Source organism: Caretta caretta, chromosome 1 (assembly GCF_965140235.1).
Source record: "Caretta caretta isolate rCarCar2 chromosome 1, rCarCar1.hap1, whole genome shotgun sequence".
Taxonomy (NCBI): Eukaryota; Metazoa; Chordata; order Testudines; family Cheloniidae; genus Caretta; species Caretta caretta.
Genome location: NC_134206.1, coordinates 192819422 through 192942210, shown reverse-complemented (window position 1 = coordinate 192942210; position 122789 = coordinate 192819422). Strand labels below are relative to the sequence as shown.

General features: G+C 41.5%; 3 protein-coding genes across 3 annotated transcripts; all 3 read left to right on the top strand.

Moving 5' to 3' along the window:
- The first annotated feature begins 1105 nt into the window (after window positions 1–1105).
- TMPRSS7 (transmembrane serine protease 7) lies at window positions 1106–60141 on the top strand. The gene is made up of 18 exons (XM_048870416.2): window positions 1106–1237; window positions 13861–14062; window positions 14892–15022; window positions 19765–19832; window positions 21803–21996; window positions 23083–23121; window positions 25607–25835; window positions 30023–30153; window positions 32314–32426; window positions 39041–39147; window positions 47047–47183; window positions 48274–48381; window positions 50049–50159; window positions 51901–52017; window positions 55307–55484; window positions 56426–56694; window positions 57464–57600; window positions 59900–60141. Exons 1-18 carry the CDS (start codon window positions 1106–1108, stop codon window positions 60068–60070), a joined length of 2574 nt encoding a protein of 857 aa, XP_048726373.2. The 3' UTR covers window positions 60071–60141.
- Window positions 37466–116289, top strand: C1H3orf52 (chromosome 1 C3orf52 homolog). The gene is made up of 7 exons (XM_048870452.2): window positions 37466–37482; window positions 100165–100505; window positions 107737–107863; window positions 108922–109052; window positions 109973–110043; window positions 113041–113240; window positions 114710–116289. Coding segments are annotated over exons 2-7 (657 nt in total). The 5' UTR covers window positions 37466–37482; window positions 100165–100379; the 3' UTR covers window positions 114712–116289.
- LOC125645208 (suppressor of tumorigenicity 14 protein homolog) lies at window positions 66868–95260 on the top strand. The gene is made up of 18 exons (XM_075124506.1): window positions 66868–67016; window positions 67208–67376; window positions 67990–68114; window positions 69260–69327; window positions 70530–70726; window positions 70832–70870; window positions 73064–73283; window positions 74624–74766; window positions 77296–77393; window positions 79651–79763; window positions 80749–80882; window positions 81575–81679; window positions 82047–82154; window positions 87412–87531; window positions 89447–89630; window positions 91254–91546; window positions 93479–93615; window positions 95102–95260. The coding sequence occupies exons 1-18, from the start codon at window positions 66933–66935 to the stop codon at window positions 95258–95260; spliced, it is 2496 nt and encodes an 831-aa protein (XP_074980607.1). The 5' UTR covers window positions 66868–66932.
- Window positions 116290–122789: the final 6500 nt, after the last annotated feature.

Below are 122789 nucleotides of genomic sequence, written 5' to 3'. Positions count from 1 at the left end.
GGTGGAAATTAGGAGCCTCACTGCCTTTGAGATGCTGGGCCTTAGCCTTGCTGTACCTCAGCTCTGCACCTGTACAATGTGGATAAGTGTACTTCCCAATGGGGAATTGTGAGCTTAAATATGTTAATGATGGTGAGGTGCACACGTACTGTGGTGATGGGGCCATGAAAGTATCTCAGAGAGAGGGCAATGCATCTGGACCAAGGAAAAATAAATGTGTTTGGTACTAGTTTAGAAGAGAGTTAGGGGGAAATCAAGAAAACTGATAGTCATGTATGGTGCCTCTGTGTCGTATGTCTACATGGCAAACCAGCCCCGTGCCAGTGAGTCTCAGAGCCCAGGCTACAGTGCTAAGGATAGCTGTACAGACATTTGGGTGTGGGCTCTAAAACCCACGCACTCCCTGGGCTTCAGATTCCAAGCCTACTTGTCTATGTGGCTCTTTATAGCACCACAGCATGAGACTCATGAGCCCAAGTCTCTTGACCCAGGCTCTGAGACTTGGTGCTGCAGGGATTGACTTCCCATATTGTCCTACCCTTGTTGCTCCCTGAAGGGGAGACACCCCTGCCCCTGACCTGCCAGTCCAGGGGTGTCCTTAGAAAGAGACTATGCTGAACCAGCCGGTGGCATGGTGGTGGTTGTGATACTAAATCTAGGGTTTTCAGTGCCTTGCCTGGGAGGGTCTCCTGTGCTGCGGCAGTTGGGTGCAGCTGAAGCTAATTAGGCATATCCCTGTACACCTTGAAATGCTAGAGGGGGTCAGTATGTACAGATTGTTTTGCAAGCAGTAGGCATTTGCTAGTTATTGAGCAGTGAAAGTAGAATGTGGCCAGAGACTTGCTTCTACTTTTAGTTGAACAAAAATTTCATTTAGAAGCATGAGGGAGAATTCATTTTGTGGAACGGGTGGTTAACCTGGGTCTTCTGTGAACTTTCTGTTATGGGCATATTTGGAACTGCACCTTTAAGTGGCTTAGTTTCCCAGGTAGGAAGTCTGGGGCTAAGGGGTGCTGCAGAAGCCCATATTCTGCTAGTCAGAGGTAGTTGTGAGTATGGAGGATTGCTGGGCCTGTAGTGATTACTGACCACCACAGTGTGGAACATGGCTGTGTCAAGCCGTGTATCTGTAGATCCCATGAAATATAGTACATCTATTCAGTGGCAAGGACTTGTTTCCCTTAACAGGCATTGTATTGTGTTGAAATTAATCAGCCAGATGCTCTGGGAGATGACAGTGAGTAACTTAATGCCTGCTCAGAGAGTGTGTCTGCATGCTATTGTAAGCAGTTAATTGCTTCATGTTTCTTATATTAAATAGGGGGTTTGGAATTGGAACCCATTTTTCACTTTGCCTGGCTTGCATGATTTGTGGCTAGTGGGTATGAAATGCATTGGGCTAGCAGTGCAATAGTCCTGAGTGTGTTGACACATGGATGTCTGTTTTCAGTGGGAAAGAGGGTGCAGAGAATACTTCAAAGTAGCCATAGGCATTACTTCTTTTGGCATTTCTTGGTGCAGTCCCTACCACTGAGGAGCTTGCTTGATGGTGATGGGTGACTCCAACTCGGAGCAGTGGTGGTATTGCTCATGGTAAAACTCTTAAGAGCTGAAATTTATGAAATAAAAGGATGCAGAGACTCTGCAGGTCTCTCAGGAGTCACTGGGAGTCTGAGGAGTTTTGCACTTGGTAAGTTAGGGCCTGAAATGCTAGATGTAAATGGTATCACAACTATCAGAAGTGCATTTGATCGGAGAGGATAGTTTTAGTGGTTTTAAGGAACAAGTTCACAGGACCTATGCTCTTCGGAATCATAGTGTCAGACCCCGATAAATTTAACTCTACTTTCCTCTATGAGGAACTCAAATGATGAAAGGCACTTTTCTCTGTGGGATTTTCAGAAAGACTTTGAAATGAAGGGTTTGTCTGTTTTGCCTCACCAAAAATTAAAAAATTCCTGTTGCACGTTTTGCAAAAGTGATACGTAGTCCTAAGTGTCTGTGACCAAAAATATGATGATCTCCTCCAACTCTGTGACCTGGGCTGGCTTGTAGCTGTTCCATCAGATGTAGCTGCGTTGCAGTGTGGAATGGAAAATATAGAGTATATGAAATGCTTTGGGCTAAGAGATTCCCCATGAATGTAAAATACACCGTGCTTTAGACTATGTGTTTGTGGAATCATAAATGTAACTCCTATCAACTTCCTGTGAATAAACAGCAGTCAAATGAATTAAGGAAATCATTGAAGTAGGTTTTTATGCTAACTGGATTCTGAGCCATTATTGTTACCAAATGATTCCCAATAAGCGGAATGATTACATCCTTTATTGTAACGTACAGTATTTTGACTATTTTCCTGGAGTGTGAGGACTGAAAACAAAATGATCAGCTCCGGTTGAACATGTTCATTACTAATGCTTTCCAAAGAGCGATCATCAAACGAGTCATACTGGAAATCAGCTCTTTAGAACTATAATGAATTTCATTTTTAGATGCATGATGTATTTTTTAAGCATGAATTCTTTAATGGGATAGCTCAGTGGTTTGAGCATTGGCCTGCTAAACCCAGGGTTGTGAGTTCAGTCCTTGAGGGGGCCATTTAGGGATTTGGGGCAAAAATTGGGGACTGGTCCTGCTTTGAGCAGGGCTAGATGACCTCCTGAGGTCCCTTCCAATCCTGATATTCTATGATTCTAATTATGGCCATCCCACAACTATGATGTAAAATCACTGTTGTGGACAGCATGTGTGTATCTCATTTAATGGTAGAATATGTTCTGTATTTGAAATGGCATTCTCTATGATGAGTCCCTTAAGAATTGTATTCTGCAGTTGCTCTCTATCGAGCTCCTGTTGCAGACAAATTGGATTGTTAGATGCAGATAAATGGGCCTAGGGTGTATTTAATTGAAGAAGTGATGGTCTTGGGGTCCTTCTGCCAAGTATAAAGGCAGCCTCCTTTTGTTTCAAAGTATGGAACAATGAGATTTCATTGCTCTGAGTATTGTTTGGTTTTAGTAAGACTGTGTACTGGCTCTATGAAATGAATTGCAAAGCCAATCAGATCTGCAAAACTGAATTTTTATTTCTAAATGTAGTTAATATTTTCTGGAAGTAACAGCTTTATTTTCAGTAGGTCTGCACTAAGAAAATGATGCAGTTCCCTGTTTGATATGACATCTGTTTAAATGGACACAGCTCAATCTGGGCTTCAGACATAAATAGTGTATCTTAATCTTAAAAACACAAATGTTCTAAAACATATTTTAAAAATTAATACAATTCCTTGGCGTGTTAGTTTGCATTGCTTCTGCGTTCTCAACTATAGCAATCTATAAACGTAAGTGAAACTGCTTAGGTTACTTTTACTGACAGGGCTAAATGAAATGCACAAGATAAACACTTTGTGTAGGTAATGGTAAATCAACTGGATTATCTGTCCACAGCTAACGGTTCATGATGTAGAGAATGCTCTATAATGATGTCTACGCTACAGTTCCTAGATTTATTGTTCAGTTTCTGAACAAAATTGGGCACAAGATCCATACGAAAAGTGGAAAACCACAAATTTTCCAATAACTAAAACCAGCTATTTTAAGTAGTTAAATAATCGCTTTAGGTTAGCTTTACCCTAAAACTATGAAGGGCTAGGTGGATATGTCTACACTACAGCAGCACAGCTAGGTAGCTGTAGAGTAGATGCTTCCTATGTCAGAAGGGCCTCCTTGAGCCAGTAGTTAGGCCGAATTCTTCCATCGACCTGGTTGCATATACAGTTTGAGCAGGGAAGAATATCCTGCAAAATACAGTGAGGACCATGTGTCTGTATGTAAGTGTGTGCCCCAGAGAGAATTGTCAGAAGCAGCATTCAGTACGCAGCATGATTGTTGGAAATGCTGACAAAATAAAGTTTCTTACAATGTGGCTTGTAAATATCTTTGTTAGTTCAACTTGCTTCCTGACTGATTATTGCCAGGATAAGAACTTGGTAAAGGGCGGGGGGGGGGGGGGGGGGGAAAGGAGGAGGAGGAGTGAGCTGTGTAAATTAACTATGACTAGAAAGAACCAGCCCTGCAAGGTACAGCTTTAGCATGCAGCCTAGGTAGTGCCTGGAAATGCAAACCACTGTTGTGTACTGTTCAATATTTTCTTAGCCAAAGTCATAATTTTGCAAGGTGCTGGGTACCCTCCTCTTCTAGATTCTGAGCCTGCCAAGACTTAGGTATATGCTTAGTTTTATGCACACGAGTAGCCCCGTAGACTTCAATGATAGTATTCAAGTGCTTTGTTTTACACATATATGGAAGTTGTTGCAGGATTGGGGCCCTACTGACTATCCTGGCATTCCACGGTAGGCGTGGGTTCATCAATAGCTCTTGTGTAAAATGAAGCATTTATTGGTATATATTGGTCTCATCTGGTCTAGCTAACAAAAATCAACATAATTACAGCTTTATTTAGCTTGACACACATGCCGAAAACCCCCAGGGGTGAGCAATGGGTTTACTAGTATTCTGTTAGAAGAGGGAGGGTCCAGCTGCATTTATGGAGGGGAAACTCTAGTAATGGAAACTTAAAATGGTCAGATATTATATAGGTAAGCCTCTTCTGCTATCCTAGAATATTTGAAGGGTTTCCAACCATTTCCAATCTCATTTGTGGCTTTGATCAAAACTCTCATTTCCAACAAACATTTTCAGTATAAACATGTAGTATGTCATCTAGTGAGGATGAAAATACTGAGATACAGACTGTTTGGGATGTATGTGTCTCTCTATGACAGAAGCATTATAGGCCCGTGCATAAAACCCCAGCTCCTAGAGGAAGATGAATTGCCTTTGCCTTTTTGGACATTTTCTAGCCCTCATAGTGTGGAAGCAAAGCTTGAAATGGTGATCTAGTGGTAACTGACACCTACCTGAATGTACAGAGAGCATGCTTCCCTGAGTGGACACCAACAACGCATCTACTCCAGCAGAAGACAGTGTGTGTGGTGGAGGTCCTTGGTGTTCCCAGTCCATAATAGTTCTCTTGGGGTGGGGGGATGAGATCATGTGAGTGAGAGATTAAGACTTTCCTTGTGGGGGATCTCTTCCATGCTACCTGATTTCCCCAATCTGGAAAGTGTCTGATTAAATCACTGTCTCCTGGTGGTCTCTTCTTGTTTGGCTAGCTAAAGGAAAAATAGAACACCATATACGACACCCAGGTTCTGAAGGAGGGTAAAATCCTGTTTAGATCAGAAGGATGTGTAAGGAAACAGAAAACTTGCCCTGCTGATGAGAAATGCACCATCTTCTGCCGAGAACAAAATGATCCCATTCCCAGTTGGTGTTTCTGTGACACTGCAATGGCTTTGCCAGCGGAGAAGCAAACAAATGGTTCTGTTGAGAAAAGCCGTTTGTAGAGTTGGGTAAAGAACCACTGTTGCTGGAAATGGAATATTTGAGGGATCTGAACTTGTCGGTGAGCAGAAACAGTGGATTCGCCTATAGAGACTGTGTGGAAGGGGGGAAAGGGACATTTTCCATCCGTGAACTATAGCTTCTACAGAAGGTAACAGACATGAACTTTAACTCCCATTACCTGGTTTCCAGATCAACTGTCAAGCAACTGAGGCCATATTGTGGGTCACTGCTTAAATGTTTCACAAAGTATAATACAAATAGCAACGTTGGCATGAACTTTGATAAAACTGTAACAAAGTTAATACAAATGGAAATATGATTCTTAAGGTCTAGAACTTCAAACACAATAGCACTGGGTAACAGCATGAGAACTACTATATTTCTACTATGGTAGCCTAGCCTTTAGGCACCAACTGGGTCTCAGCCCCAGCCTGCTTTGTCCTGTACAAACACATTTTAAGATGGTCCACGTGTTGCAGAGGTCATTATATAAGCAGACCAGAGAGAAATAGGAATAGACTGACAAGAGGTAAACGTACATAACATGTGAAAAGTACAGAACTGGCTACTTTCCCTCCCACTCTTTTTACACTTCCCCAGCCCTAGGTCCTATATGTCAGTGTTTTACATCCAGCCAAAAATAGCCTCTGATCACCCTGCTTACCTCACAAGAAGGTGCTGCTGGTGGTTGGGGGAAGGGTGGCTACCATATGTAATTTAGCCAAAACTCTATCAAGATTTTCTCCCTACCTACTTCTTTTCAGGTGGGGTTCATATCTTTATGGATTACAAAGCCAGAAGGGACTACTGTGATCATCGAGTCTGACCTCCTGCATAACACAGGCCATAAGATTTACCTGGATTAATTACTCTATGAATTAGAGTATACACAGAGTTGTTTGTTTGGATGGGTTGTTTGTTTGTTTAAGAAAAATCTTGATTTTAAGGATTCCCAGTAATGGAGTATCCACCACAGCCCTTGCAAAGTTGTTAAAAATGTGTGCCTTATTTCTAGTCTGAATTTGTCTAGCTTCAGTGTCCAGCCATTGGTTCTTGTTACATCTTTCTCTGCCAGACTGACTTTTCCTGTATTAGCTGATTTCTGTTCTCCATGTAGGTACATAGGCTTACATGGACTATCCACAAAGGAATTTAGGCTCCAACCTTCCATTGACTTGAAGCTCACTTGTGGATTTGGGCTTTAAAGGCTGATCAAGTCCCCAATAACCTTTTCTCTGATTAAGCTCCTTGAGTCTATCTGTTTAGCTTTATCGGTATAAAGCATATTTTCCAATCCTTTAGTCATTCTCAAAGGTCTTCTCTGACCTTCTCCAATTTATCAACCTCCTTCTTGAACTGTGGACACTGACTCTGGTGTAATATATATGTGGCTCACAGCATTCCTGAGGGAAGCTGATGGCAGGCTGTGTGGCCTCTCCCTCGCACCCCGACAGCAGAAAACGAAAGTGAAGAGTTCTTCCCTGCTGTGGAAGCTGAGGGAAATAACTGTAGAGCACTTGGATGGCAACATCAGGAGGCTGAAACCTGTGGGGGGGAGGAGAACGTTTGGGGCGTTCTGTATAAAATCTCAGCCTATTCCTGGATTTCAAGCTGGCAGAGCTGTTGCTTTGGTTTATCCTTATGTGATTTTCACCATTCATTCAGGGAAGACTTATGGCTGGTGTTGTCCTATGGCAGATGGTCAGACTGTGGTCCCTTCTGGCCTTGAAACCTATGGGTAAGTGCTCCCAGGATCTTGTCAAATTCTTTAAGCTGAAACAATGAAGCAAGGACCTTAAATTCTAAAGTGGAAACAAGCTCCCTTCTATATAGGATTTTATACTGTGCCCATCACCCTAATAGGAGTACACAAAGAAAACAAAAAGAAGGTGAAGGAAAAGGGGTTGAAGGAAAAGGCAATTCAGAGTTTACTGGGGACCTGTTGGTCGACAGAGTTGGAAAAGCTGATAACAGGAACCCCACCATGTGCAGCGCTGATGGCAGGGGGCTCCCACTGTCAAAACTGTGGTGCAAACTTAGTATAGCACGATCTGCAATATCACACATTTATTAGGGCCTTATTTGCAACCTCATTTCTGACAAGTGATGGATGTGTGAGCAGAATAGTGCCTCCCAACACCAGTCTGGGGTACTGATTTACCAGGAGGGAGTCCCCTACAATAAATCACTGATATCCACACTCTGTAGCTTATGGATGTTCTTGGCATGTCTCCTATTGAAGTTCCAACCAGGCCTGACCTTTCTAAACTTGTGCAATTGAATAGAAAGAGCTTGAGCTTGTGTGTCAGCACATCTTCACTAGATGAAAGAACAGAAAGGCTTTGATAGGCAGTGTGAATAGTATCTTATAGGGGACTTCTCAAAAGCACTCACATTCTTCTTGTGAAGTGAGTGGGAATTTTATCATTGACTTCACTGAGCTGGTGTCATGGCAATGCTGAGCTCCTTGGAAAATCCCACTCTTATGTTTTGGAAAACGCAGCAAATCCCGTAGCAAGGTGTGATGGAGCGTGACTCACCACTGCGGAGCCTCCTACTGGCTATCTGGGGAATTGGCACTGCGCCCTCTTCCAGTGGTGTCTCACCTGCTGTCCCCTCTGCTCCTGGACTCACATCACTCCCAGGACTGAGGCATCCTCTTCAGTGACACTGCCCTCTGGCTGTGCCACACTCTGTTTCCCCCCTTTCAGGGGAAACTGCAGTCTACTGTCTAGCCACTTCCTTCAGTGGCAAACTGCAGCCCACAGTCTAGCCACTTCCTTCAATGGCTCCAGTACCCTTTTTGCTCTTGTATTAGGGTCTCAGTCTGCAGATCCCAGTAGCCTGCCAGGAGCTGCCTTTAGCTCTCTGGGTCTCTGCCTGCCGCACTGCTTGGTCCAGGGTGCTTGCTGTCCTTCGCCTCCTCCCTTTTCAAGCTCCAGGGAGTGACTGAAACTACTCTGTTCTGCAGCCCTCCTTTTATGGGCCAGCCTGGCCCTGACTGGCTGCTCCTATAAGCCCTTCTGTGACTGGCTGCCTCCTGCGCAGCCTCCCTAGGGCTGCTTTTAACCCCTTTTCTGGCAGTGGGGGAAGATGCCCCATCACACACAGGTGTAATGTTGTGACTACACCAGGGTTCAGATGAGGTCTCAGACCCTGTACAGGACAGAATTTTGCTTTCTTTATGTCCAATCATTTTCGCTCAAGTTATTGCTCGCTTTGCTGCACCTAGTCAGTTGAAAATATGTAACTTCATATGAGTAACAGAGAAATCAAGAATAAAATCAACTGGTGGGCGCAATACGAGGTAAGTGATGCATAAATATTAACTGATTACGTTTGTCCTTAGAATGTCACAAAGAGACGAATGGGCGCTTCGTTAGGAGATGTGCTCGCTTACCCTTTCTGCATTAATTGAAAATGATGGTGGGATACAAATAACCAAACTGAGTTTTAAGTCTGTGCAAGCGGAGTTAATTGCTCTATTAGCATTCAGGGAAACTGCAGTGCAAGCCGGCTGCTTTATTCAGACTGTGCATTCTGTCAACTGTTGGCGTAGGGTCTGGATCTCTTTGACAAGGGATCGATAGCTTTTCATTGCAGATGCCAGTTGTCAAGATGGTGTTGTCTATCAGAATATATTTCGTTTAATCAACGGTCTTTGGGGAGAAGTCATGCATCTTCTTAAGTAAGAAAAGTGACAAGTTAACTAAGAGCTTAAGTGGAAGAGAAGGAGATTCTATTATTTTGAGGCTCCCATACAACTACTGGATTCAACAGTAAAATTGAAAATAAGCTGTATGGTTTTCATACAAGGTGTCGAATTAATTAGAATACTTCACAATATTTCCAAGAGGTAGGGGAGATTGGAAGTCAGAAACAAACCAATATTGGTACACTTCTTGACCTGGCCTCATTTAGTTTCACTTGCAACTTTAGTTGGCTGTCTTTGCCTCAAATATAAAACAAGTGGTTCTTTTGTCACGGTTCTTGACGTTTGTAAAATACACACAGGAACAGGTGTGTCCAAAATACTGAAAACATTGACAGTGTATCATTGATCTGTGGGACTCACTCTTTAATATATTGTTTATATTCTAGTAGCTCCTGGAGGTGTGGATCAGGAGTTAAACAGGGTAGGAGTTGTACAACCACGTTGTAAGAGATGGCTTCTTCCCTGGAGGACTTAAAATATCTAAATAGCCGGGCGTGAAAGTAACTTAAATGACTTACTGGTACACAGGATGGCTGGGGTCCTGGGCAAGGCGGAAGTGGCAGGGCTGGGGCCAAAATCCCTCAGCCAGCCTTTCAGCGCTGCCTGGCCTGCGTCGCCCGGGGCTCCGGCTCCAGGTGCGGTAGCAGCAGCGACGGCTGGGAGCCCCGGGCCCTTTAAATCGCTGCCAGAGTCCCAGGGCAGCTTCCCCTTTTGCACCTCACCCGCCCATCAGCAGCCCAGCCAGTATGGTTGACACTTTCTTACCATATTGGCTTACTTTCACCTCTGAAAACAGTCTTAACTGGGTTTTATCTTCATCTTTCCTGTTTGCAATAATAAGCCATAAGGTTTTTCTAGGTTATCTAGGCATAATTGAGGCCAAGATTTTACATTTTCAATTTACATGGGTGAAAGCAACTATGGGTATGTTAAGCCGAAAATGAACAGAAAGCAAACATAATATTTCTGCTTCAGGGCATAAGCCAATTCCTATCGGACAGATATGGGAAGAAACTTACTTTTAGGGACATTGTACACTTTCTTCTGAATCATCTAGTACTGGTTACTGCCTGAAACAGTGTACTGGACTAGACAGATTGTTCGTCTGATCCATTGTCCCTGCCTAGGGAACTCTTTTCTGCAAGACTGTTGTTAGAAGTCTGTCAAATTCTTAGTTCTTCCTTACCCATCCACTGCTGGGGTACTAGTCTTTTTAATAGAGCTTAATGAATAATTGCCCCTTTTTTGTGTGTGTTGGTTTTTGGGGAGGCTGAACTGAAGAATCAGGGGCAAAAAAATCAGTTTGCTTCAAACCAAAATTACTTTTCTTTTCTTTTCTTACTGTAACCATGTTTTATCAGCTTTTCATTTCAGGTTTGTGTCATCCCCCCTCTCGCCCCCCCACATTTTTTGCTTCCTTGAAAAAATTAGGGTTTTTTTTTTTAAGTGAGCAGCTGTTTTAAAAAGGACTGAAATGAATAGTTTTAAATTTTTTTCAAAAAAATTATTATTATTATCATTTTTTGGCTGAAGCCGTTCACCCAATTTAATATATAAAATATATATTAAAAAAATTATCCCTGAAGAGACTTTTAAAAATCCCAATTCTTAGGGTGCTTTATTTAACAATATAAGATACTTGAGGCTTACTTGGATCAACTTATTTGTATATCACAGTACAAAACAAAATGCGTGTTAAAAAAAACCAACCCAAAGTACTTATTTATTTGACTTGCTTTTAGAAACTATAGTCAAATTTTTGTCAATAAAAATCCTTACCTGTTACTAATAGCTCTTCATACTTTTGAAAGAATTTCTGTGATCTACATCTTAAGTGATGTAACTTACCCATGTGTTCATTTCTTGCTCTCTCCATTGCAGCTAGTTAAGTCTGCTTGTTTCTAATTCTTATTCAGTTAATGTCAATAGTCTGATTTTGGTGCATTAACATGCTGCAGGAGTCTGTTAAAACTCTATAAAAAAAAAAAAACACCAAAAAACAACAGACACCACCCTCCCCCACCTCCGGTCCCAAACATTTGGGGGCTAAAGTTACTTGATAGTGTCCTTTTAATGATCACAACAGAGCAACAAGGCAGATGAAATTACAGTTGGAAATTCATGAATGTAAATTGATGCCTTCCTTAGCAAGTTGTCCTGGATATGAGTACCACTTCTCCTTGGAACGGAGCTGGGAATAAGGCCTAGGAATAGCGTCTCTTTTAAACCTGGTGTGAACTTGACAAATAAGTCTCCAGAATGGATGAACAAAACAGTCACACGTCCGCCAAACCTGAAGATGACCTAAGTGTAAGTAGGTGATTTAAGTACCCTCCACTATTGTACCAGACCTGTGCACTGTGCATAGAGGGTTAAACCTATTCATAAATTGACAACCTCTAAATTTTTATTGTTAATTATGTTTTATCGCTTTGAGTTAAAAATTCAGTCTATTCGTGTGTCTTCTGATGCATTGCAATGAGCATTCACTGACAGAATTGAAATATCAAATGTCAGTGTGACAAAATGGAAGGGATAGACTGGTTTCATGACAAGGAGCAGATTTCTGCTAAGAAATCTATTTCCAGGAAAGAAATCCAGCATTAAACTAAGTATAGCTACCTTTCAAATGTATAACTAAGGCTATCACTGCATTGGAGATTACATGTGGCAGAAAGAATGAGGAGTCATTAAATAATTTAGTGTATTGTGATACTTAAATTGCTTTATTAGCTTAACTGCATTTTATAGTGCAAAAATTGATCAGAAGCAGGAGAAAGATGCATGGTTTGAATAAAATAGAAAACCTAATCCATGATGTTTTAAACTCTTAATGCTTCTATTACTATGAAATGTTTTGGGTTAAACTAAATACCTCTTCTCAGTAAATCATTTTGTAAATATACAGCTTAGCCATTAGCGCTGCTATCATCAACTCGGTGCTCCGGCATTATGCACAAAAGCTTGCCATGCACAAAAGGCTTGATACATTAAGTTCTTTTTTTTTTCTCCCAGATAAAATGATGGTAGCTAACAGACTGATCAAATCTGAAGTATGAATTTACATATGCACTCATTAACAATGCAAGTACTAGGCAGCCATCATGCATTCCTACAGTTTGAGGGAGTATGTGCATCTCCTTCTTACACTAAAATTCTTTTAAACCTGCCCGTCTTTGCAGTTAGGCCCGAAAGAAATGAATAGGAATAAGATGGCTCAGCTTCTATAGAAATCAATCTTGACCTGTACGTGCAATTAGTGACTTTTGGGTGTCCTATTTGGTATCTTAAAAGAGCCTGACTCTTTTATTAAAAAGAGGATGGGTCCTAAGTGTTTTCTGAAGATAGGGTCCTTCAGCTGTCGTGTTGGACACCCACATTTACTAGTTCCTTGAAAACTTTTGACTGCAGCTGTCAAATAGACAACAATATCCTTTTTCTATTTTTAAGCTTTCTCGATTACTGTATTCAATGGGATACCTTAAAGAAAGAGATGATGTCTGTTAAGTCTGTAGTGCTTTTCCATAAGGGTATAGAAAATTGCTAATTATTTAGAAACTGACATGACATAGACTGGTTGGATGCTAGATGTTTAATGGTTAAATACAGGCATTTCATACCTTCCTATTTTGCTTTGTCTGTGGTAAACAAAGTTAAAGATGGCCTAAGAGGCTAGGGGGCATGTGAGAACTGCCCGTCCTATCTGCCTGTTGTCGATTTTTCTGGATCTTGTATTGTATTATATCTGTTCCTTCTGTAATGATGTCAAGAGCCCTTCTCTTAAAAGGAGTACTATATTAGGGAAGTTAATATACAGCTGCTTTTGTAACTGAAAAGCCAATTAAGTCTGGCTTAGGCTGGTGGTTAAGCTACAGATGTGCATGCTGCTCTTAACCAGAGCTGCACAGAAAAACAAACCTCTGTTGTTGATAGAACCAGTGTGAACTTTTCTGGATTTGCAACAAGCAAAATACATAGTATTTCTTCCCAAAATGGTTTTTTCTGATGAAAGACAGTTTCTGGAGGGGAAAAATTTAGTTTGTACTCCAACCTCCTTCTCTGCCCCAATTTGCACTAATGCCTCCTAACTGAGCTTCCACTCTGCCTTCTCCCGCTGCTCTTTGTATTCTGTTGCTTGTCTGCTGAAATATACAAAAAGGTAAGGACATAACCAATACTCCGAGGGACTGGAAAGGATTTCCTGTTACCTATTTGCTTAGCTCCACCCCAAAATAGAATTGGTCAGCAAAGAATTCTCAAAGCAAAACTTGCTTTCTCACAGCTCTATCCACCGTTGCACTGTGATAGGCGACATTGTTCATGATGCTTTTTTATTACTACTACCCTAAGCTGCAGTAGCTGCTGTCTCTTTACTTTTCTGTTCCTGCCAAAATGATACTTCCCCCACCACCCCCATGTGGGGGCTGGTCATGCACAAATGCAGTGTGGGTTGCATACATACAGTTTAGATTGTAAATTGTTTGGAACCATCTTTTTGTTGTGTTTGTATGTGCTTAGCACAGCTGGGCCCCACACCATGTAGGAGGTGGGGGTGGGTGGGTGAGGGGAGGTTCCTAGATATAGTGCTGGCTTAATAATAAATTGGGTTTGTATAGTAACTTCGGGGGGAAATGTAAAAAGAAAAATTTCCTCTCTTCTGGGTGCAGGTTCGCTGAAGTGCTGTTTGAAATGTTCCCCGTGGCTCACTGTACATTGATTTTATTTGTTTGTTAGGTATCAAATATTTCAATCCAAATAGTAAATGCAGAAGAGAAGTTGGCAAAGAAGATACTTCCAAGGAAAAACCATGGCAAATCCAAATCTAAGAGGAAAGTAAAGAGAACAATATGGAATTTTCAAAATAAAATAATTCTTTTTACGCTGGTGCTGTTTGTGATAGGTGTTATAACTTGGACCTTACTGTGGCTCTTCATTGGTGAGTTACTGAAAGCTCATGCATATTTCACACATCAGTATGTTATTGAAGGCACTCAGTAAATTGCTTTTAGGGCCTCAGTTGATCCGAGGTCTCTTCCTGCATTGCACATGAATTGATTCACGATGGTCTTTTAAGATGCTTTCCTTTGTCCCTTATGGTATGTCTGCACTGAGTTGGGCTTGCCAGGCTTGATCAAAGGGGCATTTAATTGTGTGTAGATGTTCTGGCTCAGGCTGGAGCCCAGGTTGTAGGACCCTGCGAGGTGGAAGGGTCCCAGAGCTTGGGCTGCAGCCCATGTCTGAACTTCTACAGCACAATGAAATGCCTCTTTGTGCGAGCCCAAGTCAGCTGGCATGGGCCAGCTGCAGGTGTCTAATTGCAGTGTAGACGTACCCTTGGAACCTGCATCACAGTGACTTTTGCTTTAGCTCAATGTGGAACATGACTGTTGCTGGAATAACTCACTGCAGCTCCAAGCATCAGCCACTTCAAGTGATCACTTTATAGAGATGCAAAGCATTCTCTCCTCATGGTGGCTAACCATGCTAACTTGAATGCTCGTATAACACCGACAGACCCCGGTCATCGGCGGGCAGGATCGAACCGGGGACCTCTGAAGCTTAGTGCATGAGCTAAAAGCCAACTGCCTGTTAGCTAAGGCTGTAGAGCAGATTCATTTTATCTCTCTTTAAGTGGTCTTGATGCCACTAGATGGGACAGAACACTATATCCAGAAGGTGTGTGCGTTACATACTTCCCCTAGCTGAGTTGCTATTAAAAAAGAATTTTAAAAAAAGAAGTTAACCTTCCTCTAACTATTTTGCAGTTGAAGCAGAAAACAAAGATGCCTTGTATTTTGTTGGATTATTTCGTGTCGCCAACATAGACTTTCTCCCAGAATATAGGCAGAAGGAGTCAAGAGAATTCCTCTCAGTGGCACAGAACGTGCAGCAAGTGGTAAGAACATAGATCATGTTACAGTGTTAGCAAACAGTTCAGAGCCATGAATGATATTAGAAGAAGCTTCAGTTTTGGCAGTAACACTGGCTGTGTAAAGGGTTTGCCGCCTGGAGTAATCCTAGAAATGTAGGGCTGGAAGGGACCTTCAGAAGTCATCATGTCAAGCCTGCTGCTCCGAGGCAGGACCAAGTAAACCTAGATCATTCCGGACAGGTGTTTTGTCTAATCTGTTTTTTAAAAACCGCAAATGACCGGGATTCCACAACCTCCCTTGGAAGCCTATTCCAGTGTTTAACTCTTTTCTAATATCCAACCTAAATCTCCCAAACTGCGGATGGCGCCCATTACTACGTGTCCTACCTTCAGTGGACATGGAGAACAATTGATCACTGTCTTCTTTATAACAGCCCTTGAACATATTTTGAACACTGTTATCAAGTCTCCCCCTGCTCCCACCGAAATCGTCTTTTCTCAAACGAGAAACAAGTCCAGTTTTTTAACCTTTCCTCATAGGTCAGGTTTTCTAAACCTTTTACCCTCTGTTGTTGTTGTTGCTCTCCTTGACTCTCTGCAATTTGTCCACATCTTTCCACCCAGAATTGCACACAGTAGTCCATCAGAGGCCTTACCAATGCTGAGTAGAGCAGGATAATTACCCCCTGTTCCCCATGTCTTACATCCAATATTCCTGTTAATACACCTTACAATACAAAAATTTGCCTTTTTTTGCAATTGCATCACATTGTTGACTCATTGAAGTTGTGATCATCATTGCCCCCAGATACTCTTCAGCAGTACTGCTATCTAGCCAGTTATTTCTCCTTGTGTAGTTGTGCATTTGATTTTTTTCCCCTTGGTTTTTATTGAATTTAATCTTGTTGAATTCAGACCAATTCTCCAATTTGTGAAGATCAGTACTTCTGCGCTCCCAAGTGCTTGCAACCCTTCCTGGCTTGGTGTCATCTGCAAGTTTTATAAGCATACTCTCCACTCCGATATCCAAGTCACTTAATGAAATTATTGAATAGTACCAGACCCAGGACTGACCCCCTACTACAGATGTCGTCCTCCCAGTTTGATAGCAAACCATTGATAATAACTCTTTTAGTATGGTCTTTCAGCCAGTTGTGCACCCACCTTATTGTAGTTTCATCTAGACCGCATTTCCCTACTTACCTTATGAGATGTGAGACTGTGTCAAAAGCCTTACTAAAATCAAAACATATCTACTGCTTCCCCCATCCACTAGGCCAGTAAGCCTGCCAACGAAAGAAATTAGGTTAGCTTGGCATGATTTGTTCTTGACAAATCCATGATGTCTATTCATTAAAACCTTGTTATCCTTTAGGTGCTTACAAATTATTGTTTAATAATTTGTTCCAGTATCTTTCTGGGTACTGAAGTTAAACTCACTACTGTATACATTTCCAGGTCCTCTTTGTTCCCCTTTTAAAGAAAGGCACTATGTCTGCCTGTCTTCAGTTATCTGGGATCTCACCCGTCCTCTGAGAGTTCTCAAAGATAACTGCTATCAATTCCAAGATGGCATCAGCTAGTTCCTTAAGTACTCCAGGATGAATTTCTTCAGGCCCTGCTGACTGAATGTATCTAACTTTAACCTGTTCATTCTCTATTTTGGCTTGAACTCCTTCCTTCCTTGTTACTTCACACAGTTAATATTAGCATCGGGTCAACATTTACTTTTTTTTTCTTTTTTTTAAGACTGAAGCAAAATAGGCATTAAACATCTTTTGCCTTCTTGATAGCATCAGTTATTAGCGCTTCTTCCTCACTAAGTAGAGGAGCTACTCTTTCCTGCATCTTTCTCTTGCTCCTAATGTATTTAAAGAAACTCTTTTATTGCCTTTTATGTCCCTTGCTAGGTTTAACTCATTGCGTGCCTTAGTCTTTCTGATTTTATCCCTATCTGCTCGAGCTATTCTTCCGCATTTCTCCTTAGCAATTTATCCATGTTTCCACTTTTTGATGGAGCCATATTGGTCTGTTCTTATTCTTCCTATCTTTTCTTCGTATCCGTATAGCTTGCAGTTGTGCCTGTAATAGCATCTCTTTGAGATGCTACCTCGCCTGAACTCTTTTTTTCCTGTGGCAACTTATTTACCAATTCTGTGTCTGTCTGCGTTTTAGATGTTTGGTGTTCTTATTTTGCTTAATCTACTTAATTACAACTTACTCCGTAGTTTGCCCACCCCTGGCCTAGGGTGGAAGCCTCTAGGTTCAAGATGCCTGTCTGGTGGGGGATCCCACAGGCAGACAAAGAGCTGGCAGTGGTGTTGGTGACATGCCATTTTCCTCCCATAATGAGTGCTTCTGTGTAGAATATCTGCTGGCTAACTCCCTTAGTCTCCTATCTGCCTTTGTCTCACCAGCCATGTGGAAGGAAGAAAAAACCTGGTTGCTTTTGAGTCTTGTTTGCTACAAATTAAACTCAGGATGGGTCTATTTAAGTTTACAAACCTTTCACACAGTCCTGCATCCATCAATGGATGTACTTGATATGGGAGACACTGAAAAGAAACCAACATGGAATCCCATAAACCCCTTTTTTCGGGTCACTCTGCAGAAATGAACTGCCATTTAATATTAAGCTCAAGATATTGAATGTGAAGACTTTTTATTAACTTGATATCTGTTGACTGTTTCCTGGCCTGCAGCATCAGTAATGTCCTTAGAGCTCTTGAATGCATTTAATTTCCTCCTAATGCTTGCCTGTTTTGAAGAAGCGTATTCTTCCCAAAATGCTTTGCTCCAGTCACACACAGCAGGAGCAGCTCACAGAGCATTCCATAGTATAGTGGAACTGCTGAACTCAGGGAAAATGGTCAAACACAAGAGTTTGTGCCAAAGAGGAAAATGGAGACATGAAGGCAGTTGTTCTAGGAAAATAGTGAAGATTTAGAGAGGGAGAAGTCTGGTGTTCAGAGATGGCAGTGTTGTCAGCCACAAGCATTCAGCAATCATGAATCAGGCTGCAACAAATCAGGAGATTTTGAAGAGTAATGCTAGGTCTCTTTTATTTGCTTTCTGATGTTTCAGCCTTTTTGTTAACGTATTGCAGTTTTTCCTGCAGCCAGGAGGACCAGAAACTTTTAAAAATGAAACCGTTACATGTTCATATAAGAGCTGTGTATTGTCAACTAAATATAGTGAGAGACTAATGATAAAATGTTGCGAGTTTGCAATGCTGACAAGAGCAGTCATTGGAAGCCATTTACAGTGCATCACTAGTATTCTTGTTCCTGCAAAACCCATCATCTGTTACGTGCTCTGGAGCTCTATCTACTGGCAACTTATTTCCATATACATATGGATGTACTGCACTTCTGTAATAAATAGCAGCATGATGGGGAGGAGGGTAACTGTAGGATCTGACTCACAAAATACTTGCAAGTGGATAAGTTAAATTTACTTGTTCTGTTTCACACGTTTTTGGTGGGGTATTTGAATGTTGACATGCCTGGAAAAAAAAGTGACAAACCTGCTTGATTATTGGAGGTTCTAAATCCAGGTGTGAGCTCTGTTTGTGTCTCACTCTCATAAGTGGCCTTGTCACACCCAGTTCTGATCTTTACCATTCCACAGAATTTAATTTTGGGGAGGGTAGGAGAAATAGGGCTTTTTAAAAGGAAAAGAATGTGTTTTAGAGGCCATGTGGTGACTGCTTCTTTTTCACCTGAATCTTATCTGCTTGAGAAGGGAATTGTTCATGTAACCATAGAGAAAATTAAATGGAATAGTCTAATGTGACACACCGAGTAAGGAGGGGAAGTTCTTTTGCCCCTGTATTCTGTAACATGTTTTTGAAATGATGCACCTTTGTCCTTCCATTCTGGCTCAAAGGTCACTGCAGTATATGGCTTTCACATGAGAGGCAGTGAAATAGGGGAAACTCATCAAGTTACCTTCCTTCCCCTCAGTGAAAAGACCTAATTGTTAATAAATCACTTCAAGCCTAATCTGGAGAAGTATTGAACATTCACAACTCCCTTTGATTTACAGGTTTTTAATTAGTGTTTCCTGACATTATTATTTAGTTCCTTACATTTAACATTATAAATTGGGCACAAACAAAATATCAGTCCCTCCTTGATTTTGTAGCTCATGCCTTCCTCCAATAGAGATGGCCACAGTGTCTAGCCATTCATGTCCATGCTGAATTAAATGCTGTCTACAGGAGGGAAAGTGGTTCAAAACTACTTCAGGCATATGCCATCTAGTGGCGAAGTGTAGTATGCTTCTTCCAACAATATGGTAGGAAAACCAAGTTATAACTCTATTTTGGAACATTCTAAGAAGTGGCGTCTCAAGCTTTCCAGGCTACTGTACCCCTTTCAGGAGTCTGATTTGTCTTGCATACCCCCAAGTTTCATCTCACTTAATCTACTTGCTTACAAAATCAGACATAAAAATACACAGGTGTCACAGTGCACTGTTACTGAAAAATGGCTTACGTTCTCATTTTTACCATATAATTATAAAATAAATTGATTGGAATATAACTATTGCTCTATATACTATACACTGAAATGTAAATACAATATAAACAAGTCATTGCACGGAAGGTGCAGTTAAGTCATGGCTACACATAGTTAAATACATGTTTAGCATACTGAGCACGTGCCCATTCTCTTTAAGACCTGTCTGGAAGTTACAAGCTGTAGCTGACTTGTAGAAACACTAACTTTTTCATCCACATAACATTTTTCTTTCTCTTCCAGATGAACTTGGTTTACACAACCTCTGCCTTCTCCAAATTTTATAAACAGTCCATTGTTTCCGATGTCAGGTAAAACTCAACGCAGTGTGTGTGCATGTCTTTGTCAGGTGGGGTGATGATGCTTGAATGCCGTAATCCTGGGGAGTGTAGTTCACCATACAAACTAAATTTTGTGTGAAACTCACTCGGAGTTATTTTGGTTCTGCCTGGTCCATGTACACATTTGCACTGATAAAACTAAATCTGTTTAAACTGAGTTAAACCAGTGCCGCTTCATGTGTGGTAACACTTAAACCTGGCTAGGGGTTAGCTAATGCTGTACAATCAGTCTTAAGCTCATAAAGGTGTTTAAACAGGTTTAATTACACCAGTGCAAATTTCTGTGTAGACAAAGGTCGAGGGTTTGAAACTTGTGGGCGGGCTTGGGGGGAGGCAAAACAATCATGAACTGAAATCTTGGTTGCCACTTGAAACTAAAGAGATGAATTTACCCTACTGATTTAGTTAACCGATGCAAAAGGGTGCGTATACACTGTTTTATATCCATTTGAACTAGGCTTACTTTAGTTTAGTTTGTCTGTTAGAAATTGGTTTAAGCTAACTTGAAATAAGCGTCTGTTAATCTGAACTGGTGTCTACCTGGGGATTTGCACCAGTTGAACGAAATAAACTAATAGTTTGTCTATTGGTGTAGTTTAAAGCAGTACAACCCCTTAGCTCTGGTCTGCACTACAGAGTTAAGTCATCGCAAGGCAGCTTACATTGACCTAAATCTGTAAGCGTCTACACTAAAATGTTGCACCCACTATGTCAACTTAACTCCAGCTCTGCGAGAGATGTAGCGCTTGGGTTGACCTGGTTAGGTCAATGCAGTGTCAGTGTAGACACTGCGTTGCTTACATCGACTTGATGGCTTTCAGAAGCCTTCCCACACCCCACGCTGACAATTAAATTGGTAAAGTGCTCCTGCTGATACCAGGAGCATAGCGTGGACATGCGAAAGCCATTTAATTACTGTGGTGGTTGTACATCGATGTAACTTAGGTTGACATAATTTTGTAGTGTAGACATACCCTTAGTGTGGATGCAGTTACACTGCTATAAAGATGTTTTATATTGATGTAGCTATTCCTGTAGGGGAAAGAGAATGAACCTTGCCTGCACTGAAAAAAGTCTGCCAGTATAGCTGTAGGAGAAAACTCTCTTGGGCAGGTTCAGCTTATTCCAGCAAAAGAGTTGTTTTACCAACTTAGAATTATACCAGTTCCCTGAAAAAAACATTCTACACTGACAAAATGACACTTTTTGCCAGAATATCTCCATCTACACTAGGGCTTTTGCTGGAATAGCTTTAGCTGTTTGGGGTGTGACAAAAATAAATAAATAAATTTTTCTTTTTTATTTATTTTAACACACTCTTAACTGACACAGTTGTGTCAGAAAAACTTTTTAATATATAGACCAGATTTAACTATACCAGTAAGGTATCTTTCTACCAGTATAACTCTGCCCAGGCTTGGGCTTGTATCAGTTTAACTAAGTTGGTGGTAAAACCACACCCCAGCCACGTAGTTATACTGATATAACTTTAAAATGTAGACCAGGCTTCAGCCAGGGGAGCAGACAGAAGATAGATAGAGGCTCAGTTCTCTTATGAAACCTAAAGATAGGATTAAATAGTAGTAGAAACTGTTTTAGGATACCACAAAGTGGTTGTTCAAGGATAACATTATGGGAGAGATGATCTTTCCTTCATTCCTACTTCATTCCTTAGGGAACCAAGCCAACTCCAAATCAGGTGGAAAGATTTCCATTTGCCTCAGTAGAAGGTGGGGGCCCTCTGAAAGTTACTCTAATTGTTTATGATCATAAATCGTGTCTTCTGAAGAGAGAGTGAGACTGCCCAGTGTGCCAAAACAATGAACCCAGATATAAAGTGGGAACCGTACTCTTCTAAATCACTATCCAGAAGCCCATGAAAATGTCCAATTTGACGAACATTGCAATATGACAGAATTTATATGTACATTTAATTTCAGTAACAACAACAATGGAGGCCTTCTTATTCATTTTTGGATCGTATTTGTGGTACCAAAGGCTAAAGGCCAAGTGTTCTGCGAGGACTGTGTGGCTGCCATTTTAAAGGACTCTGTTCAGACAAGTATCATCAACCGGACCTCAGTGGGGAGCCTTCAAGGGCTTGCAGTCGACATGGACTCCATTGTGTTGAGTGGTCAGTATTTGTACATGTCTGCATCCTTAATGAATTACTTCATGTATTAGAAGTCTGTTATCCTAGAATAGCAACTGTTATAAAACTACCAGGTCTCCTATCCTCAGCTCCACTATTAATTTATGATAAAAGCAAAAAGCTACATCGAGGCCCCATTTCAGGTGGAAGATGAACTGAAGCACTGAATCCCAAGGCTCCCCAACTTTGGGAAGATTTGAATTCAGTTTAATTTGTTGGCACCATAAGAGTGAACTTCCTGATTTTGTAAGACACAAATCCCAGTCCTCTCACTAACATTAGTTCAATCTGTTTGCCTTTAATCTAAGGATTGTTGTTTTTTTAAGAACAAAGGCAAAGGACCATGCTTTTTTGGTGAGGACCTTTCTCATCTATGTTTGCCTAGAAAGGGGGCTGTGCCCTGATTGTGGAAGGCAGTGAGAGACTTCTTATGTGACTGATGACCAGGAAGTTCCTATCCTGTATTAAGGGCCGAATCTTGAAGGTGCTGAGCATGCTCAACTCCTACTGCCTTCAGTGGCAGTTGAGTGCTCAGCAGCTCACGCAGTTGGGGGCCTTTAGATTTTAGTGAGGACGAGGACACGGGTGATGCATCATTCAGTGCATTCACTGATGACATGGCCCTAAATCAGACTACAACATGTGCAAGTTGAGCAGTGTGGGCCCCTAAGATCTAACACAAAACTGTGTGTTCTGCCTCCATAGTGGCCAGATAGCACACTCTGGCAGGTGTGTAGCCTGAGAAACAAATAGGGTTTCTGATGATCAGCAATTGGACAGGTTCTAGGATGGATGGGATTTTCTCAGTGTTGAATCTCCCTTAAAAGTGTGAGAGCTGGAATTACTAAAATTATATGAATTTATTCCACAGAATTCTCACTGCTCTTTCTTTGCTGAGCCTATTCAGGTGTCAGACACTCTCCACAGAGTATTATGAAACTGATAGCTGAAATATGTAAAGTGTAGTCATTACTAAGTTTATATGGATTTGGCTAGATTTAAATATTAGATTTTTTGAATTCCATGTAAAATATGAGCAGGTTCACTTTAATTTCTTTTCCAGTGCAGCTGGGCTTCGATCAGATTATTCTTCAACAACTGGAACAGGTAATTTTGGTGGTGGTGGTTGTTTGTTTTGTTTCCATAGTCACTATGTTTTATTCCCTTGTAATGAGATGTGCATTTGCTCAGTTTTGTTCTACCAGGGTAAAATTCAGCCATGGCATGTATGTGTGGAGCTGCCATTGCAGTCAAAGTCCTGCTTGTGCCCAAGCACAGAATCTGTCTCTGAAAATATTGTTTGGTGGTATTTTGATAGACATCACAAACCACTATCGATATATGCTTTATAATTATGTCTGTGTGAAACTCCAAGGCTTAGGTTTTCGGGGTGTATTATTGTCCTCCACTTTGTTCCCTCTGAAATTACATAATGAGTTTAGTGTCTGAATGAATCCCATAACTTAAAGCAAAAGTTGCTCAAAACTGCTTAGTTTTTCCTGACCTTAGGGGTTGACACCATGCAGAGCCTCACTTGGTTTCACACTCTTGCCATAAATCGGAGTTGCTTGAAACTCAGATCTCATTTGCTAAAATGTTCATGTACTTGATGGTTTCTTGGATTCATTCTAGGCCATAGCAGCAGTTGGCACGGGGTCTACAGGGTTCTTTCTACATGCTTTTTTAAGTATGTTAAGGAGCCACTTATGGGACTGAAATAGTACAAGATGTGTGTTCCAACTCCATGGTAATGGCAATAACATGAAGATCAGATCTTGCATTAATTTAGTCCTGTATGTGGCTCCTCTAGATGGGAAAAGAGGGAGGGGAGAAGGAAAAAGAGGACCATTTGATACAAACAGATGTTTGAGATTCTCTCTCCTAAACATGAATGGAAAAGATGACATCACGTTCTAGTCCTCCTTTGTCCACATGATACACTCACTGTGTATGTGAGAGCAGTTGGTAATTGGTATCTAAAAGAAGCTTGATACTGGAATACCATGGGGCTGCAGGTAAACATTTAAATTAATTTTCCAGAGTGATCTAGGAAAACTTGCACTGGTGCTATCTTGTTTCATGCCTGACTTCAGTTAGTTATTGAAATGATTTACTTTCACAATTACTAAAATAACCCACAAAATTACTGTAGTCAAATGAAATTAATAAAAATTAGTTGTCAGCAAAGCTGATCTTGTACTGGGGGCAGTGGGTGGAATGAACATCTGTTATGAATCAAAAACTGATTTTTGCTGACTAATAACTGCACTAATTCTGAAAAAAAAAAAAGAACTATGTGAGAGAGAAATTGAGTTTATGTTGAAGGTATGTGACATTTATGCTGTTCAGTCATTGATGTGAATAAATATTTCAAGAATATTAAGGGACATTTGAAAGCCTCAGAAATACCTGCTTTTTCCTGCATTAACTCACCACTGATTAGCCTCTCAGCTCTAATAATTTACACTTCTGCAAAGAAGACTTGTTGGCAACCTTGCTAGGAGCTTGGTGCTACTCGTCATGTTAAGAGAAATATTTAATTTGGTTTACCAGTTGCAACATAGTAATACAGCTGCTTTTGGGTTCACCCACAGATGCATTTACAAATATTCCAGTAATCTTTTCATTGATGTTTCAAGGGGGTAACTATCTGAGCTGAGGAAAATGTACCCTTTTCATTTGTAAAGACTGAGGTAATTACCTTGTGTGGGCCCAATTCTTTTGTATTCCCCCTCTTTCCTTTTAAAGAATAGTGCTAAGAGTTTCAGGTATGAATAAATTGAAAATCCCAAAGCTTTTTGAATTGAAACTAAGGGCTTGACAGTTACATAAACTGGCTCATCTTAACTTAAATTAAAGTTTGCCAACTTCAATGGTACTTTCCAATGAGCTTTGTTCAAATTTCAATTTTTGTCATAAACTGAAACCAGACAAGTTATATGTGGTTTGGGGCTTTCTTGGGAATGTTGCACCAAACCCTAATAATTTGTACTATTTGCGCTGTAGACTTGCTGGCAGAATTGTTAGCCTGTTTCTTTTAACAAGTAAAAGAGCAATATCTAAGCAGATGGACACTTCAGTTGAGAAACCTTAATGACAGCAACACAACAGTGCACTTTGGATGTTCTGAAGCTTAGAAATCAATGGTGCACAGTGGAGACCAGAAATCTCACAGATTTCTGCCATGTGGCTGGACAAACTTTTCACAATGAACAATTAGAATTTACCTCTTTTTTCTGTTGACCCGTGAACCCTTGTGTATGTCAAATGTATTGTGCAAATAGCAGCTTTTCAAAATGACAGTACTTCTAGTGCAAATGCTTCTTCAAATATTTATTCATGCTGGCATGCACCCTGCTTTTATTCTCTCCCAATTTTCTTGTGGCTATAACTGTCTTTAATCATAGACTTGTGGATAAATAAGGCTGTAAAAGCCAGTGGGATATATTGGCATGTTCTGTTCACAAGAAACTTTATGAATACACTTGTTACATTTGTCCATCTTGTTTCACTCTCCTTCTCCCGCACCCAACCCCGACTTGACTAGGTGCAGTGAGTCAATATTAATGTTGAAAATGTGGTATTTCTACAGGAACAAATTGCATATATGATCTATACGCAGATCGTCTGCATCGGCACTTTCCACTGGACATCACTGCTACCTCAGGGAGAATTATTTGTTATTTCAAATTGATTGCATTAGTGGGCCATCTAATTCGTCTCTCTATAGCGTCTATTCGCATTGAAGCAGATAACTGCATCACTGACTCACTGACCATTTATGACTCCTTGATGCCAATCAAAAGTAAGATACTCTACCGGTATGTATATATTTTAAATGAGAATTCTTTGGTTCTGCAAACTTTTCATGAGTTTTTTTTGTGTTTTTACTTTTTAGTTTAAGTACTCACTAAATTTTGTGTTTTGTACAAATGATGATAATGAACTTCATTATCTTACGTGAAGAAATGAGTGGAAAAACTGGTCTTGCTAATGAAAAGGCATTTGGAAAATGGTAAATTGTTAACTTAGATGCAAAAGTGTGAAAATATGCAGCTTGTTATTGGGCAGAATTTCCATTTCCTTTCAGGAAGCATGGGTAGACTGGAAGAAATTTCAAAATTTCATCCTTTGAATAAATTAGGAGATGACAAGAAACTTTGCTTTCTTGTGTGAAAACTGATTACCTTGCACTGCTCTAAAAACTACTATCTTGGTTCTGCTGACACTACTCCAGTTCCACTGTGTGATCTTTTCTCAGCTGTCCTATGGCTTTCAAGTGCAAGTAATATTTGTATTTTAAGGATTGTACAGTTTATACCTTACTTAAAAGTTTGAGTACTGTGAATTTTTGTAGCTGGAGAGAGTTGGTGAGCAGGGTTTTTTTTGGAGGGTCAGACAGATATTTTTGTTCTGTGTTTGTGTGGTACTTAGCACAATGGGTTCTTGTGCCCTGATTGGGTCCACTGGATACTATTGGAATAATAATATAGAGTACAGGAGTAATATGGGCAGTGACCGCTTCTTCCACTCTGCTCTGCTCAAGTGATTCAACTCTGACCTGGAGAGAACACCATGTACAGATGGAAAGCTTAATTTTGTAGCCCTTTAAATCCCTTTTTCCTGCCCAGTAAGAGGGTGGAGGATTTTGTATTCTGAACACCCATCCTGTGGAAACTTTACTGAGATCACTGGCTCAGTTCATACAGGTTTCCAGACCACTATTAGTGGCAACATCCTTGTTACACTTTTCCGTAAGTGAACTGTGAAAGGCCAATACAATTTCCCCGAGCCAGCCAGACTGTGATTGGCTTCAGAATGTAAATGTTTTGGTTCTTAGAAAGGTGATAAGACCATTTTTTTTTTCTTACTGGTTTTGTCATCTGTACTCTTATGTGTCTCACTAACGAATGTAAGAGTTCAGGGAAATGGTGTCAAGCTGCCTGGAGTCAGGGGGGTGAAAGCGTCCTAAAAGTGTAAGTGTGCGTGTGTGTGGGGGGAGAGAGACCACCAGAGCCTGAACCTTGGCCCTACCCCTTTCCCCTGAGGCCCCACCCTCCCGCTCGCTTGTCTCCACCTCCACACCCCCAGCGCTCGCCCTTACAGCTGGTACCCTGTCTGGAGTGGTTCATGACCGAGAGTGCCTACCTCAGGGCACACTCTCAGAAAAGAGGGCAGACCCTCCAAACTCGATGAGTTCTATAATTAGATTTCACCAAGCCAGTAACAAATGTGAACGTCTGGATCACTATATCAGTCTTACTATGGAGTCACAGACAGACTGGAGAAGTCTAACGGGACTATCTTGCCACCCAGACAAACTGGACTTAGTGGAAAATGGCCACTTAAACAAAAAGTCACACCATATTCAGGTTGCTTCCAGTCCCAAGAGACCAATCACTTACCCCAGATCAGTTGATACTCTAGAAGATCTACACCAAGGACAATACCTGTAGCCGGTACTGTAATAAATTTATTTAAAGGTTTATTCACTAGAAAAAAGGACTGACTTATTTACAGGTTAAAGCAAGCGTATGCACACACACTAGTGAGTTACCATCTAAATCCTAAGAGTGACAGAGTTGTAGTGATCTGTCTATTCAAAGTGTCTTTCAGGGCACAGCCCCTGGGGATCTCTGAGTTCAGTTTAGAATCTCTGGCCCTCCAGCGTTCAAACAACCAAAAAGATGCAGTTTCCTCTTGTCCGAGATTTTTATTCTCTTCTCCCAGAATTTATGATGATGGGTTGAGTTCATGTGCACTTCTTCTCTTCGTGGATTGCGGAGGGGAGCAATCAACAGTCCTTTCGTCCACAATGGTTTGAATGGTGTCTATGCGCCTTCTTCTGTTGGGCAGGAGATAACCGCTCCTGTGGCAAACTAGTATTTCACACTTTGGTAATGCTTCTCTCCTGATTGGGGGGGTTTACAATTTCAGAGCAAACACTTAAATACTACCTTATAATCTTTATAGTATAAGTGAGATTGATACATGCAGCAACATACAAGCATTTCCTAGAGTCTAAACACTAAATACATTCTTTAGAGACTAATACCTATTTTGAGCAAAACTCACATACAGGTGACCTGGCCTGGTCTCCAGCTACGAGGTTGTCAGTTCTGAGCTAATGCCTGTAGCCTGGGCAAGAGTTGGCATTTGGCCTGCCAGCATCACAAATGGTACCTGTCCTCTCCCCCCTGTCCATGGGCCTGCTAGGGCGCCCACTCTAGGCTTCAGGTCAGTGGAGTTTAAAATTCAGCAAATTTTTATCTTTGTTTCATAAGGCGAGTCCAGGATATTGGCTTCTGTCATACCCAGTTCTTAAAATATTATTATCTTGGCAAACATTTCAATAGTGTCAATATGAATAAAAAAAAATCTTATTTCTGTGGCAGAAAATCTAACCTACCTGGATAGATAAGAACTTAATTTGAGCCATTCTGCTCTTTGTGTCTTTAAAAATCCAGAGGGAATCAAAAATGTCAATACTGCCTGAGGGAGGAAAAGGAAGAGACCTTAAGGGATTAAGTGACATGCCCCCAACCTCTCAGTCAGTCAGGGAGTGAGGAAGAAGGGGGAGGAACTGTTATGGAGAATGTCTGGTGATCGCATAAATGACTGAGACATTTGGTGGCAAAATGGTCAAGCAGCTGAACAGGAGAGATGGGGAGCTGAGTCAAATGATGACGAGAGAGGAAGGAGAGCTGGCATGTTTAACGGATAAGAAAAGGAAAAGGCATTTAGGAAACTTTCCCACCACCAGCTTTGTTTATGGTTGCAGCTGAGATGAGTAATGTGAAGTCTCTGAATGACTCATTCAGCTTTGAGTTCCACAGAGCAGCAGACTTTGGCAATTATATTTAGTATGGAAGCAAGATTTGAGGGCTGGAAATGTGAATAAGACTAGAATATGGAAGGGCATATGCATCACTAGAAGTTGTGGGGATCAAATGTGTGTTGCTCTTTGAAATGCCACCGGAACTGACAGGGCCAGATTTTTTTCTCTGAGGAGTGTCCTTTTATAACTAAAAAGAATAATATGGTGCAGTTGATCAGAAGTACTTGTGCATTGTCTGGTTTATTTTCAGTATTAAAATGGAAAACCCCCAAACACCTCCCTACCCCCGCTAAAAGCAATAGTAGCAAACCATGAGCTAGCTTCACTGTTTGCTGACCAGAAAATAGTATAAAAGCACATGTCTTTCTAGAGCAGGGGCGGGCAAACGTTTTGGCCTGAGGGCCACATCAGGTTTCCAAAATTGTATGGAGGGCTGGTTAGGGGAGGCTGTGTCTCTCCAAACAGCCAGGCGTGGCCCAACACCCCACACCCCCTGCTTCTCACCCCCCGATGGCTCCCCCTGGGGCTCCTACCCTATCCACCATTCCCTGTCCCCTGACCACCCCTGGACCCCCCTGCCGCCCCTCCAACCCCCCCATCTCATTCCTGACTTGCCCCCCGGGACCCCTGCCCCCTCCAAACCCCCTTCTCCCTGTCCCCTGACTGCCGCCCGATCCAACCCCTCCTCTCCTTCCTGACTGCCCCCCCAGGACCCCTGCCCCATCCAACCCCCCTGTTCCCCGCCCTCTGACCGCCCCAACCCCTATCCCCACCCCCGCCCCCTGAACACCGCCCCCAACTCCCCTGCCCTCTATCCAACCCCCCCGCCCTTTACCGCACTGCCTGGAGCACCGGTGGCTGGCGGTGCGGCACGGGGCGCTGAGGCTGCAGGGGAGGAGGGACAGCGGGGGAGGGGCCGGGGGCTAGCCTCCTAGGCCAGGAGCTCAGGGGCCGGGCAGGAGGGACCCGCAGGCTGGATGTGGCCCGCGGGCTGTCATTTGCCCACCTCTGTTCTAGAAGGACAGGTCAGTGATTATAAAGTAGAGTTTGGACGGAAGATGGCTTTACAAACTTGGTTGTCCATGGAAACTTTGCACATTTAATAACAAGACTGATGTGCTTTTAATACAATACTATTCATGTGTGTGCTGTCACTGTTTTCCCCTTTAGAATTTGTGAACCAACCATCTCATTAATGTCATTTGTTTCCACAAATAACCTGATGCTGGTAACGTTTAAGTCAACACAAATACAGCAACTGAAGGAAGTTCACGGGTACTTTGAGGTCATTACACAAGAAAGTAAGTTATTATCTAAATGAATTTGTATTTTTCATGGAGATGCCACTCAAACCCCATAGGCTGACTTAATGAATTTGGATAACTCCTGGTCAGCTTCCTTTAGTCCTTCTTTCTCTTCTACCTCCTATATCATCTCTCTCTCTCTCATGTGCTTCAGCACCAACTTCTCTCTCTTCTGAATTGTTTTTTTATCATGCTGACTCCCAGCATGATAAAATTTCCCTATTTTTTTTTCCCTTCCTGTGGTCATGCTTGTTTGGATTATCTATTGTTAAGTGAAAGCAGTCATGGAAGTACATTTAAAAACAACTTGACTGAACTTGTATTTCAAACTAATCACAAGTCCTGTACTCCAATATGCCAGTAGATGGAGTTGTTGTGTTAACTGAGTGACTGTCTATAAATAAGGCACACAAGTGTAAACTATTCCTCCCACTCACAGCTTCCTGTTAAGAAGTCATTATTTACTGCAGGCAGCTTTTCGGGATCACAGTGTAGTACTATGGGTGAGACAAGAAGTTGTTGCAGATTTTTGACCAACTGAAGGGCCATTGTCCATTTATAAACATAAACAAATACTGTGTTTGGACATGTTATTTTAATTAATCATGTTTATAAGAGGAATGCTTAAGAGGCAACCAGGAATGGGGCCCCATTGTGCTAGGTGCTGTACAAATACAGCGCACTAGACAGTCTCTGCCCCCAAAGAGCTCATAGTCTAAATGAGACAGACACAGGGTAGGGGAAATGGGTATAATGGACAAGTAGAGTGAATGATATGATGGTGGCAAACATGTTGGTGCCACAATTTTATTCTTGGCTTGTGGGGTATGAGTTGTGGGGAGTAAGGAGGGGAAAAGTTACATGGAAAGGAAACTGAAAGGAGAGGGGATGTTGCAGGGGCAGGTGTGGCGTGAAGCTGAAGAGGAGAGATGGTGAGGGAGGGGTTGGAGGAAACAGCCAATCAGCACAGAGCAGAGCAAGTCCAGTCTCTGAGATTATTAGCATTCCTGGGTCCCTGCTTTAGCTACTTATGCAGCTGCTCCTACAGGCTGGAGTCTGACTGGCAGTACTAAGACTGAAGGTGTTGAGTACTAAAGTATTCAGCATTCAAGCAATTTTGTTGTTTAACTCTTCAGATCTTGTTTACGTTTTAAATTTCTCTGTTTGGGCAATAAATATAGACAAGCAGGTTTTAGACCTTTGTAAATAATCCATTTCTTTTCAATTTCTCTTTGAGATTAAGAGGTGACTTCATCAGGCTAAAAGTACTTGCTTGGGGAACAGAAATTTGATGAAAAAGGGCTCTACGATCTAGCAGATGAAGGTATAACTTAGTTCAATGGCTGGAAGCTGAAGCTAGACAAACGTAGAGTGGAAATAAGTGCAAATTTTTAATATTGAGGATGTTTAACCATTGGAACAACTTACTGAAGGTTCTGGTGGATTCTCCTGCAATAGCAATTTTGGAAATCAAGATATGCTTTAGTTCAAACAGGAATTATTTTGAGAAGTCCCTAACGCCTGTGTTATATAGGCGATCAGACAATATAATGGCAATGGTCCTTCTGGGCTTTATAAAACAGAGATTCTCATGCACTACTACAATGCAGATGTGTTTTGGTTGCAAATATACTACTTGGTAATATTTTAGGTCCGTATAACTGAGTGTGGTTAAACTTTTAAAAAGTAAACTTTCAGACATAAACTCACTGTGTGGGTTTTTTTTTTTTTTTTTTTTACAAACACGAAATACAGCTCATCAGTCTGACAAGGTCTTGTAAAATGACTTCTGTGAGCCACCTCTACTTTTGAGCTGCAGTGTGTTGGCTTGAGGTTGTTAGTTGGCAGCTGTTGAGGACCGAACAGTTAATGTGATCTGGTGACTTTCTTGTTTTGGGAGAGACATGGAGTGGATTTTCTGAGGCAGCATTCTTGGAGCTTGCCAGTTCAGTGTCTGCATTTTCAGTGCCACTCTGCTGCTGCTATTTTTGTACAGCTCTGACCTCTGATCTTTTGTGGGTGGGCCAGAATAGAACATTTAAGTTGTCCTGTTGTGTAGCCAAAGGACAGCAACTAACTTAGACACTTATCCAACAGGCTCCAAAACTGGGATATTTAAAATAATGTGAAACCTCACCAAAATATTTCTGTTTTTAGAATGTGGAAAAAGTATATTGACAAAAGAGAAAACTGACTTTGAGGGGCGAATTGTGAGTCCATATTATCCAAGCTACTATCCTCCAAAATGCATTTGTACGTGGAATTTTCAGGTAATGTCTATTCTTCTTTAGGTATTTTGCACAATTTAGGCAACAGAATCCTAAGAGTAGGCCAAAGGGAGGCTTTTGGTAGGTAGTGACGTGCTTTCTGAGAAATGGGGTAGTCATCTTGTAGAATGGTTATTGCTGAATACATGCAATGCATTGGCACCTCTAGAAAGTAACCACTGAAAGGCCCAACAGAAAGTAGCATCTCGAAATAGACAAGCGGGTCTGCAATAACAGTGGCTGCGAATTTTACTTGAAAAGCCAGGAGATTAAATCAGATTTATTTGTTAACAAGAATTATTCATGAAATGCTTAGACATAAATAATTTAAAATGTGCAGGTGTGAAGTCACTTGTGTAACAGAAAGTGTGTTCTGTCTGCTGCCATTCACCTGGGATGTGGGGCCAGATTGTAAGTGATCAGCATTCACGCAGCTGGTATCGCATTTTCCACCAGAGCAGGGGTGAAAGTAAAATACAGCTCTTACCGGTAAGGGTCCCACTCTTCCCCTCCCCCCAGAAGGGGCGGGGCCTCAGGCGGAAGGGGCGGGGCCAGAGGTGGAAGTAAGTTACATTTCTCACCCCTACAGTCCAAATACAAGCAACCCACACTTTTATGTGCCTGGGAGGGAGATTAAACAATCCTTGATCTCTGACTTTTTAGATCTAAATCTATTCTTATTCCAGGTATGTTCGAAATGTATATGTCCAGTATGGATGGATCTCTCAGAAAAGATAGCTCTTTAGTGTAGGAATCGGACCAACAGCCCCCCGCCCAGGGGCAAGGTGCCATTAAGCAGCACACATTAAGCAGAAGTTCCTGAGGTGTTAGCTGCAAGGGTGCAGGGACACACTAATGGGTGGCTATTAGTAGGGGAAGACCGGGGTGAATGAAGGACAACTAGAATAACTGCCATGAAATATACAAGATACTTAGAGAAAGTTTTGTCAATTTCAGCCTCCGCACTCTGCAGGACACCAACACCCACAAAACAAAAAGAGATCTGAGCCCCTATGTCCTCAGGACATTTCAGGTGTTTAATGCAATATATAAAGAGGGTGGAATGAAAACTACTATTTCTTTCAAAGGAGGCACAATAATTTCCCTGAATATCCAGTTTTCCCCTCCAGTCCTTTGTGGTTTTGTCTATGGGGCTATTTGCTTTCCCTGTGAATCTTTATTTGTTTTACCAAAATTGCTTTGCCCAAAATAAACCCCGATCATCAGAACACATCTTCCCACCATGTTCTCCATGTTTTTGTTTTTCTTTAAACAGTAACATTTCAAAGAGGATCTGCAAGCAGTTTGGACATCACAACCATAATCCTCTGCTGGGGAGGGAATGGGATAGATTTGAACTTGGAAATGGTTCCTGATTTTGATTGTATTTTTTGTGTGTTATATTATTGAAGATCGCCTCATCCAGGGGGCAGAAAAGAACTGCCCAGGCTTTGGTACAACAACCTTGAGTGAAATTAACAAGGAAGCCAGAAATAGCCCCTAATTCCAGGGTTCAGACCAGGGAGTGAACAGCTAAATTTAAACTGTTCTTATGCAGACAGCAGGCATCCTGGGGAGGCTTCTCCCTCAGCCAGTCCCCCTGCTCCAAACTAGAGGGGAGCCACTGCAGCCCTTGCTGAGGGGGTGGGGGGAACAGGGAGCCTAGGCTGTTGGGCAGCCTGGCTGGAGGAGGAGGGAGGAGAGAAACCAATGTGACAGTGAGTTTTCCCCTTCCACTGGCTTTTATTATCTCTGGATTTAAGCTGTGCAGTAAAATGCCTATTATATTCTGCCCCTGCCTTGGTCTCACCTCCCCTTCTCCCCCCCCCCCCCCCAACAACTGTGAATGAAATTAACAAGGATGCCAGAAAGAGCGGCGAATCCCAGTCTGAACCAGGGGGGGAGCAGCAAGTTTAAACTGTTTTTATGCAAACAGCACACATCCTGGGGAGGCTTCTCCCTCAGCCAGTCCCCCTGCTCCAAGCTAGAGGGGAGCCGCTGCAGCCTCTGCTGAGTGCGAGGGTTCGGGGAAGCACTGAGCCTAGCCCTGTCGCAGCCTGGCTGGAGGAGGAGGGAGGAGAGAAACCAATGTGACAGTGAGTTTTCCGCTTCCACTGGCATTTATTACCTCTGGATTTAAGCTGTGCAGCCAAATGGCTATTGTATTTCTGCCCCTGCCTTGGTCTCACACAACCCCCACTACCCCGCTCCCACCAACAACCCTGAGTGAAATTAACAAGGAAGCCAGAAATAGCCCTGAATCTGTGGTTCAGACCGCAGAGTGAACAGCTAAATTTAAACTGTTCTTATGCAGGCAGCAGGCTACCTGGGGAGGCTTCTCCCTCAGCCAGTCCTCCTGCTTCCTGCTACAAGCTAGAGGGGAGCCCCTGCAGCCCCTGCTTAGTGCGGGGGTCGGGGTGAACCATGGGCTGGAGGAGGAGAGGGAGAGAAACAACAACACAAATGTGACAATGAGTTTTCCCTTTCCAAGCTTTTATTAGCTTTTAGTTTGAACTTTTTGTTCTGCAGCCAAAAGAGGTGAAAGTGAGCCGGTACTGAATGCTCCACTTATTTGCCAGTACACTACTGGATCTTTTTTTACAGGTACTCCAGACCTGACCGTACCGGCTTACTTTCACCTCTGCGCCAGAATTAAGCGCCTCTCATTTAACGTGTAAGGCAAGATTTGTCAACACCTTAGCACCCAACAGTCACTTTGCTGCCTAAAGGGAAGCTCAGCTCTTTTGGAAAATCTGGCCCCTGGTGCTAATGTATACAAATGTAAAGCAATGCAAAACAGCGTGAAGTGCAGTGACACCTGTCCCCAGGCTGTGTGTAGACAGTGTTTGCCTTCTGATCATCTCAACTCCAAACAGTTCAGCCAGTCTTCTAAAACATCTCAGACTGATTCTGCACAGTCTTTACTTGTGTTGAAGAGGTGGCTGATAAATGCAGGTAACTAATGTTGCAAAATACTCGGTACCTTTTTGGATGGTCATTTAATAAAAGTGGGGTCTTGTATACACCTTGAATTGTAGTAATATTACTTTGAATGCCTCTGTGTTCTCCTCTCATATCCGTGGATCTGCAGGCACTCTTCGTGCATTGTACATTTCAGGATTCATAGTGACAAGTCCTAGTTATTTGTGATGTCAGTGAAGAGTCACTTCACCAGGAAAAGAGGCTGAGTCTGTAGCTTGGGGATTACAGCAGTCATCGGGGTGCGGGACCCAGGTTCAAGTCCCTGCTCCAGTCATATTAATTATTTATACAAATTGGAACTGCTTCAACAGGAGAGTGTGGCAATGTCTACTCTTCGAGGCGGTGTGTAATTCCCAGCTTGAGGAGACATACCTGCATTAGCTCCATCAGAGCTAGTGCACTAAAAAGAGTATAGCTGTGGCAGTATGAGGGGCCATCCACCCTGAGCACTTGCTGTCTGAGACACGTATTCAGGGCAGCATGTCACCGTGGCTATGCTCCATTTTTAGTGCATTAGTTCTGTCAGAACTAGCCTGGGTATCTTTCCTCAAGCTGGGAATTATGCCCATAGCTCAAAGTGTAGACAGCCTGAGGGAACAAACGCTGCATGATAGATGTGCAGTCTCCTGGTTTAACTCACAACTGGAAGGTGCTCAAATACTACCATCATGAGCACGATATAAAAACCTGTGTAGAATAGAATAGAGAGACCCATGCCAGAATATCTCGTAGCTCAGTGACTAAGGCACTCTTCTCAAATGTGGGAAACACAAGTTAAAATCCCTTCTCCACCTCAGGTAGAGGGGGCAATTGAATCCAGGTCTCCCACATCCTCAGTTAGTGCCCTATCCCCTGGCTAAAGATTATGAGGAGGCCAGTGGAACCACCACCTCCTCTTCCTCCCCCTCCCCCACTTTGTGACTCCGGCCTGAAAAATTGAAATGTTTTGGTAATACTGAAATGTAACTGCACATTTCAACATTACTGGTACATTTTGATTTTTTTGGTTTGGTTGAAACTATTCAGTAAATTCACTAATAGTTTTGCTGCTACTGAAATTGCATTTTTTGGTCATTAAAATATTGGCAAATTTTTTTTCACCCAGTCTGGTTGTCAGTTTTTTAACATGGGCAAAACATTTTGCCCGAGTTTTTGTTCTCAGAAACCGCTGAACTAGTTTGCCAGAAATATTTAGCCTGTATCAGACTTCCAGCACAGAAAACTTCAGCCCACACACAGTTTAGGTTTGAAGTTGTAAGCAACTGAAAACAGGATCTTATTATAGGAAGTATTGGGCTCAGGTTATTACAAAGAAAACGAAGCTGGTTTAAAAACAAAACAACCAAAAAAAAAAAAAACAGATTCAAAATGTTGCCCTTGTTTCACTGTGGAGACAGACCAATTTCCACAACTTTTTGGGAAAACTTTGGTCACTTTTCTCAGTATGTTAGAACTTTTTTTTCATTTTAACTGTCCTTATTTGTATTGTGGTAGTACCTAGCAGTCCCCGTCATAGACCAGGGCCCCATTGTGCTGTGCGCTGCACAAACACAACTACAAAATGGCCCTTGCCCCGAAGAGTTTACAGTCTAAGGATCAGCCAGCAGATGGATACAGACAAACTGGGGTGCACAAGGAATCAATGAGACAATATTGGTCAGCATGTTAGCTAGTGTTCTCGGTACACCAGCAGCCTAACTATTATCAAGCATGAATGTGGGGAGGAGTTTATCTAGAGGACAAAAGAGAGTTCTATCATGAGAGCTGCAGGGACACTAAACTCTGTGCTTTACCAGAGAACTGAAGAATGAGCTCTCACTTGGAAGTCCCTCCCTTTGCATTCTGCAATGTATCCTGGTCCCTTCTGGAAAATGGAAGCCCGACAACTCTGTTTAACTTACCTTGTACCCTTGGAACTTGTTAAGGTATTAGGGAACAAACAAAGAGCGAGTCAGTGTAGATAGCAGGAGGGCATCAAAGGAAATAACTAAGAGCAGTGATCTACACAGCAATAGTGTATTAAAAGTGGTGAAAAATTTTGAATTGGATGAGGAAGGAGGTGAAGAGATTCAGAATGGTGAGTAGCTGCTCTTTTTTTGGTGGTAGGATTTTGAGTAGCTTGGGAGCAGGGTTCATGTGGAAGAGCCAAAATATAGATATAGCTTAAATTTGTTAGTCTCTAAGGTGCGAAAAGTACTCCTTTTCTTTTTGTGAATATAGACTAACACGGCTGCTACTCTGAAACCGGAGATAAGTTGGACTCTCTAGAGACAGGATGGAGGAAATCCATCGGGACTTAATAGTTTTGATGTGGGAGGAAAGAGTCAAAACCAAACAAAAGCTTTCAAACATGTGTATTGAGGAGGACAATGGTGTTTTTTCACGGTGATGGGAGGGAGTTAAGATTTTTCCACATTGGTCTTGAGCTGTTAGGATACTTAAACAGAGGAGAGATGTGAGCCTCAATAGAAAGCATGGAAACAACTGGGAACTTTGATAAATGCAGTATTGGTAGAGTGGAAATGGATGGAAACCTAGAGTTAAAGGAGAGGAAATCAAAGCATCAGAAAGAGCCATCAATCACACTCAAGGAGTTGGGGGGGGGGGAAGGAGTAACTCACTGAAGAGGCAGGAGTTAGTGGTGTTCTTATGTGCATGTTAGAATGTTCAAACTGAAGTCAGCAAAAAGTGAGAAAGCAAATAAAATGAAGTGCTGCATGGTGAATAGTGAAAAAGAACTGCATATATAGATAACGAGGAGGGGATGAGTAAGGGAGCTAGAGAACCAGGCAAAGAATAAGAGATAGAAAGGGAACAGATTGAGTGGCTGTTGTATTGTTGGAAACTAGATAAGAACATTTGGAATGACCGAGTATGAAGGGAGAAGAACTGGGGCTATAGTGAACTTGCTCCAGACTGCTGAGAGCTTTTACCTTGTCCCCTACTATTCTTAACTCAAAAGGCCCTTCACAACATACACAGGAATTGCTTTTTGTTATGTAAGAACTAACTCTAGCCAAGCACTAGTGCTGCACTGTGCAAATGCTGTGCGTGTGGCCAAATTATACTTCTCTCATCATTAAAAGGTAGGGATGAGATCATGACTACTAGCTTCTAGTCACTTGCCTTCTGTTCCTGTAAAGTGGAACCTCTGTTGATTACATACGTCTGTGATATCCTTAGGCTTACTCTGGGTTTTAAAATGCTTTGAAATCCTCTGGATGCAATGCGCTACCAAAAAGCATAATGTTATGGAGAACTCAGTATGTACCTCAGAGTCTTAGCTGTCAGTCAGCCATGGCTGTCTGCCCTTGCTCTAATGAAGTTGGAATAGCCAGAGGCCTTTGATCTCAGTTTGAAAGCCGCATTCCATATATGGTCAGAAGATGAAAGGATTGTTTGCTTAAGAGGGATGGAAAGCCTGCAGCTGCACTTGGCCTCTGCCAACCTGAGCTTTTGCTGGCAGCTGAAAAACCATCAGGCCTGCTCAGGTGCTCTCTGTTGAGCTGTGCAAGCCAGTGCTCCCCTGTAGCTTGGTATCCCGAGAGCATAATAATTGTTAAGACAAATCTAAAGATTTTAATTCCCTGTGTGCACAAAATGTTTTTACCAGCTTTCCTGCTTGTTTGCTACAGACTCCTCAAAAGAGCCTGGGTATAGCACTGAAGTTTCATAACTACACTATCAGTGAGAAGAGCATCAAGGGCTGTGAGCGGGGATGGTGGAGAATTAATGAACACATGTAAGTATTTCCACATGGTTATTAAACTAGGAATTGTCAGTAAACTCATTCATGCTACTGAGGCATCTGGGTTAAGTAATTCTTAGAAAAAGGGGGAAGAAGAGAGATTCAGCAACAAGCATAGCATCTGTAACATGCCCCTTTGTTTGGAATGATTTGTATAACTATAAACCTAAAATCAGATATTTTTCTAATTAAAAGAACAGCTAGGCTGAAGAGAAGGGCTCTCTCTCTCTCTCCTCATGCAAGAGATAGGAATGGGAGAATGTTATGAAGACGGATGTCCTGTGAACCATGCAAAATAGCTTTGGGTTCACCGGCTTAATCAAACTGAATTTTTTGTACAACTTTTTAACCTGTAACTTAATTTCATGATTGCTCAAAAGAGATATTGAATCTTATTGGAGTCTAGTGAAAGCATATCAGGTATCATGAGGACTTTATTAGGGAAGGCATGGTTCTTCTGTCCCTATCCCCATCCCCTACCCAAAGTGCTAAGCTGGCATAGTTGGGTGCCCTGTGTGTGGTACATTTACCTGTCATTAGAATATTGCTGATTCTTTAGTTTTCCCCCCACAGGCTCTTTGCATCCATTTTTCACTCTGTTGCAGGTTGTTGTTTTTTTTTAACCCTTCCCTTCACTCTTTACTTGTTGGGTTCCCCGCTCTCCCCCGCCCCCACAATCTTGCTTTACTGGAACATCAAATCCAGTTAGCTGTTAACTCAAACTTTAACTTCTGAAGCTGCTTTGGAAACTAGTCCAAGTTTGGGCCTACTTAAGGATATGAAAAGCTCACTAGCTAGAAAAAATGCCTTCCCATTGTTATAATCCTATACAGTTAAGTATTTAAATGAGAGGCTCAACCTCCTTCTGAAGCTTCTGGCATTGACTTTTTATGGAAGCTGGTTACTGTACTACATGGACACTAAGTACTTCCCATATCAAATAGACATCCGGAGGACTTCATTTTTTCCTGAACTAGTTATAGAGTACCTGTGAAATTCCTCAGGGTACAATCTGGACTGTTGAATAGCTGTATCCCCTCAATTCTCCAGACTGGGGTGTCTCTTACACTGCTTTGCTGTGAGTAACCACTCCTGGTCTGCTCACACGCAGCCTCCATCATGTAAATTACTTCCAGCTATACAGTATGAGTGCTATGGCCAACCACTCTTGAATTACACTGCGGAGTAACACCAGCAAATTCCTAGTCCTAGACTTTCCCCCAGAAATGTGTGTCTTGTACTGCCAAGCTCTCTCCTGAACAACACAACCTCATAGAAAGTCCATCATTTTATTAATAGAAAATGATATATGCACAAATCCTGTTATTTCAAATGGAGTTTTCCAAACACTTCAGTCTGATCACACTGGTTTAGATAAAAAAAAAAATAAAACAAGTTTATTAACTACAGAAAGAGAGATTTTTAAATGATTACAAGTAATGAGGCGCAAAAGTCAGAATTGGTTACAAGAAAAAAAAAGGTAAATCACAAACTAATATCTAACTTAAGCTAAATGAATTCAAAGAAAAGGTCTCTCTCACCACATGCTTCAGCAGTCTTACTGGCTGGATTCCTTTCAGCCAGGATCCCTCCTCCAGTTCAGTGTTACTTGCCTTGTCTTTTAGGAGGTGTTGATACTTTGAGTGGAGAGAAAGGGGGGAGTATTTTGGGGCATCTGTTCCCCTTTCTTATAGTTCTCTTTTTCTTTGAAAATCTCCTCCAGCTGAGGTTCAGGAGACCAAGTCTGTGGGGACAGGAACCTCTCGCTATTTCCTTGCCAAAATGTAGATATCTTGCCCACATCCTTTTTTCTTGCCAAAGAATGGTCTCTTAACCAGGTGATAGTCGATTTGATTTTGTTGACATCTGTCTGAGGCATCAGTTTGCCTTTCGTCTCTGAGGAACTGGTTTGTGCCTGCTTTTCTAAACTCGGAACATGTCTCAGCAATGTCATAGAGTAGAATCTTACAACTTTACATACCATGTTGTCAAACATATTTTACAGGACAGTAATGATCAGCAAAGTATGAGTTTTCAAATGATACCTCACAAGGCATACTTTGTACAAAACTGTAAAAAGAGTCAATATAGGGATACATATTGTCACAGTACCTTGAAGGATTTAGGATGTAAGAAGACTTCTGGGACGATTTCATATCCAATGTGATATCTGAAAATGAAGCTGGGGTGGGGCTTTATTAGTGGGAATCTCTCCATGAAGAGCCTCTTTTAAAATAATTATGGTCCAGCTGCTTGCCTGCTGAGTCATAGGACTTTTTTTTCTTTTTTTTTTTAAAGTATGGCCCATGGTAACTTTATTTTAGTGGTGTAATTTTTGAATGTGAGGACTGGGACCATATTCCTGATCTTGGTAACCTGGTGATATTACAGCTAGGGCTGGGTCAAATTTTCCATTGAAACTGCTTTTCAAAGGAAAACCAGATGTTTAACTAAACAAACTTTTGCAGCAAGTGTCTGGAAAATAAATGCACTTCTGACCAGTTCTAACGACAGCATTAACTATGTTGGGTGAACCTGGTTAAAACGCTGCTGGAGACTGGTGTGGTTTTGAGGATTGGAGTAAGGCCTTGGAATATACTGTTGCTGTGATGACTGGGACCCCCGCATCCGAAAATTACTACAGCTGTCTGTTCTAATTACATGGGGACAGTAATCAGTCAGGGACCCACTAGTCCTACTGTATGACTTTCACTGTCTATTCAGTGAGCCCAAAAAACTTCTGCCTACCCAGAGAGCACACACATTCTGAGAACTGATTTTGCTAAAGTTTTTACAGGCTTCTAAAAATAGATGTCTTATAGTTAATGTTTCTGTGTGTGAAAACACCACCAGAAGAATTCCACATACTGTGATAAGCTGTAAACATTTCCACAAGGGACTGTTTTAAAAACTACTCTGCTTCAGCACCTCATTGTGCATCCCATCAGAAGTCACTGGCAGGTCATCTTGTGGGGGTGAGAGGAGGCAGTCTCTCCTGGCTTTGGGAGCAGGTGGTCAAGTATGGTAGCTGGTTTCTTCACTATGGAGGTGTTGGGTGCAGAGTGGGGCCCCCTTGTATTGAAGGAAGTTGAGGTATGGAGCAGGTCTCTGCTAGCTAGTAGGGAGGAATCAGATGTCTAATAAACCTCCTGCTGTGTGCGCATTCTGGCAGGTCCTCTCTTGCTGTGGGAGTGTTAGCAAGCATGTGGCAAATGAACCACACACACTCCTATTGGCACTGACAAAATGCAGTAAGTCCCTGCTCCTAGTAGTAGGGCAACAGAACTGGGGGGGGGGGGGGGCTTGGTCAACAATGCACGTGCATGAGCTCCCTTCTGCTCAGCTGTGTGAACATGGTTTGGGGTTTTACAACTCACACTTTGCATAGCTGTTCTTGTGCCATTTAAAAAGCCATATACCTCTTTCCATTTGCTGCTGGAGCAGAATCTCCTTCATACTTAATTTTGCTTTGCATGGGAGCTTTATTGCACCAAAACCCCTCACAGGAACAACTTTTCCATTCTATACAGTAGACGGTTGTGGTGCACACAGATGCCGGTTAATGTCCATTAGTTCTTTGAATCCTCATGACAAGTGGACTGATTAACTTCTCTGCTATCTTCTGTATTGAATATACTCTTATCTGTTTATACAGCATCTAGCACAATGTGGTTCCGGTCCTGTTGCAATAACTGGGCCTAGAAATTTACCCTAATTGTAAGCTCAAATGTAAAAAGTGAGTTGTAAGTTCATAAGATGTCACAATAACTTGTAATGATAAATGGTGATGTGGAGGAAAAGATACGAAACAGAGACTGACTGAATTATGCCAAACAAAAAGGTCTACTGATATAACTCAAGGCCAGTGTTAAGATTATACCTGGTAAACAAGAGGAGTTGGGGACTGGAGATCAGTGAATGAAAATTGGTGTGTCAGAACCTAGGCCTAATTGCTGGACAAAATAATGAGGCTGGGGAATTCTACCCATCGCTCCCTTTTGAGGTTCTGAAAGAGACTTTGGGGGAATAATTGGCTACTAGAGCAAGCTTCACCATTATGGCTGCCATCCCACCATCTCTTGAGACCCCCCCCCCTCGGGGCCTTTGTCATCCTGAGAAATATCCTGGCCAGAGGGGGACTCTCATGACATCCCCATCAATGCTGGCTTCAGCTAAATCCTAAACACCACCTGAGATGTGAGACTTTGCCCCCTTTTCTCCTCCTGTGCACCTAAATATGTCCTTTTCCTTCCCTACCTTCTTTTTTCTCTTGCCTATCTCTCTCCCTTTTCCTTCTGTTTAATAAGTGTCTGGCTTAGCTGGCCAACCTATGTATTCTGTAACACTGCTGTAAGCCTGTGATTAGAAAGTGACAACTAAAAGCAGTGTTCTAAAAGGCCCGATGCTGTTAGAAGTTTGCCAGGTCTCAAAGTAAGACTCTGTGCTGTCCTGGTGTTTTTCAAGCAGTGAGGTTGCAAGTGAATGTCAACACCAGTCTTACTTTTTTTCTGTATCTTTAATAAAAGGTTAAAATTATTAACGATGTGTATGACATGGTATTAAGCTGGTTGAGGTCTCTGTATACCAAACCTTGTTTAAAAGTGTTTACATAACCCAGTCACTGTCCAACATTAAACAGATATTTGGCCCAGATATTGAGCCTAAATTAATACAACAGAAGTACCATAATAAACAGAATGAATAAAATGTAACTTCTAGTTCCAGCCTACAAATCAGTCCTTCTCAAACAGTGCCCCAAATCCAATAATTCCTACGATCCTTTCTTGAGTTTAGTAGGTGTTAACCAAAGTTGTTTTTGAAACAATTCTGCTCTTGGCTATGCTTACAAATTAAAGGTGTTCAGCATCAATTCAACTGCTTCCATTGCTATCACCTCTTGATAATGATGGGTATTTTGCTAGTGTAGGTAAGGCCTTAAAGCTGACAGATTATTCCTTATGATAAACTGTTAGTTTGGGGAACTTTTCCTTTATTACTGTCAAATTCTAGACGAGCCTCAGTGCTTAAATGTTGCTCAGAATTTTTTCCACTTTCAAAAGCTTACCCTATTTTTAAAATGAGTCTAAAAGGCTGATGGATGGCATTCTTTTTATATATATATTTATTGTGTGTGTGTGTGTATACACATGCTAAATATAAATATTGTTTTATGGCAGTGTCTACAGATCACGTGCAGCCTCTGTGGCATCTTTTGATTAAAGGTGCCATAGAAATGCAGCTGGACGGGCTGGCGTAAGTGTTTCTTGGCATCTATGGGCAATTTAGCTTTCTCAGATTCAGTAAGTGGCATCTAGGCAGAAATCCAGAGAAGCTGTTTGCCAAGATGGCAGCTTAAACGAGATGTGCACCCAAGGCAGTTCTCCATCTTTCATTCAGTCCACTTGTTTAAAGACTTTGCTTTCAAAGGGAAAAGCCCTTGAATATTAATAGTAGATGTGGGCCTGGTGGTTGCTTGCCAGGTAACTTATTTTTTCCCTGGTACCCTTTCTCTCAAAACATCCAGGTCCTCCTTTATCCTTCTGACTGTTTCCTGCCCTCTCCTTAGGAATAAGAGGGCAGCTGGAATGCTACATTTTTATGAGGACAGGGGGACCACTTAGGCTGGTCACCAGAAGATCATTTGGAGAACTTCTTTCCACCAGTTGGTTTGTCATATCTATACCAAATATACTTTCAATGTAACATTTTCTTAATGTTTTCAAAACATTCACTTTTCATGGTGAAGTTTTTGGGTTCCAGTATTTATTTTGCCCTGAACAGAATTATAATCTAGTTCCATTTTGAATTATTTCACACTAACTGAAAGAACAAAACAGAATAAGTCTCCAAGAGACAGCACGTGTGTTCTCTTCTGCACTGCATCAGCTCTACCTCTCAGAATAGCATCTGCCCTTGGCAGGAAGACTGCTAGAAAGTTAAAGGTGCAGTACAAACAAGTCACCTCTCATAGTTACCTGCACTACACCCAGCTCATAAGAAAGCTCCCTAAGTTGTTAGATTCTGTTTCAGATTTTGGTCCTGTGATATTTTCCAAACCCTTCTAATGTACATGCAGTGGAATGTTTCAGAGGCTACCACGAGGGAGAAGAATTTTTGTTCTTAACCTCTGAGGATAGGACATGAAGCAATGGGCTTAAATTGCAGCAAGGGACATTAGGAAAAACTTCCTAACTGTCAGGGTGGTTAAGCACTGGAATAAGTTTCCTAGGGAGGTTGTGGAATCTCCTTCATTGGAGATTTTTTAAGAGCAGGTTAGACAAACACCTGTCAGTGTCTAGATCAGTGGTTCTCAACTGTGGTCCACTGCTTGTTCAGGGAAAGCCCCTGGCGGGCCGGGCCAGTTTGTTTACCTGCCGCGTCCGAAGGTTCGGCTGATCGCAGCTCCCACTGGCCGCGGTTCGCCGCTCTAGGCCAATGGGGGGCTGTAGAAATTGGTGCGGGCTGAGGGACATGCTGGCTGCCCTTCCCACAGCCCCCATTGGCCTAGAGCAGCAAACCGTGGCCAGTGGGAGCCGCGATCAGCCAAACTTGCGGACGTGGTAGGTAAACAAACCAGCCCGGTGCACCGGGGCTTTCCCTGAACAAGCGGTGGACCAGAGTTGAGAACCACTCGTCTAGATAATACTTAGTCCTGCCATGAGTGCAGGGGACTGGACTAGATGACCTCTTGAGGTCCCTTCAAGTCCTGTGATTCTATGATCAATACACTGGGGACTTAAGGAGCTGCCTGTTGCTATTAAGTTTTCTCTTGCAAATGGCACTAGTCAAACTGACAAGGAGAAGGCTAGCCATAGTAAAATTGTACTAAGATTTAAGAAAGCAGCCTTCTCTCCCTACCCCAGTCAATCCACAATGCTGAGCTTCTCCTTTTCCCCCAGCACAGTTTCAATAAGAAAAAATAATATTTCTGGAACTTAAAAACCTAATTGCCAGGTGCCGGTGCTTCTGGACATAGCAACGAATGCAGTAGAGCACTGTATTCCATGTTAAGAGTTATGTTCCAATGAAGATGAACACTTCCATGTACCGGTCAGCAGTTTTACACAGTTGCCATAGTTTCCTCATTTCTACCTTAAATCTGGAGTGTTAACATTTTTAGTTCACTTTATCCATTAAAGCCTGTTCCTGCAGTAATGGGAACTTTGTGTAGATGGCTTATGATGATTTCCCTTCCTCCCCCCGATGGTGCCCGAGCACTTTGGCTGCACAACCAATCACCATACCTTATCTAAAATCACGGGCTTACTGAATTCTTAGGTTCAAATCCCAGTAGCAGTGTTGCCAACTCTCATGATTTTATCACAAGTCTTGGGATTTTTGGTGTATATGTTCAAGCCCAAGCTCCTGGAGTCAAGAGGCTACATGCAAAATCTCAGTATTCATTAAAGAAAGTTAAGTTTCTCCCTCACTCCTGCAGGGAACAGCTTGAAGGCATGCAGTGAGAGCTTCAGGGCTCAGAACCTACAAGGCAAAAATCCTGAATGTGGTGTTTAAATAAAGTCTCTCAATTTTTAAGTCAGTCCCATGATTATTTTTTTTTTGAATGCTTGAGGTTGGCAATAGTGCAGTAGGTTCGATTTCCCCCTCTGTAGTTCAGTGAGAAGTACATTGAGCTATGTAGCTTACTGTGCATGTGTCTTTCAGATGAGACCTCTTCTCCCCCATCCCCTCCAAAAAGAAAACAGTCTCATCTGCTCTGTGAGGGATAACATCACACTTCTCATTTTCCCTTGTCTCCTAGGCTGAAATCTGTTAGGCAGCTATACTGTGTACTAGGTGGCTGCACTTTGGCGATGTTATACTTAAATAATATGTGAAGCACTTTAGTGCAAAAGCGGCTTTTTAACTAATGTTATCATCACTCACTTTTAGGTACTGTGGCTACTACATTGATCACCAAACAGTTTTCCGTGTCGCAAGCTCTGTAGTGAACGTTGAGCTTCAGTGTAGTTCCAAGCTTTCAGAGCAGCCGCTTCTGGTGGAATATGGGAGCTACAACATCAGCCAACGTAAAATGGATTTCAGTTTTTTGCCATGCATGTTTATAAAATCCCTTTTTGAATTAAAATATTTATCACAAGTTTAGTTTTATTAAGATTCATGACAAATGGATTTCCCGAGAAACTGAATTAACTTGAGAATAAATATTCCAAGTAAATCCTGTTTTCTTCATTAACCTTAAGTAAAAGAGTTTAAACCTAAAATAAGTCAATGACCTACCCTGAGATTTATCAACTGGTTCACAGTGTTCTAAAATGTCAGCTAAATTTGCCATTCTGTCACCCCCACACACACACACCAAAGCCATTGTTAATGCCTGTCTTTGCTGTTGCTGCTCCAGAGAGCTCCCTCAATTAAACAGTTCACCAATTAACAAACTCTGACCATACAGTTTTTTCTATGGGTTTGCGTACTCTACCATGCAGCAATCATAACTAAAGAACCAGCTATGAACAGCAGAAGTTGTAGGTCGTTGGTGTAAAACTATAGGGAATCTTTATTGGGCAGCGTAACACAGAAAAGATGTATGTGAGGGAGGGGGAAATACATGAGGCTATAGTAGGAAAAAATCCCAACTGAGATCTGTTTAATTGAGGGGGACTGTGTGTATAAATCTTATACTCTAAACTTTCTTATGCCCATCTTCTACACTGGAACTGGACTGGTCCATACTGCAGTGACATTTGCATTTGACATGCATAAACAGAAATGGACATCAGAAAGGAATCTGAATATTAAAAAAAGAACCAGGCCATTCTTGTTTCTATGGTGAAAGTTAAGTGAAGAGTAGGGTGTAAGAGTATGGCTAACATTAAATGCTTTCCAGTAAGTTAAGGGGGCAGTAATAACACAGCTAAGAATATTTTTTAACAGGTTTCAGAGTAGAAGCCGTGTTAGCCTGTATCTGCAAAAAGAACAGGAGTACCTGTGGCACCTTAGAAACTAACAAAAGTTACCATACAAACTGTGAGAGGCTAATTAGTTAAGATGAGCTATTTTACTTTGTTTTCTTACAATATTTTTATCGCGTTACTTTCCTGTTGTGAATTACAAATATTTGGAAGCAGAGAATTGATAGATTATGCATTTTGCCTTCAGCATGTCCAGCTGAGTACTTCAAATGTTCCACCGGCTTATGCATTGAGCAGGCTCAGCGCTGTGATGGGGTAAATGACTGCTTTGATGAAAGCGATGAACTCTTTTGTGGTTAGTATTTGCTTATTATTTGCAAACGGACACCCAAAGTATGTGTTAGCATTTTTTCTGTTGGAATTTAAAGAAGATAGTACTAGAAAACTTGAGATTTCCAGCCTGTTTTTGCAGGCCTAAGATTAATTCAGATTTGGTTGCTTAAACAATTGTGAAAAATTTTTGAGCCTTGTTTATTTGCTATAGCCACGATGGTGATATTAAAGAGCAAGGGGATATAGGTCAATCAGTTATCCAAAAATAACTGAAAGAAGTCATGTTTGTTTTCCTCTGGAAAACAAAAACATTCTATGTCCCACCCGCTTCCTCATCCTCTTCATCTTAGCAATGCGACTTTATTCGAAATGCACATTAATGGGTGCTGTTGGGGACAGGCTATATAGCGGGTTAGTGCACTAGCCTTCAGTCATTAAGGATGCATTATCTGAAAACTATAATGGAAGGGATGGCTGAACATCAGATTGGAAATAACCAGTTACAGTTAAAATCAATAGGGTGTAGTGTATTAATTGAGATGGAATATACAGGCCCAAAGAGTTGAAGTTGTTACCATGATCCTGAAACCGTGCAGCTTTAAACAGTGTTAAACAAGGGTTGGGGTTTGGTATATCGAGACCTCAGCCTGCTTAGTACCATGGTAAACACTTTAAACTTTTTTATTAAAGAGAAAGAAAAGAAGGAAAAATAGTTAAAGCATTTGAAATGTAAAGTATTAAGACTTTAATTTTAATAATATTGCTTGTTCCCTTTTTCTCTAGCTAGAGAGAGGTCTCAGAAGGAAAATGCCCTTATTTGACAGTCTCTTAGGTGGTATTAAAGATGTTAATATTTGTCCTTTGTGGGGAAAGAGAAGAAATTAGTTGTGATTGGCTGGAGCTGTTTGTTCTTGTTAAAATCCAATCCCGTTTCATCCCAGGTGGTGGTTGGGATTCAGCTGGAGCCAGGGGAGGTGGCGATGTTATTTGGGTTCCTCTCTCTGGCCCAGTCTGGTCAGGACATTGTTCAGATTAGGATGATGAAGTTCCGGTGCCCCAGGAGATGGTGGGGTGGCAACCATGATGACTTCTCTCCAAGTCTCCTTCTTTAAGGAGCCCCAAAGCAGCAATGGATGGAATAGCCCGTCCTCTCGTTGTTTTGGCCACCAACTAGGCTTAGTTTCCAACACACCAATATTGGTTCCCTAATATCCTGTTCCACACTTTCCTTGTTTACCAGGCATGATCATAGCACAGTCCTGGAGTTATATCAGTAGGCCTTTTTAGTTGGACTAATTCAGTCTTTGTTTCCCTTTTGTATCTTTGCGTATCCTCATTTGTTGTTACAGGTTATTGTGAAATCTTATGAACTTACACTCAATTTTTACAGCTGACATCACAATTAGGATAAATTTGTAGGCTCAATAATTACAACCGATGTGGGTTTAATTTCTGAATCTGCCACTGACTAGTTTTGTGACCTTGGGTGATTTACTTAGTGTTCTTCTCTTTGGTTTCCTTATGCATAAGACAGTAATAATTCTTACCTTTGTAAAGCACCTGGTGATAGAGGAAGATGTATAAATCTTTTAGATGGTGGCAGCGTTGGTATTAATAAAATTCTACACAGACCTCCAGACTTAACCATGATATTTGCGTTGCTGATCTCTTGCTTTCTTCCTACTCCAGCTGTGCCCAAAGAGAATTGTAATGCCAGCTTCTTGATGCAGTATACTTCACTTGCCTGCAATGGAATACATGACTGTGAGGATGGCAGAGATGAGCAGAACTGCACCAAAAGTATGGTTACTTTTTGGTCATGTATGTTTCCTCTCCATCACTTACCCAACTCTAGTTGGAATATCTGGCCCAAATGAGTTACTCTAAAGGGCATAGACAAGCTCTAACATGAAAATCTTTAGACAATTGTTTTTGTGTAGGCATGAAATTATGCTTAGCTTCCTGAGATGCTTGTAAAAAAGCCCAACAAACCTCTGAGGCTGCTCTTAGGATTCAGTGCCTGTAAAGAGCTATGTAAGAGGTAAGTCTTATTAGGAGTCAGCATAGTTTTGTTTCAAGCACAGATATTTCTCAGATCAGCAAGACACCAAAAGACCAAAATTGGGGAAATGCAACAAAAATATTTTTTTCAGGCTAGCCATGTTTTAGGTCTATTTAACTTTTATTCTAGCCATGTGAAATTTCATAGGATATTTCTGAGTTGGCAAGAAATGAGTGTTTCATTTATTTAATGTGACCCAAGAAGGACTAGAAAAAGATATGAAGGACTCAGAGGTTGGAATACACCTTACCTAAAATATGATTATTAAAGCTTCCCTCATTGAGTTGCTATGGTTAACTTATGCTGTTGTAATAAAAGCGTTGACGTCTTTGCTAATGACTTTCATTGTTTTCCAGTCTACACTTAGGCCTTGCCTACACTTAAATTTTTATAGCATAACTTTGCTGGTTAGGAGCATGAAAAAGAATCACACCTCCCAGCATAGCTATGTCACCAAAAGCCTTATTGGAGATGCTGCTTATACGAGGAAAATTTTCTTTTGCTGGTATAGCTTACTCTGTTCAGTTTTTGCCAGTATAAGCTGAATATCTAATAGGGGTCATAAATATAAAGGGAAGGGTAAACCCCTTTAAAATCCCTCCTGGCCAGAGGAAAAATCCTCTCACCTGTAAAGAGTTAAGAAGCTAAAGGTAACCTCGCTGGCTCCTGACCAAAATGACCAATGAGGAGACAAGATACTTTCAAAAGCTGGGAGGAGGGAGAGAAACAAAGGGTCTGTGTCTGTCGGTACGCTGCTTTTGCCGGGGATAGAACAGGAATGGAGTCTTAGAACTTTTGGTAAGTAATCTAGCTAGGTATGCGTTAGATTATGATTTCTTTAAATGGCTGAGAAAAGAACTGTGCTGAATAGAATGACTATTTCTGTCTGTGTGTCTTTTTTGTAACTTAAGGTTTTGCCTAGAGGGATTCTCTATGTTTTGAATCTAATTACCCTGTAAGGTATCTACCATCCTGATTTTACAGAGGTGATTTCTTTACTTCTGTTTACTTCTATTTCTATTAAAAGTCTTCTTGTAAGAAAACTGAATGCTTTTTCATTGTTCTCAGATCCAAGGGTTTGGGTCTGTGGTCACCTATGCAAATTGGTGAGGATTTTTACCAAACCTTTCCCAGGAAGTGGGGTGCAAGGGTTGGGAGGATTTTGGGGGGAAAGACGTGTCCAAACTACGTTTCCCAGTAAACCCAGTGAGAGTTTGGTGGTGGCAGTGGATATTCCAAGGACAAAGGATAAAATTAATTTGTACGTTGGGGAAGTTTTAACCTAAGCTGGTAAAAGTAAGCTTAGGAGGTTTTCATGCAGGTCCCCACATCTGTACCCTAGAGTTCAGAGTGGGGGAGGAACCTTGACAAGGGGTTTTTGTAGTGGGGGTTTGGCCAACCAGTGGAGACCATTTCTTAGTCCACGTTGCTGGATTGACATTCCAGAAGCATATGGTTCCTTTTTGTTTCCTGTTTCAGGTATTCCTTGCACCAACCAAACTTTCAAGTGCAGAGATAATATTTGCATTAGAAAGCAAAATGCAAAGTGTGATGGAACAGCAGACTGTCTTGATGGAAGTGATGAAAGCAACTGCAGTAAGAGGCTCTCTCAATTATTAATCTTCAAATTTTAGCTTTTTATATTTAAATTACATTTTTTCCTATTTAAAGTACATACACTTTCTACTCAGTGGTAAGTATGTTCAGAACGTGTTAAGAACATTGTTAATAAGTTGAAGTTTGGAAATCAAGTGATATTAGGTCTGATTTGTGTTGTTACGGAACTTCCATCGTTTTTTAGTGTTTGTATTGTGAGGAGCCTTAACTCAAACTTGTGTGTGTGGTTTTAATCTTCAGGTTTAAAATAGATTCTTGTCTGGGGAGCTAGAGAGCAGGGTGAGTTGCAGAGTGAAGTTGGGTAGTCAGTCAAAGAATCAGATCTATTCAAGTTAAAAATTTGCCAACACTGCAGAGAGTTTTTTAACTGATGCACCAGCTTCCTCAGTCACTTAATTTAGAGGATATTGTTCCCATTACATGATGATAAAATCCTATTAAGAGGATGGATGCCTCAGCAAACCATCGGTGATTTGAATTTTCTGAGGATCATGATAAATTTGGAGGGAGAAGGGAGAGCTGCCAAGGATAAACAGTTATCTTGAAAAGTTACATAAAATCTAACTTTTTTACTATGAGCTGTGTGCTAATGAATGGTGCATGGCTGACATCACAGGATAGTAGTCCTCTGTGCACGGGAAAAAGTATAGCATGGAACATAGTGATTAAACCAATGCAATAATATCTGCCTGAATTTGCAGGTGGTCTTAGACAAATCGCTCTGAGAAGTGTAACCTGCCTCTTTCAAGGTCAAGTGTTATTGGCACCATTTGGAACTTAAATGGCAACATGAATTATTTTAATGCAGATCAAAGCATGAAAAAAGAGATGCTCTATAATGAAGATCTGTGCTATCTCAGTGGCATCTGTTTATTTCATTTATTGTATTATTCTTCCATTACTTAGTGTAGGCTCACGCCTTTTGGCAGGGAATGTTCCATGTTAGGTTAGGACTGTGCCTACAACGGTTCTGTGATTGGGATCCGAGGTGCTACTGCAATACATGTAATCAATAATAATAAAAATCTTACGTTGGCATGATGAGAAGGTAGAATCTTGGTTTGTTTTCCAATCTGTTAGCTACAAATATAAGTCAGAGAATATTCGTATCTCTTTATACCAGCAAGTCGTTCACATACACATCCCAGTATTGCCAATCCCAAAACATAAGCTGGACACCAAAAAATCACGACACTTAACATTTAAATCATGGTGTTTGTCTGTCATCTGACTTTTGAACTTCACTTGCCCACCCCAGTGCACGTGCCAAATTAATGTTGCCAGCTCCTGCTAATTTATACTGAGACTATTTTTTGTCCCCTTTTTAAATAAGTTCTAGCCAGGGGACTCAAATAAGGTCAGAACCTCATTGTTACGCACTGTCCAAACACAAAAGCATCTCTCACCTGAAGAGCTTACCTTCTCATGCAAAGCATGGCAATGAGTTTGTGATACGGGAGCTGGGAATGGGACTAGCCAAGATCCTTTTGTATAGGGCTGCCCACCAAACAACCTTTGAAAAGGAGGCATTGCTTTGTGGAAAGGGTAAGTTTGCTAACTCAGGTCTGATCTTTCTGGAGGCAGGTACGGTCCTCCACTCCTCTCGGGGGACTTCAGGCAGAATGTTCCACGCATTGCTGTGTCTCAAATACTCTATTGGCCATATCCCGTTCTTAAAGTGATGGCTCCCATTAACCAAAACACACACACTGAAAATGCAGGCTATGAAAGGACAACAAGAAAACAAATGTTAATACAACAAATTCATTTCTAAATCCAGTGTTCTGCTACATAAAACATCCTGGGCTCCTTATGTTAACTTGGATACAGAAATATGTTTTTTTACCCCTGCATACACCATAAGTGCACAACCTTCAGATCCCTCCCACAGACCTCTTCCAGTTATAGGAATAACTGGTGAGAGGGAAGGCATGCTGTTATCTTTGCTGTAAACCAGTCTATAGAGGGAGACATGTAACAAGACTCCTGTTTGAGTCACCCTTGGGGGCTGAACCAAGGACTGATGGATCTAAAAGCATGAGCCTCTAGCACTTGAGCATACCCCCCCCCCCCCCGCAGAACTCTTAGCATGGAAATAGTGGCAGTGTCATAAAGGTCTGAGTGATCCAACTGCTAGTGAGTGAGACAGAGCCATATGGTTCATGTAGCTAATTGAAGCACCTAATTTGCCATTTTCCTTCTGAATGCCCTGTGGCAAAATGGGTGAGACTAAGCTCTCTTACAATGGAGACTTGTGTTCTAGTCCCCAGTCTTTCTGAAGTGACCTTGTGCAAGCTCTTAATTACCTCATCTGTGGGATGGGTGAGTGATAGTTAACCCCTGAAGGGTATGAAACTCCTAAAAAGAGTGGCTCATAAGAGAGGTGGTGAAATGCCTAGAAACATAAACAGTCATCAGTGGAGAGCTGGGATAAGAGCTCATGGTATATAGACTTGTAGTTTAGTGCATCGTCTTCTAGGTAACAGGGCTTTGCGGGATAGGGCGGGAAGGGGGAAATCTTTCTCCCTTGTGTCCTAAGTCACATGATGTGTGGAGCTTTTCATGTCATTGTGAGACTGCCAGTAGCAGGGGCCAAAATTGTTGTATTCGTAAGTTTACAGGAGCCGGCAACAGTGGTTTCTACGCCAAGTTATTGACCACTGCAAGTGTAGTCTGTGTGAAATAAACTTTTTTGGCCCCAATCCATTCCTGAGTGGACAGGAATCCAAGTCATAAACCTCCCACTCAACTGCCGCTTTCTTCACAGTTTCAAGAGAAGGGCAACAACAATTAGAGTAGTTCAGTAATGCTGTGTAGCTCCTCCAAAAGTATCTGGTCTCCCCCTCTCCCCCATCTAGTTTATATATTGAAACCCACCCACAATAAATTTATTCTCCCAACATCTCTGCGAGGTAGGGAAGGGTTATCTCTGCTTTGCAGAGGGTGAATTGAGGTACAGAGCGTGAGTGACTGGCTCACAATTGCTCCGGAAGTCTGTGGCAAAGCTAGGAGGAGAACCCAGAACTCCCCAGTCCGGTGCAGTAACCACAAGACCATCTTTTCTTTCCATGAATAGGTAAGATAAATCTAGGACCCCTGTCTCCAGGGTTTTTGGTTCAGGGCCTTTCAGTGAAATGCATTTCAAAATGCCTTTGTTGAAGATGATGGTGGGAAGAAGGATTCTTTCTTCCTCCGTTTGGGAAGCATCCTCGCACATGATGGGTGTTAGTGTCATAGAAATAATAAACTTATCAATCTTCTTTTAAAGGCTGCGGCAGTAGTAAAATCAGCGATATCTACCATCGAATCATAGGAGGCTCTGATGCACAGGAAGGTGAATGGCCCTGGCAAGTCAGCCTCCATTTTGTTGGAGTTGCTTATTGTGGGGCATCGGTGATCTCTAGGGAATGGCTTCTGTCTGCCGCTCATTGTTTTCAAGGAAACAGGTAAACAGTGACATCCACTTAATGGACCTGAAGCATTTTCAGTACTTCTGAATGTGGTGGTTTCTGGTAGATATGGCACAGGGTGACTTAACTGAACACTGTCACTTGATTTCAGTTCATTTAATACTATGAATTAAATAATGAGGGGGTTTAACCAGTATCATCTTACAAAAATAATTCCCCTGCATTTCACATGTACAGAAATCCTAATGATGTCGGGGGGTCCAGTTTTAAAATTTACCTTTCATTTCACATAGCCTAAATTAAGTTTTGGTGGCATGTTGAGTACGTACACTGTATTCCCTCACAGCATGAGTATAAATAACAGTGTAGCCAGTGAGGATCTGCTTCGGCAGGTAAAGACATGCCAGAACCTTACGGTATATATCCTACGCACCTTTCTACATGCCCAAGCAGGGCCTCTCATGTCTACCATGCGAACATTAGCAGACTAGTGTCTTGCTGCATTCCCACTGTCAGAGCCACATGTAGCTACCTACACACCACAGTGTGGACACAGCCTGCTTTTCACTGTAGCGTGTAACTACACATACCCTATATGCTGCCACCAGTGTAGAAAAGGCCTTCGATGCAGGTATCTACAAGGTGGTATTACTAACAGTGTGCTGCTAACAGCAAGTTAGACGCCTTTACAGGGAGGTGTGAGGACAAGGTCCTCGTCCCAAAGAATTACTATGTAGCTAAGACAACAAGGAAGCTTAAAAAGGGAATAGGAAGCTGCAGTAAAAGCATTTTGGGTAAAACGTGATACCAGCACGTATTCTGTTAGTTCCATATTTTGTGGTTTTGGTTTTCTTCTTTTGGGTTTAAAAATTGCATTTTATAATTCAACACCAGGGTTTTCCTGGGCATTGTGTCATGAAGATGTTTCCAAGAATTTGCCTTGAAGACTGATTGTACATTAATCCATTGTCAATCAGGCTATCCGATCCTCGAGCTTGGACTGCGCACTTAGGCATGCGCACGCAAGGGAACGCCAAGTTTGCGTCTGCAGTGAGAAGAATCATTGTTCACGAATACTATAACAGCAGAAACTATGACTATGATGTTGCACTGCTACAGCTAAGCCTGCCATGGCCTGACACAATGAAACACGTCATTCAACCGATCTGCATCCCTCCACTTTCACATAAAACACACAGTGGCGAGAAGTGCTGGATAACAGGCTGGGGTCAAAGGCAAGAAGCAGGTGAGCTCTTTACTTTCGTTCACTCATAGGTCCAAACTGAGTTCCGTTGTAAGCAAATGCATCTCCGTTGACTCAAGTGAAGTTGTACTGGCTCACTCCAAGGTTGAATTTGACTTGTGGCTGGTTAGTCTTCACTCTTTGCTGCATAAAGCAAGACTACACTCAAATGGAAGGACGGGGCAGGATTCCTTATTTCCTACTGCCCTGTAGTGCGTGTGTTCTGTTCTTCCTGTCTGAAGGGGGTAAGCTTCTAGAAGTGTCTTAGGGAGGTTAACTCCAGACACTACGACTGTTCGTTCTGATGGTAACTTGACATCCTGATTGGAGAATTCAACTGGCTAGAGTTTCTGTAGAACCAGGTAGAACTAAAAATCTCATGTGTTTATGTAGTTTGGATTAAACTTGCATGGAACTAATTTTGTATGGTGTTAGGTGTTGTGGAATATTATTGTTGAACTATTTGTGTAGGGCCTGATCTTTGCTCCTCAGATGCATTCATGCAGCTGCTGGTACGTTAGAAGACAATGAGATGTAAGTTTTAAAAGAAAGGAACTTAATTGTTTAACACAAGTTGTATTGAACTTACATTTGTATTGAACAATACATTATCTTCATGGGTTGTATTGAGATAATTGCCTAGATCTGGAGCAACAGGAGTTAAACTGTTGGGAGGGAGTCTCCAGAAGCTAACACACTCACTGTCAAATACATGAGCAGTATTTTTGAAGTCTGTTAAATCAGGTTGGCTTTCTTTCAATGTGTTTTCCAGATGACCAGGGTTCAGCAATTCTGCAGAAAGCTGAGGTAGAAATTGTTGACCAAACATTGTGTCATTCCACATATGGGATTATCACAGCCCGGATGCTATGTGCGGGGATGATGTCTGGGACAAAAGATGGCTGCAAAGTAGGTTTTTTAAATACAGCTCAAATTAAATCATTCTCTTTGATCTTTCATTGTAGTTTTATAAGTGGTAAAGAACTATTGGCTAACTGTCTTGATGTATGTATAGTTCTGCTCTGAAAAACAGCTGTGCAAAAGACCTTTTTATCAGTAAATCTGCCATCTGTGTGCTTGCTGACTTCACTAGCATTAAATGTGTTGGCAGTGGTGGGAAAGGAAATATTATTACTCTGGTTAGTACTACAAAACCAACACAGCAAAGAAGAAGCTGAGACCTACTTCTTTGTGTGCATCAATAGCACTGTTTGCTAAGTTTCAGTTACAGGGCCAATGGGTCACACAAATGCAAGTCAGGATCACAAGGTCTCAGGATAAATACTGCCTTCAAACAGATGAAGACTTAAAAGAAAGCCTGAACCTAGCCTGACTCTTGGATGCCAGGTTGGGATTACAAGGTTGACAGCTGAAGTGCAAGAAAGCAAGCAAGCAAGCATAATTTCACAAGTGAATGGCATACTTGATGTGGAGTCACTGAAAGACAATAAACATGGAATTCTGTAATGTCATTTGTACAATCACTTTGCTCAGTCACTAAGATGAGTATATCTGCTCTTTTAAAACTTGAGGGCCAGAATCTGAGTGTTTTTAAATCCTGTCCTGGCCAGGATGGAAGTGGGATTGACCTATAAACCTGTCCTGTCTTTTGCTAGTGTTGGAAAGTGATAGTGAAAAAATAAGTATCTAAGGCCTTGCCTACATAAGGAATTTGCCCCAATCCACCAATCAGGAGTTAACGCTACTACAGCTATGTGAGTGGGTGTCATACATAGTCAAGGAAAGCCACAATTTGCAGCATTGATGCCTTGTCCCATTGAAAGCTGGAGTAAGCACCACTGGCTGATTTTTGTGATTCTTAGAGCTAGTCAAAACCTGGAATTTCCAAATTGGGACAAAAACATTGAAATTTCTGAACTTTTGTTTTGGTAACATTGAAATGACCTGATCAAAATCTTTGATTTTGACTTCTATTTTATTAGTGTATTGATAAAGATAAAAGATAAGATAAGTATAAAAATAAGTATATAAAGATAAAAGATAAGTATAAGATAAAATTCAAAACAGTGAAGTTGAAACACAACATTTAAATTGTTTCCTTCAAAATATTGGATGAAATCAGTACATGTCTCTGAAAGCTTACTCCAGCTTTCAAATCAGCTTTTCTCTCTTGCAATTTTTGACCAGTTCTAGTAACCACCCTAATGGAGCTTTGTTGATTGGCTCCCAATTGCCAGATGTGGGGTAAAATCTCATAGTAGAGTAGACTTGAATCATCATGTCGACTTTAGATTTGTATCATGAATGTGGAGGAACTATACCATGGATCATCTATTTCTATGAAATTTTGCAAATAGTACTGTTACCAGAGTACCCTAGTGATAAAGAGAATACTGCTACTAGGTTGTCTTTTATAGCATTGTAGTTGCCTTGTGTTTTTATAAGGGTTAGTATCGTTCAGAGCAGATTTCTTTATCATACTCCCCTATTTTCAAATGCCTTTATTATTTTTCCATACATAGTTTCTTCATTCTGAAGCCTGTTTAAACTGTATAGTGACATAGAAAGGAAGAAACACAACTTAAAACAAATATGCTTGGCTATCTCTCACTCATGAGTTCCACATTGTTTCTATTTGTATTTGACTTAAAGGTCCAGTCCTGTTCCCACTTAAATGTTATTTCATATTTTATTTTGGAGTTAAAAAAGCTATTTGTGGAATATTATTGTTGAACTATTTGTGTAGGGCCTGATCTTTGCTCCTCAGATGCATTCATGCAGCTGCTGGTATGTTAGAAGACAATGAGATGTGTGCATCTATTAGAGGGCGGAATTTGGTCTTTGTTCTAAGTTGCAAGGATGATATTGAATCCTAAAATGTATTGCATTAAATCCATTAATAAAGATTATACTTTTCAATCGCAAGTGAAGGTACCCCTAGTTTGGACAAAAAAATAAGCGTCTATATAACTCTAAGATCATATCCAGTGCATGTTAGATGACAGCAAATGTTAGTAGAATAGGTGATACAATGCAGATCAGACTTATCCATTTGTACTTAATGGCATTCATTTCTTTTATTCCTAGCCAGACCTACTGGGCCAAGTTTTTCTGTCATTAAGCAAAATTTCCACTGAGCTCCATGGAGTTGTTGCCCAAGTTGTTGCCCAAAATACTGTGGAATTTTGCCTAGGTTTTATTACTCTTTTTATAATAGAATATCTAAACTAAAATATTCTTTTCTTAGGGTGATTCTGGGGGACCCCTATCATGTCGAAGCAACGGCGATGGAAAATGGTTTTTGACTGGCATTGTTAGCTGGGGTTATGGCTGTGGAAGACCAAATTTCCCTGGTGTATACACAAGGGTGTCAAAGTTTTCTCCGTGGATTCACAGATATGTGCCTTTGGTTTTGTAATCTGGAAATGGTCAAATGGCAACAAAGTATATTGTATCTGGATTATCTCCATTAAAATCCTATTAATAAAAGTTGGTGGAAGTTCAATTTTTTTGCATGCATCACAGATCACACAAATGCCTTATCTTCAAAAGGTCCACAAATTCTACTTGCTGCAATAGAAAATACAGGGCATCTGTTCAGCTGGAGGGTGAGATTGTATTTCGCATGTCTGGAAAGCCTAGTGCAAGGGATGTTTAAGGTAGACCACAGGCATGCTAGGACGAATAAGTGTCAACTTTTAAAAGCAATATGGACATAGCAATGACTGCAATGGGAAATGACCATGCAAGTCACAACAATTGTGCAGTTTTGGCAGAAGAGTCATAGAGTTGAAGACCAGAAGGGACCACCAGGTCATCTAGCCCAGGAATCTCAAACTTAAAGCTCATGCTCAAATAAATTGGTTAGTCTCTAAGGTGCCACAAGTACTCCTTTTCTTTTTGCGAATACAGACTAACACGGCTGTTACTCTGAAACTTAAATCACCACACGGTCCACATGAGGACTAGTACATTGGCCTGAGGGGCACAACACTGACACCTGCCCCCCTCTGCCCCAGCCCCACCCCTTCCATGAAGCCCCGCCCCATCCAAACCCTTCCCCAAAGTCCCCACCCCAATTCCGCCCCCTCCCTGCCCCTATTCCAACCCCTTCCACAAATCCTGGGCACGGCCCCGCCTCTTCCCCGCCTCCTCCCCATAGCGCTCTTCCCCCCTGCCTGCTGGAAAGCCCTAAGCACTGCCAAACAGCTGTTTGGTGGTGGGAAGTGCCTGGAGGTAGGCAGAGGAGCAGGGACGCGGCGCACTGGGGGGGAGGGGAGGCGAGGCGGCAGGTGAGGGGAGTTTGGCGGCCACAGGAAATAACTCCATGTGTCTGAGACCCGTGATCTAGTCTGACTTCCTGTGTATCGCAGGCCACCACCCAGCATCCAGACGCTAACTCAACAACCAAAATGAGATTACAGCCCACAGGAGACTAGACTATTATGTGCCACAGGCAGAGAATAGGAGGGACCAAGGTGCACCTGTGTTTGAGGCCCCTGCAATGGCAGGGAAATGATTAAGTGAGATATAACCAGATAATCCTGGCAAGTGACCCAGGCCCACACACTGCAGAGGAAGGCAAAAAAAAAAAAAAAAAAAAAGACAACCCGAGGTCATTTCCAGTCTGACCTGGAGGAAAACTCCTTCCTGACCCCACACATGGCAATCAGTTTGACTCTGAGCAGGTGAGCAAGAACCAGTCTTAGTGCAAACAAGAGGAAGAGTTGGGTCCCATGGCAGCAGCTGTATTTCTCTACAAGCATGCAAAAACAAAAAGAAAAGCCAGGCCAATGAGCAGCCAAAGGAAATCAATCCAGTCTTTCTTGTGACCTGTGAGTCTTTTCCTTGTTCTTCCCATTTCTCCAATATTACCTGGTAATAGTCTAAACAATCAGCAGTGGCGCCTTCTGTCAGGAAGCAGGAGATAAGATCAGTACTTATGTCACAATCAATCCATTCCCCGTAGCTGTTGATGTCCTGCATGGTGGGAGCATGAAGTAGCATCCACCTTAGTATTTGTGCCCACTAATCTTCCTTTCTTCACCTCTTCCAGCAAGAAGACAACATCAAGTGAAGGAGACCAGACTGACGTTGAAAAGCATGGCAGAAGAGTTGAGAGTAAAAGAGGATAAATGATAGTAGACGAGTTTCATTTTCCTTTTGCTCCTCCTCAGACACCAGCAGTCTGAATTCCAAAAGCCACTTTCCAGGGATTATCATTGGCCATCTACTGGTGACTACCTATCAATGGAACAAGTATACTAATTGACCGGGAGAAATAAGTCCTTCTGCTCTGCTGGCTGAGAACTGCAGCTTCAAAACAGCTGACAACCCCTCCCTGCAAGAGTGCTCGTGTGCCTGTGTTTGTACATGTATTTGACACTTTTTCTCTCTCTAAAAGCTCTTGAGAACACAATTGCTACTACAGATATTTGTCAAGAATGAATAAAAAGTATTATGAATACAATCTAATGGAATCTGAGGCTTTTATCCTGAATTTACACTGAAAGTGTTGGACATCTAGATGTAGCGTGTACTAAAAAGATGTTTAAAATATTGAGGGTGAAGACTCTAATCCCAGAACTAGTTTAGACATGCTAAAATCTACTGCTCATCATTTTGACTTTAGGATGGATTCTGACACCAGTACTTAATTTGTAGATTGTCTACTTAGATGCTGTTACTACCATCATAAGAAATAATGATTACTACTATGAGTATTACCAGATCTCAAAATATGCCTATACCAATTTATATATGGATTGGTTACATTTGATACTAATTTTATAGGCCAATATTTTCATTAGTGATGATGAGTTATGTATTTGTACATTGCTAAGCACGAATGAGCTCTGGCCTCTAGACACTATTGCAGTGCTTAATATACAATTTATTAATTATTATCATTATTATTATTATTGTTATAGTTGTGATTTACTACTAATAATAATTGTCTTTGTGAAAACAAGTTTTATATATTCTGATATGGGGCATAGTTACTAGACCTGGTTGCAGAATGAAAATTAAATTTTGTGGATGTTATGCAAATTTGAAACTGTTTATTCTGACAGGTTTCAGAGTAGCAGCTGTGTTAGTCTGTATTCGCAAAAAGAAAAGGAGTACTTGTGGCACCTTAGAGACTAACCAATTTATTTGAGCATAAGCTTTCGTTAGTCTCTAAGGTGCCACAAGTACTCCTTTTCTTTTTATGTTTATTCTGTTTCCCATAAAGGTCCAAATTTCTCACAGAATATTTTTAAATGATTGGGAGGGAGAGTGGGGGAAGAAGGAAGGGATTGATAAGTGGGGAAACATTCTAAAATCAAACTTGTTAGCTTTGGGGTGGAGAGAGGAAAATTTCACTAAGCTGATGGATCAAACCAGGCAATTTTGAAACAAAAGGAAAAAACCCAAACTTGAAAAAATGGGGAGGGGGGAGAAATATTTTTGGGACAGTTGCCAGAAAAAACATTTCACTTAAAGTTTGTTGAAAAACTGTAAAATACATAAATTAATTGTTAAAAACATTTGAATCCATATTTGAAAAGGCCAAATTTTGAGCAATTTCATTGAGGAAAAATTGCAACTAGCTCCAGCATTCAACTTGAAATAGAAGATTCTAGTCCTGCAAAGACATAAATACTAGGGCTGTCAAGCAATTAAAATTTTTTTTGATTAATTGCACTGTTAAACAATAATAGAACACCATTTATTTACATATTTTTTGGATGTTTACAACATTTTTCGAATATATTGATTTCAATTACAACACAGAATACAAAGTGTACGGTGCTCACTTTATATTTAATTTTGATTACAAATACTTGCACTGTAAAAAAACACCATAAGAAATAGTATTTTTCAGTTCACCTAATACCAGTACTGTAGTGCAATCTCTTTATCATGAAAGTTGAGCTTACAAATGTAGAATTGTGAACAAAAAATAACTGCATTCAAAAATAAAACAATGTAAAATTTTAGAGCGTTCAGTGTCCATTCAGCCCTCCTTCTTGTTCAGCCAATCGCTCAGACAAATGAGTTTGTTTACATTTGCAGGAGATAATGCTGCCTGCTTCTTGTTTACAATGTCACCTGAAAGTGAGAAAAGGTGTTCTCATGGCACTTTTGTAGCCAGTGTCACAAGATATTTATGTGCCAGATACGCTAAAGTTTCATATGTCCCTTCATGCTTTAACCACCATTGCAGGGTACATGTGTCCATGCTGATGACAGGTTCTGCTCGATAACCATCCAAAGCAGTGCAGACTGACACATGTTCATTTTCATCACCTGAGTCAGATGCCACCAGCAGAAGGTTGATTTTCCTTTTTGGTGGTTCAAGTTCTGTAGTTTGCGCATCGGAGGGTTGCTCTTTTAAGAGTTCTGAAAGCATGCGCCACACCTTGTCCCTCTCAGATTTTAGAAGGCACTTCAAATTCTTAAACCTGGGTCGAGTGCTGTAGCTATCTTTAAAAATCTCACATTGGTACCTTCTTTGCGTTTTGTCAAATCTGCAGTGAAAAGTGAAAAGGGTTCTTAAAATGAACAACATGTGCTGGGTCATCATCCGAGACTGCTATAAAATGAAATATATGGCAGAATGCGGGTAAAACAGAGCAGGGGACATACTATTCTCCCCCAAGGAGTTCAGTCACAAAATTAATTAACTCATTTTTTTTTAATGAGTATCATCAGCATGGAAACATGTCCTCTGGAATGGTGGCTGAAGCATGAAGGGGCATACAAATGTTTAGCATATCTGGTACATAAATTGCAATGCTGGCTACAAAAAAGCCATGCAAATGTCTTTTCTCATTTCAGGTGACATTGTAAATAAGAAGAGGACAGCATTGTCTCCTGTAAATGTAAACAAACTTGTTTGTCTTAGTGATTGGCTGAACAAGAGGTATGACTGAATGGACTTGTAGGCTCTGAAGTTTTACATTCTTTTGTTTTTGAGAGCAGTTATGTAACAAAAAAAAATCTACATTTGTAAATTGCACTTTCACGACAAAGAGAGTGCCCTACAGTACTTGTATGAGGCGAATTGAAAAATACTATTTTTTTGTTTATCATTTTTACAGTGCAAATATTTATACACTTTGATTTCAGTTACAACACAGAATACTATATATGAAAATGTAGAAAACCATCCAAAATATTCAATAAATTTCAATTGATATTCTATTGTTTAACAGTGGGATTAAAACTGCAATTAATCGTGATTCATTTTTTGAGTTCATTGTGTGAGTTAACTGCGATTAATCGACAGCCCTAATAAATACATATTTAAATGTGTGCACTGAACAGTGCTGTTAAAGTCTATGAGGCTTTTCAGGATCGGGGCCTTAATATAATACATTTTCATATCATTCTTAAATGTACTCTGAAGAAGGAACCAATTCAAAACCAAAGTTTTAAAATGTGCAGTGGAATAGCAATACCTCCTCTGAGGCATTGAATAGTGGTGGTTATATCTAAATTACAAGCAGCTTTGAGGCTTGTTTTTTCACTAAATGGTATGCTAGCTCTAAGGCACTGTAGTGCCTGCATATTATTGCCCTTTTTCTCCAAACCCTATCTTTAAACCTATTTCTTTGATGAAGCCTCCCTACACATGTCCACATGCCTTTGTGATTTCACTCTTACCTGATGCATAAACTCCAGCAGATAAATGATCAGGGTAGAACTGAAACGTGCCCTAAAGGGGAGATTATGAGAGGACCAAATGGGATTTGGGCACTTAGTTGAGCTTTGCATCTTTGAAATCTGAATCTTAAATCTCCATGCAACTAATAAATTACAGTGTAGGGAATTATAACTTACTCCTCTCTAATCTATAGGGCCCGAACCTTTGTAGTTTACAAATTCCTAAAATGGGATAAGTTTAAGTTGCCGGAGCAAAGGATTCGAATTCAAACTACTCCCGTTTCTATTCCAGCTCCCTATGTAACCTTAAGAAAGTCACCATACTTCTCAGCCTCAGTTTCCCTAAATTGAGTATAATGTTTAATAGTTTGCACATACACTAGTTTTTATGCAAGGATCTTGCTGAACTTTAGTAGGGTGGTCAAGTATTGTTTTGCATTCAACCAGCTATATGCCTGATCTGTAGACCATACTTATGCAAAAGTCATTAAAAATCCATGTACATTTTTGCTAAGTAATGACTGCAGCAAATTGGGTACTATAAACTAGAAACAAGGCTTCTCATGCATTTTTCTTTGTGAGTATCGTTTAGTTTATTTAGGGCTAACACTATTAAGAAAAAAAGAAAATCTAAGAGGCCTTCTTCCCTAATGCATTTCTTCTATCTGAAAGTTTCTTCTAACTTAAGTCAGACAAATACCAGTCAATCAGCGAGCCAGGTATAAAATGGGAGTAGGTGGAAAGGGGAGGAGGACTTGAAAGAGAAACGTTTGTGTGGTTCTTTTTTGCATTCCTAAGTCATGAGAGGGACTAGATTGCATTCAAGCAAATTCCTTCTGCATTCTATCACTTTTGGATTTACTTTTTCCCTGAATTGACTTTAGTACCAGGACCTTTAATATTTTAAGCACCCTACGCTCACGGGCGCTGGAATGGTTAGTATAGTGGGGGTGCTGTGAGCCATTGAACCCAACTGTAAACCCTGTATGTGATGCGAACCACTCCAAGCCAGGGGGTGCTGCTGCACCCCCAGCACCTGCTAGTTTCAGCATCTCTGCCTACATTTTCTTTATTGACATGCGGAATTTCATTTCAGTTGTAGTAAATCAATTTACTTCAAAAAGGTAAACTTGAACACTAAGAAAAGTATTGTTAGTACTTCTGTTCTGTGCCATAGGCACTACATTGTTGTTCAGAATTGTAGAAGTCCATTTTCCTCAGAAATGGTGCGCCACAGATTCCTGTGAATATCTCCAGGGTTTCTATCAGGTGTTCAAAAACAAATTAAATCCAAGCTGATTTAAATGCAGCAGCTTCTGTTGATCATTTATTGTACACACACTGTTTGGAAAAGTAACTGAAAGTTTCTCTAGCTCATGTATTTCTAAGGGAGAGGAATAACTGATCTATCATTCCTTTGGAGGGATCTATTAAGCCTGTGTGGAAAACAAAGAGTTACAGCAGTGATGACTCTTCCTTCCCACCTACCTTGAACGCAGACTGGCTCTCTCTTTAAGCAGTATGCCGAAGGTGAAATGAGAGATGCAGTAGGAAAAAGTGCACCTTATTCAAGTTCCTTTCAGGATTTTGATGTTTAGAATTGTCAGAAGCAAGTCTTTTGAAGCATAATGATGCAGTCTTTCCCCTCCAAACGGATCCCTGTGGTATACAACATACCAGCTCCCAGTGATTCTGAACATGGATCTGGACAGGTAAGAGATTGCAACTAAGCTTTATTGCACAAAGCACAATAAACATGTTTTACTCTTGGGGATGTAGCTGACTGTGTTCACGTTTGGAAAACAGCTCATAAATGAAGCAAGAGTTATAAATTGGGCAAGGAAAACAGCACCTGATTTGTTGTCTGAGATATTGATATTTTCCACTTGTTTTTCTTTGACAGAGTCCAAATCTTCCTCATCTCCAGTCTCCTCAAAAAGAAATCTCATGTGTGCAACATTCTTTCTTCAAACAGATGAATCTGCATTTCTGGAGAAGATGGCTTCTAGGAATGTTACCTCTGATTTCCTTAGCAGTCACTGTACTCGTGTTGGTCCTGTACTGTTCATTATGTAAGTGCCATTCCTCAATAACCCCATTTATTTTTCAATACCCATTTAAGTGCTGAATCCATTCCGTGTTTGGACAGGCACAACTTAAAAAGTAGGCAGATGAGTTAATGTTAATTCAACTATGTGTTGATTAGCAGGAGTTCGAGACTCATGAAGGTGTGGACTGTGCTTGGACACTTGGTAGATTCCATAATCAGTAGGGCTACAGTTAAGGGAGTTAGCGCCCGCATGCCACTGCAATTCAGTCATCTTTGCAGTGGGATTTGGATCCTATAGAAACTCGCCCTTTTCAAATCCCAGCCTAAACTCATCCAATTTCTATCCTTGTGAGCCAGTAATGTTGGAAACTTTGATTTTTAGCAAATTGAATGTATAGCTAGAAATCCAACACCTGGGTGCTGCCTACTCCCCTACAAATACAGTGTTATTCTATATTGAGTATTATCCTCGGCCACTGAATGGCAATAGTTTGATTAATTAACATGCTTATTTTCACATAATTCTGTTGAGTAACATCAAGGTTAAATCAATTCTTTCACAAGCATCTGGTTCTTGAATGTTTGGAGCAAGGCTAGACTGTTAACCTTGCTAATGCATGATCCTGTTTCTGTAGCTCCAGCATTCTCCTTTATCTATATTGGTGGAAGTGTAGAAATACCTAACTTGACCTATACAAGTGACCTCACTGATCCAAAGTCACAGAAATTTATAAGGCAAGCAGAAGCAATCCAGAGCTATGTAAGTACTCACAGGTGACATAACCTATAACTCGAAAATATTTTATCACTTGTTTCGTTGAAATCCTTTCTTCAAAATTCAAAGGTATAGTAGAAAGCTGAGGTTTGAGTCATGGGTATTTGTTCTTTTCTTTCAAAGTAATAAAATCGAGGATTAGTCTGGGAGAGAGTCAAGTTACAAAGCTTAAGACAAGTGCCCTCTTTAAGACAGGGCAAGTGGATGGGAGACAATTAAACTTGTTACACTGCCACAGTGCATTAGGAATGTAACTAGCCAAATTCAACCTTGTTGTCTTACACTAAATAGCAATATTTGTTGTTGTTTTTTTAAAAAAGGGTAGTTCAAAGCTGAAAGCATTCAGCTTTTGTAAAAGAACTATAAGTGAATTTTTTTGTTCAGCCTAGATACCCTGTATTGATTTGTTGCTTCTTGGGTGTGTTGTTTTTTTAAAAAAGGGTAGTTCAAAGCTGAAAGCATTCAGCTTTTGTAAAAGAACTATAAGTGAATTTTTTTGTTCAGCCTAGATACCCTGTATTGATTTGTTGCTTCTTGGGTGTGTTTTTTTTAATTACAATTTTAAATTATTGCACAAACTCTTTTTTGGTTCCCCACTCCTCACCAGCACAACAATGCTTGCTTTCTTGCGCTTCTCATACAAGTTTGTATTTGTGAGATCAATGCTGTTTCCTGGGTCCATGCTAACAGAGGTCTTTAAGCACAAAGCCGCCCTCTGTTAGCCTGTATTTCCCAACAGAGTTAATCTTCTGTCTCAAAACTGCTTTGTGCATGGCCGACATGAGTTGTCCGTGACTGGATTATAAACCAGAAATGTCACAGAGTTTAAATAATTAAAACACATAATCTAGTTTTGAATTTTTTTATATTTCCTTACACACACTTTTTTTTCTTGGCTAAAGAAGAGTTCATTTCAACTTTGTTCAAACTGAAATGGAAGTTGAAATGTGTACATTGCTTACCATTCTTACCTGACTCAAAACGCTTTATACTCTGTAGTCACTTTCAAATGCAATTTACTGGTGAAGTGTTTATGGCATGATTCTTCAAAAAGTTTGTGATTAGCTGACAATCAAATTTAACAATTTCTTTTGTTCTTATATTTAGCTTTCTAATTATTTAACTGTCAGTTTTCAGAACTATACGAGTCTTCTACGTTAGGGAGATATTACTTGAAATCTGTTGTTGCTGCGTTTAGGTAAGTCCTTTTCTAGATGTACTAAATAAAGTGTGTGTGTGTGTGTGTTTTGCGGTGTGTGTTGTTTTTAATGGCTTTCCTGGGAGGGATATGTAGAATTTTATAATATGGGAAATAAAGCCAAGTACTGTAGCATACTTAAAACCAAGGGGTAAATGCTATGAGATAAATACTTAAGGTTTTTGCTTTCAATACTTTCTTTGTTACTGAGGAAAACTATTAGACAAAATCCAAGTTTGTTGGTTGTGGATTGGTTTCATGCTGGTTGAAGGGATTGCTTTTAAGTATATCCACCTACTTCAGATCTTATAAAGTAGTTTTCAACAGACATTTTTCTTTCTCTTCCACTCTTTTGAATAACCTGTTTATGTAAGATGCCTTCCAATGCAACACCTTTTCTGACGTCCTAAAACAAAATATACAGGGGTACATTCTGGTGGGGCACTGTACATAAGTACCTGCCAGGAAAACCAGCACATAGAGTAGAATGGTCCTACAGTCATTTCCATCTGTAATTTTTTGAAAGACTGAGCTACTGGCCATTTTGGGATGGAGTCTAGCGATCACGAGGCATGATCATCTGCCTTTTTATGCATATAAATCGGTTGATCCAGCCATGGCTTCTTCATGTACATGTGCACACAGACTATTTTTCCTCTTCACACGAATAATTTGAACAAGGGACTGTGTGGTTCTCTGGCTGGGCAGAATATGGATATACTTTTGTGGTGGCATTTTTCAAAAGGCAAATGAAACTTGACTTCATAGTATTACAGGAGTTTTACCATTGACTTCAATGGGAGCAGACAAGGCAATTCAAAGTTTATCAAAAAGCCACCACATAGGTGGCCCTTAGGAAAAATTGCTCTAGAGTTTGAATACATGATGGCAAATAAAATAAAAAAGTAATTACGAGTCTATAGAACAGTTTAAAAGGATTTCTCCTCAAGGGAATTGTTCTCAGCATTCATGCTTCACTGTTTTAGTGATGGATCTGCCTGTATCCAACTTCTGTCGGTCTAGTCTATGGGAAAAGAGGAACTTTGCAAGAAGAGGGCTTTGTACCTTTATATACAGCAGTAGCAAAACAGTTGTGCAGAAAGTTAATATTGACATATGCTAGCTGAGACTACAGAACTAATCAAAATCAAACTGAAAATGACAACTGAAATCCATTTATAATGTACTGTTTCCCCCCACAGCGAAGGAGAAGATGGTCTCCGAGCTTACTACTGGAATACATTCTGGGCACCACAAGAGATAGTGCACTCTTTCAAAAAACTAACCTCACTGAAACATAAGGAAATAATCAGAAAACATACACTTCAGACTACTAATTCTTCTGCTGAATCCTTTCCTGTGGAAGAGGATTTTGATCTCTTAACAATGGAGCTTTTTGGTAACAACCTAACTGTTTTTTGTTTTTTGTTTTTTTTTAAAGTTTTAACTCCTTCAGGTTGTGTTTTGCTCACATAGCTGACAAATGTCCCTTTTTTAATTTAAGTTTCAGATTCTTCAGACTATGATGTGACACTGAAGTCAGGTAATTGCTATTCTTAAATACACAACTTTACTACTTGCAAAACTAAGTGTTCTTTAACAATAAAACAGTGGCAGCACCATGTTAATAATAATTATTAATTATATTTATTCTGGTAATGTTTAAGGGCCTAGTGAGAATTGGGTCCCATTACGGTAAGCTCTGTACTAAGACAGAAGTAGACAGTCCCTGCCCTGAAGAGTTTACACATTAAATACGGTAAATTCCTGATGATCCGAATAGCATGGGAGACGTGGATTTTGTTTGGATAGTTGGGAGTTCAGATAATTGAGAGTGCAGGAGCCATTCAGCAGCGGGGTGGCCTCCTCCACAGTAAGGGGTTCCTCCTCCTCCTCCTCCACCTTGCAGTCCTGGACGGGGTCTCTGCTCTGCCTGCCTTATTCACTCCTGTGACAACGGGGCTGCAGACGGCTTCCTGCACTGTCACAGGAGCTGTTCAGCAGCAGGGTGGCCTCCCCCACAACTAGGGGTGGATTTTCTTCACAGTCCTGGCCGGGGGAAGGGGAAGTGGGTGGGATGTCTCTGACCTATTATCCGGACCTCTGTGTTATCCAGGTTCCTTCCTTCTGCCCCACCATGAGATGCAGGCTGCAGAGGACAAGTATCTCATGCTGTGGGCCAACAAAGGGATTCAGGTAATGCAGAGGTACAGATAATTGGATGAACAGGAGTACACTGTAATAGACTAAGTGAGAGAGTATTTTTTATAATTGCTGGTCAAAACTTTCTCGCATGTTCAGCTTTTAAAGCCATATTTAGCAACCCGAATACAAAGGTGTAGATGAGAGCCAGCAGCTCCCAGTGACTTGTACTGGGAGTTGGAGCTGCTCAGCACCGAAAAATCAAACCACTTATATATTGCTTAAATATATACTGAAGAACTTAACTCTAGGCAGCCAGTTTAGAAAATTTTGGCCGTTATAATTAGCGATCCTTTTGTATGTTATTTTCTACACCGATGGTATCCCCAAGTTCTTTATAGTGTCAAGAATAGTAGAGGGAGAGAAATGAAGAGGCATAGACAAGGTTTTTACAGCGGAGAGTTCAAATGATATGGCAAGAGCTGAAGAAATGGCTTGTCAGGCTAATGGAATGTGAGATGAGTGGGGAGCTGGTGGAGTTCTGGGAAGAATGTGAAATGAATGGGCAGCCAGTATTTGTGAGAAGGCAGGTTGCAGCAGCCTCTGTATATGTTGGGTTGATGGCAGGGATAGTGGGGACACAGACTTGCAATAATCAAACACTGCAGATGTCGGTGTGGATAGAGTTTCCGCCTTGGTGGAGTCAAGGTAATGCCATAAACGAACAATGCACCAGCAGTAGTCTGAAGATTTGCAAAAGAAAGAGAAGAGTGCAGGCAGAGTCAAATAAAAGGTGAGAGACCAGAGGGAGCTATTGGATGCGGATCTGTAACTGAAGGGTCTCTTGTCTTGGAGAAGCACTTTTGTGTCTGGAGACTTGTACCTGAAAGATATTTAGATGATGGCAGAGTATCTCTTCTGAGCCAACTGGCCCCATGCTGCAACATAAGCCCCAACTGACTGAAGGAAACGACGAAAACAATCCACTGGGGGCTAAACCTAAGGCACATGTGCTTTCAGCCTTGCAGTGAGATCAGTTATGTTGTGTTAGGTTTCGTGTGGTGAGTTTTGGAGGGTCACATACAAAGTTATTGAGTTATGGAAAAAAAGCCCTAATTTGGGGGGTTTCATCTTTTGTGTGCACTTTGGTTGCCGTGATAATTGTTTAGTTGGTTAGAACGGATTGTGGCCTAATTGCACTTGCTAATGCTAAAAGTAATGAGTGCTGCTTTGGTCTGAATTAACTCTAGCACTGCAGTTAGCATTCGTGAAAGATGTCGGATTAACAGAAGTAGAAATTTGGCTTTATATTCACAGGCCAGGTACACAGAGCTCCCCTTACCATACCACTGTGCTTCAGCTTTGTCCCAAAGGGGGTCACCTCTGGGTATGAGAATGAATCACAGCATGGCTTCAGTGTATATTCAGTCCTTGTCCTCTCTGCTGAGACTGACAAGAATGCCAGCTGGGGTGGTCTTTGAGTGATGTGGACAACTGCTCACAAGGATCTGGACAGAGATTTCCCCAGTTAATTTCTTATTTACCCTTTTGTCTACATTTTTTCAGACACTGATCTAGTTTGTCTTTTGTATAGCGGTATCCTTCGACTTGTATGCAAAGCCAGGTAACAACAGGACTTTAACTTTGCTGAATCCCAAGAAATCTTTTTATCAGTGGAGGCTGCGTGTTCCTTCTAACTATATTGTGAGACTTGTAGTCCTTACTCTGCATGGTGTCACTCCAGGGAGTTGTGCATCGCACAGATTATCTGCATATGATTTTCTTCTTCCTCTTCAGAACAAGATCATTACAAGGTATGATCATAAAGGAAAGCTACTTTTTTCTCTGGCAAAACACACACCAAATCTTATCTGTATGCATCACCTACCTGACCTTTCATGAACAAACATTTTTATTTTTTCTAAAAAGGAGGCTTGCATGGCTCAAAGGATTGGTAATGAAACATACAGGCTTTAAAAGGCTAGGTCAAGATCCAGCCTGGTTTAGCAGTGACCAGAACTCAGTACCATGTGAGGTCTCTTTGGTAACCTACCTGAAATAAGTATGTAGTCTTCTTGCAGTTCCTATCAAAGAGATATCTGGACTCATAAGTATCTGCTAATATTTGGCGTTCACGTTCACCTTTGTTTATGCACTCAGCAAGGAGGCCAGGGGTTGAAAAGGGCACAGACTGGTTGACTCATTGCCCAGTAGTAGACCCTCATTCCCTCCAAATCAGCACTGAGACACACAGGGTGAGCACTGTGGAGAACTCTGTGTCACTACTGTCCATGCTGTATCCGTTCTGTGGGTAGAGATCAATTTCAAGGGCTGTCAACCCATCGTGTTTTACAAGCAGTAATTCGACTATTTAGAAAGCAATGAAGAAATGTGTTGGCTTGAATTCAGTTGATGTTAGTATCAAGAGGCTTGTGATATTGTCAGTTAAAGCTTCATGTCAGAGAAGACATTTTAATTTCAATTACATGTATTTATCTCGTACAAAGTACCTTGAACTCACCTGGGCACTCATGTTTGCCAACAGGAGTCTCAAAAATAGGAGCTGATACACGGGGAGAAATTAAGTATATACAAAGGAAAGAGAGACTCTCTCCAATCCCACTATCTGCAATGTACAATTCAAGTGCGGGAAATACTTTTTTTCACTTGTTTTGATGTTTCTATTGGGTACTAATAATCTGTCACACTTGTTCACTGACCGAATGTGTGTTTCTGTCTACCCCCCAAAATTCAGGGGACTGTCACTCTGTTTGTACAGCACCTAACACAATGGAGTCCCAGCCTAGTTGTCTTCTAGGTACTATCACTATGTACAGGCTGAACATATCTGATGGCTTTGTAAAACTGCAAATCTCTATGTACCTATTAGCAGCATCCTTTTGGCAGTGAGACTGCATCTCTTAAAACTACCCCAGACCCTCACTTTGAGTAAATGAAATCTAAGATTGGGAAACTACAGGTCAATGTATTGGGCTCTCAAATGACAAACAGTTCACTGATGGGATAAAAGAAAAGCAAGTGTCTAGGGGAGTTATGTCAAAGTTCAGCTTAATGTATTGGAAGAAATGCAGTCTAATTTCAGAGAAGGACAGGAATACAGAATGTTATCTAATTCAGTCTGTATATATTTCAGATGGTGTGGAGTACCAGGGGCCTGGAGTCCTCCTGTCATACGGTTAACTTCATCGAGTAATGTTATGCTGGTCACCTTCTCACTGGACAGAAGAAAAGAAAGTAACATGCTAAAAGCATACTTCCAAGCTATTCCTAAAGTTGGTATGTACTCAAATCAATTATGTATTTGAGGTAGGCAAGGTCATACTTTAGCCACTACTAATTTAGGACATTACTTCTTGGAGGTTATTGTTTCTGGAAAAAAGAAATTTCCATTCTGATCTCCCTGAAGATGATTTCAGGTAGCTGAGCAGAAGATGAGATTTGAGATCCTTCCATTTGGTAGGATTAATCTTCCTCTCTGGTTACTACTAGACCATCTCTCCAAATGGTTGCATTTGCCCCGGCTCAAACTCATTAAATGTCATATTTACTCTTCACATATACTACTCCCAAGAGAGCACATTGGCAATCTCAGTAAAGAGGCACAAGGCTCCCATACAATCTTGCCTCTCTTGGTACTCCTGCCAGCTCCAGTATGAGGCACACTGGTAGAGTGTGGATGGGGTAAGCTCGCAATTCTGTCTGGTTAGCGTGGAATACTTTGAGTTGCCATGGTTTGAGTCACCTGCATTTTGCTGCAGACACTTCTGAAGTTAAACTAATACCAATAATTATTTACTCGCTTGCCATTACTGAATATTTCCCCCTTCTTCTGATACATAAGGGATCATTGATATTAATGGACAGGATTAATGTCCAACGTCTTTTGTCCCTATGGAGTAAATTATGTGGAATAGCCCCTACGAAGCTAAATTTTCAAAGGTGACAGGTAATTTTGAGCACATCGGTTTTTGCATGCCCAACTTCATACCCTCAGTGGTCTTACTTTACGTAAATGCTCAGCAGCACCTGTCTTTTGAAAATCGGACCCCTTCAAGATTGCCCAAGGTGGGCACCCAAAATTACTAGACACACAAATTTTGCCATGGAAATGAATGCAATTTTAAATGTAATACATAAATGCAATTACTCATGGTTTCTTAATTCTCACACTGCTATACTGCCTCAAGAAAACAGTCAATAGGAATTGCGGGGCAGGGACTGGATGATTACAAGTATTGTCAGTAGGAAGTGGAGCTTTGCAGTCACCAGTTCAAGTGCAGCACAAGTCTTAAAGATACACAAACTGTTTGACTTACATGAAATTAATTGAAGATCTCCGTCTACTTTTTAATGATTCAGCATTAACATCATAAAAATGCCATCTTCATTCTATGGCAAACTCCTCAGAGAGGTCAATGACCATTTGGAGAGGTTGTTTCTGCATATCAGTATTGAGGTACATTCACAGGTGTGGTGTGTTTCTGTGAATGCCTCTTTGCAGGCCACTGTGTTTACAAAGAGTGCACTGGGGGATTTTCCATTCTTGTATCCTCTTCGTGTAGAATGTTTGCTCTTTCCTCCCACAGTGAAGTTGCAAATGAGAGTGTTAGGTCGAACAGCTTCTCTTTTTATTTGACTACAGTTGTTCTTTGCTGATGTGTGGGTTGATCTTTCCTTGTTACTCCTTCTATACATAGCCCACAGATGGAACCAGAAAGGAATAAAACCTGTGAATGTAGTCTGCTATAGTAGTAGTGAAAAATTTCATGCAAGAGTATTTCCCATTCCTACTAAAATATACCTTCTGTTTAATTTGTCAAAAAAACTCTATTATCTTCATGAAGTAAATCAATAGGTGGCCTCCCTACTGAAATGAACAAAGCGTGTCTTGGGGTATAACTGCAGAAATATTATTCTTGGAAAGAAGGAGGAAGCAGTACCAATATTTGCTATGCACAACCATATTGTATTCAACCATATTGTATTGAACCATATTGACACTTAGCAAAGCCAGGGGCCTGAGTCTACTTTTACTTAAACCAGTTTGACACCAGTGTCAGTCATTGACTTCAGTGATATGATTGCAGACTTAACGTTTGTTGTACTGAGTGAGGAATTTTGCCTTGTCTTAATAATACATTAGTATAATTTCTCATTTGTGTTGCACCTCTGGTTCTAAGGGCCTCCCAAAGCATGCAAGTCTATATACTATTCTGACTTCTGTTCAGCACTTGTGTAACCCTGCTGAAGACAAGAGAGAGCAAAACTTTGAACCACTATACATACCAGGAGAAGGGAGGGGATGAGGCAGTGTGGTAGATACAAGAGGGAGGAAATGTTCACTTCACCTGCCACTGAAAGACTTCTGCTGCTGGGGTAGATGCACATATACAACAGTTAAAGACACAAAACTATCGTATCCAATATGAAACAACAAAATGGATGTTCAACAAGTACTTTGTAATAGGAAGCAAAGTATATTTGGTTACTCTTATCATGGATATCTAATATACCCTTACTTAGCTAATACTGGAGAACAGCACTTTGATTCACCTACTGCTCTCATTTGAAAGTTAATTGTTGTAATTATATCTAGAAATAGGAGATGTGATAAGAAATCCCAGAATGATGACAACGTAGGATAGTTATTCTCTGGGAACATAGGATGAAGTGAGATGGGAAGTGTCATGGCCCATTCTCCTATCTCTAGTCTATACTTAGAGAAGGAACAGAGAGTGAATTAAATACTCCTCTTAAGTGCCATTTATGTAACAGTGTAGATTTATTGGTATTTTTCTCTTCCAGTCTGTGGTGGGCGTTACATCTCTTGGAATGGGACAGTGAGCTCCCCTTATTATCCAAGCTACTATCCACCAAACATTGACTGCAGCTGGCTAATCAGAGTAAGTGTGTGCAAATAGTAGTGATTTCATTAAGTTTTCATTTTACATACCAGAAGTAAAAATGGGAGAACGTGTCTTCCATTATGGATGAAACAAGGGAATCCATGCCAAGAACCCTGCTAGCAACCATTGTGCATAAATATGGCAGCTGATTGCATGTTTTCATCTGTGCTGCAGACTAGGCTTTAGGTACCTCTGCAAGTGGGGCAAGAGATGACAAATTAGCCTGTGGTAGCGACAAAATACTGGACCAGAAGGCCTATTAGTTTGTTCTAACTTGGCAGATCCTATTATTACCCTCTTGGCCTAAGCAGTGAGTGGTTATTTGGGGCCTTGCTGGATCATTTCCACTAGGAAGAGAAATGGATGATACAAGACACATATTACTTTGGTACAATCCTGTTCCTTTCCAAAGGATGCACACAGTCCTGTTTGCTTGAACATAGTAGAAACAAACAGGAAGAAGCTTTCTTGTTCAGATATCTAAGTCTGCTTTTCCTAAAGATGTGCGCAAAAGAAGCTCTGCCTCTCGGCTTCCTCACAGGGCCATGTAAACTTCTGCTTCTCCCACTACCTGCAGGCTTTCTTGGAGCTTTCTGCCTGTGGTTACAGCAATGCGTGGCTTTCTATGTCAATCAATGCCTTTTCCCCTATGTTTGCAATCAGTCCCAGGGAAACTTTGCAGTCCACTGGCCTTAGCTTCTAATAGGCTTTGCCATGCAGCCCCATTGCCTTGGGCAGTGGATTACTATTATTTCTGGCTGTCATTACATAAAGGCCTGAAACTGTCTGTAGATCAGACTTCTGCTTGATGGCAGCCATTAACACTTGACAGTATAACACTATAATCTATGCATAGGGCCCTACCAAATTCATGGCTGTGAAAAACACATGACGGACCGTGAAATCTGGTCTCCCCTGTGAAATCTGCCAGGGAGGGGCAGGGTTGGGGGTGCCTCAGCTGGGGATCCTACCAGGCTCCAGCTGCTAGTCCTGGCAGGGCTGGGGAGGGATGGGACTTCCTTTTGTCCTGCGGAGGCTGCTCCTGGGGCAGGGTCAGACCCATCTCCAGAAACCTTCCCACAGCTGCGGGAAGCTCCGCACCTCCACCCCACTTCCTGCCCCCATCGCTCCCCAGCCAGGTCACTGTACAGGTTGCTCCCCAGGGGTCATTACAGGGAGCAGCTCCCAGGGGTGGGTCTGACCCGGCTGGGATTAGCAGCTGGAGCCCAGCACATAGTAGGAGCCCCCCGGCTGGAGCACCCCTAGCCAACAGTGCCAGAACTGGGGGACTGAGGGCCATGCCCCCCCTTTTTAACATGGGCATAGTTTTGGGAGGAAGGGGCAATGTTGCCCCCCCAAATTGCAAGCCTCGGGCAGGCACACAGCCCCTGCCAGTGCCTCTCTGACCCTGCCCAAGGCTTGCAGTTTAGAGGGGGGAGGCATGGCTCCTGGCCCCCCCTGGAAATGGCACTTGTGTCTCCCCACTTCTACAAAGGTTCCGGCACCCTTGCCCCATACTTGCTCCTCCCCGGCTCCAGACCCAGGGCTTTGTGGTTAAAGGGGCCTTGGGCTGGCAGTGTTTGGATGGGGGAACCACAGTGCCCCCCGACAACAGGGCCCTGGACTGTCACCCCACCCAGAAGGCTGGCCCTGCCCCCCCAATACCATGTGACCCTCGTTCTGCACTGCCTGCTGCCCAGCTCTGAAGGCAGCGCCTCAATCAGCAGCAGCACAGAAGTAAGGGTGGCGATACCACGACCCTCCTACAATAGCCTTGCAATACCCCCACAACCCTCTCTTGGGAGGGCACTCCCAAGGTTAGAACACTGTGACATTTCAGATGTGAAATTGACTTTTTTTTAAAAGCCTATAGCTGTGAAATTGACCAAAATGGATCACTAATTTGGTAGGGCCCTATCTGTACACCAATATTGTTAACTGTAAAGGTTTAGGAGGAAAATTTCAAAGACACAAATGGCAGTTGGGCTTCCAGCTCCCTAACAGACCAAAGCAGTTGGGTGCCTAACTGCAATTTGTGCCTTAGGAAATCTCCTTTTTATTACATACCTTTCTTGCCTATTGCTGGGAGCAGGTGGTGGTGGAGGTATTTTCTTTTATAATCTGATGACGTGAATGTGATTGATGAATGGCTGTCCACTTGATTGTGAGGTAATAGAACAGAATGTATTAACCATATGTAAACTCCTTGGTTTGGATTGGTTTTTGTTTATTTTCTTTAACACTTTGCTTGTAGGCACCCCTGCCTGGGTATAAGTTGTCGCTAAAAGTCCTTGTCATACAAATTCAAGAGAAGTCTCCAGGGTCCAATAAATGCGATAAGGACTGGTTAGAAATTGATGGAGTTAGGTGAGTTAAAACACTGCTCACTATTTTATTTGACATTGACATTCATTGGTGATACTCAGCGAGGATGCAATTTGTCATTCTACAAAACGTTCTGTACTCTAATCTTGGATTTCTCCAGCTACTTCCAGTGCAGAAACATACAACTTTGCAGACATTGTGACATCTTTATTCAGGCTTTCAAAGGATGTATTTTTCCTAATTATGCCATGCAGCAAACAGGTCAAATAGTTGTCACCAATGGTAATAAAAGCCTCATGCCCATTTCACATCAATAAAAAAATACTTAATCTATACATTTCATGACAAAGGTTGGTGGTTCAAGAGATGTTGAGTGCAGGATCTTGCATTGTTTTACTGGAGATGTGAACTCCTGGCTACCATCTTGAACTAGCTTCTTTTCTAGGGAGTGAGATCCTTTGCCATTTTAAAGCTTTGTTTTCAGTTTCCAATGTCTCTTTAATGATTGCTCTTTGCCTTGGTTATTGAAAACAAAATTAGAAGTGGCCAGTCATTCATCCTTCAGAAGGAGAAAAACCAAGGTGGCAGTACAATGTTTGGAACCACGTCTAGGAAGTGAAAATGCGGGGTTTGCAAAACGGAGCTGAAAACCTTTAAACAAGCTTTCTTAGTTTTCTAAAGGCAGAGGATGTGGTTGCAATATTGACCTTCTTGCTATATTTTTAGAACTTTAGGCTTCCAGTCTCAGTGAGAACCAGGAAATTCATTACATGCAAAATAGTTTGGGGGGAAAAAAAAGTTACACACGCTGTATTTTCAACCTCCAAAGATAAGTTTTGGGAGCACATGTTTAATGTAAAGGTTTATCCGAACCTTATCACCCTCTTTACATGTTAGTAGTTTTGTACCTGTAATAATAGTAAGGGTAGCTGAGCTGGCAAGATACAGTAAAGTAACACATACAAAAAGTGTTAAGACTTGGTGAAGGTGAACTGTAGTTGTAATTATTCTGTTCTACACTTGACAGATATTGTAAAGCTATTGCTGAAAGCAACAGAAACAAGGAATATGGCTATTCAGTTGCGATTAATTTCCATTCAGATGAACTGGTCACGCAGAGAGGGTTTTATATTGAATATAAAGCTTTCAGTCACGTGGACCGTAAGTGAATACAAGCGCACTTTAATTTTTAAGGGGTCCATGTTATAGCTTTGGGGGAAACCTTGCTTCATAGACCTATGTTCCACACTCTAACTCATAGTAATTGTGGAATGAACAGGAGTTGTCCTTCAACCTGATTGGTTGCTGATCCTGCCTATCTGGTCCAGAGGTGAGGGGAAAAGAGTCTCTGCTGACTTGATCTAGGCATAGAGAGCAAATTTTCAGGTAAACAGTATTAAACCTTGTCCCTAAGAATCTAGAGGCTGGCGTGCTCCAGTTATTATGCTAGGGCACTCGTGTTACTAACAAATTTTTCTAGTAATGATAACCTACAGGTTTCAGTCTTAGTGTTGCTGTCCAGTTGGAGATTCTTGGTCTATTTAAATCATTAAACATCTGCATTATTAGTGCTCACAGCAAACAGAACTGTGTGGCCTCCACCTCTTTAATGACAATGATAAGAAGGTTAATACTAATTTAAATTCTCCATTCTATCCATTCATTTAAATTCACGTAAATCAGAGTGCCTGTTAAAATCACTTACCTTTTAAAAAAACAAGAAGAAGAAGAAGAAAGATGGCATTTGCCTTAGTTGAATTTTATAGAACAAAAATAAATGAGGTACTACTGTCCTCAATGCATATTTGGTCCCTAACACCATTTTCATTACTTCTATTCTTTATTTCTTCTAGCATGTCCTCGACAATTTAAATGTACAGACAGAACATGCATTCCTTTAAACAATCAGTGTGATGGCTGGAAAGACTGCTCAGATGGCAGTGATGAATTAGACTGTGGTAAGTTTATTCAATTTCTATTTTTAAAAACAGTCCTTCAGCAAGGCACTTGGAGGGCTGTAAAACACTTTTTTTTAAAATGTGCAATCAGAGGGAATAATACTTGAAATAATACCCTTCAATAATACCATATAACCCTGCACCTACCAAAAATAAAATACATATTGCATAAGAACCAGACCTTCCAAGAAACAGTCAATAATGTTTAACATATTTATTCCAGAGCTTCCTGTGACAGGACTAAAATCATGGGAAGGATAATCTTAGCCTACTTCAGAATATTGTGTTCTTGAGTGTTTTCAGATCCTTGGATGAATGATGCTGTGACTGGGAAGTGCCACCAAATTTATAGATCTCTCTTCTTCAGGCTGTAGTCCAGAGGAGTCTAACTGTGGTGATGGGAAGTGTAAACACCATTCAAAGACATGCAAAGGGGACGACAGTTGCGGAGAGGATAGTGATGAAAATGATTGCCGTAAGTGTGTTGAAAAATAGTTTAGAATATCGGTGGGGAGTCGGGGGATAGGGATATGTTCATTTTCTTACTGTCTAAAGTTTTTGTGAATCATCTGATAAATATATGGAATAGCCTGCATTGTTATATGTGTGGTGTGAGGATAATTAGAACTTTCATACGCATGCATCATGTTATGCTTTTTAGACTATTAGCATGTGTTGATCACACTACGTGCTCTCCATTTTGTTACATAACAACTGAACCTTAGATTGACTGGGTGAACTGGATGGTTTTGGATACCGACGAGGGTAGAGATGAACTTGCTGGAGGAACAGAAAAGAGTGATGGTATTTATACATGTTGGAATAAAGACTGTTGGAGAATCAAAGGTGTCAGCGATGGAAGAGAGTGATTTACCATCATATCCATGGCTCTGTCAGTGCCGGAATGTTCCTTGCAAAAGTGCAGGAGAGTTTGAGGTTCCGAAGATGAAATTGAAACTAAGTCAATGTCTTTGCTGCAAAAAACAAAATGTTTCTTGCTTGAGTGTTTTCCCCTGTCCCAAGCCCCTGGGGAAAAAATAGTATTTGCACAATCTGGGAGGTTGAGTCCTTCATAGAATGTAGCCATCACAACGATGCATGCTCTGTGACTAGGGAAAAGGAACTACCAGCAGGTCAGGTAATACCTCAGGGAATCCACAGTCCACTTGATAGCCAGAGCTTTCTTCTCAATAATATAATATGTTCTCATCATGGGGAACAACTTTCTGCTTAAATATCGGATTGAGTGCTCTTTGCCTTCAAAGTCCTCGGAGAGCACCACTTCCAGGCTGGCCTCTGGCGAATGAATTACTGCTGGGAGAAGTCTGCATTGGCGAGGATAGGCACCTAGACCAGCCATGCCTTCAGACTGTTAAAAGCTTCATCTCATCAATTGTCTCACCAGACCTTTTTGGTGTCTCTGCCTTTTAGTAGATCATTCAGGGGAGCCTCAATCAATGCAAAGGTGGAGATGAACCAGTAATAATATCCTTCCAGACTGAGGAAGCAGCGTATCTGTCTTCTGAGCCAACATGTGGGGCATGAATTTAATATGTGGACTTTAGCTAGCATCAGTGTCTCGAGGCCTCCTCTCAACTGATACCCTGAGTAAGACACTTCTGTCACGGCCAACTTACACTTGGCAGGATTAGCTCTGAGGCTGGCCTCCTGTAGGGAACCAGAACCCCTCTTAGGGTGGTCATCCCACATACAACTATGGCTACAGTGTTGTCAAGGTAAGCCCCAGCGTATTGGTGGTGGTGTCCAAGGATTCAATTCATAAAGTGCTGGAAAGTTGTTGCCACCCCCCTTGGAGACCAAATGGCATGGTTTTAAAATGAAAATGGCCAAAGGGGGTTGAGAACACATTCTCTTCCTGGGAGAATGGAGACCAGGGGATCTGCCAATAGCTTTTTGTAAGCTCATCCATGCTGAGGTATCACGCCAGGCCCAACCACTCTAACAGCTCAGCCACCTTTGTCATTGGGTAAGTGTAAAACTTTGTGATGGAATTGACTATAGAAAAGCTTGCCCCCGTGTATTGTCGAGGTCTTCCCCTCTCCGTGCAGGTAGCTTGGGTCACTGGGCTGGTATTTGTACATGTTTTCTGTCTTGCCTGCGGTTCAGTATCTGCTGGCAGGCATCCAGCATCATGAGTGGCCCTAGTTGGCTAGCGGACAGAGGTTGCACAGTCCCATATCTAATGACCCATCAGCTGCACCATGTGATGCTGGAGCACCCAGTCCAGGCCCCTTGCTGGAAGTCTGGATACAAACTCTGCATCCTGGACTGGCTCAGAGCTCTCGCCTGGGCGCAGCTACCACCAGCAATGCTCTGTAATCAGTGCACCACCACCAGGCACCCGCCCCCTTGTGGTACATCTCTGCTTTAAAGTGCTGCCAATGGGCATCTTCACGGATAGCCGGGTAATCTAAAACAGTGGTCTTCACCCAACTGTAGTCTCTGTCCGGTTCTGGGTCAAGGTTGCAGAAGGCCAGCTGTGCCTGTCCCATCCTGTAGGGAGCTAAAACTAAGTCCCAAAGTTCCAGAGACCATTGAGAGACCAGCACCACCCTCTCAACAGTGGTTCGGAATGCCTCAGGATTGTTGTTAGGACCCATCTTAGTTAACGTCACAGCTGACAGAGCTCCCTCTAGGGGATTGGGCGCTGCGGGGCCTCCCTGTGCAGGAGTTGTGGGGCAGGTCTTAACTGTTGCAGAAAGTCCCTTTGGAATTTGTGCTGCTGGACACAACCTCCTGCAACAACTGCTGCTGGGACATCCAATGCTGCAACGTTGGCTGCTGGAATTGCTGTTGCTAGTTGGCTTGCTGCTATTGCCATTCTGCTATCCATTTACACCAGTGCTCAGGGTCTATCACAGCTGAAGTCCCCTCTCAAAGGGCTGGTGTGGAACCTGTTTCTGTCTCAGGGTCTTGTATCAGGCGCAAGGCTTCATGCCTGCCTTCTCTCTCGGTTGTGGTCAGCCGACCCTCAGCCTGGGCTTGGTTTTAGTGTCATTGAGTCTCTTGCCCCTGGGTCCCCTATGGGAGCCCCACTGCTGGGGAATCTCACTCCTCCCACTGGGAGTTTAGCTTACTCCTGGGGTATTCTCAGCATCTAATTACAGTTCACTTACCCAGGTCCCTGGGTCCTGCCACAGGTAGTAGGCAGGAAGCAGCCTTCTAGGGCTCCTTGCCTGCATCACGCTCATATTGTCAGTCTGCCCCAACCAAAAGGGGGTAAAGGGAAGGCGGAAAGGCTAGCCAGAGCCATGGGCTGTGTTCCCCTTGATACTGGCAGTCCCTAGCAGTGTGAGCAAACTCCTCCTGCCCCCCATTCTGTGGTCACTTTACCCATTTTGAGCTCCCCTTCTCCAGGTGGAGCATGTCCTTCAGGCATGCCTAACTGGCACTAGCCTTTCTACCAGTGGGATAGGGGGTGTATTTTATCACAGGAGCCACCATAAAGAGATACAGATCATTAGAAGAGAGTCACTTGTTTCTGTTGTAAATTAAAGATCACAGACTCTCTGCAGGCAGGATGTTTATTTAGAGGGAAATGCTAGAGGCCTCAATTATGGTTGGGTAAATTTCTTTTTGTTTTTGTTTTTTTTACGTATCTGATTTGCAATCTCTGTATAAGACTATTAATCTGAAGTAAATTGTTAGTTTAAAACTGCCGTGTGAGAAACTAGCTATAAATTTTTTTTTTTAACTTACCAAAGTAAGCCCTAGTCTCAGAATCCAAGTGTGTCTCTGGTGTCCTTCAGTAATGTGGAGGAAGCTTTAGAATATAAAATGAGTACATTAACAGTATACCGTTTTGGCTTATAAGAATGTGTGAGAGTAACATCTTCGATGCAAGTAGTGCTTTCTGGAATGGGATTCCACAGTATAATCAAATGAAATCACATGTCTCCAGACAACTCACTGTTTCATTGATGTGAAACTTATTACTTTACCCTCTCTCTATCTCTCTCTCTATATATATATCCATCCAAGTTGCTAGACGTGCACAAAAATATGTGTATCCACTATTTGAAAAAGTTTCCCTAGAGAACTAGTAGAAATCCTATTTTTAATGCATTAAAATCTGGACTAGACAAAGCACTCAAGTATAGTACAGGGAACAATGCTATTCTGACTTAAGGCCAGAATGAGCAAGATGATGAAATCAGGTATTTTCCATCTCCAACTTCTGTGTTTTTTTTGTTTTTGTTTTTTGACTGGAAGAGCTGTGTAGTATGAAGGCAGATGGACAGTTAAATATCTAATGAATGACAGACAGTGGCTGATTTTGAAATATCTACTTTGTTCTCTTACTTGCCATAGGTTTTCTGTTAGTTTTTCCAGACAGTTGAATACCCACAATATGACATACTACCCTTTCCGTTGATACATAATATAAAAGGAATGTCTAGGAACTTGGCTCCATTCAGCAATGCAAAGCAGTACAGCGACAAGCTTTTTGGACAGTAAAACAGCAAGAGGCATTGACTACTTTAATTGTCATTACCACACAAATACAATACCTACAAAAATGCCACAATTTGGGGCATAGGAATGGATAAGAACTTGTAAACAAATGTCATTTAGTATACTGATCAATAAAGTTCAGGATCTTTATAAACACTAACAATCTGATGGTGTAGAAATAGCTCTACTTACATGTTATATTCCTTCCTCCTAATATCTGTTTTCCTGTAGATTGTGAATTGCTTGGGGCAGAGGCTGTACTCTCTTGTCTGTCTGCAAATAGCTCAGTATACTTGGGATGTTACCATAAAACAATAATAATAATAAATAAATGCATGATGCTGAGGTTTCTGGAAGGATTTTCAAGTAATAAATTGTAATAGATTTCTAAAAATGTACCTGGAAAAGGAGGTGGTATCATAAAAGGAAGTCATTTACTCAAATTTGAAACCCCCAAAGCCCCTTTTATGGTGATGAACTGCCACGTAATTGGACAACAGGCTGATCAGATGTTGGAAGTATTCGGAATGCTGAAAGTATTGGTGATGCAATAAAAGTAATAGAGTGCCTTAAAGCTACATAATTTAGAGGTAAAGCAGGGTGGCTGTGTTTTGGCAACGTAGGCCACTTCATTCTTGAATGACAGCAGCCACATGGGACTAATGCACTTTGCACTTTGACTTTTGCACATTAACTTCATATGGTGACTTAAATGTCTTGAGTGTCCCCATACAGACATGACCTTCAATGCCCTTGTCCAAATCATATTTATAAATAATGTGACAAAGCTTCCTCTCCGCCTCGGTGGGTCCCATGCTTCCGTTTAGCAGCGGGCTGGGGTATTCCTCTTTTCCCTCAGAATTTTCCCCCATGCCCCTGGGTTTACTGTCCACACTCTGTCAGAGCAGGGTTCCTCCCAGCCTTCCTGACTGGAGGGCTGCAGGGGGTGTGTGTGTGTGTGAAGGGGAGTCTCTCGGTCTCTGGTAGCCCCTCCAGACGTGGTGGCAACAGACCAGACACCTGGTTCAGTCTCTCCCCTATGGCAGGGTCTCTTTCCTCAGACCTCTGGGGCCCAGAAGGGCTGTCCGCCCTGTTGGGCAGGGATTCTCCTACCCTTCGCCTCTATACCTGTGTGGCTCCTCTCGTAATGCTTGTCAGCATCTGCACTGCACTGCACTGCCCAGCTCTCCAGTAGCTTGCCTTCCTCCGTCCGCTCCTATACTCCATTTTTTCACCTCAGTTATGTTTTCTTTCAGCCTATAAAAGTTGTTCCTCATATGCATATAAATGCCTGAATGGAAAATGCCCCACAAAACCAAACCCAGAATGTGATGGAATAAGAGACTGTGGAGATGGATCTGATGAAATGAACTGTGGTATGTGAAGTTTAATTCATTTGAAATACATTTTAAATGAAAGTTAATTCATGAGTGAATTATTGCAGCAAACTTAAATATATATTTATGTATTTGGCTCAAAAATTGGGTCAAATTTAGTATACATTTAAAAAGAAAAGATAGGATTTATAAAACCACATATGAATAAAAATAATTCCTTGATAATATTTGTATGAAAACATTTCCTTTACATGTTTCTTTGCTTTATCATCAACCCAAACACAATAATCTTGGGCCAATTGAGGACGCCCAGAAAGTGACAATTAGTTAAAATACTGCACTAAGTGAAACTGACGTGTCGAAGCCAAGTGAAGTTAAAAAAAAAAATTAAGAAGTCACATATGCGGTGAAAAGTAAATTTAATATTTAAACTTCGTTTTAAGTTAGATCTTACCTGTAATACCTGTAAGAATAGTGTGTTTAGTATTATCAAGAGCGTCCACTTTGTACCTTAGCTTGGATAGAACACTGGAGCAGGATCAGAAGACATGAATTCAATGAGACCTCAGGAGGTCATCTGGTCCAACCCCCTGCTCAAAGCAGGACCAATCCCAACTAAATCATCCCAGCCAGGGCTTTGTCAAGCCGGGCCTTAAAAACCTCTAAGGATTGAGATTCCACCACCTCTCCAGGTAACCCATTCTGGTGCTTCACCACCCTCCTAGTGAAATAGTTTTCCCTAATATCCAACCTAGATCTCCCCTGCTGCAACTTGAGACCATTGCTTCTTGTTCTGTCATCCGCCACCACCAAGAACAGCCGAGTTCCATCCCCTTTGGAACCCCACTTCAGGTAGTTGAAGGCTGATATCAAATCCCCCTCACTCTTCTCTTCGGCAGACTAAATAAGCCCAGTTCCCTCTGCCTCTCCTCGTAAGTCATGTGCTTCAGAACCTTAATAATTTTTGTTGCCCTCCGCTGGACTCTCTCCAATGCGTCCACATCCTTGCTGTAGTGGGGGGCCCAAAACTGGACGCAATACTCCAGATGTGGCCTCACCAGTGCCAAATAGAGGGGAATAATCACTTCCCTCAATCTGCTGGCAATGTTCCTACTAATGCAGCCCAATATGCCATTAGCCTTCTTAGTAAAAGGGCACACTGTATCAGTGCATGGGATTCTTCTGTCCTACGTGCAGGACTCTGCACTTGACCTTGTTGAACCTCATCAGATTTCTTTTGGCCCAATCTTCCAATTTGTCTAGTACCCTCTGTATCCTATCCCTACCCTCCAGCGTATCTACCTCTCCCCCCAGCTTAGTGTCACCCGTGAACTTGCTGAGGGTGCAATCCATCCCATCATCCAGATCATTAATGAAGATGTTGAACAAAACCGGCCCCAGGATTGACACCTAGGGCACTCTGCTTGATACCGGCTGCCAACTAGACATTGAGCCATTGATAGCTACACGTTGAGCCCGACAATTTAGCCAGCTTTCTATCCACCTTATAGTCCATTCATCCAATCCATACTTTTTTAACTTGCTGGCAAGAATACTGTGGGAGACCATATCAAAAGCTTTGCTAAAGTCGAGATATATCACGTCCACCACTTTCCCCATATCCACAGAGCCAGTTATTTCATCATAGAAGGCAATCAGATCGGTCAGGCATGATTTGCCCTTGGTGAATCCATGTTGACTGTTCCTGATCACCGTCCTCTCCTCCAAGTGCTTCAAAATGGATTCCTTGAGGACCTGTCCCTGCCTTGCAGTCACTTCATCTCATGTGTAACATGGGAATGATGATACTTAACATTCCTTTGTGAAGCATTTTGGGATCGGCAGCTAGAAGAACAAAGTATAAGAGGCAAGTATTAATAAACCTAAGTAAAATGACTCAGTGCCTTAAGTGTATTAAATTCTTAATCCTCCCATTCAAAACTTTCTTTATTAGCTTGTGGAAGAATCCTGTTAAAAAAATCTAGAATTGTTGGAGGTGAAGATGCAAGATCTGGAAAGTGGCCTTGGCAAGCAAGCTTGCAGATGGAAATGTATGGCCATATTTGTGGTGCATCTGTTGTTTCAAATAGGTGGCTGTTATCTGCTGCTCATTGTTTTCTGGACTCTGATTCTATAAGGTAAGTACAGGTTGTACAATCCAGAGTACACACAGTTTAGTTTAACAGTTTTAGTTTCATTAATTTATGTATCCATGATGCTGGCATAGTGGCTTTGAATGCATAGTTCTGTGCATATGGTCTAATTGGTATGTTTTGTAGACCCAGAGCACACTTCATCTAATAATCAAAAGTATAAAGTATCCAGAATAATTATTGTTAGTCTCTAAAGTAGTCCTTTTCTTTTTGCGAATACAGAAACACGGCTGCTACTCTGAAACCTATACCACCACTGTAACCAGAAAGTAAATCCTGCTTTTGAACCATGGAGTTAATTGTGAACACAGCTTAAAAAAATGTTTCCAAAATAATACTCCTAACCATTAAGATTAGAGCACCGCTAACAGTGGAAAAGTATGGAAACTGGCTGGTGTTAGGGGCTGGTGGTGTAGTGAAGACAGGCATGGTGATGCATAATATCCTGCAAAGTGTCATCAAGATTACTCATGTGTTGTATCCTTGAGGGATTTGGAAGGCTGGACTTCCTGAACTGTAGATGGATCCCAAGTACCCATTCTATGTTTAAAATGCCATCCTCCTATCAAGCTAATGAGTGAGTGGTAGCCCATCAGTGCAATGTTAGGAGCAAGCTGTAGTCCCTCCTGGTTTTAATTGGATGGCTAGGTGAAATACCTGAAGTCTAGGACTCAGAACTCCTGGGTTCTGTTCACAACAAGAGTCATAGTGAGGGATAAACATGGCAATATTCCATTCAGACTCCATCTGCATTATCTGAGCAGCTGGAAGTTCTGCCAAAATAAGTAGTGAAACAGTTGGCAATGTTGATGTTTAGGAACCTTGATTTTTCAGATTTGTACAATGTAATTACTGCAATTATGTTCAGAAAAAGGGTAGCTATACATCTAACTGGCCACTTGGAAGCACAATTACCCACTTTGCATAAAAAAAAAAATCAGACAAAATAGGCATAGATTATCAGCTGCAATTATGAATAACGTGCCTTTAAAGTATTATTAGGTTTCAGAGTCAACACTTCATTGAGATGAATATGAGCAATTGTTGCTTATGTGTTTGAGTTATTGTTCCTGTTGGTTTGCTGGCTGGTGCAGCAGTGACAATGGTGGTATTAGTTCTCAATCAGAAGGAACAGAAACTTTATTTCTTAAGAAAGCTTAAAGGATGGGGCTCACCATATAATTGGAACTGTAGCAATCATTACTGGCTCAATCTGACTGGGAATCCCAGCACTGCCACTAACTCGGTGAGACCCGCGTAAGTCACTTAACATATCTGTGCCTCAGTTCTCCACATTAGTCACATGGGGATAACTCGCCTATCCTGTAAAGTCCTTCAAGATCCTTAGATGAAAAGTGCAAAGTATTAGTCATATTACTCCCAGAAAGCATCCCTTTGGAAACCATGAACAAAAACGCAAACTAATATTCTACTTAAAATAAAAATGAGATGTATCAGTCCTACTGATTTCATATTGTGCCCCTTGGGCCCCCCTCTCCCCCCGACTTTGGTATTTCTCACAAAATATTGTGAATACCTCTTAAACAAACAACCTGGCATGATGATGTTTATCCGATGGGCATTTTATAAATATTGTCTGTTTTGCAGATACTCTGTGCCTTCTGGCTGGAAAGCGTATATGGGCATAAGGATCATTAACAAAAACAGCAATCATGTAGCTATGAGATCAATCAAAAGGATTATTGTCCATCCACGGTATGACCAATATATCTCAGACTATGACATTGCCCTGTTGGAAATGGAGACACCAGTATTCTTCAGTGAGCTGGTACAGCCCATTTGTTTACCCAGCAGTCCTAGAGTATTTTTTTATGGAACTGTCTGCTATGTAACTGGCTGGGGAGCCCTAAAAGAAAATAGTATGTTCATTTCCTGGATATGTTTCTTGCAAGTTTGACTCTAATTTTAAACTGTAAGAGTGATGTGATTATGCTAAAAACAAATATAATCACGGTTTACTTAGCACAGTGGTTTTCAAACTTTTTGTGTTGGTGACTCCTTTCACGCAGCAAGCCGCTGACTGTGAAGCCCCTTAGAAATTAAAAACGGGGGTGTGTCTAATTTAATGGCGGCGGGGCGGGGGGTCAGGGCCGTCAACCCCAAGGAGTTGACAGCTCACGACTGCCATGGAACCACCTTGCGACCCGCTGAGAACCCCTGACTTGGTTGGTCTTTTAAAAGCTAGAATATTCCTTCTTTGTCAAAGCAACTTCAGTGGTTTGGCTCAGGTGCAGCTGAACATCTGTGGAGTTTCTTAATGTGGGCATGTAGAAATAGTTTAGGTCAATTAGGAGTCCTACCATTAGGCACTGAAGACTGTCATAGGCCATTAGAAAGATAATTACCCTGGATTAGCACTTGTTTCTCACATGTACAACTCATTTAATTTCTGCAGTACTTCGAAAACAATTCTATAGATAGAGAAATAGGAAAAAAGTTGAGACTAGCACAAACTAGGAAGTAGTCTATATCTGATCCAGAATTAGAACTCAAGTGCTTCAAGCTCGCAGTTTTTTAAATTAATCTCTTAAATTGCATTATGATCTAAGACAGTGGTGGGCAACCTGCAGCCTGTCAGGGTACTCCGCTGATAGTCCGCAGGCACGGCCACCCGCAGCTCCCAGTGGCCACGGTTTGCTGTTCCTGGCTAATGGGAGCTGTGGGAAGTGGTGCGGGCCGCAGGGACATGCTGGTCACTGCTTCCCATAGCTCACATTGGCCGGGAATGGTGAACCGCAGCCACTGGGAGCTGTGGGCAGCTGTGCCTGCGGATGGTCAATGTAAACAAACTGTCTCACGGCCTGCCAGCAGATTACCCTGATGGGCCATAGGCTGCCCACCACTAATCTAAGGTTTTACATTGGACCCAAATTTATCTACCAGGGTATCTTTGGCTTTCTTAACATACCTTTCATCTAACATCTGAACCCAAGACTGATTATTTATACCTAAATATACTTTAAGTGAAGTTATAATATAAAAACAGCTATTATACAGTGTCCATTTTTCAATAAAAATTGAGATATATATAATTTCAACTTAATTTGAAACTGTGAAATTAAAATATTTGAACACCTTCCCCTCTGATAATTTCAGTTACCTCCCCCCCCCCCCAACCCTCTCCAAAGCCCTAAAAAGGTCCTAAAGACCAGGTTGCTAGTACAAATTGTGGCACAGATGAAAGATATTGATGGTGAAACAGTTGACGCTCACACCAGTCTGGTATTCTGCAGGGTGCCAAATATGGCCCATGATGCAATTTAGCAATCAGCTACTATCATTGGGAATTATAACTAATCAAAGCAGGTTTGTTTTTATCCACATCTTCCTTCCCGATTCCCTCTCTGCTAGGAGCAGCACTGGGTTGCCAAATACTAGGACCTGAATGGGGCTTTTGGGTACAATTTCAATACAAATAACACAGAAATATTAAAAAGCCCAAGTGAGGGCAAAGCATGTAACAAAACCAAAAACCTGTTAAATTTTGGAATGGGTGTTACATGTTGTACTGATAATTCCTGCAGATCTCCATGCCATCCCCTGCTTCAAGGTTTGGCTAATCATTATCAAAGGAAGAACTAAGGAAATGCAAGAAGGCAACAATGGCAGAGGGTTGTAAACTTTCCTGCCCTCCTTATATGAAAGCAGCATTAGTGACAGACATTCAAAAGCTGTGGGGAAGGGCAATTTAAACTACAGTACATAGTAATCCTTCGGCTCGGTAGATTCTAAACACATTCCTCCCTTCTGATGTATCTGCTTTTTCCTCAGAACTGTAAAACCGGCATATGTTACATTTTATATTGTTCTAGGTTACCTTGCCAAAACACTGCAAGAAGCTAAAGTGAAAATAATTAATCAAAGTATTTGCAACAAGCTATATGATGATCTGATTACATCTCGAATGCTGTGTGCTGGAAATCTTAATGGTGGCATTGATGCATGCCAGGTAAAAGTGAAAACTGTAGGAAAACTATCACTATGTATTTCCTTTGTATATCAGGATCGTTTGGCTTTAATGCAGTAATGGAGCACAGTGTTTTGGGAATGTGGTTAATTAGTAACATGACATAAGGATCTCAGAAGCAGGGAGGTAAGTTTGACAGGCAATACTTGCATCCTTTGAAACATGGGCGGCAGATGAACCCCAGGCTCGCGGAGGCTAGCCCCTGGCCCGGCCTGCTCCTTCTGCCCGAGTCCTGCCCCTCCTGCCAAAGCCCAGAGGCCACCCCCAGCCCTGGAGCACCAGGCAGGTGAGCGGGCGGTGTGCCCTGGAGCGCCGGGTGGGTGGGTGGCGCAGCCCCCTCCCCCAGCCCCAGAGCGCAGGCTGGTCCCCATTAACTGCAGCCCCAGTCTGGGGCGCTGGCCACTAGGAGAAGAGTCCCCTGCAGCACAGCACGGAGAAGCAGGAACGGGCCTGGGGATGGAGCATGGGTGGGGCCACGCAAGGCTATTTGGGGAGGCTCAGCCTTCCCCTGCCTTTGATATACGCTGCCCATGCTTTGAAACAAATGCTGCCTTTCAAAACAATAGGTAAGATCCAGTCTGTTGAGATTGTTTTGCCATAAGAGGGCTTCTATTGGTTTTGGCTGAACAGGGATATAGCGATCAAGGAGTTTGAGTTAGGGTTCTTTGTGGAATCTTAAGGATGAATTTCTTATTCTTGAACTCATGGGCTAGTCAAGGTGGAATTCCCTCTTTTCATCTCTTTCTACTGTCCCTGCACTGCCCTATGGCCAGCTGCTTGTTCAATGGGATGATTCGGAGAAGAGAGGTAAGTCACCATTCATCTTCTTCTCTTCTCCTTTGCATCCCCTTGTTGTTGCCATTGTGTTCCATTTGGGTTTGGCAGAATTAGATTTTCATTTTTTTAAATAATTTTGATGGGTTATATTGATGTTTGTTTTAAGCATTTTTTATTTTTATCAATTTTAAATGCTCAGACTTACGGACAATAATTGTGTAATGACAGTAGATCCTGAGATTCAAAAAGTTAAAACTTTCTAGTAGTTAAAAAACAAATTGTCAACATCACACATCAAAACACACAAAGTAAATATCCTTAAATCAAACTCTCTAATAAATTCTCAAGCAGCATTTTTCTTTCTTTGCCTAGCTGTAAATTTTAATTATTATTGTTGGAAATATCTTTTGTCAGTTTGTGGTGTATATGGTAAAACTAACATTTACCAGCCTTCACTAATAAAAATCTAATCCTCCCTAGCAGAGTTCTATTAATTTGCATTCTTTGGTCGTCTTGGTTGTAATGAAATGTCACAACGTGAATTGGATGCATGAACAAATGTACAGCCACTGTCCAGAAATAGAAAATATAATAATTTGGGGAGAGTATCTTTTGTCCATATGTTACCTAATCTTCGTATTACAGTGCAATGTGTTTTGTTCTAATGACTGAACTGTATCCTTTGCTTTAGGGTGATTCTGGAGGTCCATTGGCCTGCGTAGGAAAGGGAAATAGATGGTATCTTGCCGGCATTGTCAGCTGGGGTGAAGGATGTGCTCGGCGTAACCGCCCTGGTGTATATACAAAGGTGACAGAGCTTTATGACTGGATTCGTCAGTACACAAACTGATGTGCTTAGAAGAAAACAAAAGTCACTATTTTTACTGGAGTAATCCATGAAATATGTTTTTCTGATATCATAAGGAAACACTGTAGATGTTTGTGCTGAAGTTCATAAATATAAATATAAATATTTAAAAATTGTAATTAACTTCTCTGCACATTTCAGGAACAGTCTGAACTGAAAGTAATTGTTTCTCCATCTTCATTGTCCATTTCTGGTGATGAAGACAAACAGGGCTGAATGAAGTAAGAATGGAGTGGAACCTTGGGCCAAATTCTAACCAAACCTTATTGGATATTTGGATCATTCCTTTCCTCTCCCCTCCTCTCCAGCCCCAGCACATATAAATATATACATGTACTCTCTATATGCAATGTATTGGGGTTTCAGACAGGATCAAGGGCCCAATTCTCACATCTGGTCAAAGCACACAAACTGCAAGTCAGGGTGGTGTGCAAAGGTGGGTTAAAGCTCTCCTTTGCTCATGGTGCTGCTATGCAGGACTGCTGCCTCCTGTGCTGTGTTTAGAGGAGGTCTCAGACTGTTCTACCTTAATACGGTTTTTAATAGCTGGAAGAGGCCAAAAACATAGCTCAGGTTTGTTGTGATGTAGGGGCACCCCAAACTCTCTCCCGCTTTGGTAGCCACGCTCCCTTTCCTTGTTAAGTTAGCAGCAGGGAGGGTGTTTGGCATTCAAGACCAAAGATAACACTAAGCTCTATGCCAATGTTGGGGGGAGGGATAGCTCAGTGGTCTGAGCATTGGCCTGCTAAATCCTTGAGGGGGCCATTTAGGGATCTGGGTCAAAAATTGGGGATTGGTCCTGCTATGAGCAGGGGGTTGGACTAGGTGACCTCCTGAGGTCCCTTCCAACCCTGAGATTCTATGATTCTCATGATGCTCCCTGGGGTGGTTAAGACAAGCACACAGGGGCGCTGGAACAATTTGTGTAGTGGGGGTGCTGAGAGTTCTTGAACCAAACTGTAAACCCTGTATAGAATGGAAACCACTTCAAGCCAGGGGTTGTGGCAGCACCCTCAGGTATCCCTAGGCCAGCGCCTATGTAAACGTGATCAAATTCCATCAGTAGTGTAGCGTAAATCAGTCATATTAAACCTGAAGTTCTGGCCCTAAACTTGCAAGGACTTAAATACCATTATTGGTGTCTTTGGAGTGACGGTATTTTAGAACAGGTGAAAATGCTGTTAAAGGATTTAACATGCTATTAAAAGGAGCTCAGTTCAGTTAATCTAAAGGGAACTGCACCTATTAGATGGAGAGAGAATTCTTTTTCAGTCTGGTACAAACAAAACTTCACACACACAAGCTCCCTAGCTGCTATCAAATGTTAAACTATATAATCACAACACAGTCTCATAAGCTGATTATACTTTGTGAGAACAAACCTATTGCTAGCTACTTATGGTAATAGCCTTATTCAAATTAACTCTTTCGTGGGTGTCAGACTGCAATAAGAGGCTCATCTTGAATTATCTCCTATACAAAGAAAGCCAGGAGCTTGACCTTAGGATATTCCAAACTAAAACAATTGGAGTACATTTTAATAGGAATCTACACTTTTTTGGATGATTATCTTGTAGTCAAAACAGCTTGAGGTTCACCTGGATCTATAGCACTTGTTAGGCTGCAATTATTCTATCTGCTTAGGGCTGTAGTACACCCAGCCTCTAAGGTACTAGTAGTGTGTCAGGGATACTGCAACTGGCAGGTAAGGGATGAAGTGCTTCAGTTGCTAGGCCTTGTCATGCTAGCCCTGGTGTGTCCCAAGAACCCCCCAGACACTTGGAGAAAGGAAAGGGGCATTTTACTAGGGCTGGCAGGAGAGGGAAAGGTTGCAAACACCCTAGGTATAGTGGCTTAAACAGTTAGAGCTCAAAGTGAAACTATAGTGGTTCTTATTTGGGCCCACTAAACAGCTTGTCAGGCCTAGTGCCCAGGGTGCTTTCTCCAGTCCAGTTTTCTTTTAAAAGCTAATAAGACTGTGCAGAGTTCCAGGCCTGGATCAGTTAGTGGTGTGGCTCATTAGAACCCTTTATGCTGGCTCCCGGCCCAGCCTCTGCTGCATCCACACGTACCTGAACCTGGCTGCAATGTCCATCAGTCACTGTTCCATATGTGGTTTCCCAGCTCCTGCTGCAGCCTGCTCTGAACACAGTCACCTGGCAGTTTCCCTCTGACATCAGCTTCTCTGCTGCCCCACTTCCCCAAGTGCCAGCTTACTTTCTGGGTCAGGGTTTCTCATAGTTTCTGCCCCTTTTCCCTACTGGCCCACAGAAGGGGATGAGCCTGCCTGAATGTCCATCCCAGGGGGTTACAGATCAGTGGGGAGGGGGTTCCTTCTTAGCAGACTGATCACAAGTTTTTCTCCTTGCTTGGAATCAGTAGATAGATCCTGACTGAGACTTCCAAAGCTGTCTAGGGGATTTAAAGCACCTGTATCATTAAAATGAATGGAAGATATGTCTAACCCCGCTAGACAGCTTTAATTGTCTCCCCTTCTAGAACTTGTAGTTTTAGGTTTTCAGACCTGAGGTAACATGATGATGGCGGCAGTTGGCGACATGGCTGCCACTCCCTGCCATGCTCACAAACGCACAGCTTGCTTATGGTTTGATGAACGTGCCCCTCATAGTGTGGCCAGCTCTTGTGATTTGTTTTTTCTTTGTCATGAGTGATGGGATTTTGGCTGGGCTGGAGCTAGTCTCACAATGATGCAAGTAACTCAAGCCCTCTAGTGTATTTGAGCCCTCTGCTTGGTTATTTTTCCTCAAGAGGCGGGCAAATGGGGCAGGCAGCCAACCAGAGCTGCCACAGGAAGAGCGCTGTCTCCTCCTCCTCCCCTCTGCAGCAACTCAAAGCCCTCCTCATAAGAGGGGCATGGGGAGGAGGTAGCAGAAAGAGCCCAGCAGCTCAGGGCAACTCCACTGCTCTTCCCTCCTCCCCTCTGCAGCACCTGGCCTTGGGGGATGGAAAGGAGCAGCGGGGCTGGGGAAACTGAAGAACCCTGGATCTGTCCCTCCAGCCTGAAAGTGGGAAATAGGACCCCTTTGGAGCCCCCCCACACCTGGGAGACGGGGATGAAGAACCCCGGAGGAGAAGAGGGGAGGCCGGGTTGCTCTGATGTGGGATTTAGGGGCGGGGGCTACCAGGGACTGAAGTGATACCGGGATTGAGGGGACAGGAGTGATTCAGAGGCTAGGGGCAGAATGAATTGCTGGGCAGGGGGTTGGCTGGTGTGGGGATGAGCGCTCCTGCAGCAACAGCCAAAATCTACTTATCTAATAAATTTGGGAGAGTGGGCCCCGGTAATTGTGGCTCTCTCTCTTGGGGGTGGGGATGGGAGAGCATTCAAAAATCAAGACTGAAACCACTATGTAATCTTTTCTCTTTTATTTTTAACCCTCATACTTTGAGTCTAACTCATGATTTGTAATCTCTCTTGAGGTTGGCAATACTACCCTCACTTATTTTTAGCTCACTTTCGTAGTCTGACTCATTGTACAGTACATCGGGGAAGGCGTTCTGTAAATTACACTTAGGTACAGGAATGAATTTTATTGTTGTCTGCATGTTACATAATTCATGTATTTAAGATTCATTTTTTTAATATAATTCTCTCATTAAAATGTGTGTTACTTTCTCCAGGTTTTTTAATTGAATGTAAAAGCATTGTCTATTCTAAACTCAAAAGACATTAAAATTCTAAAAGTATTTTATTAATGTACAGGTTTTTCTTGAATCGTCATTCACTTCCTCCTTTTAAATAAAATGTGGAGACTAAGTATTTATTAGCTTTATTGCATTTCTGAAATAAAGTAATTCACCCTGAATTATTAGTATGCTTAGAATTGCAGTCGCAGCTTTTAAGCTGCAGATGAGTTAAAATCAACTGAAGTTTCCTGATTATTTAAATAAAGTTGAACTGAGACGCGCTTAACCTGCCAAGGTTTGAGTTTGTTTTATATTGATAAGACTCTGAATATCATCACCAGAGAATGATGTTGCATTCCTACAGTTTTAGATAAGACGTGAGCCTTGGCCACAAAGTTCAGATCCAGTTCTCAAAGTCCCTTACACTAGGAAGGTGGGGTCTCAAAACCTGGGTTTTAGTTCAGCCCATTACATATAAGTGTGTGTGTATGCGAGAGGTAAACCACGAAGTACGCATCTGGATGCATATTTCAGGAGTTAGTGTGCAGGTCTAACTTATTAGTTGTGAATGAACTAATGTTGGCCTTGACAGGTAAGTGAAATAGGAATGACATTTTCACAAAGCTTACACCAGGTTCATGATTGCAGATCTTAACATCTGAAAGTGTATTGCTGAGTTTTCCTACTTTTCTAGGAACTGCTGGCTTAAGAGCAAAAGGAGCTCATATCCATCAGGAATATTCTGAGACCTCTCCAGGAGCCTCTGGGTCAGGCGATCACTACATGAAACAAAGGCATGAACGCAGGTGCCAGAGTTTTAGGGTAGTTCAGAACTGAACTTGACAGTTCAGACCTACTTTGTCTACTGACCCATTTGGTTTCTTTTCTTTGGGAAAAGTGCTGTATAAATATAAGCTTGCTTTAGTTCCTTTGTATTGTAAAGGTATAGTGGTATTCAGAATGTGACAGGGGGCTGGCTTGCTTGCTTGCTTGCTTGCCCTGTCGGAAAACACAGTCTTCTCTTCCGAAACGAAGATAGATTGCTTCATCTGCTGACTTTGTTGTTTTAGCAAGCACCATGTTGCCTCAGGTTCACTTAGCTGCTTATGCTGGCTAAGGGCTGGTGTGGTAAGGTAACCAAACTGGAAAATCTAGTATGACACAACTTGAGAATGAACATTTGTGTTTCAAAAGTACAGGCAAATCAATACTTCCGCCTCATTCCATTTCTTTTTCAGAGGATACAGTCCCAGTCCACTCCTTGCTCCATGGAATTTCCCTTGTTTACCCAACTTACTGAGATCACTTGCTTGTAAATTATGCTGACCCTGGCTGCTGACATATCAGATCTTCTCCCTGAACAGACACCAACATTATTGCAGCATAAACAGGAAGGAAGTGTATCTTGTTGGTATTTGCCATAAAGTCAAAATTCCTCACAGAAGTGGAAGCGATGAATGGTTGTGTTCCTGAACATGAATGTCAGGCTATTGAATTACGGGGGGGGAGAGAACTTGAGGAGGAAAATGAGGCGGACCATAATAGACCTCTTAATCCTGAAGCATCTATCACAAATAAGGTAGGACTCACATTCATTCACTTTCTACTTATAAGCATGTTACCTAAACATTGTACAGTGATTGAAATAACTGAGGAGCATTCTGGTGGAATAAGTTGCTTTATTGTAAAATTTATTTTACATCTTTTTTGTTGTTGTTGACTTATAGTTAAATGTCAGAAATACTAAGGTTAAAAGCAGATTTCTTTTCCTCTGCTGTTAATGAAATCTGACTGAAACAGGATATTTAAAATCTAACTCATTTACCATTTTTAATGCTGTTTGTTCATTTCATTTTTTGGAGTGAAATGCTAATCACACTTGTAATTTTACAAGTTTCGCTTTCAGTTTGTCATGATATCAGTATTGCAATGGATGAATTGCAGTCACTAAAGGGAGATGTTAAAATGCAAATTTAAAAGCTTTTCATTTGGAAAAGAATTAAAATGCCAGGAAAACACTACTACTAATATTAGGATTTGTTTCCGTTTAAAAAAGTTTCTTCCTTTCCACAATCTAACCTTTGGGCCAAAACTATTTAGCACTTCTCCTTTAATATATAAGTAAGTGTGTAGTGTGATCAAAGGAAGCAACGGCAGATATAAATTCTGTATTCTAGATCATTAACATCACCAGCAGAGGGATATTGTCAGCTAGTGTAAACTTCTTTAACTTTGCTAAAACGAGAGTAGGATTGTTAATAACAATGCTTGTAACTTGTGAGTGCGAACGATTATTAATTTGTACGATGAGCATGTTACATGTACACATAGTAAGATGACTCCTGCCCCAAAGAGCTTAGTCAAATACATGAAAAGAAGTAGTATCACCATTCTGCAGATGGAGAATTCAGACGCAGTCACATTCAGTGGTTTGCCCAAGACCACAAAGGAAGTCTGTGGCAGAGCCAAAAATTTAATCCAGTTTCCTAAAACCCAGTCTAGGGATTTACCCACCAGACTCTTGTGGTTAGTTTTTGTTTAGAAGTGTGTGTCTGTCTGCACTGGCAAATCAGGCGTTGAGCTATCGACGAGATCTAAAGCGTGATTGAAAATGATCTTGAACACGGTTACTCCCGGTTTCTTCTTCTGCCTCACTCCTGTTGCACAGTAATCAACCCTACAGCACTGCCCAACACGTCTGTGAAACTATTCATTGTTTTCAGGCGCTACCTTTCCCCCGAGCTCTCTGACATATTGATTTTTCTTATCTAAGTAAAGAGGGTGTTTGTTCAGTTCTAGGGAGGAATCCAGGATTTGAATGTGTACTTTACATCAAGTCAGTTAAAACTTCTTTACTATAGGCAGCATTCTGTAATGGTCTGAGCACAAGGCTGGGAACCTGAGCTGAAATCCGTGCCTTCATGTCTGTAGCCTTGGGAAGTGTCTGCCTCGGTTTCCTTACCCATAAAATGGGTATTGTTCCTTCTGATTACACAGAAGTGTTGTGAGAAATAACGTGATACACTAGCGTCAAGCGTTAAATTAAAAGCTAGAAAATCCCTGTTTCTTTTTTTTAAACACAACATTCCTATTAATTTTACTATAAACCTCATGTGTTTAAATATCCGAACAAAAACAGTACATCCTACACATGTGCCTTACTCACTGTCTCCTTTGCCAACCTCCTGCAACCTGCCCCCAAAAGTGAAAACCTAAATGTACAATAATCAAATGGTTCTTGTCTGTCTCTCCATATTTTCTTCATTTTTTTAATGTAGACATCAACACCTTAACATTAGCAATGCCCTAGTTAACAATGTAAATGATTTCTACTTCACCCCACAATCCAAAAAACAACCCCCTCAAAACTTCTTTCTGCTATTTGCTATGACAGTTTGTATATAAGGGCTATGTGGACTGATATTATAAACTTCATAGGTGTGGATGTTTTTGTAAAGTTCTCCATGAATACTTTAACACCCGGAGGAATCTATAAACTTCATAAACCAAGTGGTCTGGTCCAAGAAACTTTGAAATGACGCTGGGTATTACAGTATAATGTTTTAGTTTTGATTCGAGAATAGGAAGTCTGTAAGTGCAGCCTGACAGTTTTGGGTTCAGAAGTTCCACTGAATAAAACTCCATACATAAATTTAATCCCCTTGAAGAACTGTGTACCATTAGGAAGATGTTCTGTTACCCAGGTACTATTATACACAGGTAGCTTGCAAGGTCTGAAGGGGCAGCCTGTTCCTTACTAAGTGTCACAAGTTCCTGGGTAGTCTGCCCCTGCTGAGACCCTTTTCCAGTCACCAGATTGAACTCCTTTCAAGGAATAGGCCTATCCCTCTACCTCTCTTTGTGTATTTCTCGCTGAGTCTTTAGGTTATAGCCCATAACTAATTCAGCAGGTCACAGTCATAGAGTTTAAGGCCAGAAGGGACCACCAGATCATCTAGTCTGGCATCCTGTATTTCACCAACACCAACCAGCCCATAAACACCACCCAGGACCTCTGCATTAAATCCAGCCATCAAAACTAGACCAATGTGTGTCAGCCCACAGAAGAATAGACTATTATGTGCCAGAGGCAGAGAATAGGAGGGACCAATGTGCACAAGTGCCTACCGCCCCTGCAGTGGCAGGGAAATGATTAAATGAGATTTAGCTAGATAATCCTGATGACTAACTCTCACCCATGCACTTCAGAGGAAGGTGTAAAAATCTGAAGGTCACTGCCAATCTGACCTGGGGGAAAACCTGACCTGCCAGTTTTCCTTGGGAGCCTGACACAGAATGCATTGGCAGTGCTACAGAAACGACGTCTTGCACAAAAGGCATAATTTATTTTGCTCAGAAGATATGCAGCACTTAGAGAGCTGGAGTCAAAACAAGAGATGTGCACACCTATTCCCTCACCTACGCTTAGCCTCTTTATCCTCAGCTTAGTCAGGGCTCATTTCCCACCTCTGAGCTGGGAGAACCAGCTGACTGCTTGCATCCTTCTCCTTCTGTCTGTGTATGTGTCTGTCCAGGCTGCCAGGTTTTTCACTCACACATAAGAGTCTAAGAATGGCCATACTGGGTCAGACCAATGGTTGAGAGGGAATGAACAGCACAGGGCAATTAGTGAGAGATCCATCATCCAGGCCTAGTTTCTGGCAGTCAGAGGCTTAGGGAAACCCAGCACATGGGGTTGCATCCCCATTTATGGACCTATCCTGCAGAACTTTAACTCTTTTTTGATTCCGGTTATATTTTTTGCCTTCACAGCATTGCCCAGCAGTGAGTTCCACAGGTGGACTGTGCATTGTGTCAAGAAGTACTCCCTTCTGTTTGTTTTAAACCTGCTGTGCATGAATTTCATAGGGTGACCTCTGGTTCTTGTGTGTTGGGTTTATGTAAATAAAACTTCCTTCTTTACTTTCTCCCCACCAGTCACCATTTTATAGGCCTTTATCATATCCCAATCTTTTTTTCTGAATCTCCCCACATACAGAAGCTGTTCCATATCCCTACACATTTCTGCTGCCTATCTCCATCCTTTGTCCAATTCTAATGTTCCTTTTTTGAGATGGGGCACCCAGAACCGCACGCAGTATTCAAGTCTTCAGATATCCTGGCTGTTTTCTCGGCCCACCCCTTCTATGTAGTCCATGAGCTGTTTGACTCCTCTTTGAGTCTAGACTTTGCCTTGGGAGGAGTAAAACATTTTGGTCTGGATGGAGCCAGCTAAGTAACTTCTCCGTTCAATTGATGGCCCATCCATTATTATCTTAACTTGTTTAAAGCTGGGTACCTGAGGGGCGGTCTTAGAATCGTAGAAGATTAGGATTGGAAGAAACCTCAGGAGGTCATCTGGTCCAACCCCCTGCTCAAAGCAGGACCAACACCAACTAAATCATCCCAGCCAGAGTTTTGTCAAGCCGGGCCTTAAAAACCTCTAAGGATGGAGATTCCACCACCTCCCTAGGTAACCCATTCCAGTGCTTCACCACCCTCCTAGTGAAACAGTGTTTCCTAATATCCAACCTAGACCTCCCCTGCTGCAACTTGAGACCATTGTTTCTTGTTCTGTCATCCGCCACCACCAAGAACAGCCAAGCTCCATCCTCTTTGGAACCCCTCTTCAGATAGTTGAAGGCTGCTATCAAATCCCACCCTCACTCTTCTCTTCTGCAGACTAAATAAGCCCAGTTCCCTCTGCCTCTCCTCGTAAGTGATGTGCCCCAGCACCCTAATAATTTTTGTTGCCCTCCGTTGGACTCTTTCCAATTTTTCCATATCCTTCTTGTAGTGTGGAGCCCAAAACTGGACACACTACTCCAGATGTGGCCTCACCAGTGCCAAATAGAGGGAAATAATCACTTCCCTTGATCTGCTGGCAATGCTCCTACTAATGCAGCCCCATATACCATTAGCCTTCTTGGCAACAAGGGCACATTGTTGACTCATATGTAGCTTCTCATCCACTGTAATCCCAAGGTCCTTTTATGTAGGACTGCCGCTTAGCCAGTCAGTCACCAGCCTAAGTGATTCTTCCATGCTAAGTGCAGGACTCTGCACTTGTCCTTGTTGAACCTCATCAGATTTCTTTTGGCCCAATCCTTCAATTTATCTAGGTCACTCTGGACCCTATCCCTACCCTCCAGCATATCTACCTCTCCCCCCAGCTTAGTGTCATCCGCGAACTTGCTGAGGGTGCAATCCATCCCATCTACCAGATCATTAATGAAGATGTTGAACAAAACTGACCCCTGGGGCAGTGCGCTGATACTGGCTGCCAACTAGACATCGAGACATTGATCGCTACCCATTGAGCCCCACAATCTATCCAGCTTTCTATCCACCTTATAGTCTATTCATCCAACCCATACTTTTTTAACTTGTTGGCAAGAATGCTGTGGGAGACCATATCAAAAGCTTTAGTAAAGTCAAGATATATCATGTCCACCGCTTTCCCCATATCCACAGAGCCAGTTATCTCAGAAAACAATCAGGTTGGTCAGGCATGATTTGCCCTTGGTGAATCCATGTTGACTGTTCCTGTACACCTTCCTCTCCTCCAAGTGCTTCAAAATGGTTCCCTGAGGACCTGCTCCATGATTTTTCCAGGGGCTGAGGTGAGGCTGACTGGTCTGTAGTTCCCCAGATTCTCCTTCTTCCCTTTTTTAAAGATGGGCACTATAGTTTCCTTTTTCCAATCGTCTGGGACCTCCCCCAGTCTCCACAAGTTTTCAAAGATAATGGCCAAAGTCTCTGCAATCACATCAGCCAACTCCCTCAGTACCCTCAGATGCATTAGATCCAGGCCTATGGACTTGTGCATTTCCAGCTTTTCTAAATAATCCTTAACCTGTTCTTTTACCACTGAAGGCTGTTCGCCTCCTCCCCATACTGTGCTGCCCAGTGCAGCCATCTGGGAGCTGACCTTGTCTGTGAAGACAGAGGCAAAAAAAGAATCGAGTACTTCAGCTTTTTCCACATCATCTGTCACTAGGTTGCCTCCCCCTTTCCGTAAGGTTCCCACGCTTTCTTTGACCGTTGTCTTGTTGCTAACATATCTGTAGAAACCCTCCTTGTTACTCTTCACATCCCTTGTTAGCTGCAACTACAGTTGTACTTTGGCCTTCCTGATGACACTGTTGCATGCTCGAGCAATATTTATATACTCCTCCCTAGTTATCTGTCCAGATTTCCACTTCTTGTAAGCTTCCTTTTTGTGTTTAAGCTCACCAAAGATTTCTCTGTTAAGCCAAGCTGGTCGCCTGCCATATTTGCTATTCTTTCTGCACATGTGGATGGTTCATTCTTGCACTCTCAATAAGGCTTCTTTAAAATACAACCAACTCTCCTGGACTCCTTTCCCGCTCATATTAGCCTCCCAGGAGATCCTGCCCATCAGTTCCCTGAGGGAGTCAGAGTCTGCTTTTCTGAAGTCCAGGGTTCGTATTCTGCTGCTCTCTTAGATGTCATTCTTTTCCCTTTCTTAGTGAGTTCTGTAGCAGCCCCGTGACAGCCTCCTTTGCCTGAGCTCTGGGCATTCAGTCAGGCACCAATATGCAACTGAACAGGGAAATGGAATCACACATAATATTCATAAATAGTATATTTTTCCAGTTCTTCTCACTAAGAACAGAGACCCATCCTGCAGACCTTGTAAGCTCCATTATGCAGGTTACAAGGTCTGCAAGATCTAAGCTCCATGTTGGCTTCTGAGAACCACTCATGAGACTCTAGATACTTAAGCCTTTTTGCACTGTTTCAAGAAACTTGGCTCTTGTCTAAATATGAAATTTGTAACAGGTTAATTAAAGTGGGTTAGTTAAACTGGTGAAAATCCCGTGTGTGTAGAGACTTTGGTTTAAGATGTGGCTTGTTTTGGTTTATTTTAAACCTATTCCTAATTGATTTAAGTTTAGTGAAAGTAAGTCTGATTGATTGAAATCAATAAGTGTGTTCACACTTTTTTTTGCAGCAGTTTAGCAGAATCAGTTTAAAATTATACCTTAAACTGAAGAGATGCAACTGTGCCTAGAATCAAGCCCTTGCAAATAATATAGACGCAAATCTCCAAGGAAAAACTCAGTTGATAGTCAACTAGATTATACACAACCACTTGGTTTCATCATTGAGTTAAAATTGCATCATTTCTACAGTCTTCACTTATCAGAGCAGATTGATTCAAAAGTAGACAAGGTTTTACTCCTAGCTCTAGCACTTTGTAACCTTAGGCAAGTCAATTTACCGACTGATATTAATTATAACTAATGCTGGTTTACTTAGGCCATGTCTACACTACCCGCCGGATTGGCGGGTAGTGATCGATCTATTGGGGATCAATTTATCTCATCTAGTGTAGATGCGATAAATCGATCCCCGATCGCTCTGCCGTCGACTCCGGAACTCCACCACTGCAAGAGGCGGAAGCGGAGTTGACGGGGGAGCAGTGGCCGTCGATCCTGTGCTGCGAGGATGCGAAGTAAGTGATTCCAAGTTGATCTAAGATACGTCGACTTCAGCTACGCTATTCTCGTACCTGAAGTTGCATATCTTAGATCGGTCCCCACCCCCAGTGTAGACCAGGCCTTAAAGTGATACATGATCCTAATGCTTCTGAAAATATTTTCATATCCTTGAATTAAAAGCACAGTAAAAATGCAATATATTATCTCCTGTCTCTATATAGATTTTTTTTATATTCTTTATCCTAAAGATAAAGAAAAGCTCTTTTTTCTCTCTTCCCCCCCCCTCCCCTTTTCCATCCTAGTTTCTTAACAGACAACTTCTTTTATTCTTTGTATGATTAGGGGAGAGCCTACTACCGGAGGTCTTGTGGTGACACAATTTTTTGGAAATGTAAACTGTGGATGGTTATATCTTCAGTTTTCCTAGGGCTGCTTCTAGTGATTATTATCAGCTTAATTCTTTATTCAGGTATGTACTTTACTTTTGATAATTTGTGTCTCACAAACTAAATGACCTGTGGTTTTCTTTTAGATGCATGCTGCAGCCTGTCTGGAGTTTGGCTGTTGAGTTTTGTCATGGAGGTAGTTTATAATATGTGCTGAGTTGAGCAGTTGGGTATTCGGTGTATTTGAGGAATTTTCTTCTTGCCATGTTGTAACTAGTACTGATTTTCAGTTAAGGCACCTAGAGATCTTAAGGGGCTGATGCTTGTACATTTAAATCTATTACTCTTTTTTCTGTTAAACTATATTTGCTTGGTAGCTTGCCTTCAAGATAATTGCTGCTTGAATCCAATGGCAACATGCCCGTTGATTTGAATAGGGGTATGCCAAGGTTGTTAATATAATAACTAAGTCTAGACAAAAGGTTCTCAAACTGTTATACTCTGGGCCTTTTCTTAAGCTAAAATCCTGTGACGGCCAGCTCCCCAGTCTGATCCCATATCTTCTCTATGGCAATTGCAGAGCATGGTTACATGAGAAAATAATACTAGGACAAGGTCAAAGAGACAAGATGAAAATCATATTTGTGTCAATGCAATGAATGCAGCCAGATTGGTGTTATCCTGATATTTTGTATGGGTGCAATTCATTAGCTTTGCCTGGGGGTCAGTCTTCCTAATATGAGTCAGAGCAGTGCCTGCACCCGCAACTGCTCGAATTTCTTCGAATAACTTATGTGTTGTGCCTGTCAGCCTGTAACCCTCCAGTTTTCACTGTGGCTAAATTTACATTTAAGAAACACCTGACAAAGCAGTCATAGGGGCTGCTTCCAGGCACAAGTTCCTTTGAGTTCAGCCAGTCAAAATGTCCCTGGAAATAGGTCTGGGCTACATATGGCAGGAAGTATTTTATCTGAGCACTAACAAATACATCTCCACTCTGACAGTGTCAGTTTGACGCCCCCCTCCCCCGGCAGTGTTCTGTTGACCATGCTTTGAGAGCTGCCATTGTTGGATGATACCAAACTTTTTCTATCTGTAGCAGCCAATTGGGAACACACTCTTTCATTTTTTGGTATTACAGAGGTTTACATCGATGAAGATGAATATTGGGATCCTGAATCAGTATCAAGTGGAAATTACCGCAATTTTTCTGGAACACTACAAGTAAAGTGTGCTGCTCAATCAAATTATTCTGAAGATCTTACTAGGAGGGTAATTATGACAGAGCTTTCACCATAGCTGATTCTGACCATAACACCTATTTGGTGTTTCCTTTGTGTTTGCTGACATTAAACTTTCATCCATGCTATTTTCTTGGGTCAAAGGGTTCTCAATTTTATCTCTGGGAGGAAGAATTGATTCAGAAAAATGGAAGTGATAGTTGGGAATTGTTTAAGAACACTTTACTATGTGCTCAAAATCCCACAATCCTAAGATTGAGGAAGAAGCCATACTGGTTAAAAAACTGACTTAGTTTAGCAGGGAAATTAAAGCAGCTGTAAAAAAAACTTTTATTTTTATTTTTTTTAAACTGTAGACTGGCTGGTTTACATCCCGAACCATGAACTTTCCCTTAGCTTAGCTAAGCTGTTTGCTGTATTTTTACTTTACAAATTTGCTACACAGTTCTATTAAGTGTCGATATAACACAACCTCAGGCTTGCTCCTTCGAGTATTGTAAATCCTAGAAGGCTTGAGAAGCTAGGATCAGTTTTGCCTGGCCGGTCTGACATTGCTTATTACTATCAAGGGAGCAGCATCACCTACTTTCCTATCCTGGTTTTTAGTTCAGTCAATGCAAAGGATAAGTAGAGATTGTTGAAGTCCCCACTCTAACATCAATCCCGAGTGATTTTTCCAGATAAACAGAAAAGTATTGTATGTATTTTTTTTTAAAAAAAAAATTTAGTTGGCACAGAGAAAATAAACTGAAATTGAACTCCCAAATGAGAGCAGAAACTGATTTTTACCATTAGATTTTAAAATAAAATGAGTTCCTTGTACAGATATCTGCCAGGACTTGACCTCAAGGTTCCATACACTCCCTCATTCTGAAAACTTAAATTACTCTATTTTCTTCTACTTGTGTTGGAAGGTATGCCATGAAAGAAATATTTGATTCTCTTTTCAAGCTAATAGATGTCTACAGTTCATCTCCAGCCCTGGGGCGCTATTTTATCACTGCTCAAGTGGATTCCTTCAGGTAGGAAATTAATGTCAGAATTTTCTTTAAGTGTTTGTTTAGCAGAATTGAATCTGTCACACAGACATACAAAACATTCTAAAACTCTGAAATAATATTTCTCAGGAGAAATATCAGTACAATCAGTGAAGTTATGATTCCACCAAAATTAACCAATTACATTTGTAAAGGATAAGTTGCCTACCAATAGAACATGTTATTAAGTTATAGGATATCTTTAAGTATTGTCCATATGCTCAGTCCTTGGTGGTCTCAACTGCCAGCTTTATCACACTTGTTGAAGTGAGAAAACTGGAATTGCTTCAGAGCAACTTTGCTTTAATATACATTATTAGGCCCAGATATTGCAAAGGTATTTAGGTATTGCTGTGCTCAGTGTTGAAACACCTAACTGATTTGATAAGCTATTACCAGCAGGAGAGTGAGTCTGTGTGTGTATGGGGGTGGGGGGTGGGGTGAGAAAACCTGGATTTGTGCTGGAAATGGCCCACCTTGATTATCATGCACATTGTGGGGAGAATGGTCACTTTGGATAAGCTATTACCAGCAGGAGAGTGAGTTTGTGTGTGTGGTTTTTGGAGGGGGGTGAGGGAGTGAGAGAACCTGGATTTGTGTAGGAAATGGCCCAACTTGATTATCATACACATTGTGAAGAGAGTTGTCACTTTGGATGGGCTATTACCAGCAGGAGAGTGAGTTTGTGTGTGAGGGGGCGGAGGGTGAGAAAACCTGGATTTGTGCTGGAAATGGCCCAACTTGATGATCACTTTAGATAAGCTATTACCAGCAGGACAGTGGGGTGGGAGGAGGTATTGTTTCATGATCTCTGTGTGTATATAATGTCTGCTGCAGTTTCCACGGTATGCATCCGATGAAGTGAGCTGTAGCTCACGAAAGCTCATGCTCAAATAAATTGGTTAGTCTCTAAGGTGCCACAAGTACTCCTTTTCTTTTAGCTTATCTAGAGTGACCACTCTCCTTGCAATGTGTATGATAGTCGAGGTGGGCCATTTCCAGCACAAATCCAGGGTTTAACAAAAGCGTCTGAGGAAGGGGGGGGGGGAGGGGGATGAGAAAACCTGGATTTGTGCTGGAGATGGCCCAACTTGACTGTCATGCACATTGTGAGGAGAGTGGTCACTTTAGATAAGCTATTACCAGCAGGAGAGTGAGGTGGGGGGAGGTATTTTTTCATGCTTTGTGTGTATAAAAGATCTTCTACACTTTCCACAGTATGCATCCGATGAAGTGAGCTGTAGCTCACGAAAGCTTATGCTCAAATAAATTGGTTAGTCTCTAAGGTGCCACAAGTACTCCTTTTCTTTTTGCGAATACAGACTTACTCGGCTGTTACTCTGAAACCTAACTGATTTAGGAGTCTAAATCTCATTTTCTGAAGCAATTTAGGTACTTAGGATTTTAGGGAATGGGATTTTGGCCCCTAAATCCCTTTTGAAAATGAGATTTAGACTCCTAAATCAGTTACATGTTGCAATGAGCGAAGCATTGCTTAAATACCTTTTTTAAAATCCAATCACAGTGCCCAAAAGCATGGTAGGTGTTTCTGTAAATGAGAGGTATGTGCTCTAAAGAACTTAAAGACAGCACAGACACACACAAGCAACAAGAAAATCACACTTGATTTCCATTTTCTACATGGCTTGCTCAGAGTAGCAGGAGCAGATGATGAGTAAAGTAGCAGTATTTTGGATAGATTGGAGAGGTTGAAATGAGAGGAGGGTTTGCTGGAGGTTCAGGTCACAGTAATAAAGGTAATGGGTGGCTGAGCTATGGAGAGAAATTTAGCAACAAGGTTGAAAGGAAGGGATGGGACAGATTGTGGTGGTGATACAGAGTAAGAAGTAACAGGACTTTCTGGAAAGGCAGGAGAAAGCTGCAATCATGGGAGACAGGGGAAGACAATGGAGTTGTCAGCATCAGTATGGCACTGGAGGGAGGTTAAGGGCTTAGACTGAATTTGAGGGCAGTGTTTTAACACAGAAGAGGAGGTTAGAGAGGGGATTGAGAGGTAGATTATAGAATTGTCCACGTACAGATGGCAGTGGAAATTGTGGAAACTTATGGAATCACTTACTGAGAGGGGGTAGGAGGGGAGAAGCAAAGGAGACCTGGTACAGGAGATGCCCACAGAAGACATAAAATGACATAAAAGGCTAAAAAAAATAGGGAGAAACTAGGAGAACATAGATTTGCAAAGACTATGATGAAGAGCATGAAAGGCAGCACAGAGCTGAAAGCCAGGGGACAGAGACAAACCCCCTCAGATTCACCTAGGGAGTGGTCATTAGTGATCTTGGTGTGATGCTTTCTTAGGGTCACACTGGGTGAGGATGGTTATGGTAGAATACCGCAGAGATAGGCATGTGCTGAGGCAATTTGCTCTGCATGCTATATCTTGTGATCCTTTGGGATAAAAGATACCAGGAAAAAAAAGCAATCTGTATCTATCAAATATAATGTTGTGATTCCAGTTCAATGAATTCACAAATCACTCCAGAATTGGACTTCAATTCAGTGGTTTACATAATATACTCCAGAATTTGAATTAGAAACATTGGCTTGTTATCAGATATTGTTAGAGGGAAGAATGGAAAATGTTATCAGGAAAGCAGTCACTTCTGTGAGCTATTATGTAAAATAAAGGTGTCCTGTTGCACCAGGTCTCCTGGTGTTACCATATTTGGATTGCTCACAATAATGTCCATATGGGGGAGATTTTTGACTTCTCAGTGCGTTTTTGTACTCTTTGAAAGTCTTCCCCGTGCTATATCTGGATTATATGTACAAATCCCATTAGCATCAACAGTAATTGCTCTTGCGGGGCGAAGGCGGACAACATGTTAGTTTAAGTATGCCGTTGTTTTTAATGTTTTCTCCTTAGGTCATGTTTTTTCAAAATAAATGCTCATGTTGAAAGGAAAGGCAATTCTAAAAGCTTTCAGTGCTTATTCCTCCTGAGGTCTGTTTCTTTTTCAGACATGAAAATGCCACTGCATTCTACCAGCTGGTGTTCTCCTTACCACCAGTGGCTGACGAGTTCATGAAGTACACGATGAGTGAAGAGTTTGTGATGAATGTCTTGCGACAAAATATTTATGATCAGGAAGATACTTATGATCAGGAAGCACCTGAATGTACTAAGATAAGGCTTGATCCAGCTTCTCTCACACTAACTTGTAAGTGCCATATATAATAGAATTTATCTCTAGAAAGAGAATAAGTACTCACAGTTCTTTAAAATGAAAGAAGTATTTATGGAAAGATAATGAGACTTGGCAGTTAATATATTCATGCACATAGAGGTACTGGTAATGTTCTAAAATATCAACAATCAGTGTTTATAACATTGTTGTACTCTTACTTTAATTTATGCGTACATTCTGAGAGAGATTTATTTAGTACTAGATGGAGTAGATGCAGAAAGAGTTGTGAAAATATCACTAACATTTATTTGAGCATAAATGGGGTTTTCACCCACGAAAGCTTATGCTCAAATAAATCTGTTAGTCTTTAAGGTACACTGGACTCCATGTTGGTTTTGTGGGTACAGACTAACACGGCTACCCCCTGATACTTGAAAAGATCACTGTGCTCCACCAGCCTGCCCTATCTCTCCAGCTTCTCACACTACAGTTCCAGCCACGGTCCCAGACAAAGAACAATAAGTTTTGAAAACTGGTTACAAGAGGTCTCAGTAATGAAGACTTCATTATATATATATTATAATTATATTATTATTATATTTTATATATATTATAATTATATTATTATTATATATTATATAAGACTTCATTAGTATAGGCCCTTCTTTCAGATGCTTGTAAAAGAGTGTTAAATCCTTAATGTAATGTGCAGGAACAATATTGCTTCATATGTACATAGGTGTGGGATAAAGCTTATGGAAATTGTCTGTTATGATCAGGTTTTTATAAAAGACCCTGAGAACTGACTTTCCTCCCTCCTTCCCCTCATTATATTGTGGCCTATTGGAACTCATGAGATGACTATCCCCTGTTTTCAAAATGACAATGTATACATACCAGCTAAAAATCCTATTGCCTTAAAGTTTGACTGAAGTCCCAGGGTCAGGTGATTTTTCTTTCTTATTGCTGAATGTAAGCACTGTAAAAAGTACTGTGTTGTAAAAAGACTGTAGAAGTACTTTATCAGGAAGGAAATTCAAACCAGACTCTGAAAATGTTTTGGTCAGTTAGGAGATAGTTTATTCAAAGCTCTAGACCCTCTTCTTACCTTTTCCCAACCTGTCTGTAAAGCCTCATTTCAGTGATTTTTAGTTCCTTTGGTGTGGGGGTCTCAAAGGAGGAAGTTCAATGCCCAATTCTCATTGAAAGGCAATGGCAGTTGGGCAACCTTGCACGCTTTCAAAAATCCCAGCCTATATCACGCCGTGTAATGTGTGTGTAAAAAAGGCTCTCACATTAGTTGCAAGAAATATAGTCCAGCTATTGAAGCATGGGACAGAAAGCCGACTCGTGCTGTCATTTTAGATCTTGCACTACTTACTTCATTTTTCAAGTAGTAATGGAGTGAATGAAAAAAACACAAAGTAGTTAAGAAACGTATGTATTGAGATTGTTTTAACATTTAATTTTAAGTTTTTTTTAATGTACTGTTTCTGTTTCAGAGTAATAGCGGAAAGACTGCTAGTTTACCACGGCTACTTGAGAACATGTGCTTCCCGTATCTATTACCATCCTGAGGAATGAGAATTACTTTAATTATTTTGAAACGTTTCTGAAGAATTTGGCTCTATTGTGAACACTTTACATAATGCAATAATGTATGTAGCAAATGCAATATATTTATCACAGCTATTTACACTTTGAATACAGCAATCTCCTTCACTGCTGCCTGACACTTACTCCACCCTTCTCCAATCCACTTGAAGCTTTGTTGCCAAAAATCATGTAACTTGATGTTGATCACCTTCATCCACTTTTGCAGCACCTTCACTAGTTTTACATTGCCTTTTCAATTGACTCCAGAACTTGTTCTTTCCCTCAAGCTCCTTTGTAACATTCCACTCTTCCCACCCTACTGCCAGTCACATTCTCCTCTTTGCACATGCCAAGTTGTCCATGCAGTTGCCCCCTGAACTTTGTTTCCCACACTCACCTCCTGGCTTCTCTCATGCTGACTGCATCGACCATACTTCATCCCTCAACCGGAAATCCCTCTCCAAACCCATTTCTTGCAAACTGAACACACTAAAATTCTTCACCGTTTTCCTGATTTTTTTAACTGACCTTCAAACTTTTGCATTAGTCTCTTCCAGAGACCTCTGTCATGTTGCTCTCTTGTTCATCTTTCCCTTTTCTCTCCCTCCCTCTGGAGATGTCTGCTCCTGTTTCTTGCCTTAATTTAGATTGATTGTAAGCTCTGATGGAGCAGTGACTTTATCTTTATTGGTACAGTGAAGTGCCATGTATATTTATGATACTTTACTACTGTCTCATGGCCTGGCCCTGCAAGCACTTAGACACAAATATTTCCATTCCATTCAGTGGGATTATTGATATGAGTAAGGTGAATTTAGGACTGCTTACCCAGAGGTATGTAGGATAAATGTGCTCCTCAGTGACATGTTCCAGTATGCAGTGTTCTAGGAATTTCTCATGGGTCAATATACCTGTTTACTTGCTAACTTAATAAAATTAGTCCACAATATGTGTGTCAAATGGCAAGTATTTGACACAACTATCATTTGTTTTTTTAAAAACCCTTCTTTGGGTCCATATCCTGATTGTCTGCAGGGGTCAGGAAATACTCACCAACACTCCATATACAGATACGATATATGACCGGAGATGGGGTTTTTCGGCCTTTTGTATGATCAAATACTAGTCACAGTTCTAGGCAAAACACTGGACTAGATTGGTCAGTGGTAATATCAGGCAAATCCTTTGTTTCTAAACATGTCACATCAGAAAGTCAACATGTGATCATGTAATGACAGTAATACTGAATTTGCACATGGCAGAAAAATTAAGGAGAAACTGAACTATGACTTTTGTGACTCATGTGGGCTGAAGAGAGAACTTCAACATTATACTATGGAAGTGCAACTTCCTGCAGTGAATTCTGAATTTTGAAGTGAAGGTTTATACTGAAATGTGAATTTTAATACATTTTTACTGTAAGATTTATCTTAGGAAACTTTATGGCATTACAGTAAGAGACAAGTATATGGGAAATCACTTTTTAAAAAGAATTGTAATCTATTTTTAGAAAATGAGAAAACTGTAGCTCATATATTAAATTATTTGTTGCGATATTATTTAACATTTGTTTGAATTGTTGTTGTATCAGTTCTAGGCCTTGACTGGTGACTTTGAGCTGAAAGATGACGATAAAGATAGAGCCGTGCAAAACTTGTGTAACCAGCAATGACTCAGAACTTGGGCTAGGTCAATTTCGATGAGGAAGTCTGGTCAGTGGTGCAGGATAAATGAGCGAATCACCTGATTCTCCCATTTGTCACACAGCTATTGCCACCAGCACCACATTGGTAGGTACAACGTGGCCGGGGCTTCATGTTTCCTTACTAGGTGTCAGTTCTCATTTTTAATGTGGCTGATGTTAATGCACCAATGTGATATAGGTGCTTTTAGAGCCATATTCTGCACATAGGTGGTATATTGTCTTCCTGATTCTTAGCCTGAGGAAGATAAAGTTCACTCCCACCCTCACAGAAGTGACAGGTAGTCTTTCCTGCAAAGCAACGGGCCATGAAGATCTTCCAGAGCAATGGGAGTCATGCCCAGTCCCCTTGCCTTTGCACTGCTGCTTGGTCCTGTGATGCATTGTCTGCGGTGACTGTACCTGCCCTTGGGCCCTGCAGGGAAGCAGCACAATTGATAATCTTTCTTTGCCTGTTTTCCACCTGGGTTCGGTGAGAGGAGCGAGAGCGGTGTTGGAGTGAGAATTAATGGGAGACTCACCACTCTCCAGTCCTCCCCTTATCCCAGCCAGCTTTGCCATACTTGGAGAAAGGAGTAGCTCCCAACTGTTGTAGTACAGAGAGGGGGAGTTGGGCCAGTAAGAGTGCTGTGGGGGAAATGCACCAGGATCCTAACATGGAGTAAGGCTTATATACAGTAAACCTGAAGGGCTGTGCACAAAAGGGGCTGTCAGCAGTCTTCACACAGTCAGGCCTCCATTATAAAATAGATCCTCCAACTGTGCACTTCATTTACATGAGTAACAGATTTTTTTTTAAAATGATCTTTACCTTTTTCTTTGAGTTTAAGTTTAAACCATACAAGACAATAACATGGCAGATGAATGGGTTTTAATGTTATCCAACATGAAAATATACAATAATTTGGCTAGTATCTTTTTTAAAATGCTTTACTAATTTGAATGTAATGTCCAAGATCCTGGAACCAAAATGAAAGGGGACGAGAAAATTTAGTCCTGATAACTCTGTCTATTGTCCTCTGTACAACAACCAATGGTAGCTACGGTGCTCTAAATGCAGCTCTCCTCTCTGCTGGTGTGCAGAAACTCCAGATGCAGATAAGACTGCCTTGCCTTAGCAATGTCTGTGCTATGCTGGCTGAGTTTCCATGACTCATGAGTCCTAGCTGTCTTTCAAAGAAGTAGCACGGAGATGTGACAATATTAAGATGAATGAGCTGCAAACGAGGGAGGAGTTAGGCACAGAAATGCTAGAGGTATTGTCAGCAGTTATGTACATGGGAAGTTCAAAACCAGAAAAAAGACACAATATGTGTTTTTCCAGATGTGTTCTAATACAGAATTTGAAGGCATTCAAATGTCCAGGCAAGGATACAGGGGGCTTAGTGTCACAGCATTAACTCTTCTAATCTGTTTAATACTTGGTTTTCAGTCTCGCTGAAATTGCAAGACAAAATGAGTTCAGCTGTCTCATCTAGTTGACTGTAAACCTTTATCCATCTCAAAAATGTCATATTTGTGTGTCTCTGGAAAAATCCCAGGACTGGAACAGTAGGGAGGTAGGGCTTCTGCTGGCCAGGACTAGTTACATTTTCAAAACTGCGGGCAGAAGTTATGACTCCATCTGTAGGCTGTGCTGCAATATGCAAATCTGCAATATGGTGCTGCAAGCCAGGAGTGCAGTGAATTGCAAGAGCTGTGTCCCAGCAGAGCTCCTATTGGAAATGACAGGGATAGCACCTGTGCATTTGAAGGCAGCATTAGGTTCCATGGTAAGACTTCATCTTCTTTTAGGTGGTGGCAGTGAGTATGACTAGCAATAGCATTATTTGCACACGAATCCTCAGCAGTGTAATTTTATTTCTTCATTCAAATGCAACTTCATTAAGACTTCTCTGAGATCTGGGTCACAGGTTGTAAAACCACTGTACAGATGGTCAAATTAACCACCACAGCTCTGTACCCACACCATCCTACAGCAAGATCAGCCAGTGCAAGGGCACTCTAGGTCTTTGTTTTATAATTTAAGTAAACAAGCATTCTGGTGAGGTTTTACCAGAGTCACTGAAATTTTCACCAACAGTTGGGTCACTGGAAATGTTCACTAGTCCCCTTCTAAAATAAATTGTGCAATTATTTAAAACTCTGCAAAGAGGACTGAAAGCCTTAGCAGCTTCTAATAATGAAGCTCCTAAATTACTATACCATCTTGCAATGGGCAGATATTGTTGATTCGTGTTGCTTTGTTACCCAACTAGTCCCAACATCATGTTGTGTAAATTTCATTGTGTTAAATCTTTTATGGTAAAGTGTCACTTGAACAGTGAATGGCAGGACTACCCCAAAGTGTAGGCTGTGTATGTTAAAGGGATGCCCCTGGGTTTATTGTAACTGTTGATGTTACTGGGAAAATGGTTTGGAAGACGGATCCTAGTTGCTTAGAATATGCAGGCTCCTTTGATGCAGTAAAGAGAGGAGCAGATTTCCTAACTTATCAGGACATAATCATATTCATTGTCCTGGTGACTGGTAAAAGTCACTTTCTTGGCAGGCATGCAGATTAAGGCATATTCAGTTTCATGGTTGCTGTTTATCATGGGGGGGTTTTCCTTAAGGCCATGATTGATGGTGGCGTAGCATATCTCATTAGGATGAGTCAAGTCTCTTTCTTCAAGATTAGCCTGATAATGAGAAGAGAGAGCAGTATTGAAAATCTCTTGCCCTGCACTGAAACTGAAGACTATACAGTGAGTGAGACTCATGTGGTAGCCCTGTTGCTAGCCCAGTACTGAGTGACTGACAACAATATTCACTGTTGTGGCCAAATCTGCAATCACTTCCGTATTGTGTAAACTGCAGCTTACCATGCGTAGGAGCATCCAATTATGCATGCTTGTTGTCTAATGGAATGTAAAATTGCAGACCTGATCTTCAGGGTCATTAAAGTTTCCCATCTTGTTTTGGGGGGCAGTCAGACAGTTACCCCCAGTGGTAAAGAGCTCAATTGTGCTTCAGAAGTAGTTGCGCTTGGAAGACTATTCAAATACTGCTTATGCATATGCAGGGATAAATTCAGAGGTGAACACAGTCTAAGCTGGTGTAACTTACACCATCTCTGTGTTCCCCACAATCAATATATACATTAGCCTAACTTACACTTAGTCTAGGGGCCATTTAGAATAATTTAAGAGAGACGCACCCATTTACTAGCATCTAACATACACCTAACTCCTTTACACATCACCTCTGTGTTTGACCTTCTGAGTACGGGGAAGCCAAAACTGGTGCAGCTTGCAGGCTGTTGTGCAGAGGCTTGTGCTATAAGTTATTCAAGATAACAAGAGTCTAGCTGTCCCTGTAACACAGAACTGCTTCTACAAGTCAGCAAAAGTCAAGGACGAAGACTGACTTAATCCAAACCAAAAAGCCTCTTGATGCCACCCAAGGACTGGAGTGAGATCAAATCAGGTAAACAAGAGGAGTGTTGGCCTGGAAACCATGTAGGTGTGTCATAAATTGGACCTAGCTAGTAGACAAAATAATGAAGAGATGGGTATTCCTTCCATCACTCCTTTCAGGGTTGTTAATAAAAGGATTTCAGGGGAAGAATCAAGTTGGTGGACTGGGAGGAAAGGAAGGAGCAAACTTCACCATAATGACTACGATCACCACCATCTCCTGGGACCCCCAGGTCTTTGTTGTCCTGACCAGATTGAGCCAGAGGGAGGGATACTGATGATACTGCCACTTGACTGGCTCTGGCTAAATCCCAGACGCCACCTGGAATGTGAGACTTTGGTTCCTGCTGTCCTCCCTTCCCCCATGTGTCCTTTTTCTTCCCCACCTTGTTTCTTCTCTTTTCTAGCCCTCTTCTTTTGCCTTCTCTTTGATAAGTCTGGATTAGCTGGCCACTACTGCATATTTTGGAACATTTCTGTAAGCTTATGACAGAGAGCTAAAAGTAATGCCCTAAACAGACCATTGCTGGTATGAGTTTTCCAGATCTTGGAGTGGGCCTACGGGGCCTATGTTTGCTTGAGTAGTGAGAATGAAAGTAAGTCAGTACACAAGACAAAAGCTGCATTTTTCTCTCTTTGCTGTTCTTTTTTCTCCCTTTTTTTTGGTGTGTTCTTCTTGTGTGCCTTAAAGGATTGGACTTTACAGCAACAGCTTCAGCCCATCTCAATTAACTTCCTCTCTTTTCTCTCCAAAAGGAGTTATTTGCCCTCTTTAATTCCATCTAAGAGCCTGTCAGGCAGGGGATTTTCCTTCTAAAAGCTTTATACAGGGAAAGAGAAAGGGAACAAGGGCTATTAACATGAAAGCCTTGTTTAATACTTCAGTTAAGGCCTTTGTAATACGTTTTTCTGTATCTTAAATAAAAGATTAAGGTTTTTAATAGTATGGTGGCCATGGGAGTAAGCAGGCAGAGGTCTCTGTGCTTGGAACTCCAAATCTGTTTAACTGTTTAGTGTTGTACAGCAACAGGGTCATGTTAGTACTGTTGACTGGTTGGACTCATTAATTCTATCAAAATTAACATAACAAGGCCAAGGGACCGGAAGAGTGAAGAGAAGCAGGAAAAGCCACTAACAAGAGAACAAAAGGCGTAGGTAGAAGTATCACTTGCTCCTCCTCTGTCTATTCCGCATGCTCATTTCTCTGTGTGTAAAAAGAAAAGGAGTACTTGTGGCACCTTAGAGACTCACCAATTTATTTGAGCATGAGCTTTCGTGAGCTACAGCTCACTTCATCGGATGCATCTGATGAAGTGAGCTGTAGCTCACGAAAGCTCATGCTCAAATAAATTGGTTAGTCTCTAAGGTGCCACAAGTACTCCTTTTCTTTTTGCGAATACAGACTAACACGGCTGTTACTCTGATACCTGTTCTGTGTGTGTGTGTGTGTGTGTGTGTGTGTAAACAGATAATAGATGAAAGAGGTTTAACTTATCCCAGGGGGGATATGTGAGGGGGCAAAAGTATTCAGGGCTGGGCATTGCGGGGAAACATATTTAGTTGTAAACGAGATCTGAAATCATTAAGCAGCACTAAACATGGACCTCTATGGTGCCAGTTTTAGTCATTTGTATGACTAGAACTGTACTTAAGTAGGTCCTACTCAGTTAGGTGCTTTCTGTAGCCACCCTTTATATTATAGAGATAGAATGGTAGTCTGTCCTCCACTATGCTAATGTCTTCAAGGAATCGTTCTCCATGTTCTCTATCAACAGGTATGAACTGTTGAAGAAAACACAATCCCTGAAGGCTTTCCTAGGTTTTATACAATATTGGACACAGAAGCGGATCATCTTTGTGTTTGTACAATACCTACCATAGCAGGGTCTTGGTCTGCGACGGGGATTCCTAGATGAGACTGCAATACAAATAATTAGTAGTACATATTTGGTTAAGAGCTACTTTTTACAGCTACTTTTTTGTTTAATGTAGCTGTCTGACTGGATTGCACATGCTCAGTAAAGTTGCTTCCCTAACTGGGTACTGTGGCAGAGTGTATTAATCAGAGGGTGGCTGGAATCCGCGACACAGTAAATTATTCTCTTCGTAGCTGGCTTTGTCTGGCAGTGTGAAGACTGGAAGCAGCAGCAGCATGCCTCCTGCTTGACTGTGAAATGAGAATATGCAGATTCTATGGTACCCATGAGTCATTATCACCAAAACCTACAGGCTTTTTCCTATACTTTCTCCTCTTCACCCTCAGCCCCCTGATCAGAATATCAGCCCTGACTAATTCTGCATAGTAATGTGAGATGGACCAGTTCCCTTGTGCTTTAATCCAGCTGTTTTCTGCTCATCTGCGGAAAACCTACTGAAGGGTACAACTTCAACCCATCCTTCCCCATGACAAGGTTCTAAAGACCTCCCAGATCTGGTCTGTTTACTCCCCTTTTCTCCCACCTTGGGTATTAGGGAAGTCCTACCAAGGATTTAGCCAGCCACTCAAAGATTTCATACTTTACTCTTATACTGGAAGGTTTAATCAAAAGCTTTCCAGCTCCAAGGCATTGTCTTAAAACTGCAGAAAAGCTTTCATTACCTTAGTGGCAGCTGGGGCACTTCTGTGGGCCTGTGCTGGAGAGAGAAAAGCAAAACGTGTAAATTTCAAGCCTTTGGCACAGGCACATCATGGAGGCAGGAGAGACAAAAGTGTGAGAGACTGGCTATCAAAGGGACAAGGAGAACTCTGTTCTATAACAGGACTCTCACAGATACAGTCCTTGCTTCATCAACACAATCCCTGGAAAACTACCAACCTGTGTGAAA

Bases quoted from the DNA above. Each gene is read 5' to 3' on its own strand.
- TMPRSS7 (XM_048870416.2), top strand. From the start codon at position 1,106: ATGGCTGTGTCAAGCCGTGTATCTGTAGATCCCATGAAATATAGTACA. The intron at 30,154-32,313 runs GTAAGTTATTAT...TTCTGTTTTTAG, and splicing joins TGAGGTCATTACACAAGAAA to AATGTGGAAAAAGTATATTG. The intron at 52,018-55,306 runs GTAAGAGGCTCT...CTTCTTTTAAAG, and splicing joins AAGTGATGAAAGCAACTGCA to GCTGCGGCAGTAGTAAAATC.
- LOC125645208 (XM_075124506.1), top strand. From the start codon at position 66,933: ATGATGCAGTCTTTCCCCTCCAAACGGATCCCTGTGGTATACAACATA. The intron at 68,115-69,259 runs GTAAGTACTCAC...TTTAACTGTCAG, and splicing joins CAGAAGCAATCCAGAGCTAT to TTTTCAGAACTATACGAGTC. The intron at 93,616-95,101 runs GTAAAAGTGAAA...CCTTTGCTTTAG, and splicing joins GTGGCATTGATGCATGCCAG to GGTGATTCTGGAGGTCCATT.
- C1H3orf52 (XM_048870452.2), top strand. From the start codon at position 100,380: ATGAATGGTTGTGTTCCTGAACATGAATGTCAGGCTATTGAATTACGG. The intron at 109,053-109,972 runs GTAATTATGACA...TCTCTTTTCAAG, and splicing joins CTGAAGATCTTACTAGGAGG to CTAATAGATGTCTACAGTTC. The intron at 110,044-113,040 runs GTAGGAAATTAA...TTTCTTTTTCAG, and splicing joins GCTCAAGTGGATTCCTTCAG to ACATGAAAATGCCACTGCAT.